The sequence below is a fragment of the Telmatherina bonti genome (assembly GCF_933228915.1).
Source record: "Telmatherina bonti genome assembly, chromosome: 18".
Taxonomy (NCBI): Eukaryota; Metazoa; Chordata; class Actinopteri; order Atheriniformes; family Telmatherinidae; genus Telmatherina; species Telmatherina bonti.
In genome coordinates this window covers 10,513,603-10,657,781 of record NC_136616.1, presented here as the reverse complement: position 1 = coordinate 10,657,781, position 144,179 = coordinate 10,513,603, and the positions used below count along the sequence as shown (strand labels likewise).

The 144,179-nt window shown below is 40.8% G+C and overlaps 9 protein-coding genes across 12 annotated transcripts in view; 6 read left to right on the top strand and 3 right to left on the bottom strand.

Annotated features, from left to right (window-relative positions):
• The window catches only part of zanl (zonadhesin, like), a gene marked incomplete at both ends in the record, with an annotated part of 51,179 nt that extends 45,894 nt beyond the window's left edge, over positions 1–5,285 (bottom strand). The window contains 4 exons of the mRNA XM_079257518.1: positions 1–250; positions 342–491; positions 3,406–3,490; positions 5,256–5,285. The exon at positions 1–250 is cut by the window's left edge and continues 16 nt beyond it. Coding sequence (XP_079113644.1) covers positions 1–250; positions 342–491; positions 3,406–3,490; positions 5,256–5,285 — 515 coding nt within the window. The remainder of the gene's footprint in view (positions 251–341; positions 492–3,405; positions 3,491–5,255) is intronic.
• Positions 5,286–18,695: 13,410 nt separating this feature from the next.
• Positions 18,696–21,697, bottom strand: med11 (mediator complex subunit 11). The gene is made up of 3 exons (XM_079257581.1): positions 21,459–21,697; positions 20,936–21,066; positions 18,696–18,990 (listed from the first exon to the last, which is right to left on the bottom strand). Exons 1-3 carry the CDS (start codon positions 21,526–21,528, stop codon positions 18,841–18,843), a joined length of 351 nt encoding a protein of 116 aa, XP_079113707.1. The 5' UTR covers positions 21,529–21,697; the 3' UTR covers positions 18,696–18,840.
• Positions 21,698–26,656: 4,959 nt separating this feature from the next.
• pelp1 (proline, glutamate and leucine rich protein 1) lies at positions 26,657–47,661 on the top strand (the record flags this gene model as incomplete). 2 transcript variants are annotated; one of them, XM_079257569.1, is made up of 19 exons in its annotated part: positions 26,657–26,797; positions 26,966–27,030; positions 28,903–29,008; positions 32,624–32,773; positions 34,486–34,557; positions 34,637–34,696; positions 34,790–34,946; positions 35,070–35,202; positions 35,305–35,392; positions 36,147–36,235; positions 36,440–36,553; positions 38,732–38,882; positions 38,985–39,138; positions 39,215–39,270; positions 39,456–39,586; positions 40,040–40,142; positions 41,256–42,830; positions 44,345–44,656; positions 47,345–47,661. In XM_079257569.1, the coding sequence occupies 19 exons, from the start codon at positions 26,657–26,659 to the stop codon at positions 47,432–47,434; spliced, it is 3,747 nt and encodes a 1,248-aa protein (XP_079113695.1). In that variant the 3' UTR covers positions 47,435–47,661. The 2 variants fall into 2 exon arrangements, with proteins under 2 accessions (XP_079113695.1, XP_079113694.1); XM_079257568.1 differs by having other exon boundaries at positions 47,342–47,661.
• Positions 47,662–59,508: 11,847 nt separating this feature from the next.
• Positions 59,509–63,179, bottom strand: sox19b (SRY-box transcription factor 19b; the record flags this gene model as incomplete). Its single annotated transcript, XM_079257576.1, has 2 exons — positions 59,509–59,770; positions 62,512–63,179. 2 exons carry the CDS (start codon positions 63,177–63,179, stop codon positions 59,509–59,511), a joined length of 930 nt encoding a protein of 309 aa, XP_079113702.1.
• A 10,298-nt stretch (positions 63,180–73,477) lies between these two features.
• On the top strand, positions 73,478–84,640 carry senp3b (SUMO specific peptidase 3b). Of its 2 annotated transcripts, none has more exons than XM_079257571.1 (12): positions 73,478–73,590; positions 75,065–75,190; positions 75,292–75,984; positions 76,086–76,196; positions 76,272–76,383; positions 77,317–77,464; positions 78,912–78,959; positions 79,362–79,439; positions 82,005–82,142; positions 83,285–83,368; positions 83,472–83,522; positions 83,707–84,640. In XM_079257571.1, exons 2-12 carry the CDS (start codon positions 75,103–75,105, stop codon positions 83,815–83,817), a joined length of 1,662 nt encoding a protein of 553 aa, XP_079113697.1. In that variant the 5' UTR covers positions 73,478–73,590; positions 75,065–75,102; the 3' UTR covers positions 83,818–84,640. The 2 variants fall into 2 exon arrangements, with proteins under 2 accessions (XP_079113697.1, XP_079113696.1); XM_079257570.1 differs by having other exon boundaries at positions 75,065–75,205.
• A 1,034-nt stretch (positions 84,641–85,674) lies between these two features.
• On the top strand, positions 85,675–92,129 carry eif4a1a (eukaryotic translation initiation factor 4A1A). Its single transcript, XM_079257574.1, has 11 exons — positions 85,675–85,744; positions 86,891–86,933; positions 87,352–87,484; positions 87,559–87,698; positions 87,785–87,953; positions 88,481–88,590; positions 88,926–89,069; positions 90,212–90,349; positions 90,424–90,513; positions 90,870–90,949; positions 91,937–92,129. Exons 1-11 carry the CDS (start codon positions 85,722–85,724, stop codon positions 92,079–92,081), a joined length of 1,215 nt encoding a protein of 404 aa, XP_079113700.1. The 5' UTR covers positions 85,675–85,721; the 3' UTR covers positions 92,082–92,129.
• A 17,540-nt stretch (positions 92,130–109,669) lies between these two features.
• serpine1 (serpin peptidase inhibitor, clade E (nexin, plasminogen activator inhibitor type 1), member 1) lies at positions 109,670–114,805 on the top strand. The gene is made up of 9 exons (XM_079257575.1): positions 109,670–109,724; positions 110,811–111,049; positions 111,980–112,204; positions 112,276–112,470; positions 112,546–112,744; positions 112,828–112,928; positions 113,013–113,099; positions 114,550–114,633; positions 114,710–114,805. The coding sequence occupies exons 2-9, from the start codon at positions 110,812–110,814 to the stop codon at positions 114,748–114,750; spliced, it is 1,170 nt and encodes a 389-aa protein (XP_079113701.1). The 5' UTR covers positions 109,670–109,724; position 110,811; the 3' UTR covers positions 114,751–114,805.
• A 3,177-nt stretch (positions 114,806–117,982) lies between these two features.
• On the top strand, positions 117,983–128,055 carry ap1s1 (adaptor related protein complex 1 subunit sigma 1). 2 transcript variants are annotated; one of them, XR_013771673.1, is made up of 6 exons: positions 117,983–118,108; positions 119,513–119,691; positions 121,941–122,049; positions 122,130–122,267; positions 124,537–124,640; positions 126,641–128,055. XR_013771673.1 is itself a non-coding variant. In XM_079257580.1 (5 exons), the coding sequence occupies exons 1-5, from the start codon at positions 118,106–118,108 to the stop codon at positions 124,582–124,584; spliced, it is 477 nt and encodes a 158-aa protein (XP_079113706.1). In that variant the 5' UTR covers positions 117,983–118,105; the 3' UTR covers positions 124,585–128,055. The 2 variants fall into 2 exon arrangements, 1 of the variants encoding a protein (XP_079113706.1); XM_079257580.1 differs by having other exon boundaries at positions 124,537–128,055.
• A 4,172-nt stretch (positions 128,056–132,227) lies between these two features.
• vgf (VGF nerve growth factor inducible) lies at positions 132,228–134,072 on the top strand (the record flags this gene model as incomplete). Its single annotated transcript, XM_079257517.1, has 1 exon — positions 132,228–134,072. The coding sequence occupies one exon, from the start codon at positions 132,228–132,230 to the stop codon at positions 134,070–134,072; it is 1,845 nt and encodes a 614-aa protein (XP_079113643.1).
• Between the last annotated feature and the right edge of the window lie 10,107 nt (positions 134,073–144,179).

The window sequence follows — 144,179 nt, the reverse complement described above, 5'->3', positions numbered from 1 at the left end:
CTGGATTTGGACACGGTAACGGATCCGGTCAGCCAGGATGGACTCTGGATGCCTGTTTTTTTCCAGACCTCCTGCTCTTCACTTTGTGTTTTGGTGAGCACCCTCAGCACATTTTGGTCGTCTGAACCGTACATGTAGTACTTAAACTGTACGCAAATCTGTGAGGCCGATGAGGACAGAGCCGGACTCAGCAGACGGGCATTTTGTCCATCGTACACATGGTCACACTCATGGTAAATGTAAAAACCACCTGAAACCAGAGGAACACAGAGGAGTTCACATTTCTGGCACATCACAGGTCACATACTAAATTTTTATCAGATTAAATAAGGCACACTGACTTCCATCAGGGTAGTCTCCGCTGGGTCCAGTACCAGGTGTCGGGGTTTCACCCTTATGACGTGTCCAGTCACTGTGGTCATTGCTGTCTTGACTAAACTGGCAGAATGGGTTGCTGTCTTGATTAAAGTCACAGGAGGTCAGAACCGGAGCTGGAAATATCACAGAAAGATGGTGATTAGATGATTAATGAGTTCCCTCTTAGAAATCAAATTACCTAATTGTAACTTTATGAATATAAAGGGTTGCTACTGAAGTGGGACCCATAAAGGCACCACTGTTGCATCTCTAGTGGTGTCTTGTTTCCACATTTAAAAGATAAAAATGTCTCTTTTCGCAACATAATAGCAAGATGATGCCTTTTCTGTCTTGCATAAAACCATAAACACATCAGAAACTATCTGGGGTTCAGTTTTTTTATCCAAAGGCACTTTAACGGCATAAGAATGAGTATCGTGAGAAGAACGTGTAAGATGTTGTACCATAGTGCATGTTGAACCATAGTTTAACAAAAACAGAGAAGCAAAAATCTGAAAATTCATATCTAAGAGCATTTATAGGAATTTGCCTTTAATGTATCAAGCCTCAGTCTATGAGTAAAACTGGTTTAACAATTTTTTCTTTCTTTCTTTTTAGTGGATACATTTGTCCAGTTTATACCCTGGTGGACAGAACCCACCTTTCCCTGCAGTGTTTAATGGCTCTGAAACTTCCCGTTCTCATGTGAAACTTCCCGTTCTCATGTGAAACTTCCCGTTCTCATGTGAAACTTCCCGTTCTCATGTGAAACTTCCCGTTCTCATGTGAAACGAGAAACTTCCCGTTCTCATGTGAAACTTCCCGTTCTCATGTGAAACTTCCCGTTCTCGTGTGAAACTTCCCGTTCTCGTGTGAAACTTCCCGTTCTCGTGTGAAACTTCCCGTTCTCGTGTGAAACTTCCCGTTCTCGTGTGAAACTTCCCGTTCTCATGTGAAACTTCCCGTTCTCTTGTGAAACTTCCCGTTCTCGTGTGAAACTTCCCGTTCTCGTGTGAAACTTCCCGTTCTCGTGTGAAACTTCCCGTTCTCGTGTGAAACTTCCCGTTCTCGTGTGAAACTTTCCGTTCTCGTGTGAAACTTCCCGTTCTCGTGTGAAACTTCCCGTTCTCGTGTGAAACTTCCCGTTCTCGTGTGAAACTTCCCGTTCTCGTGTGAAACTTTCCGTTCTCGTGTGAAACTTCCCGTTCTCGTGTGAAACTTCCCGTTCTCGTGTGAAACTTCCCGTTCTCATGTGAAACTTCCCGTTCTCGTGTGAAACTTCCCGTTCTCGTGTGAAACTTCCCGTTCTCATGTGAAACTTCCCGTTCTCGTGTGAAACTTCCCGTTCTCATGTGAAACTTCCCGTTCTCATGTGAAACTTCCCGTTCTCGTGTGAAACTTCCCGTTCTCTTGTGAAACTTCCCGTTCTCATGTGAAACTTCCCGTTCTCGTGTGAAACTTCCCGTTCTCGTGTGAAACTTCCCGTTCTCATGTGAAACTTCCCGTTCTCGTGTGAAACTTCCCGTTCTCGTGTGAAACTTCCCGTTCTCGTGTGAAACTTTCCGTTCTCGTGTGAAACTTCCCGTTCTCGTGTGAAACTTCCCGTTCTCGTGTGAAACTTCCCGTTCTCGTGTGAAACTTCCCGTTCTCGTGTGAAACTTCCCGTTCTCATGTGAAACTTCCCGTTCTCATGTGAAACTTCCCGTTCTCGTGTGAAACTTCCCATTCTCGTGTGAAACTTCCCGTTCTCATGTGAAACTTCCCGTTCTCGTGTGAAACTTCCCATTCTCATGTGAAACTTCCCGTTCTCGTGTGAAACTTCCCGTTCTCATGTGAAACTTCCCGTTCTCGTGTGAAACTTCCCGTTCTCGTGTGAAACTTCCCGTTCTCTTGTGAAACTTCCCGTTCTCGTGTGAAACTTCCCGTTCTCGTGTGAAACTTCCCGTTCTCATGTGAAACTTCCCGTTCTCGTGTGAAACTTCCCGTTCTCATGTGAAACTTCCCGTTCTCTTGTGAAACTTCCCGTTCTCATGTGAAACTTCCCGTTCTCTTGTGAAACTTCCCGTTCTCATGTGAAACTTCCCGTTCTCGTGTGAAACTTCCCGTTCTCATGTGAAACTTCCCGTTCTCATGTGAAACTTCCCGTTCTCGTGTGAAACTTCCCGTTCTCGTGTGAAACTTCCCGTTCTCGTGTGAAACTTCCCGTTCTCGTGTGAAACTTCCCGTTCTCATGTGAAACTTCCCGTTCTCATATGAAACTTCCCGTTCTCGTGTGAAACTTCCCGTTCTCATGTGAAACTTCCCGTTCTCGTGTGAAACTTCCCGTTCTCATATGAAACTTCCCGTTCTCGTGTGAAACTTCCCGTTCTCATGTGAAACTTCCCGTTCTCGTGTGAAACTTCCCGTTCTCGTGTGAAACTTCCCGTTCTCATGTGAAACTTCCCGTTCTCGTGTGAAACTTCCCGTTCTCATGTGAAACTTCCCGTTCTCGTGTGAAACTTCCCGTTCTCATGTGAAACTTCCCGTTCTCGTGTGAAACTTCCCGTTCTCGTGTGAAACTTCCCGTTCTCATGTGAAACTTCCCGTTCTCGTGTGAAACTTCCCGTTCTCATGTGAAACTTCCCGTTCTCTTGTGAAACTTCCCGTTCTCGTGTGAAACTTCCCGTTCTCATGTGAAACTTCCCGTTCTCGTGTGAAACTTCCCGTTCTCATGTGAAACTTCCCGTTCTCGTGTGAAACTTCCCGTTCTCATATGAAACTTCCCGTTCTCGTGTGAAACTTCCCGTTCTCATGTGAAACTTCCCGTTCTCGTGTGAAACTTCCCGTTCTCATGTGAACAGAGAACTTCTAACTTCCAGTCTGTTTCTACCTTCACCAGGTTCACACATTTTCTGTGTTTTTCTGACTAAATGCGAAGGTCTACTGGATGCTTCAGATAAGAAGCTGTTAAGTTCCAAAGTGCACAATTGTCCCAAGGACACATGCAGGAACATGTGTCTAAAGATGAAAGCCTTAACAAGGGTTTACTGGATGAGTCAAACAACTTACCATCTTCTGTCTGTTTCTCCTGCAGGCTGTAAAATGGGGACAAGAAAACAGGCGATATGAGAACAGGTGAGATGACAGGAGGGAACTGCAGGTCATTATGTCATCAAACAGAAAAAAAGACAAATTCACATCATGAAACACAAATACATCTGTGGTCCACTGCCAATCATTTAACTATAGAGTGTAGTTTTACACCATCAGAGTAAAAGGCTGTGTTTGTGTCCGCTATGCTACCCTTACACCAGAACACGTTGAACAGAATATTGAAAGATTCTTGGAAATTACCAGCTCCCACCTGCTCACATCTAAAGACAAATGTTTAGTTTTGAGTCACAGCGTAGGATCAGACTTCAGATTTTACAAAGACTTAATCTTGCAGTGTCACTATTTACAAAACTATGATTAGATTCTCACTGCAAGATGTGACACAATCAGGCTTTCTGTCAAGACTATCCCTTTCATGAATAAAACAATAATAAAAAAAAGAAAAAATACCACATTTTTTTCAAATACAGTATTTTACGTCTACAGACATATGTAATACTTTTTTGTTTATTGGTGATATTTTAAATTTGATTGATTTATTGATTTATTTTACTGTATTCTATATAACATTTGTAAAATAATATATTATCATACCTATGATGTAAATATAAAATATAAATGGATTATTTTCTTTTCCTATTCAACACAAAGGCCCTTTGATGAACTGATCACCTGTCTGGTCTCTACCTGCCTCTCGCCCAATGATTGCTGGGATAGGCTCCAGCTTCCCTGCAACCCTTAGCGCTTCAAAAAATTACTGAATCACAGAGGCAAACTTACCATTGTAATTACTTAGTGTATGCATTTATCTTCAGTTATATCATAAATTTATTAACTCCTCAGTGAGTGAGAATGACCCACTGACATCCACTGAGGTGGTTCATTTACAAATATATCATCTAATTTAAAATTTGCAAGAAAAGAGATTGGAAATGTGTGTCCAGTATAGTGACCACTATGAATAAAAGGGCTACGATGAGACTCATAAGAAACCGCTCAAATTACCAGCTGTGGGAGTGCGCTGTGACTCCTGTAAAACTTCTAAAATGCACTTTCCGTTTTTAGGTGGGGACTGTGGACATCGTTTGTTGTGAGCCCAGAATTAATTAATTAAATAATTAATTAATAATAAAACATTTTATTTGTGGGCACCTTTCTGGACACTCAAGGTCACCTTACAACAGCAGTTCAATAAAAGCACAAATAAAAGATACATAAAACAATGATAATCAGAGACAGTGGGAAATGTTATGGAGAATATGCCAGTTTGAATAGATGTGTTTTAAGTTTTGAATTGGATTTAATAGATTAAATTTCTGATTGATCCACCTGAACAAAAGAGTTCTACATCAAATTAAACAATTCAATTCAATTTAGTCCAATTCAGGGTGGGGATCCAATCCAAGCTATTAGCAAGCAATTGGTAGGGCAGGGTACACCCTGGTCCAGTCGCCAATCTATCGCAGGACCCAATTTCATTTCATTAATTAGCTCTTAGTCCAGTTCAGGGTTGCAAGGAAGTTGGAGCCTATCCCAGCAATTAGCATTTGAAAGGAAGGGTACACCCTGCACTGGTCGCCAAGCAACAAATTAACCTAAACTGCATGTCTATGAAGGTGGGAGGAAGCCGGAGTATCCAAAAGAACCCATACATACACAGGGAGAACATGTAAACCCACACAGAAAGGCCTCTGTGTGAAACCCTCTCCAATCAGATCTTGAACTAGAGACCTTTAGTACATTAAATTTCACAAAATTTCATCATTAAGGATTTAAATAAAATAATGAGGTTATTAATGACTCACTTGTTGTCTGCTCTGCAGCCACACATCCATAATAGTATGATGAGAATTGTTAATCTGTCCATTATGAACAGTATAGGAGGACTGAGGCTCTGATCAGACCATCTTATAAAGGGGTTGAGGATGGGTCCCACCCACCTCCCTCCATCTATACCTCCACATCAGCTCACTGTATTTAATGATCTTGCAAAATGAGTAAATCAGTAACAGTGAGTGATATGGACAGGGTGTGTTCAACTTGGGTGAGAGTTAGGTGTGTGCTGGCCTCAGGTAGGGTGGGGATGCCCATCAGTGTCTATATTTCAAAGAACACATTCTGTAAGCTTATTGTGTAATAAACAGAAAACTTTGGTCACCTGGACACGCCTGTTCAGGATGAAAACAAACACTCTGTTCTGTCCACAGTTCACACTCTAACACCACAGGAAGTGAACATACAGGGGTCTATTTGGTTGTCCTGCCCTTTACAGACCCCCACCAGCCTGTGGAGGACCAGTGCCTGTGTTAGATCTGCTAAAATTTACATGGTGTGTTTACTTAAATTTTCTCATAATAAACAGCTGATCCAAAACATCATAGTGGTTACAGTTCAGGTCTAGACTTCCTCCATCATCATCACCTCTTCTTTGGACTGTCCTCACATTTAGTTTCCATAGCAACTAGACTGATTGAATCTACAATGTACACTTTGACATGTGGGACTACCTCAACAGTGATAGGAGGGTGCAGCTTTATCTGGGAAGGAGTAAGAAAGCTCCATGACAAAGGGTTTTCCCGGGTTCAACACCTAGGCCCCCAGTTTTTGCTACAAGCATTAACAATAAAAACGCACAGCTCTTGTAGAGTCCCGTGTCTGCTTGACCACTGCTGGGGAAAGTGAAGGGAGTTGATCCTGAAGTTAGCGGCGGTTTTAGCCAGGAATAATCACCTTGTTTCATCTTTCCCGACCTCTATTTGGAGGCAGAAAGCTTAACACCTGTTTCTGTCAGAGTTTTAATCTGTCTTTAGTGGGCATGGTGTTTAGCTCACGTAGCAGGGGCAGCCATAAATGCAACCATCTCAATCAGCTGCCGAACAATAAAGGACACTAGAGTCTAAACAATGTTAAAAATATAGCAATGTAAAATAAAAAGCCCACTTGTCTATGGAAAATGTACAATTAACATCTCAAAATACGGACTTCCGGTTATGGCACACTGCTGGATACAAGCGCGACGTAAAGCTCCCATGTAAAATTTAAAGATTAGCAATTGGGTTGCGCTTTTGGTTAAAATGAGTAATACTTTTTGTCTCCAAGTGGACTAACTGACCCAGATTCCCTTCAAAGCCCTCATCCAAAGCATCAAAAGCCACCAAACCATCAGGGTAGCCAGGTAGAGCTAACAGAGGCTAATGCATTGCTAATGCTGGTGCTGGTGCCAATGTGGAGATCCCAGTCAACCCAAACGAAATTGTTGGCACTATAGACACATTACAAATGGATTTTAGGTCGAGACTGGTTGGATTACTGCATACCATTAAAGGAGTACAATGTGATTTAAATACATTGACTATCCGCTGACCCAGGCAGAGAACTAAATAAGTACAAATGAGGACGATGTTGCTTTCCTGAAACACAACTAATCGAAAGCAGCTGTAAACAAACTTGAGGTAGATTGGAAGATTTAGAAAACTGTGCACGCACTCCAATCTCCGCTTGGTGGGACAACCCAAGTCGATAGAAGCAGGTGACGTGCGTGGCTATTTAGAAAAGTGGATCCCTGAAGTGAAGGAAACTTCTCCAGACCAGTGCTTTTCGAAAGGCTGCACCGAGTCGGCAGGACAGACCACAAAGAGCAGGAACCTCAGTCTGTCCATGGACGGTGATAATGAAGTTCCTAAACTATGCAGATAAAGAATGAGGGATGAAGCTGTCTGGGTGAAGGGAAAGATACTCGTCAACAACAAGAAAGCAATATTTTTCCGCTGATTTTATCAAATGAACAAAGGCTATTGATGCTGCTAAGAAGCATCTGTCCTCTTCAATTCGGGATAAGCTTTGGAATAATCCACCTGGCTACACTTCTGGTGACTGTTAAAGCTACAGTAGGTAATCAGAGACTTTTTTTTTTTTACTCTGGATGAAATGGTTCCTCATCCTGATATTAGTTTATACATTTTGTAATCATGAACAATAAGAAATATAGTTACACCCCTCCGTTTACTGTAAATCTGTAAAAACTCTGACCAGTCCAAATGTTTGGACCAAAATGGAGTTGTTCATTTCTTACATTTCATGAGCTTCTTTTCTAGTTTTTGTCATGTAATATGAAGGGTTTAAATAAACTTGTCAAGCTAAAACTGGTAATAAGTAAAATTAAGCAGCTAAAAGCTAAAGTAGTCTTCCTCCAGAAGACACATCTCACTCCTGAAGATGTAATGAAGATGAAGAGGAAATGGCTTGGTCGCGTATGCTCAGTCTCATTTAGTTTATACTCACATATTGTCATAACTTTGATACGTAATTTTGTTCCATTTAATCTCATTGATGTTAAGGCAGACCGATTTGGAAGATTGTTATTCAATATGAAATTCATTCTATTTGTCTAAACCTCGTTCATTTGCATGGTCCTAATGATGACAGCCCCTCCTTTTTCAGGAGTCTTTCTTTCCATCATGGCTGGCAGTTTTATTATAGGCAGAGATTTTAATTGCACCCTTCAGACAGTGTTTGGTAGACCTACAGGTACAAATACTTCTCATTCTCGGACAAGAAAAGAACTTTTGGAAAGTATTAAAGAGTTTAATTTGGCAGATGTGGAGGACACATCATTCTCTGCAGTCACTCTTTTCATGTTTTTCTGCCACTTGCCAAACGTTTTCCCAAGCTGATTAATTCTTTGTGTCTGCCTCGTTGGTGTCGAAGATATCTAGGAGTTGGTACTGCACTATACTAATTCCGATGCTTAATGCTAGTTTTCCTTAACTTGATGATACCACAATCTAAATAACTCCACAGGTTGGCGTCTTCAGTCATTTTGATTTAAAGGCTCAAAGTTCATGGAGTTAATCGGTTCACAAATTGATGATTATTTTAAAACTAACACAACGGAAACCTCGGCTGCTATAAGGTGGGAAGTTTTTAAAGCTTTTCTGAGAGGCCAGATGATAAGTTTTACAAGCTTCTAATTCAAATCTTGGAGAGAGGAATTGGAACAATTGGAGAAAACATTTAGGCAATTGTTTTCTGAAGCTCGACACTTTCAAAATGCCTCCCAGAAATCATTCAGTTTATTGAACTTTGGGCAAAATATTTGTGTTATCTGTTGATAAGGTGACAAAAAGCTTGTTGAAACTCCAACAATCTTAGTATGAGCAAGAGGATAGGGCTGGCAAGCTCTTAGCATGGCATATTAGACAATCTAAAACTGAAAGAGCAATTTAAACAATTTGGTAAGATGACAATGTGGCGCCTAATGATACAAAGGAAATTGAAAATGCATTTGGACTCTGGATTCTGTAGAGGAGGCGGGTGAGAGAAGGGTGTCGGCCAAACTCACATCCATCATGGACAACAGCTCTCACCCACTGCACCAGACTGTAGAGGAGCTGAGCAGCTCGTAGACACCCTCAGTGCAGGAAGGAGCGCTACCGCAGGTCCTTCATACCCACAGCTGTTAGACTGTACAACTCCACTGTGTAAATAGTGCAGATGCAAATGTATAGATCTCGTATGTATAGACAGATGTATATATCTTATATATAAATATATATTATATTATATATATATATTGTATATCACATCTCTAATGTGCATTGTATATAGTATTTTGCTCGTTTTGTTTGTTCTTTAGATTTTTTTAACTCGTAGTGGATTTTAGTTATATTTTTATTTTTAATATTATTATTTACTACCTATTTGCACTATCTACTTTGTTTGCACCTTTCATTACTATTTGCACCCTCCTTGTTGTTTCTGAGAGCCTATGTAACAGTGAATTTCTCCACTGTGAGATAAATAAAGTCTTATCTTATCTTATCTTATCTTATTTGTGAGCTTCAATAAAAAATTATATGACATTGACTTTTCAAATTTGGCATTACAAAAAAAACATTTTTTTGGATCCACCTGATATTACACCTCTTGAACAACAAATTTTGACCAGTCTAGATCTTGATTTAACTATCGCAGAATTGTCTGCATTGGTGGAATGAAGAGGAGAAAGGCACCAGGGCCCGATGGGACCCTATTGAAATTTACAAACACTTTCAAGATAAACTGATTTAACCATTACTTCATATGTAGAAAGAGTCCCTGAAACCTTAATATTGTTTTTGAAAAAAGCGGCTGTCTGGACCCTGCTATTTTGTGACTGGATGCTAAGAAGGCCTTTCACAAAGTTGGATGGTACTATCTGTTTGGGGTTGTTCAAAGGTTCAATATAAGAAACACATTTCTCAGCTAGATTAAGCTTTTCTATTCCAACCCCCAGGCTATGGTTCTAACAAATGGATTGACTTCATAATCCTTTAAGTTGCATCGAGACATCAGGCAGGGAAGCCCGTCGTCTTCTTTATTGTTCACATTGGCTATTGAGCCGCTGGCAAGGGCAATTTCCTAGAAGTGCAAATTTTAGGGGTATACATAAAGGCGACAAATAACATCAAATCGCCCTTTATGGTAATGATGTGATTTTGTTTTATTCCAATTTACAACTAACCCTACCTGCTTTACTTGATTGAACAAATCATTTTAGTAGCTTCTCCGATTACAAAATCAACTACTCTAAATCTGAAATTAAATTTCTAGATCAAAACGAGAGATTTGGAAATTCAAAAAGACTTTGAGGAGAATTTAACAGCAGAGGAGTGCTCGGAAGCTTATATTCTTGCTCAGACTCAGTCAATTAATACAAACTCTAAATTATTGTGGTATGAATGGATCAACAGATTATATATAACTCCAGCTATGGTTACACTATGCTACACTACACTCGGCTGTTTGGTGGGAGGAGGCAAATAAACCTAGCGGGGTCGGGGAAATCCTTCCTGCATTTTCTCAGCCATGCCTTCTAAGTTTCTTCTTCACTACTTTGTATTTTCATCCTAGCAGGCTGTTAATATGCAGGGTGTGGCTAACAGGTATGCGCTGTGGGAGGGGGAGGAGGGGAGCCAGGAGAAGAAGCTTGTGAAATATAAGAAATGAACAACTCCGTTATCGAACCTTTGAACTGGTCAGAGTTTTTACAGGTTTACAGTAAACTGAGAGGTTGAACTATATTTCTTATTATTCATGATTAAAAAATGTATAGACTACTATCAGGACAAGAAACCACTTCACCTAGAGTACAAAAAAATGTCTCTGAGGAAGATTACCTACCCGAGCTGTAAAGTACAGGAGATGAATATAATTTAACAATCTTCTGAAAAGATACTGCATCAAAACTTAAACCAAAAAAAGAATGAACAAATGCTGCAGTGAAAAATTAATGCAGGTAATGATTCAAGATTAGATGAAAATCTCTCATTTAATTTTTAGAGGAAGATGTTATTACATTGATATGAAACAACAAAATAAAACAGCACAGAGATTATCTGCAGCTAGATGAAAGAACCCAACCTCTGCATATTGTGTTTTTATAGGTAAATATGATGACTGAGACATGTATGACCTTCTTCTTATCAGTCTTTCTCCTCTATTGATATGACATAACCATATCCTCTATGGATATTTGTTATACCTCTGGATATTCTGTTTTCAGTTTAGCTTTTTTCTTTTGTTATGTAAAAAGGGAAATAATCTGTCTAATTTTCGCACATTGTTTGATATGTCAGATTTATAATGTTTGAAACCAGTGAAGCCACGCTGTTGTTTATTTTTATTACTTCCACAGAATAAATAATGCAGATGCTGAGATTCCCGCCACATCTGCTAAATTGGGCATTTTTCATGATTTACCACTAACTTCCACACTTTGTGTAAAAAATTTATACTCCCCCTAATCTATGCGTAAAAACAGCAGGGAGATGAGGGTCTTGCATCCAAAGTTTACACATATTTTTTTTTTAAAATGAAGAAAAGCTGCAGTCAGTCGCAGGTCAGACATGATTTAACATAACTTTTTAGATCTCTGGGAGACGTGTGGCATCAGACTAGAGTTCAAACATCAGGGAAGGAACAGATCTGTGGTTATAAAGTAATTCTGCCCCACCTGCAGCCATCACACCTCAACACACTATCTTAACTATTAAACTTGTCAGTCACACCTATAGATGAGAGGTGGAGGAAAAAGACTGATAAGAAGAAGGTCATACATGTCTCAGTCATCATATTTACCTCTGATTCATCCTCACTTTAGCTGTTCATCACTGTTTTTCTTCCATGGGTGCTCCTGACTATTCCTGTTTCCTTAGAAACCTTAGAACACTTACTGTTTCTTTACATGTTTAGTTTCTTTTTCCACTTTTACCTCTACTGTTTCAATTAGAGGAGCCTCTCTGCCACATTCGCCCTGGAAATCAAACCTTTTACTTGAATGTTGATCATTGTCTGCATTTGGATCCTGCAAATCCCTCAGAACCTACAACTGTGCACTTTGCTGCCTCTTTAGATGTCTCTTTCTTAGATTGAGCATCATCATGATCTCATCCAAGATCTCCATGTTGTCTGAAACTGATGTCAGAACTCAGAGGCGAACTTTGGACAAGCCTCTGGATCTTTTGGCAAACAACTATGCTAATGTAAGGGAAACATGTGGCTGTTCAGTTTAAAAGAGACGTGTCTAATTATGGACATCAATTGGCCTTTTGTGGTCAGATTGTGAGACTAAAATTTTGTATAATGAATGTATCAACAGATATGGCACAATTAAGACCAGCCAAGACAAACACAATCTATTAATTCCAGTACTTTATAGAAATAATACAATGATCAACAGTGACCAAGCCTTTTCTTATCATATCATTCTGTCAAGTCCCGGCTCTCAGGAGAAAAATATTGGCAATGAAACAAAAACACAACAGAAACTATTTGCACTTTTCTTCCAGTTTTTTTTTTTTTTTTGCGATTTACAGTTGTTTATGTTACTATTTACTTACTATACTCACAAAACCAACTCCAACTCAGCTGGTATTTGGTTCCACTGTGCATCAAAAGGGTCTTCTTGGTTTTATTCCAGACACAGAGGACCCAAGGTGTTTTTACTTTTCAAACACATAGAACTTTTCATTTGTTGATCTTTGGCCCATTGGAAATTGCTGTCAATTTAAGCAATCTGAAGTTTAACAGGAAGGGAAAGATGAAGAAGGTATGATCAGTATTGGTCTTGTCATGGATCTTCCACAGTGGATGTACCATATAGAGCCTCTAAAAAAAAAACATACATTTAGTTGCTGGATCTTAAGGGTTAGCTATCTATCACAATTCATCCCACAGTGTAACGTATGAGCATTAGCGCTTGGGGTAAGCCAGCAATCTGGGGGTGTTTTCATGGTTGAATGCTAGATGGGGCGAGAGCGTGCAGCAACCATTCGATGTCATCACACAGAATGAAGTGCAACATAATGAAAAAATACAGTAAAAACATCCTTCCATCCATGCATTAATCTATTTTCTACTGTTTATCCGGGGTCAGGTCGCAGTAGAAATCAACAAATCTTAACATGGGAAACCAGGTTTCCTTTCCCCATCCACATTTGCAAATTTATCTGGGGGAATCCCAAGGCGGTCCCAGGACAGCCAAGAGATGGAATACCTCCAGCATGTCCTGGGGCTTCCCTGGAGCCTCCTCCCACAGGGATATGCCCAGAATAACTCAGTGACGGTGAAAGCAGTGTGGTTTTATCTGATGTAGTCATCATTATCAGTGAGGGTTAGTGAGGTAAGAATCACAATTCAATTTAAAATTCAACCTAAAATATACTGAGATTTTGGCAGCTTCGACAAATTTTTCTTTTTCCACTTTATTCTGCTCCTTTCTCTCCTCTCTTTTCTTTTTTTTCTCTCTCTTCCTACCTGCCCCTCCCCTACCAGGTTCAGCATTGCCATATCAGGACTGATGATTACAATAAAAATAATAATGAAAATATTCAGATTATCAAGGGCAGCCATAAATAAGAGATATCTCACTTGGTGCAGTAAATCTGTCTGGCTAAATATGACACACAGACTTCCATTGTGTATGCTACGATGGTGGACAGGACAGGGTAGTTTCACACTTTACTGATTGGTTATTCTGGTTTCCACTGGTGGGATGTGTTGGTACAGGAGGAACTTTAATGTTCCCTGATGAGTTAACAAGCTCATCTCCTCAACCTGGACCTGGACTTTAGAGAACCACAATTAAAGCAACACTTTTTAATTCTGAAAGATTCATGGAAACACATTTACAGTAAATCTGTAGCTGGAAAGACTTGAATCATAAAAAAGATGACGTCATCAACATAGATCATTTATATAAGTGTGCGAGTTGTGTTGTGGTCTCGTAAAGATACTGGGATCTGAGGAAAGTCCTCGAAAGGACCTTTGAACTGGGTTTAATCTTGACTCTGCATTCTGTTTCTGATGGTTTCTAGAGGTCTCTGGTGGTTTCTGACGGTCCTCTGGAGTTTCTGGAGGTGTCTGAGTGGTGCAACTATTATCTTGCAGTACAGGTTCTAACTTTTACAGCATCAACTGTAAAACTGAACCCATTAAATAAACTATCAACCACCAGAAGATAGTTTATCCCAACATGAAGACCAAAAGTGTTTCTCCCAAACATTTAAACATAAACTTTGGCTCAGTTCCTCAAAACGTTGTCAAAACGCCACAAATCTTCAGCCAAATTAAACTCAGAAGTCCCAGAGTTTAGATCAGACAAGGCAAGTAAATGTATAGTCACCACTGAAATAACTGATAAATACAAGTGTTTTATTTATAAATATAACTTTGTCACTAAAAAATACAGTTTTTCCCTCATAAATACTTTTTGGCCACTTCTGCATACCATTATATCTGTTGTGGTTCCTGCTCTGACCTGTGCTGCAGTGGGTGTGCCTGTTTCCCTGGCAATCAAGTCCACACCAGGTTCTCATTGGGAAATCAGCAGCAGCAAGATAAAAGGCCAGCTCAGTTCACCAGTCATCGCCTGATTGTTGTTTCATCTGTGGTAACAGCTCTCGGCCATTGCAGCATTTCTGCTTAAGAATTTAAACTGCTTGTCTCACAACTGTCTGTTCTGTCACCAGTGCATGATTCTTGCCTGCCTGCCCGTCAACCAGCCTGGCCGCCTGCCCGGCCGCCTACCAGCCTGCCCAGGAGAACAATAAACCTGTCCTAGTATCCACATCCAATCTGCACTTGGGTCCTTGTTTATCCTACACTACAACAATATCACTTATAGATTCCACTTTACTGGTTAAAAATACAACTTTGTAAGTTATAAGCGCCACTTTGTTACCAGTCAGACAGTCTGTTTTACTGTCTGTAAATTATGCCTGGTGGGGACAATGACTGGGAGGCGTGGACAAGAACTGGTGGAGAAACTGGTGAATGACTGCATTTACCGTCACAGCAGTGTGAAATCATCTCAGTTTAGTTTCCAGTCTGCTGATAGGAAAAGTTTCAGATTCTTGCAACGGTAGACGTGGTTTTCAGCCTGAGTTATAAAACGGTAAAAGGCTGTAAATTCAGGGCGTGGAGTTCAGAGGAATGTTTGTGAGAATTCTTAGTCCTTATTGGATGCTCTGTGATGACAAATAATATGTGATTCATCACAAATTAACTTTACACTCGATGACCTGTGTGTGTTTGTCAGCTCTAATGAAGGCAACTAGACATACATAACAAGCTCCATATAATTTTATTTATTTTAGATTGGTTAACAAGCAGTGACATCCGGACTGCCATGTGTGATATATGGTGACACCTGAGTGACTAATTCATCACAGGACTAAGCAAAGCCTTGAAGGAGTTGTTCATGCTGTCCCACGCGGTGTGCTTAGAGACACATGGCTTCCATTCGGTGGCCGACGGGTGCAAACAAGCTTCATATACAAAAACACGCTGCTCAAATGAAAACAACTGCAAGAAGAAAAGGCTCCATAAACAAAAAATCTGCAAGAAAAAACAGCATTTCCTCTCCCATTTTCTTATCTCAAAGTTTCTACTTAGAATTCAGCAGTTCACGACTTAAGTTAAGTTCCTCAGAGTTCAGTGAACAAATTCAAAGCAGCAGATCTGGAACCAGAAACTCAGTTGCTCAGTTCAGAGTTTCTCAATCCAGAGTTTTTTTTTTAGACTCGGAGTTTGTTGAACCTCTTTTCTTAAACAGGCTGAAACTTATAAGATATGAAACAAGGACACTGGACAGATCAATTCCATCATGGTCAGTGTGTGCTTGTATAAAAATGGTGGAGTTTACAGCATCTGACCAACCTTTAATAAGAAGAAACCCTGCAGAGCCATACGTGACCATGGGGGAGCAGACCAAAAGCAACACTGTTACCACAGCAACAGCCGGGAAGGAATGCTGGCAGAAAATTGCAGATAATTTGTAAGATAATGCATAATTAATTCATCAGACAATAAAAAAGACAAAACTCTAATCTCTGTGTTTCCGCCCAAACACGTGGCAGAGTTCTAGCTCAGTGTTCTTCCTTTCCTTTATATTTTTCATCAAGTTCCTCAGTGGCTCAGCTCCCCCATGTGAGTGCATTTTGTGTTACATGTTATTTCACCACTGTAGTTGACGGGTTGTGCATTCCATAAAAACATTGTTCTGCAGAAACGCCACATGTGAGCTCTATTGTTAGCCTAGTTATTTCAGGACGTGTTGCCTTTATATTCATTGGGCCTCGTTCACCAACATCTTCTTACAAATCTTCTTAAATTTGTTCTGAAGACGTCTTTTATATATAAAAAAAAAAAAACCTCTGTCATATTCATTAATGTTTGTTCAGACCACAAAATTCTTTGTATCTTTCTTCTTGGATTGGTGAATGTCAATCTCTCCTAACTTGAAAGGATGGACCAACTCTACTTTATAGACATAAACAGATAAAAGAAAACGCCATAAAGGTCAGAAGCTTTACAGCTGTGTGCAAACAGACACAGCCATTGGAGAGTATGACAAGGAAAATTAACAAGCATTCATCAAAAGGTGAATAAAAACAAAAGATAATAATAAAAATGTGCACTGAAGCTTGATTTTCTATATTTGTAGGTGTTAATTGGTTATAAACAACCACATGATGAGGTGTAGATAACATAAAAACGACTTTATGGTCTAATGAGTCTTTATTTCCTCCTGAACGTGGACAGCAGCCTGCAGTCTGGTCCCATGAGCGCGTCAGGATGACATCCTTGTGCTGTCGTGGCTACAGAGAAAAGTGGTACACCATTAAATAAATTATCTTTACAACTCACCGTACCTCCTGTAGCTGAACTCTTCACAAGAACAATTCACTAAAATCCATTCAGTGTGAGTTATTATGGTAAGTTACCCACATGAGAAGTGAACTAGCGTTGCAGTACAGAGAACCCAGGATCAACCCGTAAGTCACCTCCATAAGAGAAAATCCACCATCGTTGTTCAGGTCTCTGGAGTGTCAAACCCTTCAAATCAGAAATAGTCCAACACTCATTCACTGACTGTTTAGATATGATTTCTAATACAACAGCAGATTGTGTTTCAGGAAATTCCAACTCGTTTTAGTTCAGGTTCCACGTTCAGCTCAATCTGATCACCAGTGGGTTGGACCAGTAAAAATAACAGCAGGATAATAACTTATAAATAATGAAAACCCCACATTTTCCCCTTTGTTTAATACAAAGTACAAATACATTATCAAGACATTTAATTACTTCTAGAAAATATGAACAACTTAAAACATTACACATTTACATAAACATTTACCTTTTTTAAATCTGTCCGTTTTATATTTTCATATGAAACATATGTATAACTTGTGATATTACATATAAAAAAATATAAAAGACAAATCTAAAATAAGTAAGATATTTATGTAAATGTGTATCTTTTTAAGTTGTTCATATTTTCTCAAATATGTGTCGATTTTTATCTTCCTAGAAATATTGTACATGATTATATTTTAGTTCATGTTTATTTCTATTACTTAGAATTCTATTATTTCTATTCTATTTATTTGACATATTTACTAATTTCCAGGAGTATTACAAGCTCCAGATCATAATGGATCTGTAAAACTAACAAACATCTAATCCCAGGTATCGGGAAGTGAAAAATTTCAAGTTATTATCAACATAACATTTCCATGTCCAGAAATGATTTTAAACATGTTTGCGTGTACATTTTCTGATGTGTGGAGTAATCCCCACCACCTGAAGTGACTCACCTCATCATACAAACTAAAGCCACATCTGTTAAATTAAAAACATAGAAACACCATGTCCACCATTAACCTGTGTATCCAGACCAGTTAGCAAAGATGTTAAAAGTCCAACCAGCAGGTTGTTCAAAGTGTTTCTCGAGAAAATTAAAACTTATGTTCCCTTTGAATGGTTTAATCTCGTCTCCTGAACATGTTCGGCCTGCTTCAAAGTCACTGATCTGACCAGAGGCATATCTGGCGAGATCGAACACTTTAAGACAGACATTTAACTCCTAAAAATACTTTAATAAATAAGATAAATCAGATTTTGCCTACAGATAGTAAACCTGTAAAGAACTAACTTGTCCCTTCCCCCATTATTTCTGTGGTTCAACACAACCAACTCCACATTTTATCCACTCAGTGCTTTACTCTCAGATGCAGCTTTACTCACACAGCTCAGGAGAGACGATCTAACAAAAAATCTGATTTTTTTTTTGTCTGAATTTAAAAAATTTTTTCTTCGGCAGCCCTAATACTCTTCCATCATTTTATTTAATGTAGTTTAGTTTTTAATAAGGAGAGTACAACGTGTCGAAGTGTATCTAAACTAAATTTCTTTGTTCACACACTTCTTTATGAGACGTTAATATCTGACAGTAAGCAGCTTTTCAGTCTGGTCATGGAGCAGAGGTGATCATCTGCTGCTGGGAGGCGGGATTGCTGCTCCGGAAAGCCTCTTCTGCTTTTAGATGTGGGAGGGGCATGTACGACAACGCTGGGTGTGGAAAACGAATAGAAAAGATACCTGCATTCATGTTAGTCTCTAAACGTGTCCAATAGCAGCAGAAAAAAAATCACTAGATTTGTCAAACAAAATTGCTAAATATAAGCAAAGTCATGAAGCTGTCAATCCTGCAAATAACGGCTCCTCGCCTGTTAAACGTCCTCGCCTGTTAATTGCTGGGAAACGTTCCAGCTTCCTCGCAAGGCCGCAACCATGAATTGGACCAAGTGTGAAAAAAATTAATGAATTAATAATTCTGCTTTGTGATAGTAAAAAAAAAAAAAACACAATTAATGTAAAAGAACAAACCACAGAGACATCAGCATTTACAAACCCATTCCTTTTTATAAAAAAAAACAAACGCATATTGTATATTTTACAAACCAAAGTCAAAGAATGTGCGAAATAAAGCCTGAACCTGACTGGTGGAGGCGCATCAGTCCCACCAGGATCTGCTGGAGATCCAGTCCTCTCCACCATCACTTGGTCTTATATCTGCGGCTGCTGCTCCAGCATGGCTTCACAAGTCCGTCCCAGTTCTCCCAGTTTGACCTTTGCATATTCTGCTCTGTTCAAGGCCATCTGACAGTCCTTCCTGGCTGAATAGGTGGAGCCCTCATGAGGTTGACCAGTAGCGACCTGTAGGAAAGACAAAATAATGACCTTTAGTTTATTCTCATCAGATAGAAACTGATTAAACCTAACATGTTTTTTTAACCAGGCTGTAAACATATTTATTTGTGCCTTAAAATTGGCCTTTATAACATTTTAGTCTATGAATATTGACCATAGACTGTAAATAAAAAGATGGGCAGAGCCTCCGTGACGTCACCCGTAGGTTTCTGAAGAGTTGAATTAAAGCTTGGTGGGCGGTTCCTACCATCGCCATCTTGGCAGGGGCACACATGTCGTCTCGTCCAGAAAATACAAATATGGGCAAAGAGGCGGAGCTGAGAGGGGGGCTGTGAGCGTCATGGTGGATGATTGACATTGAGCGAACTCCGAGTTTTCTTTAGCTAAGAGGTAACCCGGCGATAACAGGAGCTAACGGAGGTAAGCAGGCTAAAGCTAAGTCATATTTTTAATCGGCTAAAAACCGCGGTTTTTCTACGTTCTTCTTACCTGAAGCGGGAGATCAGGTACCTGTCAATCAAAAGGACACGCCCCTAAACATGCCGAATTTTGAGATCATATTACTTTTAAACGGGCGATTTAGAAAAAAAATTCACTCCCCCCACAGTTGTCATGAAGGTAAACCTGACCTATTAAACCCAAAATGGATTTTTGAACCACGCTTTAAACATGTTTATTTCTGCTGTGAAGTTTATCTTTTTAACATGGGAGTCTATGGGGATTTGCTCTGTTTTGCAGCTCCTAGTGGATGAAGGGGGAACTGCAGTTTTATGCACTTCTGCATAGGCTTCACTTTTTAACCGCCGGAGGCTCTTTCCATCTTTTCTTTACGGTCTATGAGGATTGACTCAGTTTTGGGGCCCCTAATGGATGAAGGGGTAACTGCAATTTCAGCACATTTGCATAGGCTTCATCTTTAACGTCTTGCGGTTGTTAAAAAAAAAAAAAGTACCCTACAGGGTAACACCAGGTTTTGTTTTTCGTCTAAAGGTTTGAATAGAGGTAAATTTGATGCTCTTCTACATCTTAGATAATTGACAGCCCTCTCCCTCCAGATGGAAAAAAAGGCAGGCATTTGCTTTGCAGGCATAAAAACCACTTATCCAATGTAAATACACTAGTTTAAGACTTGTACGGAGCTTTTGGGAAAATATTTCCCAAAAAAGATTTTTGCTTTTCAGGTGGGTAAAAGTTACACTGGACTTTATTCTTTGCCAGCTTGATCGTCATCTGGTGACAGACAAGCTCAAACTGTACCTGCTCGGCTGCTGTCTGTCATCCATCGTCTGTTATCCTTTTTCCATTACTGTTCAAAAAACCACGAAATGCACAAATTCTTCCAGATTTCTTTCACATCTTTATAAATCTGATTCTCCTTAGTTCTGACATGAACAGAAATGACACTGCTGAAGAGGGTCTACTGCGACCGCTGTTGCATGTAGACCCTTCAGTAAAACTACAGTAAAACTTCAGATTTTAACAACAGTTGTTTAAACCCATTTCTCCCTTAATGTCAGCACTTCATTTAAAAGAAAAGTCATGATATTTAACTTTTTATTGGACTCCACCAGATTCAGCTGTTTTCCCCACTGTAAGCAAATGTAGGAAATGATGCTATTTTACCAGAGTTGTTGAATTCTGCGACAACCTGAAGCAACCTGAGCCATCATTAAGAGTGATGTGTGATCCAACATTTCAAAAATGAATACGGTAATTATTTCACTCAAACAAACAACAGTTAGATCATCATCCTTTCTCCACCACAGGAGCTATGAGATGGATTTCTTTGAGGAGACCATTCTGTCATGTTCTCTGGGGAGCAGGCGACCTCTGCTGACGGCTCTCACAGACAGCTTTTCAGACATGTTTGAATTGAGCCATCACAAATGTTAACATCTACAACTTTACTGTCTCTTTGTGAAGGATAACCTGATCCAGAGATCTGTCTGACCTGTGTGAGGTAGCGGATCTGGGAACTCAGCTCATTCTCAACCCGGTTTATGGAGCTCTGGAACTGGATCAGCTGTCTGTCCAGCTGACTGGCGTTGTGTTTATCCTTGGACAGCTCCAGGATGATGTTACCTGTTGGGACAGAACAAGGTCAGCTTAAAGAAAATCACATTACTTTAAAACAGATTATGTTTGTTTGTTTTGGGGTATTAAAGAGGAGGAAAGCCAGCTGTAAACATGTCTGACATTTCATCACTGTCTTGGTGAACTTGCAGCAGCAATCTCCATCTACTGGGTCCAATATTCATCCTATCTTCAGCTGAATCCTGGGATCCTCATGGTAGTTTTATTGTTAGCTCTCTGAAAACCCTTATTTAACAACTCTATTTACAAACAATGATAAAACTACTGATGAGTAAGGTCATTATTCAGTTTAAATGAAGGCACATTGGTCTCGCCAGTGGGTGATGATGGATTTTATATCAGAAGAAACAACAGAAATGTATATTGTGGTATTAATCTACCGGCACACTGCAGGACCATGGCTATTTCCTTCTCCACGTCCTCCAGAGCTCGAAGCCGCTCATTGGCCATCAGGAAGCCAAAATACTGCACTCAGCAGCCCGATGTCACACACGGCGATTCAGGTCCGCTCAGGCCGATGTGTAGACATTAAAATGTTAGACTACTAAACGAAATTCCCCCTAAATGCTGGAGAAACATAACCGGACAGCAACAAAGCGTCCACGTCCGTGCTTTCACGTTAAAGTCACTGCGCCGCTACACTCCTCTTTACGGTGTTCTGCGTAATACGTAATGACGTATTTCTCTTGCGTAGGCTTGGCAAATGCGCATGCGCAGGGCAGGAACCGGTGTTTTGAACATTTTGGTATATTAGGATAGATAGATAGATAGATAGATAGATAGATAGATAGATAGATAGATAGATAGATAGATAGATAGATAGATAGATAGATAGATAGATAGATAGATAGATAGATAGATAGATAGATAGATAGATAGATAGATAGATAGATAGATAGATAGATAGATAGATATTTTCATGTCGTTTCTCTGGTGAAATTTCATAAACTTCAATGTTATGAATGTGACGTGAAAACATAAGTGGTTTAAATCTCTCCTGAACAATATTGACTAGTTATGCTTTATCATACCCAGTTTTTTAAAATATGCACAGAATGGGTTTCTTTTGTTTGTGCCAGATGCCGGGCTCACCCGAGCGGTAAATTGAGCAGACCCTGCCAACTTCAACAATCTGTTTAAAGAGTTTCAGACAGGATTTAGAGCTCATCATAGCACAGAGACAGTGCTAGCGAAAGTCACTAATGATCTTCTCATGGCCCCAGATAAAGGACTTCTGTCGGTACTCATTCTTTTAGATCTCAGTGCTGCATTCGACACTATTGATCACAATATTCTGCTACACGAGGCTGGAACATGTTATTGGGATTAAAGGGATTTACTATTAGACTGGTTCCAGTCATATTTCTCTGATGATGAGTCTTCCTCACACACCAGAATAAGTCATGGAGTTCCTTAGGGTTCTGTACTTGGACCAATACTTTTCACATTATACATGCTTCCTTTAGGAAATATCATCAGGCAGCATGGTATAAATTTTCTTTGCTATGCAGATGACACTCAGATCTACCTTTCCCTGAAGCTAGATTAAACCAATTCGTTTCTTAGATTACAAAAAATGTCTTCCAGACATCAAGACCTGGATGACTCTGAATTTTCTACTTTTAAACTCAGACAAGACAGAGGTCGTTATCTTCGGGCCTGAAAAACTTAAAACAAAATTATCCAGTTATATAATTAATCTGGATGGCATTAATCTGGCCTCCAGTACCACTGTGATAAATCTTGGAGTCATTATTGACCAGGACTTGTCTTTTAGCCCAGATTTAAAACAGGTTTCTAGAACCACCTTCTTCCACCTGCGTAATATTGCAAAAATTAGAGGCATCTTGTCTCAGAAAGATGCAGAAAAATGAGTCCATGCCTTTATTACTTCCAGACTGGGTTACTGCAATTTCTTATTCATGGGTTTTCCCAAATATGCCCTGAAAAGTCTCCAGCTGATCCAAAATGCTGCAGCGAGGGTTCTGATGAGGACTAGCAGGAGAGATCATATTTCACCAGTTTTAGCCTCTCTACACTGGCTCCCTGTTAAATCCAGGATAAAGTTTAAAATTCTTCTCCTCACATATAAAGCTCTCTACGACCAAGTTCCATTGTACATAAAAGATCTTATAGTTCCATATATTCCAAATACAGCACTTTGCTCTCAGACTGCAGGTTTACTGGTGGTTCCCAGAGTCTCAAAGAGTACTATGGGAGGAAGGGCCTTTAGCTATCAGGCTCCTCTCTTATGGAACCAGCTCCCACTGTGGGTTCGGGAGGCAGACTCCCTCCACACCTTTAAGATCGAGCTGAAAACCTTCCTTTTTCATGATTCTTATAGTTAGGATATGAGCATCTCCTGAGGTGGAGTCTGCATGTACGGGACCCAACTGTCCAGGTTATGCTCATTGCTCTTATAGTTATGGGTAGTCTAGCCAACCATTACTTATGTAGCAATGGGGATGTTACCTGATGCACTGAGACATACCTTGCTCTATTTCTCTGATATATTAATGTATAAATATATGCCAGTATTGCCGTCTCTAACTTATTTCTCCTATTTTCCGCAGGTCTTCCTGAATAAGTGCAGTTGTACATGTTGATCTGTCTTTCCTGTCGTCTCCACCCCAACCAGCCGAGGCAGATGGCTGCCCTCTCTGAGCCGGGTTCTGCCGGAGGTTTTCTTCCTGTTAAAGGGGAGTTTTTTCCTTCCCACTGTCACCTCATGCATGCTCAGGATGGGGGATTGGATCGAAGTCATGACTCGATGCAATCAGTTGGTTTCTATTATAGGCTATGTATGAATTGGCTTCAAATGATGTGTATGTTGATTCGTGTATGTAAAGTGCCCTGTGACAACATTGTTGTGAAGAAGCGCTGTACAAATAAAGTTGAATTGAACTTGATCTGGCCTACAACCTCTGGGCCGCCATGGCCAGTATGCTATGGGTCAAACTGTTTTTTTTCCCCACACTTTATTACAACATCTCGTAGAGACAATTACAAAAAAAGAAACAAGGCAAGGCATTTTCCTTATGTAAAATTAACAGACAAACAGAACCATAAAAACAACTTACAGGGTCAAACATTTTACAGCATCACAAAAATTAGCAACAGTCTGATTAGGGTTAATAATATATGTCATGGAGGACAGTTATATTCTAGATTTATTTTTAAAGCCGTTTATATTTGTTTTTTCCATTTATTTTTGTTAATATGGAATTTATCCATAATCATAAAAATATTTGTCAGAAGAGAAATCTCTTGTAAGTTTTGAGTTGTAAAAGATAATATCTTCAATTGTGAATTGTTCAATTCCACTGTTTTTACTACTTAACCATCTGTGAATATCTTGCCAGAATCTCCTACTCACTGAGCATAGGAAGAACAGATGCTTTGTTTGTTCAGGATTCTCATGACAAAATTCACAGGGATCAACTTCAAAACCTAATCTACCCCTCAATGTCTCCGCCGATGGATAATAGTTATTAAGAATTTTAAATTGCATTTCTTTCACTTTGGGTGCAATTGGCCATTTCAGAAATTCCCTGGGGTTTTTTGGACATTGTCGGATTGGTTAATATTCTATATTTGATCTTTTTTTTTTAAATTATAAATCATGATAAATATGTCTCTTGAAAGCATTATTTAAAAAATTGTGATCGCATTTTTTGTCTGTAATCTTCAGCTCTCCCATCAACAAATTTGGAAGTTTAATTTGGACATTACAAAACATAATTACATTTTTTATCAGCTGTATCAGGGCTAGAGCTATGGGTTGCGCCTCTACTCACCTTTTTTGGAAATGTATATGCTCACAGATTTCTGGAAGGACATTGTTGCACTGATCTCCAATAACATCAAACCAGATTTCCTCCTGTATTTTGAAAATGTCTTGTTTGGTATCACAGATTTTAAGAAGAAAGATTCCCCTGTCATATTTCTAATCAACCTGATCTTGTTTCTCGCAAAGTTCCACATTCACAAAAGTAAAGTAATGCATAGAAAACCACTTTTTTATCTCTTTATAATGGAAGTAAAAATGTATCTTGATACAATCTCAGACTCAAACAACAAAAAGGCAAAAAAACAAAGGATATTTGTCACAAATGTAATTTGATTCTGTAACTCACGTTGACCCTTTTATTTATTTACTTATTTTTTCTTTTTATTTTACTTTATTTTTTAATAGCAACTCTCTCTTCTCATTAGTGTCCTATGTCCCTTTTTGCTTTTTGTATAATTCTCTTTTTAAAGACTGTTGTAAATTCGGTAAAAGAATTGAAGTTATAAAAAAATAAATAAATAAATAAAAATAATTTGAAAAATAAAAAATAAAAAAGCTATGGGCCACTATGTGGCCAGTATGCTATGGGCCACTATGACCAGTATGCTATGGACCACCATGGCCAGTATGCTTTGGGCCACTATGGCCAGTATGCTTTGGGCCACTATGGCCAGTATGCTTTGGACCACTATGGCCAGTATGCTTTGGACCACCATGGCCAGTATGCTATGGTCACTACCGCCAATATGCTATGGGCCACTATGGCCAGTATGCTATGGAACACTATGGCCAGTATGCTTTGGGCCACTATGGCCAGTATGCTTTGGACCACTATATGGCCAGTATGCTATGGGCCACTATGGCCAGTATGCTTTGGACCACCATGGCCAGTATGCTATGGTCACTACCGCCAATATGCTATGGGCCACTATGACCAGTATGCTTTGGGCCACTATGGCCAGTATGCTTTGGGCCACTATGGCCAGTATGCTTTGGACCACTATATGGCCAGTATGCTATGGGCCACTATGGCCAGTATGCTTTGGACCACCATGGCCAGTATGCTATGGTCACTACCGCCAATATGCTATGGGCCACTATGGCCAGTATGCTATGGAACACTATGGCCAGTATGCTTTGGGCCACTATGGCCAGTATGCTATGGACCACTATGACCAGTATGCTACGGACCACTATGACCAGTATCCTTAGGACCACTATGAACAGAATGCTATGGACCACTATGACCAGTACGCTTTGATTCACTATGACCAGTATGCTTTGGGCCACTATGGCCAGTATGCTTTGGGCCACTATGGCCAGTATGCTATGGACCACTATGACCAGTGTGCTATGGACCACTATGACCAGTATCCTTAGGACCACTATGACCAGTATGCTATGGACCGCTATGACCAGTATGCTATGACCAGTATGCTATTGATCAATATCACCAGTATGCTATGAACCACTGTGACCAGTATGCTATGGACCACTATGGTCAGTATTCTTAGGACCACTATGACCAGTATGCTATGACCAGTATGCTATGAACCACTATGGCCAGTATGCTATGAACCACTATGGCCAGTATGCTATGAACCACTATGACCAGTATGCTATGAACCACTATGGCCAGTATGCTATGAACCACTATGACCAGTGTGCTATGGCCCGCGCTCGTTTCGCCGTAAAAGACAGTGTACACGCGCACTAATTTTGAGGTGACCGCAACAACTGACGTCAGACAGTCGCAGGAAAGTGACGCCAGCCTGGCGGAGAAGGAAAATGGCTGCATCGGCTTGGGTGCATGGCTCCTCTGCTATGCGGATCACTGAAGGTCTGGTATTTGTCCTGAAGGAACAGCGTCCGGAGTATTTGCCTGATGTGTTGGCCAAGTACAGGGAGCATGGCGTGTTCTCCACGCAGGTAGGACCCGAAAGAGGAGCTCGCGAGCTCTGTGTCAGCATGTCGAGCTTTTGTTGATGCAAGATGTCAGAGCTGCTGTTTCTTTCCATCTGCGCTGGTCTGACCAGATGGTATATGTGTTTTTATTTAAACATAATTAATCCAAATTCATTTTATTAATCTTTTCAGGGTGCGGGGGACGCGGCGGGTCTCGTAGGCTTTACCAATGCTAAACTGAGCTCCAGCAAAACCAGGTGAGAAATGAATTAACGAATCAGTGTCTTCAACAGGGCCGGAATAAAAGTGCACAGGCCCCTGGGCCCAGAGTGTTCCAGGGGCCCCCTTACCCACCGCATCATTGTGAAAAGTGGGAAGTATACACTCTGAAATGACATTTCTAACATTTCTCAGCCAGTGGTACCAGTAGCAGTACACCAGACACTGTGGTGTAACTATCTTGCTTTTATGTACATTTTGTTTCATGTCCAAACTGCTGGTGTTTGCCCTACATGGGCCCCAAGTGGGTGTGGGCCCATGGGATAATCCGGCCTTGACCAATAGGAGTCTTGTAAATGTGAAGATTTAGATCTGGATTTATAAAGGAACCAATAGCAGTAGGTTTTCTTTCAGCAGAAAATATTTTTACGTTTACATTGACCCTTAAAAATTCACCAAACTCTCACTTTTATCATCACCAGTTTCTCAGGAAAGGTAGTGTATAACTCTGTGGGATGAATTGGGATGGATAGCTTAACAATGAGGTGATCTAGAGAATTTTTCCAGGCATCTATATCCTGTCTAGAAGGTTCACAGTCCAGCTGTGAAATGTAGAGTTCATTCAGTGACTCCATATGGTAAATCGTCCTGAGTGATCCCTGATAACACCATTGTTTATGAAATTTTCATTATTAAAAAATATGGCTATCACTTCTATTTTGCTAAGAAACCTCTATTGTGACCTGGAAATTATGATTTAGCCACTTCCTGTCAAGCTTTCCATCAGTCAGGGAGCTTTAATTGATGGTGTTGTCCCATCAGGAGTAGACAAAGGTCCATAAAGCTGAAGAAATACAACACTTGAGAAACTGATGAAAAAAAGATGAGATGAGAAACGGCTTAATCACTGTTGATCAGTGTTACTTCTGCAAAGTACTGTTAGTAATACATTCTGTTTAATTTTCTGTTTGGTTTTTATTGTGCAATATCTATTGATACATTAATTTTTCATAATTTTAGCCTCATAATTTAACCATTTAGACCAGTGGTACCAAAACTCGTCCTCGAGGACCGCTTTGATAGGGATGCGCCAATCCACTTTTTGGGAGTTCCGATCCGATACCAATATCTGAAATTCTGATATATGCAGATACCAATATTTACTGATACCAAATCTGTTTATGTGAACATTATTGTGACTATGGTTATTATTGCTGTTATAACTGTGTAAGATTTCATTAGGTTGTAATAAATCACCCATCCTTTCTGAAGTTACCTCACCAATAAAAATATAAAAACATTATAGATCTAACAATTTCAACAAGTTTTATTTTGATTTGGCCCATTTGACCTATATACAACTATAAATGTGTGATTTTGAAATAAAGATCTGACTTTTAGTGGAACAAAAATGTCACATTTTAACATTCATTTATTCATTCATTTATTTTAAAACATGTCTAAAGCATGTCATCAGACACTTCTGCGCTGGCTTGGCTAGTGTGGTATCGGGTATCAGTTGTGGTATCAGTATTATTACATTAATAATACCAAGTACAAGTACACACACTTGGTATTGAGCTGATACCGATACTGGTATCAGTGTCCAGTCCAGTTTGGACTCACCTGGCTTCCATTAAATAGATCCAACATGCAATGAAGTTCAGTACAATGACTGATTGGTTTGAGACAGGTGTGTTGGAGCAGGGACACCTGGGAAACCTGCAGGATTGTGGCCCTCAAAGACCGAAGCTGGACACCCCTGAGTTAGACTGTCCTGAAGAAATAATAATGCTATTTTGACTGGGATTACAAGGCTTAAGTTTCTACATGCAGTTTTATTGAACGAAGAAACATAAATTGGTTCAAAGTTTGACGGGCGAAATTTTAAATCAGATGTTTGTTGAAAGGTTTGAAGGACTGTGTATGCTGTCCATCCTGGTGAAGGACAGTTCCAGTGATCTCTTCCAGCAACACTGCCTCTCCTGGCTGCGCTCCCTGCAGCAGGTCATCCAGGTACGATGCAAACACACTACATTACTTTCTGATCGGTGTGACGTTTTTAATTATGATGACCTTCAGTGTCTTGAGGCTGAAAAACCACTTCATGGCTTCATTTCCTATCACAGTGCATTACTTTACAGCACCACATCATACTCTAGTAGACCTGGTCATCACTGATCAGAAAGATAAGACGAGATTGTCTCAGACTGGTGAGACCTGACCGACATTGATCTGAATGTTCAGCTATGAGTTTGTCATTAAATGATCCCATCAGTGACAGATTTCTGATCAGAGGATAAAGTTCTGCCAGGATTTACGGTTTACATATTTCCGTACATATTAAGGTAGTCACCAACATGAGACAGGTCGGACATTCCCTGACAATCACTGAGCTACGTTACACCATCCATGTTGGATTAGTCTTTTCCCCTGACCAAGGTAAATTATCCACCAGTCAACATCAGACTGGAATCAAATGCAAGAGCTGGAGTGATGCTGAAGGTCTTCACAAACCAGGACCAGTGCGGATAATTATCAACGTTTCCCTTCTATCCACCTCAAGCGTGATGCGAAACTGTGGATAAATGATGAGAACTGTGAAACAAACTCGCAAGGTGGATTCCACGTTAAGCCACGACAACATTGTGCTGCTGACGCTGCAAAAGAAAAGACAGAAGGCACACTGAGTTCATCCTGATCCACAAAAGAGAGGAAAACTTTGGGAGTTTAATCCAGGATCTGAACTGGGCCATGGCCGCTGCAGGACGGACTTTAGGACGTCCGCGGGACAGTTGGAGGATCCGCTTTAGCAGCTAGCTGCTTGCTTTAAGAAGCAGAGAAGAAATAATAAAGATGCTCGGCCAGGATGATACAAAAGCAGCGAAAGTGAAGCCTGGATAGATCGTAACCGCTCATCTATCAGTTGACACGCCTTCCCTGATTGGTCGATTTTTATCGAGCAGATGCAAATATTAAGAAAATAAAACTGTTTGAAAAAACAAAACTTGCAAAATTGCGGGACAGAATTTCATAACTGTTATGAAGTTTACACGGATCCGATAAAAAAAAAAATATTGCTGTGTGAAATATTCAGAGTCTGTGTGTAAAGGCGTGAAGACTGAAGTCTGCTGCATCCTCCACCAGAAGGGAGAATTTTTCCTTCCAATCTAAGCCTCAAGAAGAAAATGGCGTCATTTAGCTGTCGCAGACATGTTGTCAGCACATCGGGCCGGCAGAACCTTTTTCTTGTGGGACTCTGAGAAGCGTTGTGTGATTGTTTTGGACATTTTAGGAGGACATGGTTAAAATGGAAAAGCATTAGGTGCAAAGTTGCATGCTGGGTAATGAGGGTGGGAAAATCAAATTGAAAAATCGAATATCAGGATTTTTTTGCTTCAAAATTTTGAAATCAATTATTTTTTTATTTAAAAAATTAATATTATTTTTCAAATAGAAATAATCCATTATAAATTTTTTGTTATTTTTAAAGTTTTTCTTCTTGAGCATTGATGATCTGGCTACTGTGTTGATTTTTCCTCACTGAAATCAAGAAAAATGACGAGCAATAAAAAGTTTTGTGCATTTTTTTTTTTGTTTGTTTTGCTTTTAATCTACAAAAATGAGTAATATTGAAGAATTGTGAGAATCTCAATTGAAATCAAATTGGCATCCAAAGGATCCAGATCGAATTGGGACAAAAGCATATCGTCACATCCCTTCTGGTTAAAGGATTGTTTTTTAACGAAACAGTTAATCGGCGTGGTGAGAAAGTACAAACATTTTTACACGTTTAAACACACAGACTTGACACAGCATGTGAAATATATACATGAAATATATATGAATATCTGAGAGCGAGTACTTTGTGTTGCTGTTTGGTGCGAAAAATAGTTTATAAATAAAAATTGATCTAATAAAGAAAATACTGCTGTTATAAAGAACCTTAATTGTTTTTCAGACAAGTGCTTTTAAACCAAAAGTTATTCCAGCTTTTCCACATGGAGGAACTTTTAATGCAGAAGTTTTCATTAAGCCAGGTTTGAATCCTCATTTAATTCTGCGTGGAAAAGCGTGATCAGTTCTGATGAAAGATTTCAATCGTTCTGATTACAAACCAAGTCAGACTTTAAGGGACATTATGTGTGAATTATTCCCATCTGACACTGAAATCGTGTTTCACATTCAAACAAAAAATGCCTTTTAGCGCCTCACCTTATCTAACATCTGTTGCTACGTTGGTAGGCGCCGTGTATGAAGAAGCCTCAACAACGCCGTTGTTCTGCTCCGAACACTGAACAGGTTCTTTCACTGTGCTGACTGGAATCACTGTGTTTAGTGCATGATAGGGCTGTTTGGTTATGACAAAAATTATAATCACCATTAGTTTGACTGAAATTGAGATCTCGATTATTTAACACAATTATCCAGTATTTTTAAACAACGCTGCGCGTCGTGGTGTTCTGGACGCTGTGCCGTGCATTATAACCGTCTAATGCACGGTTCAGAGTTGTTTAATCCACTTTTACTGCTTATATAGGAACTATTTTACGTTGGCCTGGATGTACGTTTTATACCAAACAACCGCTGTCAGGCTGCAGCGCGTTTCTCTCGTTCACCTGTTAAAAGACGGCTGATCTGAACCAGCTGGTTAACGCATTGCTATGGTAACGCCCCGTAATTGAGGCATATTACAGTGTTTAACTCGCTGAACTATGTATATGAAAATAACGCAGCCAGTTGTCACTGACAATGGTGTAAACTATGTTTAGGTGAACTTCCACAACCTACTGCAGTTATTCTACATGGACCTGCAGCCGGAGCCGACTGAGACTGGCCGCCTGGGAGTGCTTTAGGACGGGAGAGGCTCCCGCTGCTCCTTCCTTACAGTAACTGCAGAACAATATGTGCCTTCCAGTCAGTCGCCAAAACACCAGAAAAGTCTCTAATAACTCCAGTAAAAGCTGCTGGATTTGTTGCTTTTAACAGAAAAAAAAGTCTCCAGATTTAGCAAGAAAGTCTCCAAGTTGGCAACAGTGTCTGAATGAAAGCAAAGCGGCTGTGGGAGGAGTTTACAGCACAGCGCTGCAACGCCAGAGACGCTCGATTAGCAGCTGAAGACAGCAGGAGAGGAAACTGCAGAGAGAAAAATAATCACACCCTTTTATTTTCATGATCGTTGAAAACCCAGATCGTAGTTGAGATTAAAATCTGATTAATCGCCCAGACCTAGTGCATGAGGAGAGCAAATTCATGTCGTTGAGATGACTTGTTAAAACATGATTCCAACCTTTGCTATTCGACACGTTCAGACATTTTACATACGGTTCTGCACTTCTGGTACTTGGGTATTTAAGCATTGATACTTTCTTGTTTTTATGTAAAGCACTTTAAACTGTCGTTTACATGAAATGTGCTGCCTTGCCTGAACATGGAGACATGCAGACATGATGTTCAGTTGTCGTAATCAGAGATCGGTTTCTAACATCCCGTTTGGATCGGCGCCTGAGAGATCTTTTAATTCCTCCTTTGTAACCAGTGGAAAAAACTACGACTTCCTGTCTTAAAGGGAGTAACTATAAAAACTGAACAGTAACTGTGCAGAAACCTGAAACAGCTGTATTCTTCCAGTCTCAGGCTCCAGTTCAGACCATCCAGCTTGCTGTAAATATCCTGAAAGACCTGCTGCAGTGCTCCCGCCAACTACCGGAGCTGGCCAGGGAGGTGGGCCTCAACTCCATCCTGGGAATCCTCACTTCTTTGCTGGGCCTCAAGACGGAGGTGAGACACCAGAGGAGGGTGATGTGGAACATTTAAGCTAGTTTAGAGTATTGTGTGTGTGTGTGTCATCCCCGATTCTTCTGAACAGTTTTTACACCCACTGTGCTTTAGAATAGTGAACTTTTCTCCATCTTTACATCTGAGAGACTCTCCTTCTGAAGTGCTCTTTTATACACAGTCTTGTTACTATCCTGTTGCCAAACAATCCTATTATTTGTCTAATTCTCCTCCAGTTGTTTTGATTAGTAAAATGTGACTTTTGCACCCAGATGTGTTGCTGCCATCAGATTGAAAAATTAACTCAAACTTTCCATGAAATAAGAAAAACGTCAGTTTCCACGTCTGATATGTTGTTTTTGATGTAATGGGATTAAAATAAGGATTGATGGGATTCTGGTTTTATATGGTGAACACATTCAGAAATCTCAGGCGGTGCTAAATATTGTGGATCTTTAAACCTGATTGTTAAACTTCAAATTTAATGAACATCTTTATTCCAGACCCCTCACACAGGAGGAGGCATGTGGTTCAACGGTACAGAAGAAACGGTGTCACAGTACCAGAAATTCAATACTTGATACCAATGCCAGTGAATTTCCATGGTACTAGATACCAAATATGATGCCACAGCAAAAAACTACACAGATAAATAAAAAAAAATATGCAAAACAGTGATGCTTGATGCTTTTCATCAGCTTGCAGATGGCAGCTTAACTTTATACACAGTTATTTTCTTAAAAGCAAGCAGTTTGAATGTCTCTGACTCACAACTGCTCTCTGTCGCGCTCAGTTTCACAGCGATGCGACCACACACACACACACACACACACACACACACACACACACAGGTGAGCGGACCTCTTCCAACACCGATGACAGAGCGCAGGTCAGGAAAAATGATCTACCACCTAAAAATATCAGTCTTTTAAACTCTACCAGGAGGTGAAACACGCACTTTTTCCTGCAGCGGTGTTAAGTTGAGAACGCTGCGCACATCGCGGGAACGTGCGCAGCTGAACCGGCTGAATTTACCATCAGAATAGGGCTTAAAATGGATTAACTATTCTCTATAGGTTTGTTAGCATCAACATGTTATCAGAAACCTGAACTTTAGGAATCTTTGCAGCGACTGAATAAAAAGTTTCATCAGGACATTTGTTAAGTTACTTTTCTCTGTCCGGCGCGTTTTTTCACCATTTCAGGAGTTTATGGAAAATTATTCAGCAATGAAGTTTGGAATTGCAACCTAACTTCACGGCCGGCGATCTTATGTTTCATTGATTTATTTATCTCTACACGTGTCACATTAACGTATGCTGGTTCATCTGGCGCCACTCGTCCTGCCAGTACCGACAGCGGGGCAGTAATGCTGGTGCTGATTTGTTACAGAGTAAAGTGACAGCGCTACACCAAAACGATCAGGTTAAGCAGCCGGTAGCATCGATTATTACTGAGCAACTAATTTAACATGCTTTATAAATCTGGCTTTCATCACAATAGTGGACGGAGATTCCAGGATTTCTAATAAAAAAGCCAGAGATCCTCTGATGGAGCCCTCTGGGCTCCATGTGCAGGGAGGAGGATCCAGAACCAACTATCGTGTTTGTGCTGTTTCATTTACATCATGTGTTAAGTAGATTATTTGAAAGCATCTAAACTATTACCAAGCTTTGATGAAAGCTGATGTTTCTTTGTTCTTTGTGTGATTTCAGTGTGAGCTGGCAACCATGGAGGGGATGATGGCGTGTATGGTCTCCTACCCCAGAGCCTGTGGATCTCTTCGGGTAAGAAGCCGTTAAATCTGTACATCCCCACCAATTAGTTTGTTTTTACAGAAACGTTTGACTGTTTCTTTCCTTTTAGGACAAACTAGGAGCCTATTTCCTCTCCAAAATGGACAGTCCCAACAGAAAAACGCAGGAGGTCTGTGCTCCTTTCAACAATCACTTCATAAACTATCAAATCTGACATTTTATTTCAAGTTTAAACTTTTTCTGCTGTGGTTTATTTGTCTAGATGGCCTGCCAGTGTTACAGCCACCTGCCCTGTTTGGGGGCTGTGTTGGACAGGTCTGTGGGGGTCGGTCGTGCTGAGAGCTGGACCTATCAGATTCACTGCCTGCTGGCCTCAGCCAATAGTCTGCTGGCTCAGATCTACCAAGGCTCAGAAACAGGTACACACACATGCTGGAAACAAGTATGCAACAAACTAACATCAAATGCTTCAGCCCACATCTTTATTCTGGTTCATTTAAAGTAAAATAAGAGAAGAAAATGTGTGTGACGTGACCTTTCAGATGCAGCCGTGCAGTATCAGGGTCCCGGTGTGGAGCTCGCCTTCCCTCGTCTAGACCAGACGGATGCACTGCTGATTCTGCAGCTGCAGCACCGCTACACCGCCATCTGCTCCACCATTAAACACACCCTCAGGTGAGATACCTGCACACTGAACCTCCAGAGAAAATCCAGCACAGGATGCGTCTCCTCATCGTCTGTGTGGAATCTACAGTCCCATGTTCTTCTGTTCATCAGGGTGGATCCGGCCTCAGCTGTTCACCTCCCAGTCAGACCGATGGTCAACCTGGTGTGCCGAGCGCTGGCTTTCAACCCAAAGAGCGTTGTGAGTCTTTACAGAACAAATGGACTTTTCTCCATGCTAGAGTGGAGGTTTTGTTCCGTAGCTGGATGTTATCAGTGTTCCTAACGTTGGTGGAGAATCTCCGCAACAATCTGCGAACAACTTCCCTGGAAAGAGAAGCTTTCCTTCAGCTGTGTGAATCGTGTTTCCGTTCGCTCTGGGAATGTCGTGTTTCTCAGCAGCAGGTTCTCAAAGGATTTCAGATTTCCTCCAACAGCTTCCTTTCAGTGCAGTATCATTAAAAAGCGACGTTCTCCTGTGTTCTTCCTTCTGCTCCTTCTGCCTTTACAAATCCAGTGTACTTGTTTATAATGAAAACCATAAGACCACCAAGGTTCACCATGATGTTTTGATGGACGTAAATGTACATATATTACCCGAGTGGTCCCATATTTATTTATTTAATTTAATAACCAGCAGCTGAGGAATCGAACTCTTACATCTGGGACGTGACGTTTCGCTTTGCTTCACGGTAAAATAATAAACTGTCTGTTTTGAACGCGCAGCGTCGCTGATTCAGAAAAAAAATGCAAAAAGATTAAAAGAGAGAAAGAAACAAAAGAGTCATCGTCAAATCGTCTTTTGCTGGCTGGAGAGCGCTAACAGGGCAGGTCGGATGCAAGATGGATGCTGAACGAGCCGTCGCTGGGGCGGGGGGGCGGCAGGAAAATTACCAAAGTTCTGCAGTGTCTCTTTATCATTACGATTAATCATCAGCCTCATTTCTTTCTTTTAGAGTTCATCTGCAGATGGAAGTCTGAGGCTGTTGGTCCTTCCCAGTATGCACACCAGTACACTGGAGGTTCTGTCAGAGCTCATCACAATGTCAGTGTTCACACACACACACATGCATCACACGCTACAAGCATGTGCATGAGGTTAATTACAGAGTACTGGAGATATAAAATGACGTAAAAACTTTGCAGACATTATTCAGCTGGATCCATAAATTGTTGATGTTGACATGAGAGTGAAAGAAACGATGATTTCAAGCTGAAGATCTTTTGTGCGGTTTGTTGTTCGCTCCAGAGTCCGTAGCGGCATGGTTCAGTACGCTGCCGTGATCCAGAGGCTGTTCGCTCAGACCCTGTCGGCCTGGACTCCGCTACCTGAAACCAGCATGGGAAGACAGAGAGCTTACTGGTAACCATCATGCCTGCTGGGCATTTTGACACCGCACTTCCTGGTTTTGATTGTTTCCATTACAAATGAGGCGCCCTCAGTGGCGTAACGGTTCATAAGTATCATGAAGTCATTTATTTGCAACCCAACAATGGAGGACGTGGAGGTCATGCTTGACCTGCTGCTCCGTCTACGGCTCGTTATCAGGAAGAGATTCCATGGACAGAGCCGGAGAGGGTTACTGGGCTGCCGATACGACCCAAAGTTGTTCCCAGGAGTCGCTCTCATGTCTCATCGTCACATTTTCAGCCTGACTCCACACCAAACCTCATGGAGTAGGTGCTAAAAATGTGTCAGCTTGGTCTGGAAGATGCTGGAAACACTTAGAAACCAGTGGCGGCGTCGGCAGGGGGCAGTAGGAGCTGGTGGAAAAGGACCATAAATGTTCTGATACGCAGTGTGGAGGGAAACGACTGCTCATGTACACACACACACACACACACACACATACATATATGTAGTTTCCAAGTAGGTTGTTTACAAGTGGTGCAATAAAAATACAGGTTTTTCAGACACAGTGAATGATCATGATTAAAAATTGTGATTACAATATTGATTAAGATAGTCGTGGTTATTATTTCAGTCATAATCGTGCAGACCTAGTGGTCAGATTAGTCCAAGATTAGCAAACTCTTTTATGGACGAGGCCAAAGTGTTTGTCAATATTTCAGCTCATTTCAACAATTAAAAGATGTTTGGAGCTGATGGAGGAACTTCCGTCGCTGAGTGGAGGAGGAGCGTTGCATGGTCTGCACGTGGACTGCAGCGTCTCCAACAACACAGTTTTATTCAGCTCACTGAAAAAGGATGTTGAACGAAAAACTGTTTTTCTTTCCATTTACTGCCCCTCTAGTTCTAACTATTTTTTTTTTTTACTATTTGAGACAATATTTCTGCTACATGATTGCTTCCACACTTAAAAATCTATTTTATATATAATGGATGAACAAATCGGTCCACATTCATTAGATCATGTTTCCTCTGGATGAGACAGCGATCCACCTGACAGCTTTCTGATCCAGTGTTTTTATGTCAGTCATCTTAGTGGTATTACAACTGAGCTACTACTGGTAAGCAGTATTTATAACCAGGGCGACTCGATTTTGACAAAAATGATAATCCTGATTATTTTGACTGAAATTGAGATCTCACTTATTTAACAAGATTATCCAGTATTTATAAACAACGCTGCGTGTGGTGGTGTTCTGGACTCCGTGTCGTACATTATAACCTTCTAATGTACGATTCCGAGTTGTTTAATCTGCTTTTACCGCTTACATAGGAACTATTTTACGTTGGCCTGGATGTACGTTTTATGCCAAACAACCGCTGTCAGGCTGCAGCGCGTTTCTCTCATTCACCTGTTAAAAGACGGCTGATCTGAACCAGCTGGTTAACGCGTTGCTATGGTAACGCCCCGTAACAGAGGGACATAACAGTGTTTAACTCACCGAACTATGTATAGGAAAATAATGCAGCCAGTTGTCACTGACAATGGTATAAACTATGTTTAGGTGAACTTCCACAACCTACTGCAGTTATTCTACATCGACCTGCAGCCGGAGCCGACTGAGACTGGCCGCCTGGGAGTGCTTTAGGACGGGAGAGGCTCCCGCTGCTCCTTCCTTACAGTAACTGCAGAACAATATGTGCCTTCAAGTCAGTCGCCAAAACACCAGAAAAGTCTCTAATAACTCCAGTGAAAGTCGCTAATTTTGTCGCTAGTCACTTTAACAAAAAAGTTGCCAGATTTAGAGAGATCAGCGTCTGAAAGCAAAGCGGCTGTGGGAGGAGTTTACAGCACAGCGCTGTGATGCCAGAGACGCTCGATTAGCAGCTGAAGACAGCAGGAGAGGAAACTGCAAAAGAAAAATAATCACACCCGTCTATTTTTATGATCGCTGAAAACCCAGATCGTAACTGAGATTAAAATCTGATTAAACGCCCAGCTCTAATTATAATTTATACATCTTGTAGCGCTCAGGTAAAAAATTGTGAGTTAAGGCTCAAGCATTGAGCACATGGTTAAGAACCGGAACTACATCATCCTTGAGCTGTAGGTGTGTGTCGACTAGGGAAGGAATCCGTGTTTTCATCTGGAAATGATGTAATAATGGATTTGTCTTTTCCGTTCTGTAGCTCAGTGAGGGTCTCTGTGTACAGAGTCTTGGAAGTGTGGCTCCAGGTCGTCGGATCCTCTGCTAACATCCTCCAGGGAACACCAGGACACACGGAGCTCCTGTTCAGCCACCTGCTGGGGGACATCACACCAGGAGCCGACGCTATCAAGGTAAATCTTCTACACTCTAAAAAATAACAAACCAGAAGGCGCCAGCAGTTTCCAGTAGGAGGAGTGTGTTACTTTCTGAACTTCATTGGTTTAATGCTGCAGCTTCGGGGGGGTCTCTCGGTCGATGTGGTTCCTGGAGGGAAGCCTGGCCCTCGCAGGACGAAGCAGCTGGTCATATCAGATGCGGTCGAGCCATCGCTTCAGAGAAAAGGAGACCTTCTACCCAACGAGGATACATGTGTGTCTTCCCTGAGAGGTGAGATGGAACTTACTGGTTTTAGTAATCCTCTTCATGTTCACGTGATAAAAACACGCGTGTTCCTTCCTCTCAGCTCTGAGACGGATCATCCAGACCAGTGGTACACTGCTGAAGGACGATGTACACAAGGTGAGTGTTGACTGTTTTTCATCTTCAACTCCACATTCCAGCAGAGGTTAATCAGACCGATGCTTGTTGACGTTCAACACACCTTTCAGTTGAATCAATGGTCCTGATCAGGTCACTAGTTTTCAGCTTCCCCTCCTTCACTTTGCCAGTCGGACCTAACGGAGGTTTTCTGCTCTGACTTTCAGCGTCTCCATGAGGTGGTGTTACCGCTGTGTGTTCGTCTGCAGCAGCAGTCTGGTAGCAGCTTCATGTTGGAATCTGCAGGAAGCGTCAGCAGCCAGTATGGCAGCGCTCGCACCCGGAGAGAGCTCTACAGGTACGCAGACAAAACCAGCTGAACTGGTGTTTGAACTTGGAAAAATAGGAGGAAAAAGCCTGCCAGCCTTGTTGTTTAGTTTAGACTGGGACCAGTTTACTTCTAGTTACCAAACCGAGGTTGTTCTTATCTAACAAAGCTAACAGCACCATTAGAACAAGACAGGAGGAGGATGGAGGGGTAGAAAACTGACATCAGGCATCCAGAATATCCAGATTTATTTAATGAGAAGTTGGTTAGAGAGCAGTTACTTAGTAAATGAGGAGTTAGTTAATGACTATTCGGTTAACAAGAAATTTGTTAATGAGAAATTAGTAAATGAAAAGTTAGTAAATGAGGAGTCGGTTAGTGAGGAGTTAGTTAGTGAGGCGTTAGTTAATGAGTTAGAGAACTTGGAGAACCTGAATATGATATAGTCAGTAATGCAACGGATTTGTTCCTGTGAATTTCCAGGTTGCTGCTGGCTCTGGTCCTGGTTCCGTCACCTACATGGCCTCCACCTCTGACCTGCGCCGTGTCCGTCTTCAGTAAAGGACGCATTGACCGCAACCTCAAGGTGACTCTGATGGAGACATGAGTCGTCCAGCCACCTAACCAAGCCATCTGCATGCTTACAGTTTACATACATAGTCCACCTTAGACTTTCACATAAGAAACTCACATTCGTTCTCAACCATCAAAATCCACATCAGGACACAGTCAGTTCTGTTTTATTTTAACTTAATTAAAATCAGATGTTTGGTGATTAATGCTTTAAAACTGAGCTAATCTCACAAACTAAAGTCTTTTCCACGAGCACCTGCTAAGCTCTACCCAATTCCAGGACAAAAATCCCACTCAGCCTCAAGATGCAAAACAATAAGATAGTATGTTATGTTACCTTTGTACTAAGCTAACCACTTAATGTGTTCATTAGAATGAGACATTTACATAAACTGTTATGATGTTAAACTGGGATTACACACACTGCAAACAATAGCTTTTCTACATCTGTTTAATAGAGACATCTGTTTAATATAAATGAATAGTTATTAGGACTGCAAGTATTGATCTAAATTAACATATTGATTTATTTTATTTAATTTTAAACAGTTTAAATGAATATTATCTGTACTCATGTCAGTCATTTTAAACCTTCAAAAAATTAAGACTTCCCAACCTGCCATCCTGCAGGTTTTGCATGTTTAAGAAAAAGTATTAATGGATTATTAGAAGACAGAACAGACAAGAAAATTTAATGAGGACCAAGTGTGTTTCAGCAGGGAAACATCTAAAACCTGCAGGACAGTTGGTGATGTTGCACAAGTGTGATATATTGGCCCTCCTTTCTGCAGTCAGGAATTAAACTTTATGAACTTTTAATTTCTCTGTGGGTCCAGATGAATGTTTAGACATTTATTTATATTTTGTTAGACTAAAAACTCTTGGATAAATTAAGAGCATATTTATAAATCAGAATAAATTTCCATGTTTATTTAGAGATTTTCAGAAGTAAGTCAAGCAAAGAAATTGTCCAGAGGAGGACGAAGGACTCAGTTTAAGCTAAAGATCAGTGCTGTTACTAAATGCTAGTAGTTAAAGGAAGAATTTGGATTTTAAATTCCTTGGATTATTATTATTATTACTTGTTGTCATGTCTCTGACTTCTCTGTCCTCCCGTCTCTCTCAGGTTTCTACCTTCTGTGCTGAAGCTCTGACCATCTGTAACTCGATCGTCCATTCCCGCTCTCCTTCCATCTCACTTCCTTTACCCCCCCTCACCCTGAAGCCCCCCACCACTGCTTCAGTCCTCTCATCTCAGGGACCAACCCCCCAGCTAACCCTACCAAGCCTCCTTGAAGGTCCCGTTCCTGGTCCTGGCTTCCCTACTCGTCATTCGCTGAACCTGGGCCCCACATCGCTGTTGGGTTCTCTAGAGAACCATCTTTCCCTTGTTCCAGGCCAGGGTCCCCCTCCAGGGGACCTGATCCTGTCCCCTCATGGACACCATCAGCCAGACCTTTCTGGACTGGGACCTCCAGAGGGACAGAGACCGGTATTTGTCCGTTACGATAAGGAGGAAGCCGAGGACGTGGAGATCTCTCTGGCGAGTGACTCCGACGACAGCGTGGTCATCGTTCCACCAGGAATGCTGAACATGGAGAACCAGCAGGACGACCCAACTGGGAACCCTCCCAGCGTCATGCCTGCTGCTCCGGGCGCCACCGCCGCTGCTTTACCAGGAGGAGAATCTGTCGCCATGGTTCCCACCGCAGCAACAACCACCACCATCGATGTGTCCTCTCTCTCCAATGACCTGGCCACCTCATCGCCCCTCCTCACCACTTCCACGACCCCCATCAACTCCTTATCCCATTCCAGTGCCTCTGTGGTCTCCATGGTTCCACCTCTCACCTCCAGCAACGTTTCGGCACCTCCCAGTGGTCTGGGAGACTCGTTGCCGGGGAAACCCCAGCTTCAGCAGATGCTGATGCAGCCACAACCATCAAGCCAGGCCCCACCCATGAGCATGCCCCTCCACATGCACCAGCTGCAGAGCCAGTTAACCCAGCAGGGAAGGCACCTCCACCAGCATCCGCCTCCTCCACCTAGCAATGAGGAGTCAGCCATTATCAACATCAACAGCACAGATGAAGAGGAAGATGAAGAGGACATGGAGGACGATGAGTTGGAGGAGGAGGGCATGGACGAAGAGGACGAGGAGGAAGAAGGAAGCGATGAGTTTTATGATGGGGAAGACTACGAGGACTTTGACGAAGAAGAAGGTGAAGAGCTAGAAGAAGAGGAAGAGGAGGAGGACGGGGACATGCCGCTTCTGGAGGGAGAAGAGGACAAATCAGGGGAGATGAGGATGGAGGACGGCAAGGTGCTCCGAGCAGCAGTGGACGAAGGAGGAATGACGGGATACATTGTGGAGGGAGACACCGAGGGAGGGATAGAAGAGCTCCAGACCAGTAGAGGAGTGCTGGGAGAAGATAGGATGAAGGTCCAGGAGGTGGAGAGCATCGGAGTGCTGGAGGAGGCTCGGGAAGGAGGAGAGGAGGAGGAGGAGGAGAGCGAAAGGATGGGCGATCCCACCATGCCACAGATCCTGTGCGTCACTGGAGGAGCGCTGGAGGAGAGGTCGGAGGTCAGCGAGGAGGCGCCAGAAGAGAGAGGAAGACTTCAGGAGGAGGTGTGGAACCAAGGAGTGAAGGAGAAGGAGCTGGAAGATCAGTCAGAGGAAAACTCATCCAGTCTGCAGGTTGGTAGCACTGATGATTCCCAGTCCCAAGATGGGAGGGGACAAGGTTTTCCCTCAGGGATGGTGGTCTTACATCTTTGTTTTAGATGACTAAAACAAAGACCAACAAGGTGGTCATCCATTGGTCAACCAACAAAAATAAACAATCAGAAACCAAAAACCTCCAGGTTTAATAAGTAAAAACCCATTAAAATGGGCCTTTCATTGTAAATTCAATGTAGATCAAATATATGAACTTTGAATGTAAATTAAACAGCAATAACTATATTAACCACACGCACATATTCATATAGATATTTGGGGGGGGTTCAAAGCATTCATTAGTTAATTCCAGAAAAATTAACATGTTTGTTTGTTTTGATGCATTTATTTGCAGTTTTGTTCTAGGCCATGTTTGTCAGTGCACCATTTCCTGCGACTACGATTAGACTGGTGTGCACTGGTGTACAGTAGAGCTCGGCCAATGACTCAGTAACTTCCACACGATATTTAGCACGCTTTCAGGCCCCTCTTGCAACTTTTTTAAAAAAAATGTAACTAGTAACGATTCTAGCGACTTTTTTGGCATTTTGGAGAGTTTTGGAAGCTGACATGAAAGCATGTGTGATGTTACTGATGTAGGCCCCTCCCCAGTAAAAAAAAAAAAAAAACCACTCAAGCAGCACCCAGGTCCAAGCTGGAGTCACAGCAGGACACCAGACTGAAAGGAAAACATGAAGTTGCCACTGGCTGATCCCGTCCTGGCTTGTCGTCAGGCATTAACACTGATGTGCAGACAGGGTTGGCAGTGCCTACCAAAGACAGAAAGAAATTAAAGTAATCATTCTAATTTAATAATTAGTTTTAGATTTTTCACTTTCTTTTATAATTATTATCTTGATCTGCAACTGTCTGCGTACCAAATACCAATAGATATGTCAGAAATTAACCTTAGAGATGTATAAACTTTTCCTGTTTACATTGTATTATACATTAAGTTAAATATAGGTTCATATTTCTGTTAGTAGATATGATATAGAAATATTATGACAAAATGCTACATTTATTTATACAGATTTCCATTTTTGTACATAGAGGAGTGTAGGTGTCCTTAGATGTTCATTGCCTCCAGAAGGTTCTTGTATTGTCTTTAGATGTCCCATTGTTCTTCCAGGTGTTTCTAAACATTGCTAAATTATCCTCGTTATCCCCAGGTGTCTTCAGATGTACCTAACTATTAGAGCTCCTATATGTCCCTTTTGTTTTTGTGTCACTGAAAGTCCCTAGATTTCCTAAGTGTTCAATTGGCCATTGGTATCTCTGTAGGTCCCTAGAAGTCCTTAGTTGTATCTCTTTAGGTCCCTACCTACACCTCGTTCTCTTGTTTTGCTAGAGGAACTGTGTGGTTGGGTTGATCAGGTCTGTAGAGTTAGAAACAGGAACTGAATATATCCAGGTCCCAGAAATTATCCAGTTCCTTTTCTTCCTTTAGCAAAGAAAAATAAAAGTGAGTGCTTACTATTCAAACCCAACAGGAACCTGTCCCTGAAACTGAACCAGAAGATGGATCCAGGGACCAGAACCCATCCAGTCAACAGGAGCAGCAGCCAAGTATCGAGGGAGGGGGAGACTCAGAAAGAGCTGATCCCAAACTCTCATCTGACCTGGAATCTGCAGTCCAGCAGCAAAGCGACGCTGACCGAGGAGACGGTCAGGAAGCAGAACCTCCAAAGGGAGAAGAAAAAGAACAAGGGGAGAGTGATGGAGAACAGCAAAAAGGTTTGAAGAGAAAGAGGGATGATGGAAAAACAGAAGAAGAAGCTGCACAAAGTCCTGAGAAGAAAAAGGTAAAAATTAAAAAGACAAGCGAATATTGGAAAAGTTGCATTGAGTTCATGTGGTTTGTTGACCAAGTGCGCAAATCTCACTGCTGTTGTTACAGGGGTAGGGTTTAGAGCAGCAGAAATGGTGCAGCAAGTCAAACTACACGTAGAGTGTACATAACTTGTGGAAAATAGCTAAAAGGGAAGGGATTTAAACTGGATTTGACTTCCTGATAATCATCCAGTTACAAGAAATGTTTATGTGAAGACCATGTGGATGCTTTTAAAGGTGAAATAAGTTGTCCCTAGTTGTCTTTAGAGGTACCTCGCTATTTAAGCGCCTATGTCTCTTGTTGTTTCTGGAGATCATTGTGCACTGTGGTTTGGCAACTTTTGGGCAGACTTCTGCACCTAGTTTAGCTATATCTCGTGGAAAACTTGGAGAACTTAGCCCAGTTCTTTACAATAACTATTATGGTATGCATTATTTGTATTTTAACAAAGGTAACGTTGGGAAGGAAAAAAAAAAAAAAAGTCTCTCAAGACCAGCTTAAAACTGGACTCCAGCAGTCCACCAGCACCTTCCTAATATGTCCTGTACTTTTTAATTTCGTGCTTGTGTTGTAGGGCTGCAACTAAAGATTATTTTAATAGTCGACTAATCTGTAAATTATTTTATTGATTAGTCATGATTATTTCTGTCCCGCCCACCATCTGTGCTTCCAGTTGACGCAGCTCTTTTTACAGGCTCCAGTATGTTTTACCCCACTCTCTTCATTTGCATCATATAAATGTCCCCCTGATTCCCAGTCAGTCACAACATAACGTCCTTTAGTAAGTTAAAAGAACCACGTCTGAACCAGTTGAATATTAAATTTAGGCTTAACACCTTACTACTAATTTATTTTGAAACATTCAAACTTTGCTATAGTGTCAAATCCAAGTTGTACAGAATTTGCCTCGAAAGGAAAAAATAAATAAAATATTTTAACATCTTAATTTTCGTAGAATTGCATTGAAATGATTATTTACATCTTGAAAAACCCTCTTTTGTAGGTAAACAAGGGCCAATATCCTTTCAAATATTCTTGAATCCAAAAGGTGATCCGGATCACTACCGAAATTAAATCACTTCTTCCTTTTCACATTTCCAACAGCTCCTGAAAATTTTATGAAACTCTGTCCGTAACTCTTTGAGTTATCTTGAACCCAAACAAACAGATAAACGCTGTAAAAACATAGGGTCACTACTCGCTAATGCTAACTTTGCTATCCAGACTCCGGGTTGTGTTCGTTTCAGATACTCATGCATGACTGTCATGCTGCCGTGGTTTGCCAACTCTGCGTGGCAGACTTCACATTTCTCCTGTTTGACACTTTGTTTAGTGTGAAATATTCCCAAACTTTGGAAATAGGTTTTATTAGCAAAGCCGTTACAGGCGTTTATAACGTGAGCGTTGACAATGAAATTTCACGTCGATGAATTTTCATTGTCGACTTTGTAGACAAATTGCTGCAGTCTTACTGTGTTGTTTTTACTCTCATAAGTAAGTCGCTTTGGATAAAAGCGTCTGCTAAATGACTATAGAATAGAATATTCAATTCAATTCAACTTTATTTATGTAGCGTCAAATCGCGGCAATGCCATCTCAAGACGCTTTACAGACAGGAAAAAAAAACATAATGAGGCCAATTCATAACAGCCTATATAAGGAAACCAACAGACTGAGTTGAGTCCAACTCAATCTCCCATCCTGAGCAAGCACACTGGCAACAGTGGGAAGGAAAAAACTCCCTTTTAACAGGAAGGAAACCTCCGGCAGAACCCGGCTCAAGGACAGGCAGCCATCTGCCTCTGCTGTGTGGGGGGAAGAGGACAGAAAGACAACAGACAACAGGAACTGCTACTCCCGGCCAGGGAGACCTGCTGAGACAGGAGACATACATGTTAATGATGCAACACTTATTGAGGGGGGGAAATAAGAGAGAGAGATAAAGAGAGAGAGAAAGAAGCTCAGTGTATCAGGAAATGTCCCTCAGCAGTCTAAACCTATAGCAGCATAACTAATGATCCCTAACTATAGGACTTATCAAAAAGATAAGTCTTCAGCCTCGTCTTAAAGGTGGGGAGGGTGTCTGCTTCCCTAAAACTAACTGGGAGCTTATTCCATAAGAGAGGGGCCTGATAACCAAAAGGCTAGAATGATTGGTTAAGAAACCAGTAAGTAATAAGGAGTTTTGGTGCCCAGCTCTGGTTCTTGAGGGCCACAACCTTGCAGGTTTTCCATTTATCCCTGTTCCAACACACCTGACTCAAACTAATTAGTCATTATGCAGAACTTCATCGGCTGTTGGATCCATGTAATGGAAGCCAGGCGTGTCGGAACAGGGATACATCAAAAACCTGCAGGACAGCGGCCCTCAAGGACTTAGGGCACCCCTGGGCTACACAGCACACCAAAGTTGTTGCATTCTGTAACTCTTGTTTTGAAAGGAGAATAAATTTTTTAAGTAGAAGACAGGATCCTTCTATTCCAGTCAACAAATGAGAATGTTTTAGAACATTTTTTTTAACTGAAAATCCCCCTTTTTTTTTATTAGCATTTAACCAACTGCCATTTGCAATGTATTCATCGGACCACTTAGATACTGTATCGAGTCTGTCATTACCGGGTTCTTCTAAACGTTGTCTCCATCTATCTCTCCCAGCAGGATGACGAAGCCATGGCGTCCATGTTGGCAGATTTTGTGGCCTGTCCACCTGACGATGAAGACGTCGCTTCAGGATCAAACTGCTCCTAACTAGTGTCTTAGTTGGACCATTACCATGACGGATTTTTCACCTCATAAAGTGACTCATGCAGTGTTCCTGTCATGCTCCACCTGATCAGATCAAGACCTCCTCTATATTTGTTTATTTTCTTTATGTTTACCAATACTGCCAACTCAACTTCAGTCTGAGGAGGAGATAACATTCATCTTTTCAACTACACAGTATTGTTCCACATCAAGTCGAGTGTTCTGAATTCATCTGCATGTCTTTTATGCTTTTTCATTTGTCATCACTATGAACTTTCTTATAAAATAAATAATCAAAAGTATGAGTGATGTGTTCTTTGTTAACGATGAACAGCAGCTATAAATGTAATCAGTCCTGTTCCCAAACATTTTATTTGTAATTGGACACTTTTTTTTCTTTAAAATGCACCTATAACCTGACATAAAGCAAAATATTTATCTTTCTTTGGTAGATTAGTAAAAATGTAGCTACAGTCATAAAAAGGACAACAGTGCCAATGTTAACTTTAATGGAATTGGGGTGGCATACTTTGTTATATCTCTGTAAAATAAAAACAGAATTCAGTTATTTCCATATTTACTAATCAACCCGCATTTTCTTGCCTGTCGATCGCAAGCAGTATGTCAAAACTGACACACTACCATTTGATGGAAAAATATGAGCTGATTTTTTTTTTTTTTTTAAGCTAAATCCGGCATCACCAACATGTCTGAAAAGTTGGAACTGGATGAACACGGCTGGTAAAGAAATGACTACAAATCAAAATTATCTAGAGCAGCATTTGAAAACTACTGTAATAGATTAATTGGCCACAGGCCAGTAACATGACAGGAGTATTTCAGAGGCAGTGTCCCTCAGATGTCAAGACAGAGTTTCACCAACTTAAGACATAGTGGGCCTAAAAATGAACAATTTCAGAAAAAGAAGTTCCTAGATATAAAATTTTTTAAAACGTTTAAGATACCCTCATCTACAGTGTATATCAAATGACATGGCCAATCATGATGAATCCTGTGCATTCGTTGGAACTTGGTGAACACATGTTCACTATTCTGTCTTGAGAGGCTGGATGCCAGCAAACTTGACCTGCCTTCAGTCCAGGAGCCTCATTTATAAAGCTGTCATACGTACAAAACTCTGTAAACCTTTGAGATTTAAAAAAACGTGGCTTGGCAAGGGAATGTTCCTACCTCATGCCAACTCTGACCCTGTCATATGCACTAAATCTGGAGAAATGGAAACAGAAACAGTAACACCAATGACAGAACAATAAAACCAAAGAAACTGTAAAAATTTGAGACATCTGCACAATATCAAATATAAACAATTTCACATAAAATGTCTACATTAAAATTATGTGTAGAAAGAAAATGCGTTTTTGACATATATACCACAAAAAATCTGGATTTACAATAGAAATGTTATTAATAAGAACGTCAACCACTAAAATATGTAATTATGAAACAAAGTGCTTCTACGTATTAGGAAAGCCAGTGCACATTTGCACAACTAATGTGTAAGTCTCTAGTTGCAGGGGCAGCTGCCTAAGCAGAGAAACCCAGACTTCCCTCTCCCCAGCCACATTTGCCAGCTCTGCGGGTGGGATCCCAAGGTGTTCCCAGGTCTGCCAAGAGAAATAATCCCCCCAGCGTGTCCTGGCTTTTCCCAAGGGTCTCCTCCCACAGGGACGTGCCCGGAACACCTCACCAGGAAGGTGTCCAGGAGGCATCCAGACCAGATTCCCGAGCACCTCAATTGGCTCTTCTCAATGTGGAGGAGCAGCGGCACTACTCTGAGCCCCTAATCGATGCCTGAGCTTCTCACCCCCTCTCTAAAGGAGAGCACGACCACCTTGCAGAGGAAATTCATGACCATAGGTCAGGGTAAATAAATCGACTGGTAAATCGAGAGATTTGCTTTTCAGCTAAGCTCCTTCTTCATCACGACAAACCGGCGCAGAGTCCACATTACTGCAGACACCGCACTGATCCGCCTGTCAATCTCACGCACCATCCTTCCTTCACTTGTGAACAAGACCCCGAGATATTTAAACTCCTCCTCTTGGGGCAGGACCTGACTCCCGGCTTGGAGAGGACAATCCACCCTATTCAGGCTGAGGACCATGGTCTCAGATTTGGAGGTGCTGATTCTTATCCCACCTTCTTCACACTGGGCTGCAAATCCCTCAAGCTAGAGCTGGAGATCATGACTAGATGAAGCCAGAAGGACCACGTCATCCGCAAAAAGCAGAGACCCAATCTTAAGGTCACCAAACTGGGTCCCCTCAACATCTTGGCTGCGCCTAGTAATTCTGTCCTTAAAAGTTATGAACAGAATCTGTGTTAAAGGGCAGCCTTGGTGAAGTCCAACCCTTACTGACAAAAAATCTGACTTACTGCCAGCAATGTGGACTAAGCTCTGACACCTGTCGAACATGGACTGGACAGCCTGTACAAGGGGGTCTGGTACCCCATACTCCCGGTCCTCAGGGGACATGGTCAAATGTCTTCTCTAAGTCCACAAAACACATGTAAACTGGTTCTGCTCCTCCTCAAACTTCAACTGTCCGACAGACTCTCCTCTCCAGGACGCCTGCATAGACCTTTCCGGGGAGGTTCAGTAGTGTGATCCCCCTGTCGTTGGAGCACACCCTCCGGTCCCCCTTCTTGAAAAGGGGGACCATCACACCAGTCTGCCAGTCCAGAGGCACTATCCCCAATGTCCAGGCAATGTTGCAGAGGCATGTCAGCCAGGACCTCCCCACAGCATCCAGAGCCTTAAGAAACTCCGGGCAGATCTCATCCAACCCCGGGGCCTTGCCACCAAGGAGCTTTTCACTCACCTCAGTGACCTTAGAGAGAGAAGAGTCCACCTGTGAGTCCCCAAGCTCTGCTTCTTCACCAGAAGACGTGTTGGTAGGACTGGGGAGGTCTTCGAAGTATTCCTTCCACCAACCCAAAACTTCCCAAACTGAGGTCAGCAGCTCCCCATCTCTACTGTACACAGTGTTGACAGAGCACTTCTTCCCCACCCTGAGTCGCTGGATGGTGGAATTGCCTCAAAGCTGTCCAGAAGTCGTTTTCCATGGCCTCGCTGAACACCTCCCATTGCCAGAGTTTTTGCCTTGGTGACAGCAGAAGCTCCATCCTGCTTAGCCTGTCTGTAACTATCAGCTACCTCCAAAGTCCCACAGGCCAAAAAGGCCTGATAGGACTACTTCTCAGCTTGATGCATCCCTCACTGCAGGTGTCTACCAACATATTCTGGGATTACTATCCCAACAGACACAATGACCTTATGACCACAGCTCCGACTGGCCGCCTCAACAATTGAGGCACGGAACACAGCCCTGTCAGACTCAATGTCCCCGCCTCACTCACGACATGGTCTTCTGCTGGAGGGAGGAGTGGAAGCTCGCTCTGCAAGGGGACTCTGCCAGACATTGCCAGCAGACCCTCACTACACATTTGGGCCAGCCAGACTTGGCTGGCCTCCGCCCCCACCATCTGAGTCAACTCACCACTAGGTCGTGATCAGTTGACAGTTCCACTCCCTTCTCCACCTAAGTGTCCATGGCATGCGGCCGCAGGTCCGATGATACAATTACAAAGTCGATCATTGAACTGCGGCCCAGAGAGTCTTGATGCCAGGTGTATACATGAACACTCTCATGTTCAAACATGAAACAACAAAACGCCATTTGGGTTCAGAGAGGGGGGATCATGCCTCCCAATCACTACCCTCCAGGTCTTACTGTCATTGGCCATGTGAGAATTGAAGTCCCCCAGCAGAACAAGGCCATTCTAAGAGGGGGCCCCCTCCACATCTCCCTCGAAAGATTTCAGAAAAGGATGGTACTCTGAACTGCTGTTTGGTGCGTTAGCACAAACAATAGTCAGGACCCGTCACCACAATCGAAGCAAGAGGGAAGGTACCCTTTCAGCCACTGGGGTAAACCCCAACGTACAGGCACCAAGCCGGGGGCCAATGAGAATCCCCACACCTGCTCGTCCCTCTCACTGGGAGCAACACCAGAGTGGAAGAAGGTCCAGCCCTTCTTGAGGGTACTGGTTCCAGTGCCCAAGCCATGCGTCAAGGTGAGTTCAACTATATCTAGCTGGAACTGCTCAACCTCGTGCACAAGCTAAGGCTCCTTCCCCACCAGTGACGTGACATTCCACATCCCTAGAGCCAGCTTCTGCAGCCAAGGATCAGACCGCCAGGGTCCCCACCTTTTGTTGCCACCCAGCGTACATTGCACCCGACCCCCATGGCCCCTCCCACAGATGGTGAGCCCACGGGAGGTGGGGCCCAGGTAACCCTTTTGGGCTGAGCCCAACCGGGCCCCACAGGTAAAGGCCTGGCCAACAGATGCTCACTCTAGTGCCCCACCCCCAGGCCTGGCTCCAGAGGGGGGGCCCAGTGATCCGCGTCTGGGCAAGGCAACATTTCATCCAATTATTGTCATCATCATCATCATAGGGGTCTCTGAGCCGCGCTTAGTTTGGTCTCTCCCCCAGACACCTGTTTGCCATGGGTGACCCTACCAGGGCATTAGGCTCTACATAGCTACTAGGATCTTCAGGACACACAAACCCCTATACCACGATTAGGTGATGGCTCAGGGAGAGGAAATTCTGTACTGTGTCTTTAAAACTTACCTTATCAGTAAAGCTTTTGATTGATAATTATTGGGGCAATATTTGTTTTCATTTTGTTTTAAGTTTAGTTTTTTTTATTTTACTATATTTTTATTTTTTGTATTTCAAAATGTTCGCCTTTTTTATACTCTTATACTTCATTGATACTATATTACAATACTACTGACAGACCAGCAGGTCCATCATACACAGTAGTAGTGAAGTATGACACGTTTCACAGATTGTATAAGAGGTATATATAAAGGAAAATATATATTTTAAAAAAGCAACCCTAAGAGCTTAAACCATTTCCAGTCTAGCCCTAAACCAAAGTTCTGTAGTGTGTTATTAAAGTAGGGGTGCACAAGTCCGGTCTTTGAGATCTACCCTCCTGCAACTTTAAAATGCGTTTTTTTCTCCTGTCCTAAAACCAACAACTCAGTTTGACAGTTCTAAATTCCACCCAGAGTTTGTTAAACCTCTTTTCTGAAACAGGCCTCTGGACTTCTCATAGAACATTTAGAGTTATGAGGGGATATAAGACAACACTTAACATCACCCTCTTCCAGTGTTTTACATTTTGTCTGGCGGGGATCAGATTCAAAATTAGCTCATTTTTTCAATGAATTGGTTAAATGTTTCTCTCATATGTTATTTGTGTTTTACCAGGTTTCAAATATTGATTAGTATGAATTGCTTTTACATTTTACACAGATACCCAACTTTTGGCCGAGTTAGGATTTTGAGTTCCCATTAGAAAATGTTAACCCAGATCACATGATTTTTCAGCTGACTCTTTTTTTGTGTGTTGGTTCATTGAGCAGATTAATATGAACTGTAAGCAAACAGCTGATGATCAGTGGTCTGGTGTATGTCTCAGGGATGCTGCAGTCTGGTTTACAGCAGCTTGATGGCAGCAGAGAACTGACAAAATGGCCCACTTGGGCGCTGTAGTTTCACTCGATGTTGGGAAAGTTCCTGGTTTCTGGCCCTTTGAGTATGAAGATGTTCCCTCTGCTTCTTCGATGTTTAATCATCGAAAAGCTGTGTAAATGTTCCTCTCCCAGCTCCCAACCAGCTTTTTCATATATTCATATCATGTAACACATACGCAAATCTATAAATTTATTTTATTTCTTTGGAAATTCGTCCCTGCACTTCACCCATCTCTTGATTGAAGAGACAGCAGTGAACTGTTATGTTTTGGTCCCTGGGAAGCAATTTGGAGATTAAGAGTTTTGCTGAGGGGCCCACAAGGTTTACCTCTATTGGCACATTGGAGACTTGGAACTTGGTCTGCTGTACATAGAAAACAAAGATATTTTACCAGATATAGCCAGAATCTGACTGGGTTGAATACATTAAACTACACTAAGACTAATCAGACTAAAGTACAAGAAAAGAAATCAGACTAAATAAATCTAAAAAAGCCACACTTAACTAGATTAAAAGAAATTGGACAAAACTACACTAAGATTTTTCCGACTAAACTACATGAAAAGAAATTAGACTCAGTAATACTAAAAAAATAAAATAAAAAAAAAAGTAGTTAACATCAATTAAACTAAACCAGTGTTTGTTGACCACTGTGCCAGGGCACACTAATGTGGCGTGAGTGATCATCAGGTGTGCCATGAGAAATGATCCAGTTTCACCTAATTGGTCTAAAAAGCAGCTTTGTGTTCCCAGGTTTCTCACCGAGGAGAGCAAAAGATCATCAAATTCCTTTTTCTTGTGTTTATCTCATTTCTATTCAGGGGTGTTTCACAAGATGGACTTTATATCAGTACTATCAGTTTCTTTTAAAAAAAAACAAACAAAAAAAACTGTTTTGGTTTGTGCTGTGCCTTGCGATTTTTTTCAGTGGAAAAAGTGTGCCTTGTATTAAAAAAGTTGAAAAACACTCGGCTAAACTACATGAAAAGAAATTAGATTCAATAATACTTTTTTTTTTAAAAAAGTCAACTGAATTGAGAGAAATCAGACTTAACTGCACTAAAAGAAGTAAGATTTAACTACATTAAAAATAGGATACAATAACTAAAAGAATACAGAAACTAAGACAAATCAGACTAAAATAAACAAACAAAAAAATCAGCATAAGAACACGAAGAAAAATAAGACTAAACTATATGAATAGAAATCAGACAACACAAAAAGAAATCAGACAAAACTACACTAAGAGAAATTAGACTAAACAACACGAAAAGAAATCAGTCAATAATACTTTAAAAAGTCACTCTAAAATAAACTAAAAGAGAAATCAGACTCAACTGCACTAAAACAAATTAAACTACATAAAAAACAACAAAAAAATACTAAAAATTCACACAAAACAAAACTAAAAAAATACAGACCACTAAGAGAAATAAAACTAAAATAAACTAAAAGTAATTAGCCTAAACTACATTAACAGAAAACAAACTAAACTGTACTAAAAGGAAACTTGACTGAACTAAATTAAAAGAAATCTGAATAAACTACACTAAGAGAAATAAGGCTAAACTATATCAATGGAAAACAGACTACACAAAAAGAAATCAGTCAATAATACTTGAAAAGTCACACTGAACAAAACAAAAACTCAAACTACTAAGAGAAATCAGACTAAATTACATGAATACAAATCTGACTCAGTTATAGTAAAAAAAAAAAATAAAAAAAAAAGGTCACACTATAATATACCAAAAGAAATCAAACTAAACTAAACTAAACTAAAAGAAACCAGACTAAATTACGTGGACAGAAATCAGACTATTTAAAAAAAAAAAAAAAGTTATTCTAAACAACACTAAAATAAATAAAACTAAACAATGAAAAAATCTGACTAAACTAGATGAAGAGAAATCAGAATAAACTACCGTTACAGAAACTGTAAGTTTCTTTAGGTGTAGGGGAAGTCAGACTGCATGGTGATCAGATTCTTTATGTGTGTATATCTGTGTAAACAGGCTGATTGTTTCCTTTTTAAGACATAAAATCACTCATTTCTGTCTTTTCAGGAAACTAACGCATTCTAAAGGCGGCCATTAAGCTGCTGAGCTGCCCAGGTTTAGAGAAAACTGGTAAAATACTGATGAATCCTACTGGCTGGAGTCATGCCAGCTGATCTGAATATTGGATGAATCCTTCCACGCTGTGGTAATGCTGCTGCTTCATGGAGGATGATGGACGTGTGCAGCTCTTCTCATGTTATTTATGCAGGACTTTTAGGTTTTTACAGTGTTATGTTGCATCTTTGTGAAGAAGGACTGCAGCTGACTGTGTTCAGATAAACTCCAGGAAATGTTTAAAACATTTCTGTGTGTTTTTGCAGAGGTAACTCCTAATTCCCTCTTCTAGATGTCAGAATTGTGTGTGAAGAAGGACTGAGCAGTGGAAGGAGTCGTGTATTTGGACCAGGTTTGGACAGGACTGTTGGGAGTGGGATGCTCCTAGAAACCAAAAGTGGGAATGACGGCAGCTCTTTGTGGACTCTTTAAAGTCACTCTCTGCAGCTCCATGGCAACCACTTGTTGAAGCCTCGCTGCTTGTTGCTGAGCAGTGTGATGTACTGGACCAGAAAATCCTCCCATTCAAGGTCTCCCCCTTCTACCCCACCCCTCTCTAACTCACCCCCTCCCTCTCACGGCCAAAACAAGCCAGGTCTGTGCTTCACTGCTGCTACAAACTGGGAAGGAAATCCTACTTTTCCCATCCAAGTGAGTAGTTAAACTGGTTTTTAACCACCAGGTTTGACTCGTTATGATCATTTTCTTTCAATTTTAAACCAGAAGAGGATTTTTATCCCATCCACCATCCAACGTGCCTCCAGATGAACCACACTTTCTTTGTTTCAGAGTGACAATCATCTTCACATCCAAATGCAAATAAAAACTGAATCTCATCAACCTATTTATTCCCAGCAGAGCATAAACAAGACATTAAATGTTGACACAGACATCTTACTACTTAATGAGATCTGTTGGCTTATTTTAAATCTGATGGCAGCAACACTTTTCTAAAATTTTCAAACAGCAGCAACAAAAGGAAAAGTAACTGGTAGAAATATAAAACAAAACAACTGGAAGAGAATTTGACAACTAATTAGGTAAACTGGCAACAGGTCAGTAACATGACTGGAGCATTTCAGAGAGGTCGAGTCTCTCAGATGTCAAGGTGGACAGATTTTCACCAACTTGAGACAAAGTTGGTCGAAATACTGTGGAACAATTACAGAATAAGAAATTCCTCAATACAAATTTTTGAAAACTTTGAAGATCCCAGCATCTATAGTGTTTCACATCATCAAACCACTGAGAGAATCAGGAGAAATGTGTGTGTGTGTGTGTGTGTGTGTGTGTGTGTGTGTGTGTGTGTGTGTGTATGACAAGACTGAAGTTTACAGTTCTACCCTGCAAAGAAAAAGGATTATTTTAACAGAATCCAGAGGAATCTGGAGGAGTAAAGATGTTCATGTTCTTCATCTTCTTCTCCTATTTTTTATCCCTGACATTCAGTGTTGGACCTGCTTCAGCAGCTCACCTGGAGCTCCACACACCAGTCCTGAACCTGGAGCTGGACCTTGTTCTACATGAGTCAGACGGTTGATGATTAGATTCCTGCCTTTCTGATGGAGACAAGCTGAGGTTGTACTTGCAGGCCAGATCCCACAGTTTGGGTTCCTGATGGCAGCGAGGTCCCTGACACCCTCCCCACCTCCTCCTCCGCCCCCCCCCCCCCCCCCCCCCCCTTGGTGACCGATTAGCCGGTGTGGGGTTCCCTCCAATTTCCATGAGAAAGCCGTGGTTGGTGAAAGGGTTAAGCTGGAGGACACAGCCCCCAGAAAGCGGGCCTAATTTTCTGCTCAGTGGGGGGGTGAGGGAAGCAAGGAGAAGGAACAAAGGCTCCCAGGGGAGGAGCGGAGACTCCGGCTTTACTATATGCACCTGCAGCCTGAAAAGCCTCCAACAATGAGCTTCTGAGACAGCCAATTACAACGGTTTTCTAAGGAAAGTTGCAGAGGAGGAGGAGGAGGAAGATGCTGTCCGCTTCTATTTAAAGACAACAGATTAGAGGAAATTCACTGGATGAAACTTTTACTCCAACAGATTAATGAAAGTGCAAATGATCCGGTAGCTTTTATTTGGCTGATCAATAGTTCACATAAACAGAAAGTTGATAAGAATTAAAAAACAAACCCTAACGTCGCGCACATTTCCGCCCTTTTAGCTTCTTGTTTCTTTCCATTACATTCTAATGAAACACAGTGATTTAAGAAGAACAAAATGTCCAAACATCTCATGTCTCCTTGATCTCTAACTCCAAAACTGTTGAAGAAACCAGTTATCAAGAAAACATTTGGTCCCCATATTACCCCTATATAATCAATTATCTACCTCCACATATGTTGTAGACATAAAAATACAGTTTATACTGGCATGATTGACGATGGACATGGATTAATAATTAAAGTTGTGTCATGTGACTTACTCTTTAGCTAGCTTTCATGCCTTCATTTTTTCTGCTCATTGTCATTCCTGTGTTTAAACCATGTAGGTTGGTTTTTTTTTTTTACCACCCTTTCATGTCATCAGGACAAAGAAGTCCATGAAAATTTATATAACATTTTTTGCACTTTTTCTCCAAATTGTTCAACTTCATGTTGATTTAAAAAAAAAAACCTAGATGTGTAATTATTTTAATCCTTTAAATGGCAGGGGTTTTTTTTGGTTTTTTTTAAAATAAAAACTAAGTAGCAATCTTAAGATGCAATACATTTTTTATAATTGTATTTCTGTGATTTTGTTTTGGATTAATATGGTTTTAATGGGACTTTTATCCTCTGACACTTTAATATGCTTAAAAAAAACATAATGCATCAGAATCAGTGTTAAATGTGCCAAAGATTCATAGATCTTCCCAGGACACCAGCATTATACACCTTTTCCCCTCATACAGAATAGCAACTAATCAAATGGCACAGTAAAATTTAAAATGATAAAAAGCTAATTATACATTTGATTTTTCTTTTTTTTTTTTTTTTTTTAAATTATTGAGACTTAATATGATTCAAAGCACCAAGAAGAAATTGTTGGGAATGTTTTAGATCAGTTTTTGGGAGAGAACATTTTTGTCCTGAAACCTGAAAAAGTAAGAAATAAAAATATTTTACAAAAAATATTCAATATGGGGTCAAACAACCAAAATGGGCAGGAATTGTGGTAAAATATACTTAAAAGAATTAGGAAAAAAGTCTGAAGATTAAACTCAACATGTTCATCTCAATCGAAGGTGAACCTGAATGCATCATATTAAGCATTAACTCTAATTTGATCATATTGTTTCTTAATCAACCTCACGGATTCCGGCTGATTTATACAAACTCAGATTGGCCAAGTTAACTAAAAAAAATGTTTTAAAGGAAAAAACAACTTAAACATTCTTTAGCAACTCCAACTTTTTTACAGTTAAACAAAAAAACTCTTTTTCCTCAGAGTGAAGATCGTGTAGAAAATGACTGTTAAAAAAGGTCTGAACTTTATTAACATGAGTTCCGTCAGAGGTTTTTAATGAAAAAGAGACTCTCAGAGTCTGAACATAGACAGTATTTACAGAAACCTTCCTGTAACTCCACATTTACAACATCTTCTCTAACATCCCTCAGGCCAGAAACCTGCTGTTAATGTAAACATTCACAAGTGGCTTCACACACACGTTGGTCCCAATTCAGGTTCCAGCTTATGGTCCACATTCAGGTTCAGTTTCATCCGGCTGGAAGGAATAAAAATCTGCCATCACAAAGCCCCCCCCACAAAAAAAAAAAAAAAAAAAAAAAAAAAAAGAGTTAGAGGAGAAGAACTTTTAAAAACTGGATCTAAGTTCACAGAAACAAGAAGATCAAAGTTGATCTGTCAGGAAGTAAGAAAACAAGAGAAGATCGAATCTAAAACTACTCATGGAAAAAGAAACCGGCAGATCTGATCCAGAATCCAGCCCTGCTTCTGGTCCAAGCTAGACCTCAGCAGCAGGTCTTCATCTTGCATAAAACAAGTCCGTTTCCATGGAAACAAAGTCCAGAACAACTAGAGAGCAGAACTTCAGCTGGGTGAGTCGGTGGTCACCAGCCGAGGTGGGCTGAGCTTCAGGCTGTGGACAGACAGCAGTCCACAGGTCCACCAAGTTGGTGAGATCATCAGCTGCAAGTCTGCCAAGTCCACATGAGACCGGGACAAAATCTGATCTGGATCAGCTGACTTTAGCCCCTCAGGTCAAACTGAGCCCAGCATAAGGTCCATGGAGGAACCAGTCCAACCAGTTTGAAGAAGTGAACGGAGAAGTTCTCTTGTGGAAAGAGTAGACAGATGTTGGTGAGGTGAAAACGTCACCAGATCTCTGGCAGGACTTGACATCTTCTGACTCTCCAGCCTGAAGACTGGCCCAGTTCTGCTGCAGGTCTAGATGTGAGTCAGTGGAACGGTCCCAGTGAGATAGTGCTGCTGGACGCTGCTGTAGCCCCTCTGATTGGACCCGGGATCTGAGGCATCTCCTCCCGGTCCAGGGATGTACATGCTGATCATGTCCCTGAGGTCCCCCTGCAGCGGGCCCCGGTGATGGTTTGGCGTCCCAGCTGAGGGTGAGTGGGTCACTGGTTCTGGTTTCACCATGGACATGGTGACAGGGCTGGGCTGCTGGGGACTGCTGCTGTAGGACATAGGACTGTGGACAGAAGGAAGACGGACCATTAAAACCACATCAAACTGGCAACCAGAGCAGAGAAGAGTATGACTGGTCCTGACTGGGCCGAGGCCGCCCCAAGTTGGACTGGCAGATCATCAAGGTTATAAACATGAAAACCAAAGTGAAAATGTCTGAATTTTAAATCACCTGAATTCACCTTCAAACTTCGCAAAAAAACTTTTTTTTTAAACATGAAAAATACACATGAAGAAGTTCAACCCTTTAATCCCAGTAAAGACCCGGTCATTTGTCAGGACAGCCTCAGTTGTCAGATTATGAGGCCAAAATGAAGTCAAATTGATCAACAGAAGCAGGAAAGCGTTTACACTTTTTTTCTCCAGCTGGTTTTTCCTATTTCAGTTATTTATGCGACCATTTACCAACCATCCCCACAAAACCAGCTCAGCTGGTTTTTGGCACCAGCATGAATAATGGTCTGATCCTAGATGTGGATTTACCATTGTCTCCAAATAAATACTACATTTGGTGGCCACAACCTTTTAGCTGCATATAAATGCCTGGAAACTTCCATAAATCACCTGAACGGTAAGATACCAATAAGAAATACACACCACTGTTTCTGAGAAAGGGGTGATGGGATGTGAGCGGGCTCGGAAGATCTAGCAGAGTTTTGGGAGAAAACTTTGTGGTATCAATGTTACACAAAAGTACTGAATCCAGTATTTCATTGTCAGATTTTGGTTTAATAATCCAACAACTCAAAGTTTTTGTTTTTTTCCTGTTTCTGGTTTCAGAGTTGATCAAAATGAGTCAGATGGAAATAAACTGAACGTCTTTTTCAGACCAGTCTTTATGCACAGAACCAGTCAGGATTTTCCTGCTGTCGGGAAAAGTTCCAGTCCAACAGTTTACTTTGACTGGACTCAGATGGTTCATTGAAACCAGGACAATATTGTGTCAGTGAAACTTTTATACCTTAAAGTTTCTTCTCAGACCAGTTCCACCAGTCTGGTTTAGTTTTCGTCAATCATTCTAACTTTAATAGTCGGACATGAACAACATCAGCGATGGGAAATCTGCCCGGATCTGTTGTTAGGAGTTCCTCCAGCCTGTGGAACAACTGCTGCCTACTTGTTATGCATGCGGCATTCCCCGGAATGTTGATCAGGTCGACTGGACGGCAGGCGGAGCAGCTCTGTTTGAGGCCACCCACAAACACCCCCCCCCTCCATTCGTCCGAAGCTTTGTCCCAACCAGAAGACTTTCCACCTCCTGTAAATTTCACAGATGGCTGCTCTGATAAATATTCCAGTGGAACATCCATGATCACTCAGCTTCAGGAGAAACTTTTCATTGTTCTGAACAAGTGAATCTGTTCAGACCCGGGTTGAAACCAGATTCCTCCGGTCTGGATGGAGAACTTGTTTCTCCTATCCAGGAAATATATTAAATGGGATGGCTGATGAATAAATATCCTAACTATGATGTCCAGCAAAATTATTGTTAACTTTGGTCAAAATCACTGATAAATGTCTGTCTGGAGTTTTAAGGGTTAAATTGCCCCCAGTTTTTCTGGAACAGTATATTGTAATTGGAATAAAAGGGGATATTTGACCTTTTTTCGTGATATAGTTAAGTGACATTTATATCCCATCAGCAACAAAATGTAGTGTTTATTATCATATAATCATCCTTTTTCATTATTATTATTAAGAGACTATAAATCCACAAGAAATGATCAATGATAACACCATTATTCATCCCATTTTCATTCTTAAAAAATGATCACAATCAATACTAATAGACCTATTTAGACCCGGAAATTATGATGAAGCCACTTCCTGTCAAACATTCCACCAATCAGAATTACTGTCCAATCAGGAGCAGCCAAAGATCAACAAGCCAGAAGAAAGTTCTGTGTCTGAAAAGAACAAAAATAATGTTCTTCTGTGGCTGAAATAAAGACAAGAAAACATTTTAGATGCACAGTGGCACCAAAAACAGGCCGAGTTGGAATTAGGCCTGAGTGGATAATATTTGAATAGTAAACTATAGGTAATTATCTTAAAAAAAACAAACAAAAAAAAAAAACAGCTGGAGGGAAAACACACACACACACACACACACATATACATACATACATATATTCCCACTCTTGAAGCAGTAACTTACCTTTTTTTTTTTTTTTTTTTTAATTATACAGTGTGATTACCAGATTATTTAGATTATCTCTCTCACAGAGGACATGCACCTCAGACGGAAATTTAGGACACTTCCATGATTTCTCAGTGAGAGAACTTGCAAAATCTCGACGTTCAAATACTTTTTTGCCTCACTGTACCTTCCGTTTTGGTCTTCTGGTTGGCCTTTATGGTGGTATGGACATGTCTATCAGCACACAATCATTTTACATAATTTCAGCTTCATAATCTCCGAGAGATGAGGCTCTTCTGGAAAAGTAATGTCTGGATGTTGACTAAAGGTTTGGGTACTCTCATTATATTCTTAAACATTTTTAAACCTAACTTAATGATTGAAACGCACAGTAGGAACCATCATGTGATTTTGACATCACTGCCGATGACATTTTAAAAAGTGAGTTAGTCACCACATAAACATGTGGTGTGAAAGCAAAAAAAAAAAAAGTCCGACATACCTGGTATGAATTGGATTCCTGACACACACACACACACACACACACTCTCTCTCTCTCTCCTGGAACTGTGAATGTGTTAGAGGTGAGCTCACGTGCTGCTCACCTGTATGAGTTGGCTCCGGTCATGTATGTCTGCGCCGCTGTCATCCCGGGGGGGTACTGGAGAGCAGACAGGTCGTACCGGTGCAGCTGCTGGCTGTATCCCAGCGCCTCGCCCTGCATCCCGGTGTATCCGCCGGCGGGACCCCATCCGTAGCCCTCCATCCGGGGACTGCCGCCCTGACTCTGCGCTGCAGCCGCCAGCAGGTTCCCTGCGGACAGCGGGAACTTTCCCACCGGAGCATCCTTCTTCAGCAGCGGCTTGGTCTTGCGGCGGGGCTTGTATTTGTAGTCCGGGTACTCCTTCATGTGGACCGCCCGGAGCCTCTTGGCCTCATCGATGAAAGGTCTCTTCTCCGCGTCGGTCAGCAGCTTCCACTCCGCTCCAAGCCGCTTGCTGATCTCAGAGTTGTGCATCTTGGGGTTTTCCTGGGCCATCTTCCGCCTCTGGCCCCTGGACCAGACCATGAAAGCGTTCATTGGCCTCTTCACTTTGTCCATAGGGTCTGTTCCGGGTCCACATGCGGGTTTCGGGTGAGCGGCTCCGTTGCTGCCCAAACTCCCGCTCAGGTTCCCAGGGATCGGGGACATTCCCGGTGACATTCCCGGTGAAGTCTGGTGGGAATGCTGCTGAGCAGCTGGCTTCAGCTCGTGCTCCATCAGGCTGTACATGTTGGACAGAAAGTTGAGGACAGACACCGTCCACCAGGAGACTTCTGGCTCGGTTTCCCGGCAGCTTCTACCGGCTGGGTCCAATTAGTTAATTACTCCGTCACAGCCGGACTCTGATGATCCACATCCGACCAGGTCTCCTCCAAGTCTGATGGTGAAAGACTGAAAAGCGCGAGCAGCACCTGCCAGACCCGCATCACACACTCATCTGACTGCGCACTCACACACACGCACACACACGCACAAACACACACACACACACACACACACACACACACACACACACACACACACACACACACACACACAAACACACACACACACCCCTGTCCGCGTGCAGGCCGGCTCAGTCCAAATTTGAATCTGAATGGCTTCCGACGCTGCGCGAGACACTTGTTGATGACGGAGGAGTCGGGAGGGGGACATTCCTGCTCGGGTCTGTCCCACAGACTGTTGGACCGAACCGGACCACCGAAGGCTGACAAAATGTTTTTATTAATAAACTGCAAACATGAAAAAGGAACACAAGCAGCATTAAAGTAAATAAAATAAAAAGTAAACATTGACATTAATCACAGATTTATAATCCAAAAGATGAAAAACTCAGAAGAGGTGTTGCTCAAAAGGACCATGTTCTGTCCTGGACAACAACATAAGAACACCCTCTCTTAGGATGACTGAACACATTTCATGACAGGCCACTGATCAAACACACACACACACACACACACACACACACACACACACACACATCTGTATACTCATGCAAATACTTATGCAGTGGTGTACTGGTCCCTCAAGAAGTGGCTATACTCTAAATATTTTGCCCTTTATTAAAAAAAAAAAAAAAAAAAAACCCAGAATGACATGTAGGACTACTCTACATAACTCCATCAATATATTTGCTCATCGTCACATCATTTCTGCTCTTCGGTTTCAGGAAGGAAAAGTTGCTAAACCAGTACTGGCACACAGACTGGAGACAGGCTCATAGACATATATATCTGTATTATATCTATGTTCAGGCTGAAGTTAATGCAGCTAATGGTTAACTGCACCAGTGTAACGTACTGGTAACCTTATCTGAGCTGCTGGGCAACGTAGGTACATGTGTAGGGATGTTTGTAATTATGAAAGCAGCATCACAGGGGGGTTTAGAAGTGTTCTGACTGAATTCTGACTCCGTATACCCGTGTATACCCTGGACTACACCACTGCTTATACATGCATTATGAACATCTAGAGCACTTACTTATAAAAGTTAGGAATATTCAACATTCGGGTCAAATTTACAAAAAAAGGAAAAAAGTTGGAGCTGCTGATATAATATCATGAACTTAGACATGAATCATGCAATGATAATTCCATCGTTTTAAACCGTTTATTGGACATAAAAGCTAACACCATTGATAGGTATACAATATAAAACCCCAATGTGTCGATAACTTTTCCTGCATTAATCTTGGTCTGATGATGACAAAATGTAACCTGGCATGTCAAGATGCTGATTAGATATCATGAGCACCAGCCTGAGGCTGGCAACAATAGGAGGCCACTAAAATGTGCAGTTTTATCACACAGTACGATGTTACAGATGTCAAACGTTTTGAGGGAGCTTCGAGTTGGCAAGCTGACTGCAGGAATGTCCATCAGAACTGTTACCTGTGATTTCAATGTTTTATTTTTTAACCATAAGCCATCTCCAAAGGCGTTTCAGTCAATTTGTTAATACATCCAACCGGCCTCACAACTGCAGACCATGTGTAACCACACCAGCCCAGGACCTCCACATCCAGCACGTTCACCTCCAAGCAGTGGTGTAGTCCAGGCATATGCAAACTTCCACACAGTAAATAAAATATAACAAAATAAGTGAACGCTATAGAATAAGTACTGTTTTGATATTCAGGAAGTATTTGGCTTTACTGAGGACTGAAAAACTTCCTTATAAATTAGCTTTATAACATTCTGAACATGCAGTTTTCCACAGATCTTGTGGTTGATTTTCACACCCCGAACCTGTTTAAGTCAATCCACATTTACTTCCTCTATCACAACTTTATTTCATGGTTTCTCTTGTGATTCCCAGGCATAAACTTTGTTTTGTCCAAATCTAATGGTAGTAATAGTAATATCCTACCTTTATTTTAATTCTGAGGTGATTTCCTTGATAATCTGTTGGAAATTCTCTCCAGAACAGAAAATATTAGTATCATAAGCAGTTGTATCTTTGAGACTTTTGATACTGTCTATCATTTATGTGTTGAGTAGATGCTTATTGACCAAATGCAATATTCATGCATGATACAATAATATGTGTCAAAAAACTAATATATTGAAAACCTTTTGGATTACAGCTTTTGTAGGACTGGAATAAGAAACCTTGTTCTGGACCAAAGAAAATATTCTCTACAATGTTCTGTTTAAAAATGTTCGCAGGCGATGTTATGGACCTCATGCACATGCAACTATATGCAATATTCCGGACCAGATGCAGAATTCTGGATCAACAGCAATGATCTGAACCAAATGCAACATGCGGAGCCTAATTTAATATTCTAGATCAGCTTAGATAATCTAGACAAAATGGAATATTCTGGATGAGCTGCAGCGTTCTGGATCAGCGTTAGTGTTGTGAACTAAATGGAGTGTTTTGGCCCAAAGACAACATCAAGAATCAGCGTCAGCTTTATAGAACAAAGGCAACTTTCTGGACACGGTAAACATTCTGGATCAAATGCAATGTTTTGGACCAAAGGCAATATTCTGTACCAGCTTCAATGTTGTGTTCCAAATATAGCATTCTGAACCATCTTAATGGGAGGCTGAAACGGTGGTCTTTCTGCGTGGAGTTTTCACGTTCTCTCCGTGTATGTGTGGGTTCTCTCCAGTTACTCCATGTTCCTCTCACCATCCTAAGACATGCATGTTAGGTTAATTGGTCTCTAAATTGTCCCTATGAGTGAGTGTGAGCGTGAATGGTTGTTTGTCTCTTTGTGTGGCCATGCGATGGACTGGCAACATGTCCATGGTGTACCCCGCCTCTCGCCCAGTGTTTGGTGGGATAGGCTCCAGCTTCCCTGTGACCCTTAATTAGACTTAGTGGTTCAGAAAATCAATGAATGAACCAGCTTTAATGTTTTATACCAATTGTTACGTCATAGACCAAATGCATTGTTACACATCAACTCCAATGTTGTGGACCAAATGCATCATTTTGGACTAGCTACAACTTTCTGAACCAGCTGCAATGTTCTGAATCAAATGTAACGTTCTGAAACCAATGCAACCTCCTTGAACAAATGCAGTCTTGTAGACCAATTCTAGGTGCAGCGTTTTCATTGTTCAGTGTCAAATTTCTACCAACAGGTTTATTAGATTCCTCCATCCCGCTCTGTGTACACTCAGCCATAATTTATATAAAACAACTTCTTCCTGTTTTCTGGAGTTGGGCATTGAAAGATTTGGTGCATTACCACCACTGGGAAGGAGTGTGAACCAAATATCAGATGTAACCCTGTAGCCGTCATCTTCTAAATGGAAGGCTTGAAAAATATAAGAATCTACATAAATAAGCAGGTTCAAGTGGTTTTTGGTAGATTTGTTGCTCTACAGTGATAACCTAGATGCCCAAAATCAGTTTCTCTTGCCGAGATACTAACAAATTTTAATTTTCACCCCTTTAAAATTCATTTATTCATTCATGAAGAAAAATCCCAGAGAAAAAGGTTTTGTCTTTTTTTTAATTTGCACTTTTCTGTTCATTTTGGATGAGAATAATCAGAATTAATAGTTTTCAGCAAATGGTTGAGATATAAGTTAATGATAACATAACAACAGTGAAATAGTTCAATTTGAAACAGAAGTGTCATAACAAGTTTTGGGTTTTACAAGCCAGACATGTTAATTTCCTTTTTTTTTTTTTTTTTTTAGAAATTCATAATACTCACTGCAAATTTATCTCTGCCAAATAGTAGACCCGAATCCTAAATTGTTAAAATGGCATGAGGAATAACTTTGTTTTTTATGCAGCAATGTGCTAAACAATTACAACTACAACAATTACAATTACAACTAGTAAATTAAAATGACAATATATTTTAAACCACAAATTGCATTTATGACTTAATTTCATAACCCTAATAAGGAATATCAAATTCACTTAATAAATTTGTTTTTTTACAACTGTATGGTGACCCCCTGAAATGATCCTGCTACCACCATGTCCCAACCCCTAGCTTGAGAAAGGCTGTTCTAGACAACATACAAAACTCTGAACCACATACGTTCCATGCTGATGCAAAAATCTGAAACAACTGCAACGTTCTGCATCAGCTTCAGTGTTATAGGCCAACGTCAACATTCTGGACCCACTGTAAGATTCTCGATTAGCTACAATATCCTGGACCTACTGCAACTTTCTGGACCAAATGCAACATTCAGCTCAGAATGTGGACCGAACACAACATACTAGATCAAATGCTACTTTTTGGATCAAATGCATCCTTCTGGAACAAATGCTACTTTCTGAAGATTCTGGGCCAAATGCTACTTTCTGAAGATTCTGGGCCAAATGCTACTTTCTGGACCAAATGCAACGTTCCGGACCAATTGCAACATTCTGGACCAAATACTTTCTGGACCTTCTAAGCCTAACTCTTCACTCTGGGCCAAATGCTACTTTCTCGACCAAAAGCTACTTTCTGGACTAAATGCTATAATCTGCAATGTTCCGGACAAATGCTACTTTGTGGACCAAATGCAATCTTCCGGACCAATTGCTACTTTGTGGACCAAATGCTACTTTCAGGACTAAATGCTACTTTCTAGTGAAAATGCTACATTCCAGACCAATTGCAACATTCTGGGCCAAATGCTACTTTGTGGACCAAATGCAATCTTCTGGACCAATTGCTACTTTGTGGACCAATTGCTACTTTCAGGACCTTCTAGGCCAAGCTCTTCACTCTGGGCCAAATGCTACTTTCTGGACCAAATTATGCTTTCTGGACTAAATGCTACATTCTGGACCAAATGCTATATTCGGGACCAAATGCAATCTTCCAGACCAATTGCAACATTCTGGTCCAAAAGCTACTTTCTGGACCAAATGCTACATTCTGGACATCTTTAACATTGCGGACCAAATGCAACCCTTTTAGCCAAATGCAATGTTCTGGACTAAATGCAGCCTTCTGGATCAGCTTCTGGTATTTGGGAGAAAATTTAACATTGTGGATCAGCATTACATCTCTACTTTATTATTTGTTAATGCGTTACGTGCAGAGGTTGCTCTGGACTGGGGGCTGGCCAGTTCAATAGCTGGACTTTTCTCCTATGAAGCCACGCTGTTGTGATGGATGTAGTATGTGGTTTAACATTGTCTTGTTTAAATCTGCAAAACATTCCCTTAAAGAGACATGGATGGGAGTATATGTTGCTCTAATACCTTCATGCACTTTTCAGGATTAGAAGAAGATTCCCACGTCATAAGCGTCATTAGCATCAATGCAACCTCATAACAGTGGAGGTGCAGGCTTTTTAACTGGCGACTGATAACTTTCCAGTCTTTTGTTGCCCCGTTCCGACTTTTACAGATCTATTGCTGCAATTAGATTCTAAATGAATTTGGAAATAAAATATGGGTTGATGAGATTTGTGAATCATTCAGTTTTATTTACATTTTACTCAGAGTCCCAACTTTTTGAAAAACAAACAAAAAAAACAGTGTTTTTTGCAGATGTAAACTAAACATCCTGGACAGACATCCTGGAAGATATTTTAGTTATTTTGTGTGCTTGGATGCAAATGATGTTTTATGTTGACTAGTAGTGCAAACACCTCATCACTTTACAAAATATGTCTTATGTGAATATTTTGCTGCTCTCTAGTTACCCAAACTAAAGGAGAAATGTTAAACTTGCATTTAACCAAATGTAGATTTTATTCAGCATGTCTGAATAAAGCTGAGGCACTTTGAATATTAAATTTATTCACCATATCCACAAAACAAGGGCAGAATTGAAATGGTGTAAAATCTATGAAGATGAAAACAATTTGATGGAAAGAATGGGAATTCTGATCTGACAGAAATGAAGTAGGATTAAATAAGAAGTGAAGATGGCAGCAAAAGGGGGGTGGGAATAGACAGAAGGGTGAGAAAGAGCTGATGAAAACAAACCAACGAAACCACAAAATGAAGGAGAAAGGCCTGGAGACTGTAGAGGGAGAACAAGGGAGGAGGAGGAGAGATGAAATGATGAAGGAATGGATGAGGGGTGAGTATAAGGGTTTGGTGCAGGAGGGTGGTTTTAGTTGACAGGCCTCATTGAATAGACCTCTATTCTTCCCCCTGCTGCCTTCTCTTCTCATGCAAAGCAGGCCTGTTCAGTCTCTCAGCAATCCGTCACACAGAGAAAGACCATGGCAGGCCTTTTACGAGCCTCACACTCTCATAATCCATCCACCCGACTCTACCATCCAGCACCAACAAGGGCTGGCTAACAGGAATGTGTGTTGGGCAGTTGGGGGATGGGCTTAGAAACTGAAGAAGGGCCACCTAGACTCAGAAAAACCAGATGAACCATGTTGAAGGATGTTATTCTAAGATCCTGTAACGGGTTGACCTGCCTGGGACACACCATACACTCCACCCCACATCTGATACATTCATTTGTTGAAGGGAACATTTTAGAACTCCAAATCACATTAAATATGAATGGTGGTGGAGTTGACTTATAATGGTGTGGATGGGAAACGTTAACTTTACAGATTGTTACGGAAGGTTACAGCTTGTGTTTAACTTGACATAAATTCTACTCTAAATCATTTACCCACCTACTCCTTTCATTAGTTTGTAAGAACATTGGGTGAATGAGACCCTTTCTTTGGAAATGCCCAAACAGTCCTAAGAACAAGCGGTTGCTGGATTAAGACTGATTCAGCATCTATGTAAGGTTTGGTAAGGCGCCACAGCTGTTCATTCTGCATAGGTCCACAAAGACCTGATATGAACCCTTGTTTGAAGGACAGTTTCATGTCACTAGGGCTTGGCAATTAATGGAAATTAATCAAAACAGACATTGAGAACCAGTAATTGATGTAATCTTGTTCATGTCAATTATTTCAAATGCTTGGAAATTTAAATATTGTCTTAATTAAATGGAGAAGTATTAATCGAATGACCATATATTTAAACGATGTGTGTTTAGTTTATTTCACGAAAACTGCTCATCTATTCTGAAAATATTTGCCATCAAGTTTTTAGTTAGTTATAAGGGCTATAAATAAAGTGATACTGGCATAATTGCTAATTAATCGTAACTGAGGTAACCTGTTCAATTAATAGTGATATTAATATTGAGATCATAGCCCCACCCTACATGGCAGTGATCCCTTGTAATTGGTTGGTTTCTATGTGTTTCTGGGTTTCTTGAACTTCTAGCTAAATTTACGTGGTTACTCCGGAAGAAAAACTGCAACACAATGCCGTGTACTCGCATATTCTACACCAACCACACCAGCATCAGCTACCCCAGCATATGCAGATGCAAGTATAAATCCAGCTTTAAGAAAAGTCCTAGAAACATTTTTAAATATAGTCCTAGCAACATCCCTAGGAGTATTTCTTGGAGCAACTGAGTTAGGGTGCATTCACATCAGGATAGATAGACTCTGTCCAATTGGGAATTCGTCTCAATTGTTGGGGGTGTATCCATGTGGACCGAGATCATGTTCAAGCTGCTCTTTGGTCAAACGCGCCAAACCATTAGAATAATATATCCCCATTCCCACCAAAGGTGGTGCTGCACTAGTATGTAGAAAATGACCCATGTGAAGAAGAAGTTGTGAGTTGTGAGTTGAACATAGAGCACAAAAATATCCCTGTTTTGGGTTTTTATATTGTGTCTTATGCAAGTATATTGCAGAAATATACTGTAACAATGGGCGTAGTATGAACAACAGACGAGGCAGAAGACCCTTAACGCCATCGCTATGTATTTACCCACAATGCAATGCTACATCAAATGCAAGAAGTGACTTTTTTTGTAGTCTGCTTCCTGTATTTGGTCCGCTTGAAACAAGTCTGCGTTTGTAGGCGGACCGAGTCTGCTTCTTTGGTCAGAATCAGAATTTGTTTGGCGCATTCACAGCTCCCCAAACGAAATGGACTTTCCAAGCAAACGGACTAGGATTTGAGTAAAAAAAAGCTGATGTGAATGCGCCCTTACTGCACGGATCCCTGAAGTTCCCAAATCTCTGCTAGAGTACCTGATCTTTATCATCATTATGTTATCATCCCTCTTTGTTTTAAGTCGTATCCAACCCTAAACCCCACACAGACCAGTTTTTTACTTTTTGTATGGACTTTTTATTTAAATTTGTCTTTTGGCTGATACATAATTTCTTTACTTTTATCTTTATCTGAACCTCCTCTGTAACTAAATCAACTTGCATCTGACATTAAGCAAGATTTAGAAAGTTTTGTATCATGAATAAATTCATCCTCTAAAGCCGTGTTTTTCAACTTTTTCTGAGCCAAGGTACATTTGTTTCATCGAAAAGATCAAAGGGCACACCACGAACCGAAAATGTTGAAAAATTAAACTCTGCAGCCTATATTAAAATTATAAAGTTGTTCTTGTCAAAATATCTTGAATAGGATAATTTCCCATGGTCCATCTGTCAATCTTTCAAGGCACACCAGTGTGCCACAGCACAGTGGTAGAAAGACATTGATCTAAAGGTCAGATTGGTTTGGTTCAAAACCAGATGTTAATGAGCCAGAGAAGAAGTGATGATAAAAACATGATGAAATACAGTAAAATGACAGTGCCGCTTTTCATTCAATACTTGAACATGAATATCTTCACAGTTGTACTTGTGAGGACCTACTTCCTCATTACGGGATCAGGAAATTCCATCTTCCTGGAAAGGGAATATCAGGATGGTTCTCTGCTGCCACCAAGAGGAATCTTACTGGAACTGTAAGAAATTCTCTCATCCTACTCAACATTTCGTTTCATAAACCTATTGGTGGGCGTACTCACCTACGCTCTGCTTCATACAAGGGAACTCTATCTATCTACCTATCTATCTATCTATCTATCTATCTATCTATCTATCTATCTATCTATCTATCTGTCTGTCTGTCTGTCTGTCTGTCTGTGTATCCGTCTATCTGTCCAACTTCAACTGTGAGGTTTTAAATCTATCTGATTTTTGTGGTGTTTAAACTTTTTGTTATTATAATTTTTCATACATGTACCTTTTTTATTTTATTCTAGTGAAGTTTAAATACATGTGTCCTCAAGTGCTGGTCTCAAAAGCCGCAACTAAATTTCATTCATGTGTTCACTTCTAGTGTGTATTTTGAATGACAATAACAAAGCTGTTTCCATTCATTCATCCATCCATCCATCCATCCATCCATCCTTCCATCCGTGTAACTTCATCGATGTAGGCAGCAGAGCCTATTCCATCTGATATCAGGTGAAATACGTTGTGCACCCTGCCAGCCAGGCCAGTAGTCCATCATAGAGACAACTCGCCACTACCATATATATATATATATATATATATATATATATATATATATATATATATATATATATATATCCATGATGTATAACTGACATAAAGGAAAATTCTTGATAAACTCACTTTTGGGATCAGTAGGGTTTTAAAATGTTTTTCCTTCTCGCTCTATTTGCCTCTCTGACTGAATGTACTTTCCATAGACTGTATATAAAATGTATATTCTGAATAAGTATATACACTGTAATGTATAAACAGTGCATTATACACTGTATAACTGTATATTCATACATACATACATACATACATGCATACATACACATACATATGTTTAGAAGTGTGTTTTTATTGTTGCATCTTTATCCTTCCCCGTGAAGGATGTGAAGTGTAGAGATACTTCTTTTTTTCAACACCACCCATCCTTCCTCATGTCATGTTCTCTTCATTTATAAGGCAGCACTGGTAAAAACTGGCTGCAGGGCCTACGTTTCAGTTTCGTTCTGTAAACTTGTCAGATGTAAATGTCTGTATGTCAAACCTTGGACGAGCTGGCTTGAACCTTGAGTTTCCCATCGGTGATAAAAAAAAAAAAAAAAAAAAAAAGGATTTTTGATTTGATTGATTTGATTTGATATACAGTCTATGGCACTTTCACATTGTTTTGCTCTGGTCCAGCAGGTGGCGCTGGGGAGCTGCTGTATTCCTGCTGTCATGACCACCGAAGAAGAAAAAGGGCGACATCTGGCTGTTCCACACCTGATTTAATTGAATGAGAGCTAACAATACTACAGATTAGTGTCGGTTCGGTTTCAGATAAAATAAAACAACCTAACAAACATATCCACTATTCAGTCAGGAAATCTGCCCCTAAAGGGTAAGCTTTCAAACCTCACATGCAAAAACCTTATGCATGCACGCGCCGGTTGTTTGGTTTAGTTGTTGCTAGCATGCTAATCCTGCTTCATACAGTTAGCGGCTAGCAGCTAACATACTAACGCGAACAGATTAGAAGAAAACTGAGGATTTCCGGGTTTTAACTAAATGCATATTGTGTCTCGTGGTAGAGCAGCGCTTTTAGGGTTCAGTCGTGTGAAATTTAACATTTAACACGCAGAATGAGGAGTGTTGAAGCGGAATCTGTGAGACTGGCGGCCGCTGTTTTAGTAGCTTTAGCATAGGTATTTCCTGAAACATGAACTATGAGCTGGTTTACCTCAACTATCAAAGGCTGCTTTACATTATTCTGCACTTTACATGGTAACTATGGTCGGTGTTCACTTTTTTATGGAGCTGTGTAATCCTGTTTTTAGCGGAGGAGGGAGATCGTGTCAGGCTCTCGCGCACATGGCCATCAGAAACTTGGATTCTGGATTCAGACTATGTTTAGTCTAAACTATTCTTCTGTACACAAACTATTTGTTTATAATACTTCAACATGTGGCTGATGAGCGGTTTTCTGTGACATTTTTGGTAGAGATCTTTGCAGAGTGTTGACATTAACCTGATTTTGACCTGCTGCAGCCACATTGAAGGCACTGATGGGAAATCTTACCTCTGATCAGCCACTCAGATGCTCCTGATATTTATTTCCTAACATGATTCTTGATAATTTAATTCTTCAATTATTCACATTTTAGCTTTGAAGTGTCAATGAATGACTTTTAAACTAGCTGTGGTTTATATCAGTAGTGGTTGAAAACATAAGTTTTTATCTTGCAACTCACGGGAAAGTTCCAGTTTGATGTTTATACAGGAGTTAGATTGAGGTTGCATCAGTTGCCTGTCGTAAATCAAAGTTATGGTAAGACTGACCAGTTTCAGATGTTTTTAATCTCAATAAACATCCATTTATGTGCATTGAGGGATGTTTTTCAGATTGACATGAGAAACTCAGCTTTTCTGAAATGCTCCTTTTATATATTACTGACCTGTTGCCAATTAATCTGACTTCTCAAATGCTCCTCCAGATGTTTTTTATTTGTATTTACTTTTCCAACCTTATTGTGCCCTTGTTCCAACTTTTTTCAGATGTGTTGCTGCCATTTTTTACATGATCCCAACTATTTGTGTTAAATTCAAATTAAGACCGTAATCATTGGTATGACCTAAGTTTATTGTAGTGTCTGCCGTGACGTTCTGTCGACCTATAAGATGTGACATGTCTGGTACTGCATTAGAAAACAAACTGGAATGCTGAGTCAGAGGTGGCGACGTTTGGATTTAAAGGACCCATATTGTACATTTTTCAATGTGTGTTACACCAAAATCAGCCCTGGTCCTTAATTTCTGTCGAGAGAAGGTGTGTCTGACTGCACAGACTAACCCAGGAGGTCTTTTCCTGTCTCCAGGTGACGAGCTGGCGCAGGTGGTGGGTTGTCCGTGGACCATGCGAGACAGTGGCGGTAGCCTGACCCAGAACCGCTGGCAGGGAGACCTGGGACTGACTGCTGTGGGCCAGGACAACACAGGAGGAGGTGGGAGCTTTAAAGGTAGCTACAGGCTGGTAAACATCTGTTTGCTAAACCCTGAAAGTCTGAATCCAGCTGACTGGAGGATTCTCCATGTCTGTGTTTAGGTGGGATCCCTGGAGACCACCACCTCATCGACCCGGTGTCGGGCCACAGTGTGTCCAGCCCCATGCACCTCAGGCTTGGACAGAAAGACAAACTATGGACAAGAGAGTTTGTAGATGAGGAGGAGGACGACGATGAGGAGGAAGGAACTGGCTGCGTGGAGACAGTAGGTGATGAAGAAGTAAACAATCTGTATTCAGAAGATCTGGAATTTCAGGGTAAGGGCTGGGATGGGAATGATGCTGATGACGACGAGGAGGAGGGGGAAGAAGAGATGGATGAGGTCGAAGACCAAGAGAAAGTGGAGTGGGCTGTCCCAGATCTCAGGCCAGACTCTGCTCATCAGCATCCTCCACAGCAGCACCAGCATCATGGATCACCGCTGAAGGCCCTGAGAGAGGACGACATGTTCTCCCCACCTGAAGGAAGAGACTTGTTCCGGTCCCACCTCAGCAGGTACCGGGCCTTGAAGAGGCTCCAGAGACTCCGGTCCCACGGGGGCCTCGGAGTCCGCCTTGCCCAGCACTGGAAGAACTGGCGCCAGAGGGCCCGCTGGATATGTTCCCAGGGGCCCCAGTGGAGTCGGCGAGGACAGAAGAACAGGCAGTATGACAAGGAAAGGAAGCGGCGTCAGCTGTCTCTGTACAGTGATGAAGAGGAGGAGGACAGCAACGAAGAGCAGTTCTCCTACAAAGGTACCACTTTTTGGTTCTGGCTGCAAACAGATCGCCGGTGCTGTCGGTACCAGTACTGATCCAAAACCAGAAGGTTAACCATGATTGTGTGTCTGTGGTAGATAAACAGATAAACGGACCTTCCTCGGACAGACAGGACAGAGGAAGACTGGACATGGACTTCAAACCAGCAGAAGTATCTCTCAGTGAGGAACACACCAGCTGTGTGACGGGTAGATAACAGCAAACGTCTTAATGAGGACGGAAGCAGTGAAGGTGGCGTCCATCTAACTCCCCTCTGTTCACAGGTATTCTTGAAGAATCTCTGCAGCAGTACGGCAGTTTGATTCCCGTCCACGTGGAGGATATTATAGAGAAACTTCAGGACATCTTCAGTGAGAGCTTCTCTCAGCCTCACAGGTTGGTTTGATCCAGTTTATGGGAACATTTACTGGTTGAATCTTTCTGGAAGTTACCTTGCTTAACCGAGATATTCCTACTGGAACAGACTGGGTTTCTACTGGGAGTGGGTTCCTACTGAGACTGGGCTTCTACTGGGAGTTGGTTCCTGCTGGGACAGACTGGGTTTCTACTGGGAGTGGGTTCCTACTGAAACTGGGTTCCCACTGGGAGTTGGTTCCTGCTGAGACAGACTGGGTTTCTACTGGGAGTTGGTTCTTACTGGGACAGACTGGGTTTCTACTGGGAGTTGGTTCCTACTGAGACTGGGCTTCTACTGGGAGTTGGTTCCTACTGAGACTGGGCTTCTACTGGGAGTGGGTTCCTACTGAGACTGGGCTTCTACTGGGAGTTGGTTCCTGCTGGGACAGACTGGGTTTCTACTGGGAGTGGGTTCCTACTGAAACTGGGTTCCCACTGGGAGTTGGTTCCTGCTGAGACTGGGTTCCCACTGGGAGTTGGTTCCTGCTGAGACAGACTGGGTTTCTACTGGGAGTTGGTTCTTACTGGGACAGACTGGGTTTCTACTGGGAGTTGGTTCCTGTTGAGACAGACTGGGTTTCTACTGGGAGTTGGTTCCAATTGGAAATGGATTCCTCTGGTCCAGCAGTAAAACCATCTTTCGATCTGGATTCCTCTGGTCAAGCTGTGTAACCAGGTCTGGAATCAGGAGGTCTTAGCAGGTCCAGATGGAGAGGTCATGTCCAGTATCTGAAGATGATTCCATGGTGTGGATCATTTCTGATCTGGTTTTCATGTGGTTGAGGTTCATCAGGATTTTTTATGGATTTTATACATTTTATATGAAGCTTTATTGAATCTTCCTGAAATGACCAATTATGGAAACACAGATTTCTAAGTCGCTAATGAATGTCTGTCTGTCTTTTTAATTAGGAAGGCAATGGTTCAACATCTCATTCAGTCCTTCCAGCGTTCATCAGGCACAGCAGTCGCTAAAACATTCAGAGTCAACTACAAGAGACATGTGTTGACAATGGATGACCTGGGAACTCTGTATGGACAGAACTGGCTCAATGATCAGGTAAAGTGTGAAAGCATGGCGATCCACTTGGAAACAAACCATTAAAATATCAGTGCGGTAATCTAGGTCAGAAGAACAGCTTTGTTTGGGGAGCCTGACTCGGCTCCTTAGAAAAATGGAGGGAATCAACATTTTGAATGATGGTATAACATGTTAAAGAATTTATATATAACAAAATTTTAGTTTTATCTGTAAAGAATGATGGCGAACACGAGGAGGGTCAGACTCAGGTTTCACTTTTGAGGTCATTCTGATATTCAGTGCATTGGACCAGTCTAATAACTATAAACAATGAAAATGACAGATTTTCCCCAAAGAAGTGCAACTATGTTATAAAGAGGTTTACATTTAAAGGGATACCGTGTAATTTTTGGCCTCTAGAGAGGCTAAACCTGTAATTTCCAACAGGCCACACAACAGTCACAGAATGAAACGGTCTGTAACCTTTGGCACAACTCATGTCAATAACTTGTTATGAAAACATCAGCACTGGGCCTCAGGTTATAGGACATTCCAGTAGTTCTACTTCCTATTGAACAGCGAATGAAAACCATAAAACTAAACCAAGCCGTAATTTCTGGGCTATAGCCTCTACACAATTTGAATCCTGCAGCCTAAAAACAACGATGAGCCAAATGTATGGATTTTTACTGGCTGATGAGTTGTTTTGCGCTTCATGCACGTACCGTCGTCATGGAAAACAAGAGAAATGCATGAAATACATGTAGGGGATAAATGTTGCTGTTGAATCAGGAAATAGAGCTGCTGTGCACTCGGTGGAGATGCAGCTAACATTCGGATTCTTTCTGTAGCCTGAAAATTACGGTAACTGTTCTGATACTTCTTTGATATTTACAAATATTGTAGGAAATGTATTTATTGCATGCAAAGCAACCAAACTTGCACAAAGTGTTTAAGCAGTCAGTTAGCTTTGGTTTCTACCCTGGAAACTTCAGCTAGCCACATTTAGCTTCTACTAAACAGTAAAATAAAGACGGAGACATAATGCAATATTCTGCAGTTCATCAGACACTTACTGCCATGGTTTTGAATAAACGCTGCCTGAAAGATATGAAAAAGTTCATCACATTTTGGTACGTCCAGGATTACAACATTTCTCATGCACCTATGCAGGAAATCTGCACGGCAACTTTTAATAATCTTGCTTTTAATGATCTTAATCTGATTTATAATTTTATTATGATCTTTGCTGTTTGTGCTGATGTCTCTTTCAAAACACCCATCATTTCTTTTGATGTTTTTATGTAAAGCACTTTGACTTGTTTTCTACCTGAAACTTGCTTCACATAAAGACTTGCCTTTACCAGAGTTGGATAAAATGCAAAGTTTACAATATTAATGAAGAATAAACATTTAAATCAAAATATTATTAATGTAGCAAAGATGGAAACATATATCACCATAAGATGTTCCGTTTTGCGTCCAGGTGATGAACATGTACGGTGACCTGGTCATGGACTCTGTTCCGGAGAAGGTAAGAAAACAAGACAGGAAATTGTCAGACATCTTTTCGTTTTCCACTGAAGTCGAAACCAGGGATGCTCATCACCTAACCCATGTGGACATGATAGTCTCTCCTTTCATCCACATCACACAAAGTCCAAACCAGAAGCTTTTCCTGTCATCATTATCTTTCCATCTGTGTCTGTTAGTGATGATTAAACAAGGATGGAAGAAAATAAGATGTATTCGAGACCATTACTAGTCCAAATATGTCAAGAAGGCCACAAATTGTTCTCCATAAAACCCTAACTAAACACGGTGACAGGAACAGGAAGTTACAGTCTGTATACAAATTAATGTGGGTCAGGAAAAATGATGCATCTCTGGAAACGAATCAGTTCCCTGCCTTACAGTTTCTTACTGTCCTCCCCAGGTCCACTTTTTCAACAGCTTCTTTTATGATAAGCTAAGGACTAAAGGATATGAAGGAGTTAAACGATGGACAAAAAATGTAAGTAGAACTCTGGATGTTCTCCAGGAGTGTCATTTTATAAAACATTGTCTGACTTGAGCATAAAAGTATACATATGTATACACCCAAAAGATGGAAATGACGGACGCCAAAATTAAACAAAACATGTGGATGGGCTCCTACAAGCAATTTCCCCTCTAAAAATCACACATTCGGCTCAACGCTTTCATACAAAATTCTGCCTGTTCTGCCTGCTACGCGCCCACATTCAGCCACATATGGTCACCGCGAAGCACAAAATGTGCGTTTACAGCAGATATGTGTTGTTTCATGGGTAACAATGACAAAGACGCACAATTTCACTGAGGCAGAAACGGATGTGTTTGTGAGGGAGGGTTGATGGCCACGGTAGTGGTTTGACAAATAAAAGGAGGTGTTGTGAGTAGCCGGTCCCCAGCACCGGTACGCCAACCAAGCACGTGGCATGTCTGGAGGACGGGTGCTGACGAATCTCGTTCTGCGAGAGCAAAGAGTAACAACTGATGGGTTGAAAACGTTAAGTCATTTGTGCGCCGTTTGACCTCTCAAACATATTAGTAGAACTTGTTAGAAATGAACCATACAATGGACGACATCCTCACGGAGACATGTTGGAAATTCCTCTTTTCTTGGAGGTCGTCCGTCTGAAACTTGTTCCATCCTCCATGAGAAGCAAGAACTGAGTTCTTGTTCTTGAAGTACAAGAAAAAACTTCTTTTTTGTCAGGTCCATACATCCTCCACGAGAAGCACGTCTGCAGCGGGGAGGGATCACTGCGGGGGGCGATGTCTGCTTTTATGTGCAATGAGCCAGGTTGTTACCTCCACCAAGGACGTTATGTTTTTACCGTCGTCTTTGTGCTCAAGATAGTTCAAAAGGTTACGGACGGATTTTTATGAAAATTTCAAGAGTTGTTGGAAATGTGAAAATGAAGAACTGATTATATTTTAGTGGTGATCCGGATCATCGTTTGGATCCAGGAATGTTTTAAAAGGATTCTTTAACATTGTGCTTGGCGGAGGTTTCCGCTCTCTGTGTGCTTTTCTAGTTTCATATTTAACCAGCAACTTTGTCCGCGGCAGGGTGGGTCGTGCACGCAGCTGGGTCCGAGTGTTTTAATGCCACATGTAAAAATGTTCGTACTTTCTCACCACCTCGATCAGCTGTTTTAGCAAAGCAATCTGTTTTACCTGCAACAGCAAAAACGTGGAAGCAGCAACTCCGCTTCATGCCTTCTCCATGTTAACCACGTCCACCTCACACGTCCGACCAATAATACTATACTTCTCAGATCCCCGCAAGAAAAAAGTGCCAGCCGGATGTGTTAAGAACTTCAAACACGTCCGCGAGAACAAAACGACGTAATTTTCTTCTCGGAGCCTCGAGAACAAGAAAAAAGTTCTGGCTTCTCATGGAGGATGGAACAAGCTTGAGGCAGAGGGCAGCCAGGAAGGATATGGAGGCCATGCCTCAGTGCCACATTGTGCAGTACACCACATGCCTTCATGATTTTGCACACCTTTGGATGATATGAGCCCCCCATGGCTATTGTGCCACTAAATTTGTCAGGCACATGTTAGAAACATACAAATTACACATTACCAGAATGCACATGCTTTTTTAATTACATACAATGGACCTCCTGTAGAAATATGGGTGCAGTTAATTGATTATGTTTGGAAAACCAGACATTGTTACAAACTACCTGTTAATGTTGGCCTGTTCCTCCACAGTGTAGGAAGATCTGACGCATCTAGTCGTCATACTAACAGTGTCATTGAGGACACTTAGTTAAATGGTTCTCCAACAACTTGTCATCTTCTGCACCTGCCTGGTAATGAGCCATTGATTTGGGTCAGATGTGTCTCAGCGGGGAAACACTAAAACCTGCAGGATGGTAGCTCTCGAGGGCTGGAGTTAGAGACGCAGTTAAAGATGCATCTAAAAGTAGCAGAATAGTAGATCTCAAGGACCAGACTTCAGCACCTCTTTACAGCAATCAGTCTGATTGTCTCACATGTTCTCACAGTTTATGTTGATCTGTTGCACATCACCCCTGATGATCAGGATAATGTCTCCTTAGAAAGCTGTGATGAAATGTATGGACGTTGGAAAATTTAAGTTGACTAATAAGCCTTTTTTAAATTTATTTAAACAGTCCTGATAATTAGTTACGGCCTCCCAGCGCAAGCACTGCTGGTTTGAATGCCTGTGGTAAAGTTTGCCTTTGAACAAAGTTTGATATGGAATGAAACTCAATGTCTGAGAGGAATCATGATGCAGAATGGCTTCAGTTCACCACCTCGCCATGTGTCTGAGTTTGTGTCAGAGTTTGCACACATTCTCCAATTATGTTAGTTTTTTATCAGTCCCAACCTTTTGAGTGGAAAGTGGCAAACGCCAGTTTAAGGTCCCTTTGGATGCATCTATGTCGGGTTTTCTTTAAGGTTCACAATGTGAAGGACATGATGATAATGAACTAATTGATTTGCAAAGCTGAATCTGTAACCAAGAGTAACTTTAACTGAACCTGAATGTTTACCTCATTCTCTCCTGTCGGGTCAGGTTGACATCTTTCAGAAGGATCTGTTGTTGATTCCCATCCACCTGGAAGTCCACTGGTCACTGGTCAGTGTTGACATTCCACGTCGAGCCATTACATACTTTGACTCCCAGCGAACCCTCAACAGGCGCTGCCCAAAGGTAGGACTGGATCCGTGTTCTCCTCACTGGCTGATCAGTTTAAAAAAAAAAAAAAAAAAAAAAAAAAAAAACTTTTAAAGACCTCCTCCACAAAGAATTGGGTCACAGTGCTGGTTTAATATGGATAGGAGGTCCTAAACAGGGTAGGACTGCATTTATACTCAATGTTTTCCCAGAACAAGCACATCTTGTGCTACAAGACACATTCTACCATCTCTGAACAGGACTACGAACTATGTATAGCATACTTATATCTGGATCGCCACAGGCGAACCTTAACCATGAGCTCCTACATTTATGGCGTTTTGCCACGATACAGTTTTACTGAGTTTTTAATGCTGCTGTTGACGCCTTCTCCTCGACATGGGTGGAGAAAGTTTTGTCCGTGTGCGATGTGGACACTATTCCCTTAACATGGGAGAGATTGATCAGTCTCACCTTGACATGAGCAGAATTGGTGGTGCGGTGTAGACGGTACCAGATCAGCATGAATGAAATCAGTCATGTCAGGGTGCGATGCACACGGTATCTCCTCGACTTGGCCAAGACTAGTCATGTCAGGGCGTAGAGCTGCATGTCTTTTTCTTTTTTAATTGATTTGATTTTTTTTTTTTGTATGTTTGTAACGTCCTTTAAGTTTACGACGACTTCAACTTGTTCTAGAAACAATTTTTTTTAAAAAAAGGTCTTTTGCTCTCTGCAGAATTTATTGATACCAGATTTTTTTAAAAAAAAGGTCTTTTGCTCTCTGCAGAATTTATTGATACCAGATTTTAGAAAAAAATGATTGTTAGTAATTTCCTTTTGTCCAACTAACAAATAGAAGCAACCAACTAAAGATGTCAGGTTAACTGAGTCGCTTTATTCATTTAACAGAAGAGAAAATCCTTTATTTCAGCCAATAAACTGAGCATCACATTAACATGAACAACCGCCGTTGTGATTTTTCTCTTTTTTTTTTTTTTTTGAGTGTTGCTCTGATTGGCCAGTACGCGGTACATCTCAAGTCACTTCCAGATGTTTACACTTCTGTTTGTTCTTCAGAACAAGTCCTGCTTCACAAATTCCTCTTTAAGCTTTCCTTCACCTTGTTGAAAATGTTTTGCAGGCTGTTCTGTAAAATGTATTTTCTTTGATTCCAGCATATTTTCAAGTATCTTCAAGCTGAAGCCATCAAAAAAAACCAACAAGACTTTTTGAGTGGGTGGAAAGGCTTTTTTAAAATGGTAATTCCCTGTCATGTCCATCCTGTAATGTTGAGTAAAGTCTGTGATTCAGTGGCAGGCTGATGATCCGATTGATGACAGCACTGTTCATGATGTGTTTCAGAACGTGGGTCGCCAGAACAACGACAGTGACTGTGGAGCTTTTGTACTCCAGGTGATTTTTTTTTTTTTTTTTTTAATGTTTGTAGAGAAATATGTTCAGGAGGACTTGGGTCCATGTTGGGCCCATTTCCAGCTTCAGGGTCTGACTTCTGTGACTTTTTCCAGTAATCATGTCTGTTAAGATGTTACTGCTTTCACTTTTCCTGACCTTGAACGTTTCCTCCATTTTCCTGCAGTACTGCAAGTGCCTGGCGCATGGGCAGCCGTTCAGTTTTGGGCAGCAGGATATGCCCCGGCTCCGACGGCAAATGTACAAAGAACTGTGTCACTGTAAGCTCACTCTGTGACCTGAGGGCACCCCCACCCCGACCTTTCCAACATGGAGTCACAACATAATACAGAAAGACGATGGGATGGAAAAAGAAAAGGTTTTCTCTTTGCCAACACCGAGAGAAATGACTTCTGCCATATTGGATGTCATCATTTCCGTTTGATTAGTCAGTTTCTGCCTCCTCTCTTCATCCTGGAAGATGTTTGAGTTTTCATGTCTGTAATTTACTGTGATTCACACAGGTCAAGGTTTCATGTTGCGAATGTGCTAAATTCTCCATCCTGTCAAAGTCCTCTTTTATTTCTTTTTTCCTGAATGGGAACATGAACAATGTTAAGAGGAAATGTGATGAATATCTGTGCAGGTAGGTGACATAATGGTTCACGCCGGTGGTAACACCTCAGGTGACCCTACAGGCGGCGATGTGGACGTTGCTTTGTGGATGGATTATCAGCATAGAACAATGCCACATTTCCTTAAGTATGCTCTCTAAGTTTCCATCACTATTTGGAGGTCATAGATAACACTGCCGGTGTTCCTGAAGGAAATCAGGCTTTTCATCCACATTTTGGCCTTGTCTGGGATAAACCTGCTCCATCATTCAGATGGGATCTGGTCTGTGGATCGCAGCTCAAATCTTTACATTTATCTTTTTCATGTGTTTTCTTGCTGTCAGTATATGTGGTGATATGCTTATTGCTTTAAACAAAATGGTGTTAAAAGGATGACTGTGTTATTTTGGAATAAGTACAGAACATGTTCTGTTTAGTATTTCTTTAAAAAAGAAAGGAGAAAAAAAAAAAAAAAGAAGCCATTTTTGGTAAGGACCATGACAGCTACACAACTGGCACAGTATGTCCACCATGGAGTTACAGTGCTTTCATTTTTTTTATAATTAAAAATAATTTTAAAAATCTTTCAGTTCTTCATTATTTTTATCTGAGTGGTGACAACAGATTGTTTTCTATATCTTCAGCAATGCATTATGGTTGCTAAAAATAAAAAAATCTGGCAAATATATGGTGTAATTTATTAACCCTGAGGGAGGAAGATGTAATCAGGGCAACATCCTGCAGCAGGGGAATACCTGGGACTGTTCTCTGTGATTTCAGCTTGTTTAGGGACATTCTGTTACTGGAACTTCAGTCCAGCTCTCCTGAGGTATTCAGGTCCATTTTATAGACTTTATATTTTCCTTACCTTCATACACTACAACAGGAATTTTTTTCCGTCCTGCATGATGGGAAGTCTTATGAGATCTTACCTGCTGACAAGTGAAAATCTTATTTAATTGTTTTTATCCAACAACTAGTACAGTGATGAAACTAAGCTTTAAATCAGTAGAGACTTTTATTTTGGAAGAAAAAAGAAAAAATCCAGTTACTAAGCTTTGCAATGCTTTGCATTGTTGGAAATGGTTTCTCTGCAACAAAGAATAAGATGATCAGGTTTAGTAATAAGTGCAAAACAACACAGATTATTGTTCTATTTTTCATCACTACTGAAAAGTACATGCAGGTTTTAAAACAACTTGTGTAAGTTTCACATAAAACTAAATTTTACATTTAACAAAGCTGTCGTGGAAACTACTGGGATTTTATGTTCAATGAAAAATTTTATAATTGTAGTTATCCTTGCTGCTTGCATATTTTCATTTCAGGAATTGTGTACACTATTACGTGCAGAATCAAAGGAAATACAGTTCATTTAATTGCATGACGAGCTCCATTGCATCTGCGTCTTTAAAGGAAAATGCTGTCAGTCCCGCCCTTCTTTTTACATACGCGATATATAACAGCCAATCATAATGATCGTGGGCGAGGTCTCAGCTGAATGACAGTCGTCTCCTCCAATGAAAATGCCTGGTGATCAGTTCAGCGTATAAAAGACATTCTTGCCTCAGTTTCTTTCTTTGGAATAATGTCGGCTGAATATGATAACAGGTGAGTTCGTTTACAGCTGTTATTTCAGCGGAAATCAACATGTTTTGCCTCCAGTTCATTAGATAAAGTAAGAGTTTGTCGGTGTAGACCATTTTGAGGAAACGGATATTCAGGTATTTCTGGACCTGACGAGCAGTTAGGCCCGTTTGGACTCCAGACGTTTAGGAATAAATAAAAAAAACAACAACAAAAAACATGACAGATTTGATGTAAGTCTGAATTTCATGGGATTTGCGGTTTATTTCGGGGACAGGCATGATAGCCGCTGTTCATCCGGAGCATGGCCGGGTGAACAGAACCGGTAGCCGGCGCCTTGCGCAGCACGTGAGCAGGTCGGGCCTTTACTCGTTATGAAGTTACTCGTTATTAAATCTAAACTGGATCCGATCTGGTCGGAAAAAACCCTGCTGGGTTGTTTAAAAGAAAACCCAGACTCGAGTTTTACTGTTTGAGACTCGTCAAATGGCGATAATACAGCGACACTTGTACTTCCGTTATAAGGCCACATGGCGACCGGCAGGACGAGCAAGGCTAATGGCGGCAGCGGCTCGGTGTCCTTTCCCCCTCCTATTTCTCTCTCTAATCCATGTATGACCAGAGTTCGCTTTGGGTGCCTAGACAACAGCTTTGTTTGTCTGTTTGAACCTTCACACTTCCCCCTGACCGGGTGGTTTCAGTCGATGGCGACCAGGCCTGAGCTAACTGCTAGCAGGCCGCGGCTAGCTCTGTTGGCTCCTCTTTATTCTCCCGCTTTAAGTCCTGGAAATGTCCCTAAAATCCCATCGGCTCGATTAAATAGGTCCAGAAAATGACAAAATGTTGTCTGCTCAGTTTTTCACGTGGTTGTGAGTGGGTTTCTTTTTCGTGTCTTAATCTGAGAAAGGGAAATCTTTTTAAATGAGCTGAAATGGCGGATTTGGGAGTCAGCTCCGCAATATGTGGATTTATGTTTATCATGTTAATCACTTCCATTAAACTGTAGAAACAGTAATGGTGAGATGTAAGCATTACCTGTCGAAAACATGTTTTCTGGAGTGAATAGAGCTGGATTGTCCAGTTGTTTGCTGATGTGGCATGGAAAACTGTGGCTTCCATGGAAAACTGGCTTTCATTGAATAATGACAGCAAGTGTTTTGTCTTTTCCAGAGACAATGGCCCAGAGGGCATGGAGCCAGATGGCATCATTGAGGTGAGTCCACTTTACCTTTTCAGTCAAGATAATGCTCATCCATTCATACAATCTATGGAAATATTTTCAGTGTTAAAAACGTAAAATTTCACACCAAGTGTCTGATTTATGGAGGTGATGTCAGAATATTAGTGTGACGGTGTAAACATGATATGAAGCTTCTTCCAGTAACATCTGATGCAAAGTTTTCAGGATTTTTACACCTTTTTTTTTCTTTTTTTTTTTTTTTTTAACATTGTCACATGATGTTCTGGAGCTGTAATAGAGAAACTGGTTGGATATCACCATCTTCTGGTGTCAGAGGTGTACTACCAGATAGATGTTGTTCATGTCAATATGCTTTAAATATCGACTTTTGTGGTGTAAATAAAAAAGGCAATGTTAAAGTGTCTGACTTGGTTCTGTCTCCACTCTGCAGAGCAATTGGAACCAGATCGTGGACAGTTTTGATGAGATGAACCTGCGTGAGGCTCTTCTCAGGGGAATTTATGCCTATGGTTTTGAGAAGCCTTCTGCTATCCAGCAAAGAGCCATTATCCCTTGTATCAAGGGTAAGTAAAGGAGCTAAAGCAAATCAGAAGACAGGAAGTTCCGCTTGGGATTAATGATATTTTTCTTCTGTCAGGTTACGATGTGATTGCTCAGGCCCAGTCTGGAACTGGGAAGACCGCCACCTTTGCCATTTCCATCCTGCAGCAGGTTGATGTGGAACTAAAAGGCACTCAGGCTCTGGTTCTTGCTCCCACCAGGGAGCTGGCCCAGCAGGTAAGATCCCACTTTGACATGATGGCGTGATAGTGGCACATTTGCACTTGAGCACTTTTAACTTTCTTTCCATTGGTTTCTCTAAGATCCAGAAGGTGGTTCTGGCTCTGGGTGACTACATGGGAGCAAGCTGCTACGCCTGCATTGGAGGCACCAACATCCGCAGTGAGGTCCAGAAGCTACAGGCTGAGGCCCCTCACATTGTGGTGGGGACCCCCGGACGAGTCTTTGACATGTTGAGTCGCAAAAACCTCTGTAAGTTTTCAACTTGTGTTCAGTACTTTACTGTGTACCAATACGTAGATCTGTGGGCTGGGTGGTTCTGTTGGGTTCCTGGTCTGAAGACATTGAAGGCATGCGTTGTAAGTCCCTTACAACAAAAAGAAAGGAAGTGAGCAGAACCGTCACATCTCAGACCCCCAGACCCAGTCGGTTTAAGTGACTGGTTGTGTGAGTTTAGACCAACCAGTCTGTTACTGGTATATTTGGTCAGTGTGTTAGTAGCCAGATAATGGTGGTACTGGTCTGTACAGTGATGAGATCCATGCGTGTCAGCTGACTCTGAGACCTCCTGCTGTGGTGGTAATCTGGTCAACGTTCTGCTGGCTGGGTTTTTCCAGACAGCAGGAACTCAGAGGAATGATCTTACATCCATGGTTCTGAGTACGGCATTGGTTCTGCACATACCAGCACCCGTTTGGTTTCACTTCAGTCCAGTTAGTTTTCTGACGTGCATGATTAGTTTGGGAAACCGGAACTCTGCTGACTTGATGATTTTCCAGCTCCCAAGTACATCAAGATGTTTGTGCTTGACGAGGCCGACGAGATGCTGAGTCGAGGATTTAAGGACCAGATCTACGAGATCTTCCAGAAACTCTCGAGCAACACACAGGTCAGAGGAAGATGTTAACTTCTAACTTTTAAAACCAGAACAAACTTCTTATTCTGAAGAGAAAATGATTTGACATGAGTTTCTGGACCAACTGATGAATCTTCCTAAATATTCACAACCTCATGGGAATGTTGTCCATCTTTGCTTCATAAATGTCATAGTGTGAATAAACCGGATAAATCTGAGAGCTGGGGATTATTTTGAGTCTCGACAGTAGTCACTTACCCGTCCAGCTGACGTTTATATCAGCAGTAAAACAGATTTCAAGCTTCTCTATGGATTTTTATCTTAATGAACGTTTTAGTCCTGGTCCTACTTGGTTTTCTGGTCTTCAGGTCGTCCTGCTGTCAGCCACCATGCCAGCTGATGTTCTGGAGGTCACCAAGAAGTTCATGCGAGACCCAATCCGCATCCTGGTGAAGAAAGAGGAGCTGACTTTGGAGGGCATCCGTCAGTTCTACATCAACGTGGAAAAAGAGGTGAGATCCAGTCAGACCATGATAAACCCGAGCATCACTTTTCACCAGTTTCTGAAGAACGATGGTGTGCGGTTGAGAGAGAGAGAGAGAGAGAGCTCCATTTTTACGACCTACAGAAGTTTTACAAGCATTTATATCCCATGCAGGAGGCTTTATATTCACAAGGGATCCATGGTAGCACCATTATTTATCACATTTTCCTAATATAAATGGATGAAAAACACTACAGCGTTAACAGATGTCTGTTTTGACCTGGAGGTTATGAAACCTCTTCCTGTTTAACTTTCCACCAATCTGAGCATTGAAGGCAATGTCTGATCAGGATCAGCCAGTGAGAAGTCTGGAAAAGCAACCTTATTCCTACCATAGGGGACCATTTTATATAAAGCCAAGATGGTTTTGATGCAGAGTGGTGCCAGAAACCAGCTGAGTGGATCTTATGAAGGTATTTTAATTGTAAGATAATTGCCTGTGAAGTGCAAAACACAACTGGAGAAAAGTGTAAAAAAGTAAATGCTTTCTGTTGTGCATATTATTAAATGCCACCTAGTGTTTTTTGTTTTGTTTTTTTTTTTTCCTCCCATAAGCCAGGAGTTCAGAGAGGTGTGTATCTGCTGATACAATATGCATCCCAATACAATATGTAGCGACTATATCGGTAGGAGAATCAAGACAATATGTTGGATTTTTTTTTTTTTTGCACGTAGTAAACACTGAACGCTGTTGCATGTTTGACATCAACCTACTGAATAAGAACAGAGGATCTACATTTCACTGCAGAATAAATGAAAACACTGATCTTTATGTACAAGATGTGGCCGATTCTATCTTCATCATTCATTTGATCAGCATTGAGTGCTTTTGAAACTGTCAGACAAAATATTTCTATTTTCTTACAAACCTAGAATAAACACATGGTTTGTTTTTTATTGGCCTTTTAAGGGTGTGTGTGTTAATACACTAATTTTAGTCTCGTAATCTGATTTGCTGAGGCTGTTCTGAGAAGGTCTGGATGTTTAGCGTTGAGCTTCTACATAGTTTACATTTAAAAAAGCAGAATAAAGGTTGGAGTATTCAGGATTAAATAAGTCAAGGAACAACACGAAACTGGATGAAGGTCTGACTGGTCCTTCTGTCTGCAGGAGTGGAAGCTGGACACTTTGTGCGACCTGTACGAGACCCTGACCATCACCCAGGCAGTCATCTTCATCAACACCAGGAGGAAAGTGGACTGGCTGACTGAGAAGATGCATGCCAGAGACTTCACCGTTTCTGCTTTGGTGAGGAGACGTTCTGACTGAGCCGCTGGGTCTGCAGGAGGTCTTGAGTCTAAACTGGCCTGTTTTTCTTCCAGCATGGAGACATGGACCAGAAGGAGAGGGACTTGATCATGAGGGAATTCCGCTCTGGTTCCAGTCGGGTCCTGATTACCACTGACCTGCTGGTAAGTTCATCTGGTTTAGGCAGACATCATGGATGAAGTAGCATTCCACACATCAGACATTGGGAACCAGTCAAACTGGGAGTCTTTGGAACCAGTTTGGCTGATTTTGGATGTTCTGTGGTCCAAGGTTCCCTCTCCTACCATCTGCTGTGTTGGTGAAGGACTGAATGTTCCTTGGTAGAGAAACTTGCTGCCCTCCACTGTAGTCTGGTCTAAGTACTGGATTCACAACTAAATGGCAGCTCACACTGATGACAAATCTGCTTCAGATTGACCCAGAATACCTCCACAAAGCTTTAACATGGAGTCTTATCAGCCCATACTGGTTTCTGTAATCCAGTATCTTTCTCTTTCAGGCCAGAGGCATCGACGTTCAGCAGGTGTCCCTGGTCATTAACTATGACCTGCCAACCAACAGAGAGAACTACATCCACAGGTAAGGCTGCACTGGTTCTATTCTGGTCTCGCAGGGTCTTGAGTGGGAATTGACTGAACTGACTGGGATCAGACCATTCATCTATTGGCCTGAAGCCACATGCTGATGACTGGTTTAAATTACAGCTGCTCAACATGTCGTCTGAGCTTCGTCATTACAATGCACATGCGTGCAATTGTTGCAGTGTCGGAGGCAAAAGTTCAGTTTGGCTTCATTTCCACTTTCAAGTCATGTCTGAGTTTAAATGGAGAACGTTCTGTTGGTCTTGTCTTAAGACATTTTTAATAAAAGGAGCTGATTGGTTTCATCAGACTTCATGGATAAGTAAACCTGCCCATAATCTGCTTAGCAGTGAAACTTTATAGCATGCAGTCTAATGATCAGCTGTCTGTCCTCATCAGTTTCAAGGGTACCTGACACACAGGTTTTACCATTTATGGTAAAATGATTTTATTTTGCACATCAGGACATGGTACAATAGCACAAAATGCAGACAAAAACCACACTTATAAACAAATGGACTGAAGATCAGTGCCAGTTAATTTTCATCAGGATGGAAGGACTTGCAGCATGATTGGTGTTTTTCTTTCCCCCAAGCCATCTGTCTAAAATCCGTGTTCTTCTCCTCATTGTGTTCAGACTGACAAGGGTTTTAGCGGAGGGCTCTGTCTGGTTTAGGTCTGCTGTAACTGGTACAACTAGTCTGTGTTAGCAGCCAGGTGTGGGAGAACTGGTCTGTATGGTGATGAGATCCATGCGTGTCAGCTGACTCTGAGATCTCCTGCTGTTGTGGTGATCCGGTCAACGTTCTGCTGACTGGGTTTTTCCAGACAGCAGGAACTCTGAGGAATGATCTTACATCCATGGTTCTGAGTACGGCACATGAACCAGCGCTGGTTTACAGCTTGAGATTTTACCGTTTTACATGTTTGAAGGATGATGGCGACTGAAACTGGTGTGGTCATCTGACTTTTTTTTTGTTTCCAGGATCGGTCGCGGAGGCCGTTTTGGAAGGAAGGGTGTAGCCATCAACATGGTGACGGAGGACGACAAGCGGACCCTGAGAGATATTGAAACGTTCTACAACACCACCATTGAGGAGATGCCCATGAACGTGGCAGATCTGATCTAGAAGATTCCTCATGTCCTTATTGTTTTAGAAGTAAAATCTTGTTTCTGAGCTGAATTCCTCCATGACTGTACCTTCTACACCCAAACATCTCGGCGTGTTTTTAGCCCATCTTGAAAGGAGAACTTCCTGGACTGGTTCTGGCTTCATAACAGCAGCTGAATCGAACCCCAGCTGCCTCGACATTTTAACAGGACACTGATTGAAATTTTTAGAGCTGTTGCTAAACTGCAGAATGCTAACACCACCGTGATGCTAACAGAAGAGATGGCATCGTTCCAGTATTTCAGTTCCAGTTGGACTGATCCAATAAATACCAGTATGATAAATCCATGACCCAGTGAGTCGCCAGTATCACTTCCAAGGCTTCGGTGCCATTTCTTTTCTTTTCTTTTTTTTTTTTTTCTTCTTTCCTTTCTCTCCCCAACACACATTTTTCTTCAGTCATTTTTTGGGTGGGTGGGTGGGTGGGAGTGAGGGAGGGGGGGGTTGACGGACCTAAATGGACCAAACTACATATGATTAGTACTCCACGTCACCAAATGATCTGAGCTCATTATTAAAATGCTTTCATCATGGGATTTGAGGTTTTTTTTTTTTTTTTTTTTTTTTTCCTCCTGCCGAAATGACTATGAATTGTTAACCTTTTTTGAGACGCTGTTTCAAGTTTTCTACATTGGATTCTGTAAAGTATTTATTTTAATGGTCTTACAAATAAAAAGGTTTCTCCATTTAACAGTAAACTGTTCTGACTTGATTGGGATGAAGCAAAAAAAAAGTCATTTAGCTGCTGGACCAGTGTCAGTAACCAGACCAGATAATAATTGGACCTGGGTCAAACGGTTAAGGTTCAGCCATCTGATCTCAGGTGGGCGGAACCACTAAAACAGCAGCTTAATATGACTTTCTTTTTTGTACAAAGTACAGATCATTTAGACATCTTTTAAATAAACCATCTGTCCATAAACTGACATTTCTATGGAAATTGTCAACAGCACGTTGGCATATTGGTAAGCACTGTGGCCTCCCAGCAAGAAGGTTACTGGCTTGAGCCTTAGCTGGTAGAAGGTGTGAACAGTTGTGTGGCGTTAACTTGTTCTCCCCATCTATGCATGGGTTTTTTCCAGCTTCCTCCCACCCACAAACCACGGATGTTAGGTGAAATAACTTATCTAATGTTGCTTTGGATAAAAGCGACAATTTACTGTAGAATAGAATTTTAGATAGTTTTTCTATCATACATTTTTAAGTGGAAACTACTTTTTGGGCTTACACAGGATACTTTCTATTTTACATATTATTTTCACTTAAAAGCTCAAGATTTCAGTGGATTGAAAAAAAAATTTAAATAATTCCTGTGTGCATTGCTTCTTGTAGTGATCCTGACCACCTGAACTGACTTTCCTCATCATACAAGCTGATGTCAGATCAGTTCAGTCAGGATATATGAGAATATGCTTTGGACATGCTTTACATTTAAACATGAAATTTTACATGGACCAATGCATATAAACAGGATTAGAATGAAACCAGCTTTTAACCCTGGAGTTTTAATATGCAAGATGAGCCCTCCTCTGGCTGATGTGAAATAATGTGGAAAAACATTAACTGCTTAACAATCCAGTAGCTTTTATTGTGAAAACAGACATAAAAAGCCTAATTTTCTTTATTGATGCACCAGACAAAAGAAATTAGTATCCAAGCTTCCGGAGCTGGGAGACTTGCAACAGATGCAAAAGCTAAAAAAAAAAAAGCCATAGATAGACTTTTATCACTCGCATCTTAGAGACCAAAACCAGAACTAGACTGTAATTCTGCTGGGGACACCTCTGGAAGAACTAAAGACATCTCTATCTACACCTGAGTGGAACGAGACCAGTTTATTTATCTTGGAAAAACACCTCAGCATCTATTTATCTTTACATCTACAATCAATCAGTCTAAATACATTTTATTTATTCACCATATTCTCCATTTTATCAATTAAATATTTTTAAAAGTTCATGATGGTTTTATTCCAAGTACTGAAGTTTTAAAGCCCCACTGTGAAGAACTCCCACCTAGTGGTGTGCTCATAAACTGCAAACACAGAAGTGCTTTCTGGTGCCTCCATCATTACCACTTCTGAGGCGTAAGGAGAGGCATAAATGGGAAAATGTCAACATCTTGCATGTTGTTGGGGTGTCCCATATGGTGATGAGGTACAAAATGATACAAAATTCCGTTTTGTTTTCGATACAGAGAGGTTACAAGCATGGCATCAGTGTTTTTGGTACCAAGCTACTGCTAAAAGCTGCAAATAGCTCCTTGATAAATCAGCTTAAATAAATAACAAACACCAGGAAAAATCTGGGAGAGTAGAAGTGCATGCTTGCTTAAAAAGGTATGACTTATGTCAAGAGTAACAGCAGCTGAAAACTGTTGCAAAGGAGATTTCCACTGTAGGCGAACAATTTAGCTGTCCCAACTGTCTCAACCATAGAACAAATAATAGTAAATTATCTGACTCAAACGGGAGAATAAAGTGGTTGCTGGACTCCCAGCCCTTTTTCGGACATATCCCCAAATTCACTGTTAGATTGGATTAGTTTACGTGTCCAGCAGAAATCCTGCAAACTCTGTTGCAGAAAAGAAGTTTCTCTGCGTCAGACTGATCTCTGATCAGCGTCAGGGTGTTTCACATTTCTGAATAACGAAGAAAAGGTAAATCCTATCCATCCCTTTGATGCAGAAGCAGAATCAATGTTTCATTATGTTGTGTTGACTACCAGTTAACCATTTTAACGCAATTGGACATGATATGGAGCTTTGGCAGCGTTTAAAACAGAGTTGGACGTAATTAAATGGAGTATGAATGAAGTTTAATATGCGTCATTGATGAGTTTTAAATGCTACTAATTTCCAGGAATCATAACCATATACTGCATGATCATAACCGAGATTATTTAACCAATTAAAAGAAAAGAAAAAAAAAAGCAGACTCTGCCAGTATCCTTGTTAAAAAGGGGCGGGAAACACATCTTGGGAGAGTGCTGCGATGGCCGAGTGGTTAAGGCGTTGGACTTGAAATCCAATGGGATCTTCCCGCGCAGGTTCGAACCCTGCTCGCAGCGTTTTTCTATTTTTTTTTTTCTCCATAATAATTCAAACTTTTCCAACATTGAAACCATAGACTGTATACAGAAAGTTAGACGGAGCCTCCGTGACGTCACCTATAGGCGGACTTGTGCAGGTGTCCTCTCTGCTCCTCTTACCGGCTGGGGAGTGCGTTATGACGGGGAGAGGCTCCCGCTGCTCGCACGTGACAGTAACTGCTAAACAATATGTGCTTTCATGTCAGTCGCCAAAACACCAGAAACGTCTCCAATAACTCCAGTAAAAGTTGCTAGATTTGTCGCTTTTCACAAAATAAAAGTCGCCAAGGGGGTTTGGAAAGTCGCCAGATTTAGCGAGAAAGTCGCCAAGTTTTTTTCCTACCAGCCGTCATCTGTGTCACGTGGTATAAGGATCCGCCGTTGTCATTTGTTGAGGGAGCTTGTTTTTATGCAGAGGATGTCCCAGTTCGAAATGCGGAACATTTGTGTTTTTTTGTGTTTTTCTTTTGTAATCGTCATCATTTGAAAATGAGATGTATACAAGTATGAACCGAGATCGCGATTTTTTTAATGATTAATTGCGCAGCTCTATATTACACACAAACAAAACATTTTTCTACATAATTGGTTTTTAAATAATGGTAATACAGTGAATAAGCTACTAAATGCAAATGATAAATTTTACTCCTCGAAGGTGTTCATGGAAAAATATATTAAAGCTTAACAAAGAGAGTTTCACATGGTAGCAAAATTACCTCCATCAAGGAGGTTATGTTTTTACAGGCTTTATTTGTTTGTCTGTTCAAAAGTTAAGGACGGATTTTCATGAAATTTAAAAACTTGTTGTAAATGTGAAAAGGAAGAACTAATTAAATTTTGGTGGTGATTGAGAACACAGTTTGGATCCAGGAACTTTTTAAAGGTCTTGGCAGAGGTTTATGTTTTTCAAGTGTTTTTTTGGTTAACTTCTGAATTGCACGGTTTTGATAAAATACTTTATTTTCAGACACTGTACAACTTTATCTCTATATTGATAAATCAATAAATGTAAATAAAAGAGTCAGCCGTACTCAAGAGAAAGCCAGCAATTATTCCCATATTTTGTTCAGCATACTGTTGCAATAACTGGCAAAATATTAAAAGCAGATCGTATTATTGTTATGGTTGGGCCTACACACACTGCTGTGGGTGAGACCCGGAAAAGGTAGACCCCGACAGGGCTGGAGGAGGGCGGGGAGCACACGATTCTGCAGCCATTGTTGAGTGCCTCTGCTTCTGTTTGTAGTCCCGGCAGTCCTGCCAGTGACCAGAGGTGCAGCTAGGGCGTGTGTTGGGTTAAATGACTTCTACTGTCGGAAAAAAAAAAAAAAAAAAAAGAAATTTAGTTGAAAAATGTTAATGATTATTTCCATGTATGTCCAAAAAGTCTGTTACAAAGACAATGCTTCTTTTACACCAATTCTCATTATATATGAGCTTCCAATTAATGGTTTTTATTCTATTATTATTACATAAAGTGGAAGCATGGAGTTAAAAAGTTGAGTAATCCATTGGTGATAGTTTGGGCAGAAGAAATATTTGACTGACTCAAAATCTATCTATGTCTGTGGTGAGTAGTATAAGGACCACAGCAAGGACCACTGACATAGTTGACACTCAGTGGCAAGGACCACTCATTATAGTGGTCCGGACCACTGGGACCACTCCTTGTCCAGACCATGAGGTTGTCGCCCTCTAGCAGCAGGACCACTCATCACAGTGGTCCAGACCATGGTCTGACAATGGACCACTATTTTCGCAACAAACCCTTCTCACATCTGGGCCTTCCAGTAGTGCCTGGTTGGTACGCTGGTAGGAGCAGTCCGAGAAGCAGGCTGTCAGTAGATCTTTGGACGTGGGAGGGCAGGTGTACATCTTACACCAAATACCACTGAGAGACTCAGCTCCAGGGAAAAACCATTCCACATTTCCACCCCTCAGCTTCCCAGGCTCAGCGGTCGATTTGGACTGATAGGCCCTGATAGTCGGGAGTGGGGCTTTGAATTTTGTCATAAAATTTTAAAACCTTGAAAACATAGTAGCAAAAATAAACTATTAGTAAATTGGAGCAGATTAGTAAAATTAAGATATGATAATTTGCTGCATAAAATATTGGTGCTTGAAATTCAAAGGATTACAAAATTCAAAATCTGGTGACACAGATTTACTTCCATAAATGGCAAAAATTGTTTTAAAAAAAAAAAAAAAAAAAAAAAAAGGCACCGCTGGGATTCGAACCCAGGATCTCCTGTTTACTAGACAGGCGCTTTAACCAACTAAGCCACGGCGCCATGGCAACCACCACGTGTCACGTATTAATATCATATATCAGACGTTACCAGACGTGTTTCAGTGTAATTTTTTACAAAGTATACAAACATTTTCCAAATCTTTGTATACTTTGTATATGTTTGTATTTTCAAAATGTATGTACTTTCATTTTCTTCATTAATGTGTTCTAAATCTTTCACCCCTTATATTTCACTGATATTCTAAGATCACCTATATGACAGGACCATAGAGAGGACAGGATCCAAGTTTTCTGCTGAGTTCCCGGTAACAGACGTGCTGCTGCATTTCACAAACGGGACAAAGATTTTTGTGTGACACCAAAGTTAAGAGCATTGCAGTAACTGAGCCGTCTTGTTATAAAAGCTTGAAACATTGTTTCAAAATCCTTCCTTGAAAGAATATGCTTAGCCTTTGTCAGCTTTCTCAGCTGGAAAAAGCTAGATTTAACCACTGCACTGATCTGCCTGTCTATCGCAGAGGCAGTCCTGGCTAGTTATGCGCCCTGGTCGTTTATCGTTCGTTAACATCCTATTATTAACTAAGCATAACCCACTAAAAAATTATTCAAAAAGCATCATAAAGCTTACAAAATGTCATGTCAATGTATCCTGACATCACATGAATGTCATATAAGTTATTTAGGTTAGCAAAGACCCATATAGCATGAAAAACTCCAGTCAGGACGTTTACCAAATTCCCAGACTAACATGTGAACTTGTGTTGTAAACACAAACTAATATATTCCTTAGCGAAGTAGCAGCATATTAGCCAGATGATAGTAAACAGTGTTTCATTACATGTACAAGAACATCACTCACAGGGACCTGCATACCTTTCACTTTACAGCATTTCTCTTCTTTCCTTCTGTTTCTGAACTGGGCGCCTCATGGTTTCTTTGGTCTTTTGCCCAGTATACCACACCTTTGACTGGACTAAACATCACCACCTTTCCATCTGTCAAACACCCAGAGCTAAGATTGATGTCACGTGATGTGAACAAATTCACATTAATGCAGGCAGGCTGATGTGTGTTTTCTTTTTCTTTTTCCCCCCTTTTTAAAAAATACATTTTCACGTTGTGAATGTAACATTATACACACGTGTTAGTTTTATGAATCAAATATAAATATACAGTTGTGCTCATATGTCTTTATCCCCTTTCATTAAAGAAAAGGCTGAATTTACACTCAAATAACTGGAGACTTAAAAAGGGAACAATAACTAAAAATTTGTAAAATTATAATTTAGTAATATAAGAGGCCTGTATAGGCCTACATGGCTTTCAGCAGCAAGTTGACATGTCAGCGCTGATTAACTTGACGTGGAAATCTGCAGCATTAGTCAGGAGAACTGCTGATTTTTTTCTTCTTTTTAGGGCTCTCCTGGGCCCCCAAAAAGGCTGCTTCCTGGGCGGTCGCCCACATTCCCCACAGCTAGACCAGGGATGGTCTGTCCCTGGTCTAGATTAAAATCAGTCTAGTTTTGCACCCAGATTTGTGTCAGGAGGTTTACAATTTTGTGTCAGAGGGCCCAAATCCACAGGAGAGAAGGAGCTTTGGAACGAAACAATCCTTTGGAATAATGTTGTTCAGACTTGTTTTGTAATGCAGACAAGAATTCTGTCATAATGAGACACAATCCCTTTTTCTGGCTTTCGTGTGCAACTTTGTATTATTCATCACTTCTCTAAAAATATAAACTCACATATTTTCTCCTGTGTGTAATATGCTTTTTCCATGAGTAACTTCCTGTTACTTATCATCCCAAACACCAGCTTCCCCCTCTCTTCCCACAATCCATCTCTATTTGGAAAGAATTTCACACTGTCATGTTTGCAGAGTGTAAAAACCGCACTGGCCCTCTGTTAGCTCAGCCCTAACCACCACAGCTTACCTTTTCTTTTTCACATTAAATCAAATGTTTTTTGGGAAGGCTAACATGTATTAGGAGTTTAGGATTAAAACTGTCCAGAAAACAACCATGTCTGTAGACTGAAGCTAAAAAGGCTAACATATAGCCTTCAGTTGTTTCATAAGCCAGCTAAAAAGGGATACTGTGTAACTTCTGACCCATTTGTGATGATACATCACAATTTAATTTACTGTTAACTCAATTTAATTTCTCTTCAAAACAGTAGAAAAAGAAATAGAAAGCCTCTATGGCCAACACTGAACAGACAGTCTGTAAGAGTCTACAACATGTTTTCAGTACTTTTACTCTTTTTTTAAGTGCGCTTGTCATTAATAGGTAATAATATTTAACAATTAGTGACTATACCAGTGACTAAGAAAAGGAGGGTAAAGTATTGGTTGTACTATATTGCCCTTTTTTCCAACATAACAGCAAAATAAACTTCACTGTTAGATTGAATTAGCTTGCATGTACAGCAGAAAGCTACGACCTCCGCATCAGTTTTAAAGTTCCTCTGCCTCGTGAATTGTCTCCATCTGGTAAAGGTTACACTGGTGTAGACTTTAGTTTTCTCCTTGTTACTATTTCTTTTGTTTATTTCTTGGCCACGTTTTCCTCTCTCTCATACTCAAAGAGTATAGATGGTCTTCCATTTCAGTCGATAATGCAAGTTGAATGAATCCCAGTCATTTTTGCTAGACTTCTGTAACATACATACTTATAAGAGTAATTGGATTTTGATAATAAAATGCCAAAATAGTTATACATTACGTTTAAATTGAATCACTAAAAGGGTCTGAAAAATTGCTAAAGATAGCCTAGAAATTGTTAAGTTATTTGCGGAGATCTAATGTATTGGTTTACCAGGAAATTGTGCACAAACAAAAGTTCTGCATTCTACATTAAATGAGCAAATTTTTTAACTTGCTAGTTTTTCTGTAATCAATTAATTGCAAGGAACGCATTAAAGTCTACTCATAATACATGACTGTTCATAATCAGCCATCATTGTCAGTATTTATAGTTTTATTTAGACCTATGCTGTGCTACAGAATTTTCAGTGCTGTGTTTTCAATCCTTGTTGCCTTGACCATATCCAGAAACTCCCCTAAAATATGAAATTCTGCCTCCCTCGCCCTCAGTTAGATAAAGCCTCAGAACTGTCCTCTGACCCATGCTTTAGGTACATTTTAATTTGCCCGGACACACCATGACGGCAAACATTACCCTCCAGAATCAGAGACGGCTAATAGCTGAGAAATATACCTCATCAAAAGGGAAAAGGTGTTTTGATAAGTATCCACGTTCTCTGTAATCCATTCTGCATCACCAACTATGAGCACATCCATATCCGCTTTGGTGTCTTTCAAATGCAATGTCCTTACAAACTTTGAATAGACCACCAACTCTTGCCTCCTGTATCCCATCAATTGTGTTACATTGAAGACTTATATGGTGCAAAGTGGTACCAGGCTTAAACTCTCTGGAGATGCAGTTTGATACAACTTGTTGCAATTTTGCAACTTTGCTGCCTCGACGTTTGAAAGCCATGATTTTTTAAATTGTTGCTTTGCTCTATCTGAGTCTCAAATATGTTTAGATCAAACCATGGTTTGTTTTGGTCCCCCGCACTAGCTTTCTCAGAGTTGGTGAGAAAGAGGAAGAGGAGGCAACCATTATGCAGTGACGATAAAGTAACTTGGTGTTTATGCAAACCTGCAGAGAGTCTTTGTAACTTTTCCTGTTCATATTCTCATCAAACATTTGGTGAGAGGGTTCAAAGTGAATGTGAGGTAGACTAAATGTTGGACTTAAACATAATTTGAAAGCTAGATCAGCTGTGAAGTCACGTCTTCCAACATCATCACAGGGCTATACTTCCATAAATAACAGGAACACTGAGATAAAAACCACAGATGACAGAAAACCGTCCAAGATGTTCTGATGAAGCGAATTAAAGGCACATTCACATCAGCCTTTTTTATTAAAATCCAAGTCCGTTTGCTCAGAAAGTCTGCTCTGTTTAGGGAAATGTGAACGCGCCAAACAAATTCAGAAGCAGATTCAGTCTGCCTACAAACGCAGGCATCGGCTCATTTCAAGAGGACCAAATACAGCAAGAGGACTCCAAAAAAAGTCACTTCCAGCAGTTGGCATAGCATTGCATTGTGGGTAAATACATAACAATGGCTTTAAGGGCCCTCTGCCTCGTCTGTTGTTCATACTGCGTTCATACTGCGTTGCAGTGTGCAGTGTTGCAGTGTATTTCTCCAGTATCCTTGTACAAGACAAAATAAAAAAACCAAAACAGCGATAGTTTTCTCTCCTTGTTTAACTCGCAACAGTTTTCTTCTTCACGTGGGTTTTGTCTTCTTTTTTGTTAAATACTAGTGCAGCGCCCCCTTTGGTGGGAATGGGGATATATTATGGCCCTTTTTCCATTACTATCAGTTTGTCTCAACTTAACTTGCCACGACTCAGTTCGTAGGGTTTTCCACAAGGCTTTTGTACCCGTTTACCGGTACTTTTTTGTAACTCCTCAGCCGAGATTCTAAGCGAGTTGAGTCGGGTTGTGTGTGACGTCGCCAGACTGCATGCCGCTATTGGTCAGGGGCGCGGCTAATCAAAGGTCAGGGAGTGATATCACTGGAAGAGCGACTCCAACTCGCAAGTTGTTTACATTAAATGACAAGCAATGGCGCAACAAAAGTCTGTTCCGTGGTCCAACACTGAGGCGGAGACATTTCTTTGCTTGGTTGTTGAGGAATGGATACAGAGGGGACAAGATGCAGCGACACTAAATGAAAAGATCTATCACAAGCTTTCTGACTCAGTGACTACGAGTACCAAAAAAGTTTTCAGCATTGTGGAGAGAAGCTAAAAAAGCTCAAAAGGGACTATCGGCAGGTCAAGGACCACAATGGTCATAGTGGATCAAACAGACGAGACTGGAAGTGGTTCCAACAAATGGATACAATTGATGGTCAGCGACCAGCGAGCCACAGACCAAGTAGCAGATTGCCTCTAGGTCCTGTCTTGTTATAGAGCTTGTTGTGCACAACACTGACGTCAAACCCTGCCCAATTTAGACCAAGCTGAGACGAGTTGAGGCGAGTTTAGTTGAGACAAGCTGATACTAATGGAAAAGAGGCATTATTGTAAAGTTTTGGCACGTTTGACCAAAGTGGGGATGTAACCCCCTTATTAAAATATGGCAGAAGTTGTTGTTAAAATGTATAAAGGTCTTAGGAGATTAAAGCTAGCACAGCTGTCATAACACTAGTGCTGGTTACAGGTACATGATGAGGAACATCATCATTGATGACACATAGTCAAAGTATTTTCTTTTACACTTCTTAAGATGGAAAGATAAAAACAATAACTGGAAGAAATAAACTATTAACAAATCTATGGATCATTTAAAAAATAGATATTTGCAAATATGATATCACAAAAAGTGTTTTGTGCTTTGTGGTGTGTAGGTCATGTTGTTTATGTTTACATGGATTTATACTTTTAGATTTGTGAATGTTTTAGTGTGAGTTTTTGTGTTAAACTTTTTCCTACGCCTTTGCGTAGGCGAGTTGATAAATGTTACTCACACAAGTAATGTGTTGTTTGTGTGAGTCATGTTACTGAGCAGATGTAAAATCAACAGATGGCTAAATAATTCAGTTACCTTGTGAACCACTGTGTCTGTTAGGTCCGTGAGAAGTTTACAGTTGTCCATTGAAAAACTGAAGGTTATCTGTTTACCTGCTGAGTTTACAAATATCTGGTTACATACAATTGTTTACTTGACAACCACATCTGTTAGCTTCATTAGCTGAATATAAAGAAGAACAGAGCCAGTACAGAACTCAATCCGTTTGCCTCTTTAGCTTAAGTCAACAGGAGAAGCTGTCCAGTGAACAATCGTATCTGATAGTGCTAGAAGCTAACAGTTTCCCAGACGACAAACGCGCTCATTTGCCTAATCAGCTAAAGTGAACAGCATCAGTGGTTCAGTGAAACATTCTATGACAAATGCTCACTGTCACAGTGACTAATCAGCATTTTAGCATTTGATCCTGGTTTGGTTGTTTTGCTTTTTTATTGTTTATAACTGCATGTGTTTTACATTCCTGCATGCACTGTTTTAGCAGATAAGAATACTAATTGGATCAAATTGGACTAATGAGTTACACCTAGAGACTGATTACTGTGGCACATGCCCAGTGTGAGTGATTGGTGTAGAATAGGGTTGAGATATTTAAGTGTAGAGGGGTGAAGAGCACAGGAGGCCAGCAAAGAAGAGCAAAGCTGAGCAGGGGCAGCGAGGACGGCAAGCCAGACACAAGACAGACGGACACCAACAGCTCCAGAAGGAGGCCACGGAAGGGCAAGTCTTTGAGCGGGGACGGATTTGGTTCAATGCTGACTAAACGATAAGTAAAGGAAAGAACCAACATCTCCCTGCATGCACGTGTGGATGCAGGGAGATGTTATAGTTATATGGTTTACTGGATTCTGCCTTTGAGTGCATCCTTTCTGTCTCCTGCAGCAGCCACCCAAAGGAGAAACTGGCAAACAGGGTCCCCCTCTGCCCCCCTTCTAGCCAAGATGCCTCCCCTCTTAAATTGGGTTTATTTGGACTGGATGCACGTGCTCTGGATTTGTATCTTTTATATTCCTTTTTAGCTTTTTAGGCCCATCTTTTGGGACTTTTATTGGATGGTTTTATTGGGCATTTTTAGTTGGGTTTTAACTGTTTTCTTAAAATAAATTTAAATTGTTACAACCTCCAGTGTCATTTAACAGTGGAAACAGCTTTTTGCTGCTGGTACCAGAAGAACCACACAGTGTGACACTCGCAGCACAAAAGAGACAATGGCTTACAACGAAAGAGGAAAAATCAGTATTTACAGCAAAAAAATGTTTATATACCGCTATTTATGAATTATGTTCACATATCAACACTTTAAAACCAAATGCACTTAAATATGAATATAAAATTTATTCCATTTGCAGTTCTATCACACCTAAGATCACCCTCTATTACACACACTGATCCAAAGTTGAAATGACTTTGAACTCCTTATAGATCCTGCTTGGATGAGGTTCATCAGGTGAATTGAACCTAAGTTTCTGTTTGGAAACTAAGAATAAAGATTGTGACACTGAACTATGTTTTGTGGTGGACTAATCCACTTTCCCAGAATGCTATCTGGCTGTCCTATTTAGTTCTCTACTAAAGACTTGTTCATCCCCAGAACACTTGCATGTTCTCATTTTAGACAGTTGTCACCCAGACATTTACATTAGGCCCATCTTTACGTACCTTCCAAAAAGTTTTGAAAAATTTTTTTTTGTGATATATAAAGATACTTTAAATCATCGTCACCTCATGTATCCTTAGGACGGGAGATTGAATCGAGGTCAAGACTCGATGCAATCTGTTGGTTTTCTTTTAAATCAGGCTATTTATAATGAAATGGCTGGAATTGATATGTCTGTAAAGTGTCCTGAGGTGACATTGTTGGGAAGCGGTACGACACAACTGAAGCTTCACTGAATTTAAATCAGTTGTGAGCATTTATTCATTATCCTAACCACTTAGTCTGGTCGAGGGCCATGGGAAAGCTGGAGCCTATCCCAGCAGTCTTTGGGTGAGAGGCAGGGTACACCCTGGACATGTTGCCAGTCCATAACAGGGCCAACACAAAGAGACAAACCACTCATGCTCACACTCACTCCTATAGACAATTCAGAGTAACAAATTAACCTAACATGCATGTCTTTGCATGGTGGGAGGAAGATGGAGTACTGGAGAAAACCCACGCATACACAGGGAGAACATGCAAACTCTGCAAGGAAAAACCCCTGTCCAACCTAAAGTCCTATCTTTACATGTAAAAATGGTAAAGATAGTAAAAATTGTTATGGAAAACAATACAGCTGCCAACCTGTGATGCCACAATGCAATTTATATGAGTAGTTTTATTGCCATCACAAATTCTTATTCATATTCAACATCCTTTCTCATTTACAGCATGCCTGAAAAAGTTTTAAAAAATCTGGCACCTAGAATTAACTCTCAAAGAAGTTTGTTTATTCTACATTAAATAACACAATAACAATGGCAGGAATTACGATAAGGAGTGGACTTTAAAGTAATGGACGTTACAGCTGTGATATCTGGATCAGATGTAGTGCAACATGAAAGCAGGTTGTGCTATTTTGCGATTTGACATTTAGAATGCCGACTTAAAAACGAGGCAATCAGCCAAACTGTGGAGCTGATTGCATTTAGCTTTTTTTTTGCAACATCTGTCCTCAGCTGGATGAGATTAAACTATGGTAAACCATAGAAGTAGACATTATGATCACAGTAACTTTTCCAGATATAGAAGTTATTTTAAGAAAGGATTAGAGAAGCAGTCCGTTACTTGGTTTTAATGTACAATGTGGAGTGTCCGCTAAGTGCATTATAACTGTGTAATGCATGGGTTCAAGTTGTTCAATCAGCTTATACCATCCCACATAGTAAACATTTTATAGCAAATGTTTGTTTTGTTTTTTTTTATACAAAACTTAATAAATATCTAAAAGTATAGGAGCTATATTTTTTGTCAAGTTACAGCGTATTTCTCTCATTCACCTGCCAAAAGCCAGCTGATCTGAACCTGTTGATTAACACATTGCTATGGTGACGCCAGTTACCGAGTGATACAATTTGCCGAATGTGTTCGTGTAAATAATGCACGCCAGCTGGCATTGGATTTTTCACTGACCATGGTATAAATGTACATAAATGTACATTTTAAGATACGTGTAGTAATTCTAACCACCCAAACGGACTCCCCTCTTTATACAAACTGAAGTCAAATCTAACAAGTCAGAAAGATAGAAGAGACACAAAGTGTATCCCCTGACTTGAAAATGTTTTACATTTTAACATAAAAACAAAACCTCACATCTACACATTTGAAAATTAAAATAGTTTATTTAAATTTATTAAAATTATAAAATTATTAAAATAGTTTATTTAAATAATTTATTAAATACATTTATTAAAATAGTACCGTGAATATCTTCTGTTACGAGCTGGGATAGGCTCCAGCTTCCCCGCGACCCTGAATTGGATTAAGCGGTTCAGAAAATGAATGAATGAATGACTTTTATATTTACTAAATACATCTGGCAGACCACACTGAACCCTCTGGAGGGCCTTTTTTGGTCCTTGGACCTTATATTTAACACACTGCTGTAAGGGTACATCACATTTTGCTACAGACCATCGCAGACTAGGGTCTCTGAGCAGAATCAACTCATGTTGGTGAGCTTCAGATCATTTCTTCTGCTGCTCTGGGTTAGTGTAAACATTACAGAATGAGTCTGCTGTTAAATAAAGCAGTGTTTCCCCTACAGAGAAAGCCTGCAGGGCTGAGTAATGGTAGTATCAGCTGGGCTAGGCATGCCTCCACTCTCTAATGAGTATTACAACACAGTTGTCTAGGAGATAATTAAAATGAAGCCAGCTGGTGGAAGAAAGTGTTAAAGGTCTGTATATGAAGATACGGGTCTACAGATACTTGCAGAGCCACTTTTACAATAATGTTTACAGCTAAGAGGTTCTGCCTCTGAAATATTTGTTGTACTCACTCATCTCACTGACCTGTTGATTTATTTAAAGTTTCATCTTAAAATCCTGTTTATGTTTTTGTATTGACAGCCAGGCAGATTCAGCCGAGGGCCATAAACTGAGCAGAGAAACAAACATCTTTGGATGGAGACTAATCACACCGAGAAATGAGTGGGTGGCTCAAACCAGATTTCCATTCGCAGCCTTTTATGGAATCTGTGGAGTCCTTGGGGTTAGGGGTGGTGGCAGCAGTGGACAAAAAGCTCAGTGATCGGATCATTTTTAAAAGATGACTCAGAGATCCGGTTGGTTTAAAGACCACAGCACAGGTTCACAACTAGTCACCTCCCCTAGACAACATCCCCTTCACTGGAGACCAGCTATAATCAACTTAAAACAACATGATCCACATTTGTCAAAATTATAACAACTGTATAAACCAGGGTGTTAAAATTATTTTTTGTTTAAAGCCACATGGGAAGAAGAAAGAACACAAACTACTCCTTCAATCTCCTCCTCTGTGTCTGGGTCACTTATAATTCAGGGAAGGTGTCACATCCTTGTGTGACCCATCAACGACTATCTGGCTGACACCCCACCTACTAGGTGAGTATATGGTTGCTGTGGAAACACAACAGAGATCAGGGTTTACTGAACTAAACCCTCCCACTGCAGACCTGTTAATGGAAACAAATGTTTAGAAATCATTCCTGTTGCGGGATCTTTAGGTCAATTTCTGGAGCACCCCAATACTAGTGACTGAATATAAAACCACACTCCTCCCCAGCAACAAACAAGCTTCAGAAAACTATTTTTCCCCTCTGGCTCCCTCCAGAAAACTTAAGAGAAAGAAACTTAACTGGAAGAAAAGAAAATTCTGAGTATGTGAAGAGGTGACGTCCTCAGCGGGAAAAGACTCATTGAGTTCATGCAGCAGGAATACCAAACAAAATGAATGCCTCCAAAAGAGCCAATAAATGTCTACAGCTATGCTACATAAACATAACAGCACAACATTAAACAAAGATAAGTTTATATGATTAGAACAATCATGTTACATTAGCCTACCATCACATAAATGGACATTACATGTTTCACCGGCATTACTTAATATTCACATTACAAACTATAAACGTTACACTACGCAACATTAGTTTGCATTTACATAAAAATATGTTACTTTACTCTCCATTACTTTACATATTATTTATATTTCTTTAGATTCAATTAACATTAAATCACTACAACATGACATAACATTGCAGTATGTTACATTAGTCTACATTTACATGAACTGTACATAAAGTCTGAACTGTGACCAGAAAGGCCAACCTGATGACTGAGGACCCCTCCCACCCACCCGACACCTTTCAGTTGTTTCCATGTGGTAGATTTTACGAAATCCCACTAGCCTTAAAAAACATCTTCAGAAATTTTTTATACCCTCTCTGAACTAATGTTAGGCACAGTGTGATCTATCTATCTATCTATCTATCTATCTATCTATCTGTCTATCTATCTGTCTATCTGTCTGTCTGTCTGTCTGTCTGTCTGTCTGTTTCACTTACTGATTTTTATGGTGTTTAAACATTTTGCTATTATATTTTTTCATACATGTACCTTTTTTATTTTATTCTGGTGATGTTTAAATACACGTGTCTTCAAGTGCTGGCCCACAAAGTCCTTTGCAGCTAAATTTCCTTCATGTGTGCACTTGTAGTCCATCCATCCACCCCTCTATCCATCCATCCATCCATCCATCCATCAGTGCATCTTCTTCAGAATAATGTAGGCAGCAGAGCCTATTCCAGCTGCTATCAGGTGAGAAACGGGGTGCACCCTGCCAGCCAGTAGTCCAGCATTAAGACAACTCACCACTACCATAAATATATAAATATATGATGTAGAGAACTGACAGAAAGGAAAATGATTGATAAACTCCTCTTTAGGCTCAGTAGTGTTTTAACATGTTTTTGCTTGTCAGTCTTTGTTCAGTTTACCAGTTTTGGTGAGTAAACCACAGCCAGACTGTTTTGATGTGTCCAGGAAGACAGTGTGAAAGATAAGGACTGATTTAGACTGTTCTCAGAATAATCAGTAAAGTGACGGCACATGTTGTTCTGGGATGATGCAAACAAAATGCTGTTCCCCTGAGGAACATTCCTGACTGAAGCATCAGAGGTTCCATGTTTTCAGCCAAAACAGAAGTTCTGCAGTGTAAACAGGGAGTGAAAGCTAAAAAGAACTGTTGTGCTGAACCACATCTTCATGCTTCATCCTAACTTTTGCTCCTGTTTAGATCCCTCCACAAGTCATATTTTCAGTTTCAAATTCCTGACAAAGCAGAATCTGAAACATCGCAACCATGTTCACAAGCTCTTCCCTCAGGAATGGACTGACAACTTTCCAACCCATGTTCCAGAATGAGTAAGGTGGGCATTGTGAATGTGAAAACAGCTTGATGATTTTCCATCTGCTCCGTCATGCTTTAGTCAGAGGAGAGTGGAAAAGTATGTCCATGAAAAGGAAGCCAGTCCAGACACTGTCAGATGACATCATCGTCTAATGAGTTTAGTGTGTGCGTAGGGGGAGGGAGGAACTATAAATGTGCAACAGAAAAAGACAAACTCTTCACTTCTTCACACTCCAGCAGCAGAACAGACCACAGAAACCTTCAACCACAAGGTAAGACCTGCTAAACAACACCAGGAACCAGACATTAACTCAGAGGAAAGTTTCCACTTTCACCTGAACTTTCTGTTCTTGCTTAAAAATCTGCAGCTAAACCAGCTCTCAGACATCCTGACATGTCAGGACCTGGTTGTGGGAACACGTCTGGTCTATTTAACAAACACAGAAATGTTCCCACTGAAAGCAGGAAGATACAGAATCATTTTATCTGACAACATAACCAGCTCAGAAAGATCTGCAGTGTCTGTAGGAACCGTCATTTTTAGACCACAGGTGCCAAATATCTGGCCTGGAAGCCTGAAAGCTATGACCCACCAGAGGTTACAGTCTGAATATATGAACTATAAAAATTTAACAAAAGCAACTGTATTTCTTAATGTGTCCATATGACGCTTCCTATGAGGTTTATATTTTTAAGATGAATGTAGGCAGGGAGATAACTTGTCCCATCTCTTTTTTATTTTTATCTGTCTGACTTAATAGATCAGACTTCGGTCGATATCATAAGGTGAGCCAGTTCATGTGGTCAGGATTACTATAATATGTGGAAATGTACATTTATGGAAATAACTTGTAGATTTGCAGATGTTACTTTGATTATAATTTGATATACTGTATTTTTTTACCTCCAGATACCAAGAATTATAGTATATGCACATTTATAGATCCACTGTGATCTTTGTGGAAATAGTACTGATAACTTTTTCTGGTCTTTTATTAGTCCAGACTAATGAAAACAGATGATGGAGAAGTTTTTCCAAATCCTTTTTCAGGTGGTAAAAGACAGATTAGGTTTTTGCTTAAAGATGTCTGGTAAAATGTAGCTCTCAGTCCAAGGTTTCTGGACCGACGTATTGGTTTTAACACTAATCTTTGTACAGTAATCAGGAGAACAGTCAGATTCTTACATGACATTCCCTCCCTCGTGAAACAGCTTGTGAAACAGAAATATGGATGCATCATTTGCCAACAGATCCATCTTGTATTTATTCGCCCGAGTGAACATTTGGCATGACTCAGGCAGCTCAGACCTCCTGCATTACATTATCGGGTACTGAATCTGCTCTTTCTCCTTCCCAGCATGCTGTGTGCGTCCATCTTGCTGTTGCTGGCCCTGAACAGACTGGGACTGGCTTCTCTACAGGATAAGCAGACTGATTTTGGCCTGAAGGTTTTCTCCCAACTGGTCCAAGACTCTGCAAACAGTAGCCTGGTCTTCTCCCCATATGGAGTGGCCAGTGTTATGGCCATGGCTCAGCTTGGTGCAGATGGGAAGACCCACAGAGCTTTGACTGCAGCTATGGGCTTTTCTCTGCAAGGTAAGTGGATCACAGCTTGAAATGAGCGTACAAACCATAGCTTGCAACAGCCATATCACAGTTTCTGTAGCCTCTGTAAATAAACCTGGATATAGGGGTCAGTCCATGTCCGGTAACAGCTCAGTTCTGAAGGAGACTAAGGAGACACTTACAGTGTTCAGAAATGCGGAACCAAAACAGGGATCATTTATAAGGCTGGAACAGGAGGCAACAAACTAGAGGGTTGTACAGCCAGCGGGTATAAAACTTTACCTTTACATTTTAATTTTTATCAAAAGTATGAGAAGATAATGTATTTGTTCAGTTGCAGTCTTTAGAATCCCCACATCCATGCTGAAGTGTTCCTGTCTGGTTTAAAAGCTTTTTAAAGCACAAAAACTGCACTTTTAAAAGTTTGTTTTTTTATGTTTAATAATCACAGACTCATGAAACATTCTTCTGCTTTAAGACATCACTGCAAAGATGTTTCTCCAGAAGCCTCAGAATCTATTTTATCTTCAGCACCTTTTTCATGTGGAGTTCCTCAAGGCTCTATTCTAGACCAGTATTAGTTTCTATTCACATTTACCCTTAGGCTTTATAAGAAGAAAGTATTCCATCGCTTTTCATTCATATATGGACGCCACTCAGATCAACCTTTAGTTAATGTATTAAATTTCTTTTTTTCAAAAATAAAACAACAACAACAACAAATCAATCTGAACTATTACATAAACGTTACTTATAAAATAAACCAAGTTCACACATAGAAATAAAAACTCCCATCAAACGGTAAAGAGCTAAAAGAAGACAAACAGATGTTCTTCTGCCATCCAACTCACACAACACCAACCTCAGCCTTCCTACCTGAAGATATTCTGAGTTAAACACAATCAAACACGTAAATTCAGAGATAAAAAGTCAAACTGTCCTTGTCTTCTTCCGTGTTAGAGCGAGGGATGCCTCGGCAGCAGCGTCTACTGCAGAGAGACCTAGCCAGTGAGGAGGAAGTGGATATTGCCAGTGGGGTTATGGTAGAGAGGAAGATGAGCCTGGAGAAGGGGTACCGTCGGGCCTTGGCCAAGACCTTCCAGACCCACCCCCACCAGGTTGACTTCACCAATCCAGAGCAGGCCATTGGCATCATCAACGCATGGGTCTCAGACCACACTGCAGGTATGGCCAACACCTCTGGAGCCACCAGCTTCATGTAGAGGAACTTCAGAATGAGTCTGTGTCATCTCCAGGTACCATCCCGGAGTTCCTGACATCTGGGTCACTCACGGAAGAGACTCGTCTAGTTCTCCTAAATGCCCTTCACTTCCAGGGACGCTGGAAAGTTCCCTTTGACCCCAAACTGAGCCAGGAAAGGATATTCCACTGTGCCAATGGCAGTGATGTTTCTGTCCACATGATGAGACTTAGCCACACTTTCAACTATGGTAGGTATGCCACACAGCTGACCAGCAGCCTCTTGTCTGGGACACCACACAGCTTCATCTGTTCTCTACTGACAGGTGAATTTGTGACTGCCAACGGGGTGGACTTCGATGTGATTGAGGTACCGTATGAGGGGGATTCACTGAGCATGTTCCTGGTTTCGCCGTTTGAACCGGAGGTTCCTCTGAGCATTTTGACGGCGGACCTGAGCAGCCAAGTGATTCGGCGGTGGAGGTCAGAGCTGAGGAACTCCAGGAAACAGCTGGCAATGCCAAGGTGAGGAGGACAACCCTCATCTAAAGGACTGAGGTCACATGACCTAGATTTCACCAAGAACTGAAGGATTTCTGTTTTTACAGGTTTTCTCTGAACTCCAACCTGAATCTGAAGAGCACTCTACGTAACATGGGATTAGGAGACATGTTCAACCAGGCAACAGCTGACTTCACGCGTATAACATGTAAGTTCATGTCAAAGACACCAGTTAATATGTATAAATGCAGTCCAAGTATAAATCTGACATTCATATGTTTCTGTCTTCCAGCTGACGAGAGGCTCTGTGTGTCCAAGGTCCTCCAGAGAGTGAAGATTGAGGTGGATGAACAAGGAACCAAAGGAGCATCAGCAACAGGTAGGACTGAATATCACCCAGTGGTTGGTAGACCCCAGATGATTGGTATATCCATGGAGTCTATCCACTGACATGTATCTCCAACCTAAACCCAACCATACTAAGCACCAATCACATATCTTCTTGTTGGATCTACTTTGTATCCTGGAGTAGTTTACGTATTGGATGACCCAGGAAATGGACAGAATGCTCTGTATTTTTTTCTCTTTTTCAGACCATTCTCTGTAGAACCCAGAGATGGTTGTGTGTGAAAACCCCAAGTTGATCAGCAGTTTCTGAAATACCCAGACCAACAACATGCCAAATAAATCCTCATTCTGGTGCTCAGTTTGAAATTTGATCATGTCTGCATGACTAAATGCATTGAGTTGCTGCCATGTGATTGGCTCAGAGTTTTTTTTTGCAAGTCAAGTCTCAAGTTAGTTTTGGTTTTAATGTTTAATCTGCTACCTTTTCAGCTCAGTACATTATAAAAGCCAATGGATTCCCAACCTATCCTTCGTCTTACCTACCAGCTGTCACAGATTGAATTTTGGTTTTAGTAAGAGTTACTGTTGCTTTTGAGGTTGCTTCTTGTTTTGACTAGTAGGTTTAGTCTCTTCTGCATTTTGTTCAATGTACTTCCTGTTCAGTACACACCTGCTCTGACTTTGATGATTGCTCCACTTGCTGTTTAGTTTAGTTTGTTCCTTGCTGTCGCAGTTTTTCCCTCAGTCCAGTCCGTTTATCTATTTTTTGCTTGGTTTGTGTTCAGATAACTGGTTGTATCACAGCCTTTTGTTTTGGTCAAATAAACGTGTTTAATATGGCTACCTGGTCCTGTCTCCATGACACCAGCATTTTGTAACATCACTGATTATCAGCTGAAACTGAAAAATACTCTGTTTATAAATATAGATGTGAAACCAAATATTCTCCACTGGATAATTTGTTTGTTGTTAAGAAAGCCTGTAGTCAACATTTAATTTCTTATAAACATGCTCCTAATGTAGAAAATAACTTAAAGTTTTTAATGTAAATCAAATTTATGTGGACACACAGAAAACTTTTATAAACTAATACTGCAGCGTGCAGCAATGTTCTAAATAAATGTCAAAAAGATGGACAAAATGCTTCATGCTCGTTCAGGGATCATCGCCTGCAGATCTCTGCCATCCTGCAGGCTTTAGATATTTCCTGCTGCAACACACTGGATTTACATTAATGAGTCTCAAAGCTGTTGGAGAATCAATTGATTTGAGTCAGGTGTGTTGCAGCAGGGAAACATCTAAAACCTGCAGGACAGTATCCCCAGAGGTCTGGAGTTGGCAACCGCCGCATTAGTACATCAAATCTTAGGTTAGGAGCTCTAAATACCTTTATGTGAGATGACTACAGATGACTGCGTGAATATAAAACTTCAGGTAAACACTAACTCACTGCTTGATCATGTTTTTTATTTCCTCTGTAGCTGCCATCATGTTCTCCCGTATGGCAGTGGAGGAGATCACTCTGGACCGACCCTTCCTCTTCCTCATTCAGCACAAACGCACAGGTAAAACTCAGGAAACATTTCTTGGATCTCCACAGGAGCAGCAGAGTTTTAACTGATGTCCTCCTGTCATCTTCAGGTGCAGTTTTATTCATGGGTCAATTCAACCATCCTCAGTAGGACCACGTCTCCTCCTGATGAACACCACGGCTCCACATTTTATTTATTTATAGATTTTTTTGTTGTTGTTTTGTTTTGTTTCCAAAGCTATATTTGTATTTTTTTAAGTATTTATATTTATTAAAGTTTTATTATTTTGAAAAAATACTGTTTTCCTCTTGTCCATCTCTTTGGATAATAACCAGTACGAGGCGGACTGTTGGCTGCAGCATCAGTGAAGATTACAAGTTACAATTACATGTTTACAAGGCGATTTGTACAACAAGGCAGCGACTGTTCAGTCATGCACAGTGGACTTTCCGACATCACGCATCAGAGAGCAGGATCATTTATTAATGTGCCGTATTAGCCAATAAAAACACCATATATGGCCACTAAAATGTTTTTTTAATGGATGCAAAGTTAATACATACACACAGAAATAACAGGAAACGTTTATTTTTTTTAAAAATATGTGCATTTCCTACATTAACATGTTTAGAGCTTCACGCGTTTTTTATGTCAATTTTTTAAGGAATCTGTGTGAAGTGATCGTCCAATAAATTATTTTATTAGTGCTGTTAAACTGTTATGATGACATGACTTCCCTTAAAGTCACGAGACAGGCAGCAAACAGAGACAGTCCAATTAGTATTAAACAACGAGGAGCCGCATTTCATGGCATGACTATGGTCCCACACGGTACCACATTTTGTATCAAATGTTTATTTCTTTCTCATTCACCTGTCAAAAGTCAGCTGATTAATGCGTTGCTGTGGTAACGCCTGTCACGGAAATATAAGACAGTAATTTCACTTAACCAACTATTAGTGACCATGGTATTAATCATATGGATTCATCCCACTCCTCCCCTCTTACCACATGCAGGTGAAGTGACACAGGTGTTATTATTTGTAAATTTCAATGTTCCACCTTCTTCACACAGAAATCTTCTCTGAGGTAAATTAATTACACAATAGTTAAGTATTGTGCACATGGCACTTTATTATATAAAGTATTTTTTCTTCATGTTAGTAGAGATCCATATAATCACAGCTTCATGTAGCCTAATTAGCAAAGCTTTGTATCCAATAAATTTGCACAACAAAGAATGTAAAAAGCATTTCAATCTTTAAGTTTGATTAATTTATTACTTAATCACTCTTTTACTTAAGACAGCACAAAACATACCACTGCTGTGGGCACCCCACCCACCTGTGGTGGGCGTCCCTTATTTTCCTTTCTGAAAGGTGGCAACCCTAATGGCAGCCCTATGAATACTGACAACTATATGGTGCGTGGAGCTTCCCAGCATGCTTTGCTGTTGTTAATTGCACCAGTTACCAGTGAATGGTCAATGAAAGACCTCTTAACACTGGCAACTTTCATTGTTTCAACTTTCACAGAGTTTCACAACAGTCATGTACACTTGGCTTTGTGCTACTTGTGCACTAGCAATTTTTACATAGATTCATGGTGGAACTTCACTTTTATTGAATTTGCTTCCGTTCACAATGTGTCAAGTTAGATGATTGCTCTAGTGATTGTGCTACTTCACCAATTCAAATATTAAACTCTCCAGCTCATTCCTATATATGTGCTTTTGCACTGTTTACAACTATCTTTAGCTTCTTCACACCAGTTTAGTTCAACGTTTCCCTTTTAGCAATCCTGCTGATTATATGCTGATGGAAGTTCTAAAAAGACATTTCTATGCCAATAGCAAAACACTTCAATAGTTAGTCCAGGGTATACGGAGTACACCCACTTCTTTTTCAGTCAGCATTGAGTAAACCTACTTCTAAAACCTCTCCCAGCAGCTCAGCTAAAATTAGCTATGCTACACTGGTGCTGTAAGCAATCAGCTGTATTAACTTAAACCTGTACATAGACACAGTAAAGATATATGTATATATATCTCTGAGCCTTTCTCTCACCAGTCTGTGTCCCAGTACTGGTTTAGTCATTTCATAACTCTTCCACCCTGAGACCAAAGAGCAGAAATTATGTGACAATGAGCAGATATACTGATGGATTTCTGGATTAAACTATATAAAACAGTCTTACATGTCATTTTTTCCAGAAACAGTGTTTTTCTGAGATACTTTTTCTCCTGTTATTTTTTCAAACAATGATAAAAAAAAAAAATTGAGAGAATACCCACTTCATAACCACCGGTTATGCCAGTACCTTGAACATGCTCTTTTCAATAGAAAAGTTTTACCTTTTTCCGTGCATGTAAATGTAGGCAGAATTGTGGCCAAGTGGTTATGAGAATGGGCCTTTGCACTTGGATGTTGTACATTCAAATCCAACATGTAACGTTTCACCAAATATTTCTGCACAATACAACTAATCACCTCCTTCCACATTTTATTCTTCAAGAAATCATTCCTCTGTCATTTATTCATTCTCCTAATGAATGAATGCCAGTCCATCTCAGGGCCACACAGAGACAAACAACCACTCACACTCACTCTTATAGGCAACTTAGAGTACCCATTCAACCTAACATGCATGTCTTTGGATGGTGGGAGGAAGCCAGAGTACCTGGAAGGAAACCCACACATACATGGGGAGAACATGCAAACTCCACACAGAAAGGCCACTGACCAAACCTTGCCCCAGCCAAGGATTGAACCAGCAACTCTCTTGCTGTGAGCCCACAGTGCCAACCACCATCTTTAATCTCAGATTTCTAACTTTAATCTCAGAATTCTGAGATTAAAGTCAGAATTCTGAGGAGCCAAATAACACTGCATGGCTACCTTGCATAAGCAGCAATTCTGACTATTCTGAACTGAGGGTTACACACTATACACAGCTCAATGGAAACACTTGCAAATCGCAATTGATTTTTGTCAAAACTGACTAATGTTGCTTTCATTTTGCAAAAGAATGAAATGGGAACACAGCTACTGAAAACCCAGGCGTTAAACTTGTAGTATTAACTTGTAGTTAAACTTCTGAGATTAAAGTCAGAATTCTGAGAAAAAAAAAAGTCAGAATTCTGAGATTAAAGTCAGAATTCTGCCTATTTCATGAAATTATTTTTTTTTTATTCAGTCGCCCTGATATTCTTCCGTATTATTTAGCTATTATTCTGTCCAAAAAAAAAAAAGTAAAAATAAAATTAAATTAAAAATCAAGTAATTCATTTTCTTTGGTGACGTCACCGTCACGTTAACGTAAGGGTGAGGGGTGGAGTGCACAGTGCGCATGCTCAGTGGAGGCGGAACTGCTTGGTGTTGGACGTGGTTCGGTTCGGCGGTCCGGCTCTGTAGTGCAGACCCTGTTATGGACTCTAAGTGTCACGTCGGGCGGAGAAGTTAAGAATTCGTTTGTAACTTTACCAATTGGCCTGAAATTTCGCAGAATGGTGAGTTTTATTCTTAATCTGGTCATGAGCTAATTTATGCTCATATTAGCAAGGTGTAGGAATCCCGGAAGTGTCTACCTGCGCTGCATTTCACCTGGCTGCAGGCTGCTGACAGGCCTTGCAGCAGCAGAAACCGTCTTACCTGGACTCTGTACAGCTTGCAGTCACCATGTAGGCTGTATTATGGCACATGTGTCCGAACTAGGGGAGTTTGAGGTTCGGGTTTGAGCCGAACCTCCATGGTCCGTCTGACAGGAAGGTGACTCAGTTGCGGAACAAAAAGCGATAAGTTCATGTTTGTTTCAGAAATTATTTCTTTCTTCTGAGCTATGTGTAAGATTTCACATATCTAACAAGTAACAAGTGTAAAAAGACACTTTTTAAAAGTTTGAATTAGATCCGTAGGGCCACTTCCGGTAAGACTGGGTAGGATGGAAAAAACCTAAAATATGATAATAATTATAAAAATAATAATTTTTAGTTAGTTAGTTTATTTATTTCGAACAAATGAAAGAAAATAAAATAAAAATATACGTACATACCTATACATACACATACGTGTATACATACCTATACATACTAATTAAGAAAATAATAATAATAATCAAATATTAATAGTAATAACAATAATGATAATAATTCCTCATCAATTTGGTAATTAATTAAATTTGTGAGATTAAAGGAGTTAAAAAAGGAGTGGGAAGAAGTGTACACTTTTTTGGGTATTCCTGCCCCTTTCTACTCTAATAATAACCAACACCCTGTATTTTACCTACTTTCTATCATGTTTACTGTTAGTTTTCTCCAATGAACATGTAAGTTGATGCGTTATGTATAACCATTTATTGGTGCATTATGTTTTGTTTTTTGTTTTTTTAAAAAAAAAAAAGGGGGGGGGGATATTACAAGAGATTTTCTTTTTTCTGCTCCTTTTCGAGCATGGTGCTCTGTTTTGTTTTGTTTTTTTGTACTGTAAAGTCTTGTGAAACCTTTTGTATGACCATGTGAGAAATTAAAAAAAAAAAAAAGTCGTTCAGAATGAGTTTTGTTTACACATTGATTCCATGCTGATCCACCTGTGTTTACCTGTGTAAACCTGCCATGTTGTCTCTGTTTACCTGTGTAAACCTGCCGTGTTGTCTCTGTTTACCTGTGTAAACCTGCCGTGTTGTCTCTGTTTACCTGTGTAAACCTGCCGTGTTGTCTCTGTTTACCTGTGTAAACCTGCCGTGTTGTCTCTGTTTACCTGTGTAAACCTGCCGTGTTGTCTCTGTTTACCTGTGTAAACCTGCCGTGTTGTCTCTGTTTACCTGTGTAAACCTGCCGTGTTGTCTCTGTTTACCTGTGTAAACCTGCCGTGTTGTCTCTGTTTACCTGTGTAAACCTGCCGTGTTGTCTGTGCAGATGCGTTTCATGCTGCTCTTCAGCCGGCAGGGGAAGCTGCGACTGCAGAAATGGTACACAGCAACAGCTGAACGAGACAAGAAGAAGATGGTCAGAGAGCTCATGCAGATTGTCCTCGCCCGCAAACCAAAGATGTGCAGTTTTCTAGAGTGGAGAGACCTCAAGATTGTCTATAAAAGGTGAAAGCTGCACAGGACCTTTCATATTGGTTCGGATTATTATATCCAACTTTATTTTTTTATTTGTATAGCACTTTTCGTTTTTAAAAACAATACAAACTGCTTTACATAATAAAACAATTTACGTCAAAATAGATAAAACACACACACACACACACACACACACACACCCATAGTCCCCTTTCACCCACCCACAACCACCCTCACCCATGGCCTATTAGCCCCTATAACAGTTAAAAGAAGACAAATGGCCATGTACATTTGTACCAGATGTGTACCAAATATCATAGTAGTTTAGGCTCGCTTCAAGGTTTTCAACATTTATATCTGAATTTATGCACCTCAGTAAGAAAACATTGGATACGTAAACAGGATTAGCTCATTTTTAATCTCTTGGCTGCATCACATCTGTGAGAAGTAGGTCCAGGATGATGTTTTATCGTGTAGCATCCTCTCTTTATTTAACTGCTGTCAAATGTCGGGGAAGTGAGGAACCAGTTGTTGGTTTATAGAGGAATGTTTTCCCGTTCTGGTTTGATGCAGGATTCCAGTTGGATCGCTGTGGTTGGAGTTTTATCATCTATCATGATGCTCCAAGTCTTTTCTATGATAAATACTGTAAATGGTGGGATTAACAGTCTTTTTCTTTTGTTCTGAAAAATGTTGCGCAACTTTCAGACTCTGTATGTGTCGGATTGCTGAATCTCTGTCTATCGTTACATCTATGAGATGTTGCTTCCCTGAAATGGTTCTTTTTATACCTAGTTATGTTGCTGACCTTATGTCAGATACTCCTTCAGTAACTTTTGATGTAAACTTATTGATGCTCCATAAGTACATTCTCCCTGTTCCAACTTTTAAGAGGTGTGTTGCTGCCATTAGATTCACAATGAGGTCATACTTTGCATGAAATGATAAAATGTCTTTGTCATCCCATAAAATATGGGTTAATGAGATTTTGTTTTAATTTACATTCCAGCATCTTAACTTTTATATAATGGGAGTTCTATTTATTCCTTGTATTTATTCTTTATTTAGATACTGTTAAATAAATTATATACATGTTTTTATTTAGTCAGAATGACAGCTGCTGACAGGAACGACCACCTGAATCTTTGTGTGTTCCAGCAGACCTGAAGAAGACTGAACACACCCTGTTGTTTCCTCACTGTGTTGATAAACCCTTTGAGACATGACCCCCAAGATAACATGCGTTGGTGCTGGCAATCCCATGATGACTAAGTGATTAATTTTGTGCAGTGTGGTAAAAAAAAAAAATCTAATCTGAGATACTAAATGACACTAAAGTGTAGTTCAAGTTTATTTATATCCCACATTTAACAAAACGGTGTCCAACGGGCTGTACAGATCTGCAGATTCAAATGCAAAATAATATAAAAACTAATAAAAATAAGTACAAGCTACACAAAAAATTGATCATTTTTTCCCTTTGTAGTATTGAAAATGTATCAGTATTGAAATATTAGTATTGTGACGACCCTAATCATGTGGTTGATCAAATTATCTTAAAGCCAACTTCTGTATGTAAGGCTTGAAAACTGTCAGAAACTTCAGAAACAAGCATGACAAAGTGGATTTTGGTGGATTTGGTTCATCGTTGTGACAAAGTTTCTCTATGATCATCTTATCTCACCAAGATATAATCTCATATTCAGATTTTTAATATGCTTTTAGAAATCACTTTGTTTTTATTCATCAATACATTACAATTTTAACTTGGATTAAATTGTGTTAGTTATGACAGTCCTAATATAAAATCCTAAATAGATTAGGTAGATGCAAACTTTTTTCTATTCTATTGATGTAGATAAAATGATCATTCCATAAAATTATCCAGTTTGAGAATCACTGGTCCAGAGGATCTGAGAAATTGTCCATGTTCGGCAGGTTGTGCAGCATTCTTTTCTCCAAGCTCCAGATCAGATCTCCAGTCCCCAGAATAAAACCAGTACCAGATCAGTTTCCACTGCAGTACCAGATCAGTCTCCAGAATCAAACCAGTGCCAGATCAGTCCCCAGAATAAAACCAGTGCCAGATCAGTCCCCAGAATAAAACCAGTGCCAGATCAGTCTCCAGAATAAAACCAGTGCCAGATCAGTGTCCTGAATAAACCTAGTTCCAGTTTAGCCCCCAGTGCAGGACCAGATCAGTCTCCAGAATTCAGTGGTCTAAAAACCAGTTGGACCAGAGACACCTGTGAGCTAAGCTGTGGTGTGTCTGGTTGCAGGTATGCCAGTCTGTACTTCTGTTGTGCTGTAGAGGAGCAGGACAACGAGCTGATCACTCTAGAGGTCATTCACCGTTTCGTGGAGCTTCTGGATAAATACTTTGGCAGCGTGAGTGAGAAATTGTGTCCTAATTAAAGTCGGAGGATTTTTCAGACTGTCATGGAGAATGTATGTGTGTGTGTGTGCAGGTGTGTGAGCTGGACATCATCTTCAACTTTGAAAAGGCCTACTTCATTTTAGACGAGTTTTTAATGGGAGGAGAAATCCAGGACACATCTAAGAAGAGCGTCCTGAAGGCCATTGAACAAGCCGACCTGCTGCAGGAGGTAAACTGCGAATAATGGTTTCATTTTCAGGGCTGGCAGAAAAAATAACTGCTGGAAAATAATCCTGTTTACATCCACAGAAAATCTGCTTTCTCCATAATGGTGTTGGTTTTTGCTATCCATCAGTATCTCTGGCAAACAGTGACGTGACTCCAGTTATCTCTGACTTTTTCACGTGAGGATGAGGACGTTGCTGACCTTCGGTTTAGGATATACTTGTCTGTGTACGCTTGCGTTCATGGCAACGTTCAGCTGCGTCTGTACATACTTGCTGCAAACAACGCAAGCATGATGTGGCCAAAACGTTCAATACTGGAGGTCACCACTAGAGGGCAGTACACAGAACTAAGACTGGACTATTGACAAGGTCAATGTGCCGTCATGTATTTCCATAAAATTAGGTGTGTCTGTGTTTGCCACTGTGAAACTGGGAGAACAGTTATAACAATGCCAGTCCGAGAGGCGCTCTTCAAAACTGTCGACTGTTGGTCTACATCCGATCTCGAGTTCATGCTTTATAGTTTGCACGAGTGCTTCTCTAGACTTCTATCAAATGCTTCACCCTGCAGTCATCCTCTAAATGTAAAGATCAAATAATAGGGATGCATCGATCCACTTTTTGGGAGTTCCGCTGAGACTTGAATATCTGCCGATACCGATATTTGGTGATACCAAATCTGTTTATGTGAACATTATTGTGACTATGGTTATTATAACTGTGTAAGGTTTCTTTAGGCTGTAATAAATTACCCATCATTTTTAAGTTACCTCACCAATACAAATATAATATCACAGATCTAACAATTTCAATAAGTTTTATTTTGGTTTAGAACATTTTACCCAAATACAACGATAAATGTGTGGTTTTGAAATAAAGATCTCGCTTTTAGTGTAACAAAATTTGTCACATTTTAACATTCAGGGCATTTATTTCTTTAAAAACATGTCAGAAGCATGTCATCAAACACGTCTGCACTGGCTTGACTAGTGTGGTATCGGTTGTGGTGTCAGAGCACCTTTATTAATACCAAGTACGAGTACACACCATAGACTGTACATAAAAAGATGGACGGAGCCTCCGTGACATCATCCATAGGTTTCTGAAGGCATGCGTGTCGTCTCGCCTGGAAAATACAAATATGACAAAGAGGTGGAGCTGAGAGGGGGGCATGGTGGATGATTGACATCAACTCCGAACTGCCTGTAGCTATGCCAAGCTGGCCCCGAGAAAACAGGAGCTAACCAGCTAATGAATGTAACCAGGCTAAAGCTAAGTCACGTTGTTAACCGGCTAAAAACCGCGGTTGTTCTACGTTCTTCTGACTTAAAGCGGGAGATTGGGTACCTGTCAATCAAAAGGACACGCCCCTAAATATGTCATATTTTAAGATTAAATTACTTTTAAATGGGCAAATTAGACAATATTCACTCCCCCCACAGTTGTCATGAAGGTAAGCCTGACCTATTAAACCGAAAATGGATTTTTGTACCAGGCTGTAAACGTGTACTTCTGCTGTGAAGTTGGTCTTTTTAACATGGGAGTCTATGGGGATTTGCTCTGTTTTGGAGCTCCTAGTGGATGAAGGGGGAACTACAGTTATGCATTCTGCATAGGCTTCAATTTTAACTACTGGAGGTTGCCGCTTGGTACACACACGGCATTGAACTGATACCGATACTGATGTTGGTATCGGTGCATCCCTATTAAATAACTTTGTTTTTATTCCTTGTGCAAGTTGAGCTGATCTGCTTTTATAGTTTGGAAATGATCTTTCACATAAAAATTACAATATTTAGGGATCTTTAAAAAAAAAAAAATCAGACTATGATTGTCTGAACCTTTAATAACCAAAGTATCTTAAGATACGCAGATGCTAGTCTGCTACAGTTCCACTTTATTGATCTGCTACAGTTCCACTTTATTGATCACCTTTTATATCAAAATGTCTGAAAAACCATGAAGCATAAAATCGTCTCGGCAGCATTCTAGAGGCTTTTTGAAATGTATGTTTTTCCATTGACAGTTTTTTAATTGTGATATTTAGGTATTGTGCAATTCTAGAGGTAATTGAAACTCTGTTTATGTATGTGAACAAATAAAAAGCAAATGTGAAAATATAGACAATATATTTATTGGACTCTGTATTTTCTACTTTACTTTTTTCAAGGTTTGTTGTTTTATTGTGACTTTCGTCTTGATATTCTGAACCAACAGAACTGGTTGTGGTTGATTCTGTCTTTGGTGACCAAGTCCCGTTTTTGTCCACAGGAGGACGAGTCTCCCAGGAGCGTTCTGGAGGAGATGGGTTTGGCGTAGTCCAGCGATGAGATCCAAGGAGGATGGTCTGGACTGAAGGTTCAGGTTCTATTCTGGTGAAGAGACTCAGTCACTGGACTCAGTTTTGTGTGTGTGTGTGTGTGTGTGTGTGTGTGTGTGTGTGTGTGTGTGTGTGTGCGTGTGCGTGTGCGGTCCAGGATGAACTCGATCCTGGACGTTCTGACAGGAAGCAGGTTCTACAACAGGCAGCTCAGTTCAACAATCACCTCCATTCTCGGTTCTGACCCGGATAGGACCGGGAAGCTGGGTTGGGTTCTGATGGTTCTGATGGGTCTTTACTGTTAAGATGAGGTTCTTACAACAGAGAAAAGAAGCAGACTGGTTGTTTCTGGAAGTAGACCAGTGGAAACTGGGTTCTGATGCTATATTGTCCCAGTTTCGGAGACATTCTGGTTACGTTTACTGGTCTCCACCAGTCTCTCTATCAGAAAGAATAAATCTGTTTCCTGTCCAGTCACCTCCCCATCCAGAACCCACAGAACTCCAAACAGAATCTCCACCTTCCTGCACAGTCCCGACTCCTCGGCATCATCATCGTCAGGGTTGGTTTGATGTTCAGGATGGAAACCTTCGGATCTGGCCCAGTCTATCAGAACTGTTCTGGACAAGTTGAGGTCTGTTGGGGTGTGACTCACCCCTGAGCTCTTCCTCACCCCGCCTTCAGTCATCCAGCCCGGCTGGTTAGTGTCAGGTTCTGATCTGGATCTGGGATGGATGCTTTGTGGTTCTGATTACAGGGGCAGACGGGCCCATTGGGATCACACCAGGACTATAAAAATGATTGCTAAACTGGACCTTGTGTTTGGCTCAGATAAATCCTGTCATGGTTCTGAAGGGCTCAGACTCCAACCAGAACATTTTTACCAGTGAAGAAGTAAACTTGCTGTAGTTTTCTTTGGTTCTGAATGACTTTGCTACAGACTAATTCTGATGTGTGATTGGCGCCCCCTGCTGCTCATGTAGGGAACTTCTGATTCAGTGGATTAAAACTGAACTGCAACAAAGAGAAAAGTTCCTTTAACTCACTTCCTGTTTCCTCGCCTGCTTTTTTATTCTAATGAATGTGTACGTGGAATTATACGCTCAACAAGTACTACAGGAATGGAAACTTGGAATGGGAAACTTGCTGAATCTGAATAATTTAATTTACTCTGATCAGAAACAGTCATTACATTTACATAAAGCACTCTTATTCATATCGAACATCCAATCAGAATAAAAGTGCATCATGTGAGCATGTGAGTTGATCCGATCGGCCTTGATTGGTAAAAAAAAAAAAAAAAAAAGTTCAATCCGACTAAGAGTTTAAATCTTTTCACAACCGGATCAGAGGAAGAAATAAACTTGTATCTAATCATTCTGATAGTTTTGTGGTAAATGTCGTTTGTGTGCAAACTTGAACCATGTGGAGGTTACGGGATTCAGTGAGTTTCTGGGAAGACTTGGAAAAATGGCGGCAGTGAAACGACGAGACCGACCATTTTTGTTAGAAATGGAAAGAGTTAAAAATGATTTAGCAATTCGATTGTTTAAAAGACTGAAGAAAAATGTCCAGCGTGTGACAATTGTGTTTAAACTTCCCATCATGTAAATACAACTTAGTTAAAATCAAGTTAAACATGTCGGGTGGAATCTGAAATCGGATTGATGAAATATTTGTCCATGTGAACATACATGTAAACAAACATCACATTTTCCCTCCAGATGTGCCTCAGTTGTAAAATGTATTGATTTATTATAACAGCAGATAAATAATCCACCAAATTTACCCCATTACTGTTTCTGATCAGATTAACTTCTGTACATCACAAAACTTCCTATCAATTAAAAGAAGTTGGATGATTGTGCTGCAAAATTGTCCGCTAGCAGTAACTTATTCAGTCGTAACTTCCTGTTACGAAGGATGGAGACGAAATTTCCACTTCATCAGAAGATTCATTAAGATTTGGAGAAGAAAAATGGACTGAAATGTGTTCTTTTTCTTCCAATAAGTACTGAACTCAGTTTGTAAGATTTTCCATTATGGCCCTTTCAGGCTGTCTAGATACTTTCTGATAAGACTCCCAATCCCTGAAGGAGCTGAAGCAGCCTCTGACTGGACACACCTTGCTGTACTGTGGACTACACCAGGATAAAATAAAGCCGTGTCGTGATGGCTCTCAGCCTCAGGACAATGTTGGCTCCATGAATGTACAAAATGTTGATTTATTCCTGCTTTTCTTTTATTTTTCTAGTCATTTTAAACTTCATTACTGGCACGCTGACGACCATGAGCTGAAGCATGATTACTCGTGTCTTTCCGCCTCTGTGAAGGCAGGACGTTTAAAACTGAAAATGTGCTTTTAGACCAACTTTCTGACAACCAGAACAAAGAACATCCATCAGACAGCAGCTCTGCTTTCTCACATGGAGCCTCGTCTGGTCGCCTTCGTCCTGGAGAGCCGATCCTGAACATGTTGGTCTGGTTTCTGAGCGTTCTTTTAGTCTTTTGAGCGTTTATCTTCCAGACTGTTGAAAAGACCTCTCCTTAGTCTGACTGGCTGATCATGTCTTTGTCTGAACACGCTGCAGAAATTACTTCGGGCCTTGTCCACACATAGCAGGACATTTCTCAAAACAAAGATATTTTTCTCCGATTTGGCCTGACTACACCAAAACGCAGATTTATTGCCTCAAAAAAAACCCTCCAACCAAAGTGAAGATGTGTGAATACTCCGTTTGCACGTCTGCATGTGGACATAGATATATAAACGGGTTTTAGGTCACCGTCTGCAACAAAAACACCATGACGTCACATGTGCAACTTTTTTTTTTCTTTAAATGAACATTTATCAAAGAGAGAAATACAGTTGTATAAAGTCTTGTTTTCAGCGTGGACGTCATTAAAACGGGGTGTGTGTGTGTGTGTGTGTGTGTGTGTTTACACCGCTCCACGTAGACGACCAACGGCAAAGGACGACATTAAGGGCAGTTATTTTCCGCCACCATGTTGGAGGCATGTTTTCTGCTTTGTGGAAGTGACGTCGTGAGATGGAAGGTTATTCTGATTGGGTAGGATTAGGACGGCGCTACTGATGCCTAAAGGTTTGACATGCTTTACCACGCAGCTATTTTTACTGGCCGGAGAGGGGTGGGGGGGTTATTCAGTTTTACAAAGACCTGTCTACGTGTGCACATGGTCTCAGGATGGAGTTAAAAATGTTCCAGGTGGAAAATTTTCATAATCTTTCTGGAAGAATCCATCAGCTCATATCCATCCACTGAATGAGTTCATAGAAATGAGACGAATCTAGAAGCTGTTGGATGTTTGGAGCATTTGGACAAAAGGTCTGTAAAGCCTGAAGGGAGCCCGTCTGAATGTAATTTTATAACAGTGGCAGAAATAAAACCTCTTTGATGAAATGATATTTTATGAGTTTGTGTTTCTGTCTGTTCGCAGATGATGAATATAATCTGTCCTGTGTTCGTGATAGACACGAGATGTAGAATCGGGGAGGTTTCTTGACTTTTCCAGTCTGGCTTCTGTCATCATACAACCCTCACTGTGTAAAATGTAAATAAAAGCAGATTTAGAAGATTTCCAAATCTCATCAAGCCACAGTTTATTCCCAGTAGAACATAAAGGTCCAACATCAGTATCAGATGTTGAAACTGAGACATATAACTATTAAAATGAGCTCAGTCGATATGAGCCAACCCATCTGCATCCACATGAAGACACAGTGAGGCCTCTAGCTCCACCTGTAACCTCCATTCCCTGCAGTCTGCAGGTCAAACCGCTCCTCCACCAGGGAGGTGACGGAGGTTTTGTTTTTGCCAGTATTTGTCAGAGTTAACAACTTCATGCTAAAACTACAGGACAGATTTTTATGGTGTTTTTTTCTGAGAATGGTTCTTGGTCTGACTAGATTAAATGTTAGAAGTAGTCTGGATCCAGGAATTTTTAAGGAATCTTTATCATTGTGAGATTAAGGCCATTTCCAGTATATATACGTACAGTATCATTCAAAAGTTTGGACACACTTTGTTATTGTTGGATTTGTGTATAACTCCACAATTAATGGTCAGGGCGCTTGGCCAAAATGACAGAAGTTCCCAACAGGTTTTCCAAGATGTGTCAAGGATTGGTCTGGATCTCAGTAAAATTCTGGATCCAGAACAGGAAAAACATAGGAAATCTTTGGATTTTTTATCTCTGCAAGAGAACAAATTAAGATATAAACATGCAACAATGTAGTCAAGACACTGGATTTATTATCAGTCATTTTAGGAATCTAATACAGTATCTATATGACGTTAATGTAAGACTGGAACAGGGTGAAAAATGGCAGAAATGAGCTGCTTGACGGAGGTCTGCACTGTGTCCTTTTCTAGTTTTCCCGCTTTCCTCTTCATATAACAGTTAATTTATCATCAAGATAGTAAAAAAAAATTAAATAGTTTGGTTTTTAGATAAATGGATTCTTTAAATTAGTTTTTGGTTTACGAGTAAAACAGAAAACTTTGGCGTCTACATGTAAAAACCTCATCAGTGTCATCCTAAACGAGTTACCAGGATTATACATGATGTTCTACAGAATAACTCATTGTTTTCATTGGCTGGTCCACAATCTGGACCCGTATTTTTGTTCCAGTTCAGTGCAGGAGACAGGCTGGAGGCAGAGCTGGTCTCAGTCTGGTCTAATGAGAAGACGTGTAGCAGCCATCAAATGTCGATAAACCTTTTGCCAATTAACAATGAAAGGACTGTGAAATTCTCCAGTTGTTTTTGCTTTGTACTGATTGTTTGCCAAACCTTTAGTTGCTGCTGTTCCAGCATTTATAGATGTGTTGTTGCCATCAGATTCAGAATCGGCCATTATTTTCCATTAAATAGTAAAATGTCACCTTGTCTATTTATTTTATCATGAAATCTTTGAATGCTGTCATTTCTTTATTTTGTGGTGCCCATAAAGCAGAAAGATGTATCAAAATGTGTTCATTTTGTAGGAGTAAAAGATCAGAATGAAGCAGCAGGTTTATGAGACTGCAGTAACAGCATCAAACTGATCTTCTGGATGTTTTTTTTTTTTTTTCTGAGGTGGAAAATGATAAGCCTACTTGTGAGATGATGTACAGTGAATCAGAGATGATGACCATGAAGGGTTCACAGAGGAATCTCGACCCATTCAGCAGCAGCAGAGGGAGAATGAGTAGGTGAATGAAGGTGGGGACTGAACAATCTTATGAATGAAACCCTGCCTGGTGACGTCAATGGGAATCGCTTGACGCAAAGGTCACGTGGGCAGAGAAGACAGAGGCTCACAGACTGCGAGTCGCAGCCCTGTCCACAGTCCTGAAAACCGACAATCCGGATCCATCAGCGGGATTCAGGAACGAAGTAACCAGAAGAAAAGAAACCCAGGCACGCGACGCAGGCTCCGTGCGCGAGAGCAGGAGCTCCAGCAACTGGCGTGAGGAAGACTGGGAGCTGGAATTCCCAGCAGCTCCCTCCCACTCACCTGCAGGTAAACTGGAATCATCATCAGTGACTTTGGTGGTGCGTGTCTGGAAGGTTTCCAGTGACGGCGCGTGCATCCATGTTGACTGGAGGCGCGTGCACTCATGTTGACTGGAGGTGACACCGTCGTCATTATATATATATATATATATATATATATATATATATATATATATATATATATATGAAATGATAAATCGCATAACATTGCCTCAGAAAGCAACATTTTTGTGGATTTAAGTGAACGACTGAATTAAATAATAGACACAGGTAATAATATCGAATACTTGAGCGCTAGCGATGTCTTAAAAAATGCAATTAATTGCATGTAATTAAAGAACAGTAGATAAAGAAATACAAAATGGCCAATCCATGGTATAAACCAGATATTAAATTAAAGCGTCATTTTAGGTACTTTAACTAACAGCCTCACTGTTTTCTAATGATTATTATTATTTTTTTATTTTATTTTTTTTTAACTTTGTCTTTATTCCCAGGCTTCTTTATGCATTATTATCAACCAGCATTGATATCTAATGGTAAACCAGGATCAGCCACTTTGCATGTTTGATGTTTAGACTGGTCATGGTGCTCTGAATGCAGCTGGGAGCTGCATGAGGACTTATGGTGAAGACTGAGGCTGTTGTGTGGTTTGGAAAGAGGAGAACAACGTATACTTACTGTGTATGCAACCATACACGGCAACATGCTGCTACTTCTGTGTACTTGCTGCATACAAGGAAAGCCTGATGCGGCCAAAACATTCAATACTGGAGGTCAGGGTCGGATTGAAAGTGCACAGGGCCCTGGACCCATAGTGTTCCAGGGGCCCCCTTCCCCACTATAACATTGTGAAAATTGTGAATGAAACAGTGTGAAACGACATTTCTAACATCTCTCAGCCAGTGATACCAGTAGCAAAACACTGGACACTGTGGTGTAACTATCTGGCTTTTATGTACATTTTGTTTCATGTCCAAACTGCTGGTGTTTGCCCTACATGGACCCCACATGGACCCTACATGGGTCCCAAGTGGGCGTGGGCCCCTGGGCTTGTGCCCATAATGCCCATTGGATAATCCAGCCTTGCTGGAGGTCACCGCTAAAGGCAGCACTTGGACTCTGAAATAGTGAAAGCCAGCCAGCCACAGTATTTTCATGGCATTTCCGTAAACAACAGTTTACCAATCTGTTGCTAACTGTTAAAGCACAAGTGTTTGTCGCTGTGAAACAGGGAGAAAAAAATCACCAGCATGCGGGTTGATATGAACGAGGTCCTATAGGAGCTCTACAAAACGCATTGTGTTTACCTCTGATCTCGTGTTCATGCTCTTGTTCGCTTCTAGCACTTCTAGTGTTCAAATAAATATTGCAAACTCACACATACGTCAGGTGATTACAACTGCATCACCTGGAAAAAACCAAGTTACATGCGAAGGACAGGCGACCTGTCTGGGGTGTGCCCAGCCTCTCGGCCAAAGACTGCTGGGATAGGCTCCAGCTCTCCCGCGACCCTTAATCGGACTAAACGGTACGGATGATGAATGAACGAATGAAAGTAGCCAAGTTCCGAGCTCTGTAGTGTGCATCACTATAATCTGTATACTGGGAAATTACGTACTGACAAAAGTTCTGCCTTGTTTGTAGCGCAAACTGCAACTAAATTTGTTAATTTTTTTTACTTTCTTTAATTAATTAACAGTAACTAATGTGTTTCTTGACGCTGGTACTCTGCCTACGAGTCCAGCTGACTGCTGCCACTTGCCAACTGCTGATTCATAGATGTGGAGGAAAGTTAGGTTTAGGTTCTCTGGTGCTACTCATAATTTTTAGACTTTTATACCAACAGGGTTATTTATCTTCTATGCTATTTATATAAATGGTGAATTCATCCTGCGGGCCAGATTGAACTCTGTCTTGGGCCGGTTTCGGCCCTGACGCCACATTTTGACACCCCTCTGTTGATGTTTTAGGGCTTAAAATGATTAAAGGAAGTTCATGAGTCTGGAAATCTGACTTTGTGTTCTTTTTTCTTCTTCAGGTGTATCTGGTTTCCTCCAGTCTAACTTAGAGGATCTGATCCATGATGCAGTCTCATCTCAACCCAAGTGTTCTTACCCCCATGGTCCTCCTCATATCAGTGTCCCTTCTCCATTCGTCCACCTCCAGCGTTGTCGGCAGCCTACAAGGCTCTGATGACCCCCACAGACATGCTCTCTCTGAGTCTGAAAACCTGGTCCAGGCATCTGTCCAGGAGGAGCAGGAGGAGCTCTTCAAAGGTGTTGACCCCAGAACGTTGGCAGCTGTTCTACTGGAGGCCCTGAATCACTCACGAGTGGAGAAGGAGGAGAGGAGTGAAGGAGGGATCAAGGATGAGAGAGGGTTGGAGGGAGTGGACAGACACAGAGATGGACGACAGGAGTTACAGATGCTGATTGCGTCCCAGGGGACGGACCAGAAAAGAGAGGAGGAGGAGAGGAGGAAAGCTCAGGAAGAAGAGGAGAAGATGACCGAGAAGGTGACCAGCCGCACCACCAGCCAAACGATCCCGATCCAAACGGAGCAGCAGCCCGGCGCTTCTGACGGTGGAGTCCAGGCTGCTCTGGAGAGCAACCCTGAGGAGGAGGAGGAGCAGATCAGCCCCGAGGAGCTGAAGAGCCTGGAGACCATGATGAAGGAGTTTCCTCGTCTGGACACAAAGATGGATAAAGAGCCGGAAGAGATGCACAGGGAAAACCGAGCATTTAGCAGCTACAACGACATAATTCCCATCGGGAAAGGCAGCAACCTCGCCATGTCCAAGAAAAAACTCAAGTGGCAGGAGGAGACACAGAAGGCTCTGCTCCTGCCGACCTTCACTGGAAGTAACTCCCTGGATGAAGGTAAGGACAGGGAGTATGGTAGCGATGCGGCCCATCAGGAGGACGAAGAGGGGAGGGAGGAGGAGGAGGAGGCATTGAGTCCACAGGAGGAGGAGACTCGAGCCAAGCTGGAGCAGGAGGAGATGATGAGGCAAGCAGCTGAGGCCCAAAGAGCCAAGCTGGAGGAGGAGAAGCTGGCTGACATGGCGTCTGACATGCTGCTGCGCTACATGGTCAAGGAGAACAACAGGAAGTACAGCTCGTCTCCATCCAACACTGCAGAGGACAAGCGGTCTGAGGAGCTGGACCGAGCTGAGGAGGACATCGACCCTCAGACCATTGACAAGCTCATAGAGATCTCCAGCAAGCTGCACCTCCCTGCTGACGACGTGGTGGACATCATTACTGACGTAGAAAAGAAGAAGAAGAAAGACGTGCCTCCTGAGATCACATCAGCTTGGCAGCATCCTCCGTCTCCGCTGTCTTCACCTTTTCTCCCTGGATGGCAGGTTGAGAGCGGTCAAAACAACTTTGCGGTCTCCAAACAGCCGTCTCCAGCTGCCAATCTCCTCAAATCCTGGTTCCAGAAGAAGAAAACGCTCAAATCTGCAGATTCACAGAGGAAGCTCTCAAATCTTTGGTCCAGACCTGAGAAGACTCGACTCAAGTCCTCAACATCTCTGTGGGCCAACTTTCCCTACATTTACCCTCCATACCACCGGAGGAGGGTCTTCCCAGACTATTACCCCATCCATGTCCGTCCCCTCCCCAGACCCAAATCCTACTACTACCCTCTCCAAACCAACAACTTCCTGGGTAACTCTGTTGATGACACCTACACACTCCAGCCCAGGTGGTATTATCCGAACTGGATCCACCCTAAACTGCGGGAACCTCCCTTGTCCTACCATTCCCCCGTTGTCTACCCTCAACAGTTCCTTAGAGCGCCCCCTCCCCTAACTACTCAGAAGCAGTTTTATAAATCAGCTCTGGCACCTAGAAACAAGGATTATTATGTGTCCAGAAAGATGTCGGACAGCAGCCTGGGTGATGTGGAGAAATACATCCAGCAGATCCTTAACAATAGACCACAAAGGATGGACTGAACTGGGACCAGAGACAGAACTGGGAATGAAAATGGGAATTTTCACTTTCTTTTGTTTAAAATGCCTTTGAAGTTTCAATGTCCTGTTTTGATGGTTGTTGTTTACACAAAGCCATTACAGAGGATGGTTTTCCCAAGATGTTGCTTTGATAGGAAGCTCAGACTGAAGACTCCCAAGTGACATTAAAGCATCTGATTAGACTGCCAGTAGAGACAGAGGAAGATCTGTGGGATCGTCTAAAGGAAATGGAAATGATGAGCCACAGGTGACCATCCAACATCGCAGGTGGTCAAAAAAGCTCCTTGTAATTCCCAGTCTGGGAAAACTGTCATGCAGTTCTTCTGGTTATTTAATCGGCTTATGGTTTATGGTGCAGTTAGAGAGCGAGCCTGAAGTAAGAATATTAAGTTCAATTTAATTTAATTAATTTTATTTAATTTAAATCCATTCCACTCTATTCATTTCCATTTCATTCCATTTCATTTCAACAGTCCAAAGATCTGTGTTGATATAAGCCAAATTAGAAAATACTTACATTGCTAATTCTTGGTTAAAAATTAATCAGATCTTTTCTTTGATTCTTCTCTGAATCAAAGGGAAGATCTGATTCATTTTTTGATTATGAAACAGTGGCGAGGAAGACCTCCATTGGAACCGAAACCAGGAAGGAAAACCTCTATCAGAGCCAGAACCGAAAAATGGTTCAAACAAATGAAACTTTTCATACTTATACTTATTCTTTAAATATACTGTGTAAAATTCTTCTGTTTTAGCAGCGTACTATATTAGATAACTGAAGGTTCTGCCTCCTATTCAAGTTTAACAACATCTAGAAACTGAGACTCTCCATCCAGACGTTTTGGGTCGTCTGTTTTAGACAATGTCCGAACCCCCAAACCTTGCAAACATTCTTGCTTTATTTATGCATTTTGGTGTTTATCATGGCTGCTTCTTGCACTTAACATTTCTCTGAAGCCCCCTGTTTGTCTACGTCCCCAGAAATAAATGCTAACTGTTCATGTTACAATCCTGTCAAAACAGTGTTTTAGCAGGTTCCCAGTCAGGACCTGAACTGTTGCAGGACTCTGCTCAAAACTGCATCCAGTGTCTCCATTGTTTATCGTTTTCTAGCACTGAAAGAGCTACAATCAACTAACCCAGTTGTCTTCTTTTCCTGCTTTTTCATTATCGATCAGTGGTTGTTTGGGGGAAGTGTCAAGCGGTTGTCCAAGCAGTTTGAATACAAACCAAACCAATGGAAGAAATTACTTTTTTTTTTAGAAAGCCCCGCCCAGTCGAACCTCGTCCTTTGTAGTATTCTGGTGTTCCTCTAAGAGAGATCACATGGTGGGTTGGTTTAAATTCCCTACATACCATCTATGATACCACTGCTATAGATTTTTCTGCCTGGATCTGTAAATGAAACGAAGACTCTATCATCTCTATTGCATTGTTTAAGTCCTACAAATTCAGCAACTCTATCTGGTTTGGGTTTTCTAATGTACCCAGGTTGAATCCTCTGGTAACAACCATAGCACACAAGCTATCATGTTAAAAATTACATTCACACTACTGGGTTGACTATGAGGAGTATCTTTCAATTTAAATGAAATTATGTTGGTTCATCAGTTTTGTTGCCAGTGAGGTCAAATAGGAGTGAGTTAATTGATAGTGGGAGGCAGCAACGTGTGGTACAATCTGGAAAAGAAAGGCTAAAACAGCAGGTAATCCATTTAACTTCAGTGTGTAGGTTGGCAGGTTGTCCATGCTTGCTCCCAGCTGAGGAATCCTGTGGATCACTAGCATACAGAAGCTGGCTGCTACCCTCCCTGAAGCTAACATATAATAAACAATTGTCTTAATTTTAATCTTTCATTTGTGCCAAAGAGATTTCATGCACCAGAAGAACAGCTTTCACATCAGATCACCTCATGTTTTCAATGACTGCATCATTTTTAATCAACTCCTCCCACAGGTCCACCACAGCTCTTTGCGATGATATATGTGGCATCTAAAAGCATATTTCATACAAAGGCCCAAGAAAACTACACCATCATCACATAACAGCATGGATGACTCATTCCTCTGCTTGACTTTAAGTGGGTACCTTGTTGCTATGGAGCCAAACGCTGGAAAACTCTGAGTGGCATTTGTTCACAGCATCATGCGGTTGTCTTAATGCTGAATAGCTTGACCACCGGAGCGCTGAAGTACGTTATATAAAAACAAGGGAAGGTCGGTTTGTATCAAACTTACTGCAGTTGCTGCGCTAAAAGACGATGTTTCAGCGCTGGTTGGTGGTTTGGCAGATCTTCCACATGGATACATGTTCACCTCAGTCACTGCTTGGTCATTATCAGTGAAGAAGGATGTGTTTCAAACTGGAATCTGCCCCCCTGATACTTTAAAGCCCCCCTGATGTTCCTCTTTTCCTGCTCATGTATGTTTCTCCATTCTGACTATCAAAGGATGAAATCTAAGTTCAGATTACATCCCTCAGTGTAATGTAAGTTCAGATGGTTATTTCAACTGTTCTGAGACTGACGCTGATAATCAGTAATCAATCCAAAAAAGGATGTTTGCTTTGTTGGTATTGACCTCTACAATTTAAAAAAAAAAAAGCAAAAGAATGTCGACTTGAAGCTGTTTGTCAGTAAAGACGGTAAACTAAATCAGGAGATGGATCTTTAAAACCTTTGATCTGTGAGATGAAGGAGACATTTAAAGACCGGAGATGAATGTCTGCACGTTTCTGTACACTTGCATCTAAAATAGCTTCTTTGGAGATGTTAAAGCACCAGTTAAAAAGTCTAAAAAAATCTCAAAGCCTAAAGAAACAGTAATGTTGGTGTATGTAAAAGCCTGCATATGTGTGCAGTGAATGTTGTCTTGGGTCTTTCTGGATGTACCTTGTTGTAACTGTCGCAATAAACATTCGTTTGCTGAATGTAAGTATGCACAAGTCAGTCACTGATTTTACACGTTATCAATCAAATAAATGTTTCATTACAGTAAAATTTTCTCAAAACCTGGAGAATTGTTAAAAAGGGTGATGAAAACTGAGGTTGGGCCATTACAACTGCATCACCTGGAAAAAAACCATTAAAGTCATTTTAACATATAAAGAAAGAGCGCCTTAAAGCTGCTGAGCAGTGCAGCTACAGAGCAGCTGATGATCGATCCAAGTCAATTCAGTTCAATTAATTCATATCAATAAACAAATTTCAACAAATTTGAGTTTTTTCAACAAATCAAATTAAATGCAGTTTACTGCAACTACCCTGAATTCATGTTGCATCAAGTGAAATTCAATTAAATGAGTTCAACTCAAAATAGTTTTTAGTTACATTTTTTTTTTTTTTTACAAGAAATAAATTCAGTGTTCAAGTGAAAATATTCACATTAGTTCTGTGGAGTTAAGTTTAATTAATGGAAATAATTAAATATATTTAATTTAAATTAAAGTAAACAAATTCAATTCAGTTATCGTAATTAAATTACGATAATAATTACGAGATAATTTCATCAATTGAATTAAGCTAATTTCAGTTGTATTGAATTCAGATAATTTAGTTAAAGCCTATTCAGTAAATTCTAATAAATTAACATACCCAAATTAATTCAGGTTAATTTTAATGAACCAAATTCATTTCAGTTAATCATTAAGTTTAAACTTTAATGTATGGCCTCATATTGAAATCCATTCACTGCAGGTGTTTTTCTTTCAAGTTGGATTGAGTCAAAGTAAAATACAAAGAGTTCAATTCATTTCAATCAAGCAATCAATTCAGTTTTGTTCAACAGAATTCACACAATTCATTAGAAGTCAGTCTGATAATTCATTTACTATTTAGTTTCAGTTCTGATCATTTAGTTAATTTCAAGTAATCAAATGTAATTTAATCCAACTGAATTAATTAAAACCTACACAAAATCAAATCAAATCAAATCAAATCAAATTTGATTTTTTTGTATAGCACTTTTCATACAAAAGCATATCAAAGTTCTTAACATTAAAAAATTAAAAACAGTTTCAAATTTAAAAACACACACACGTTACCCACACACGCACAAAACCCAACCCGTCCCCTGACCATTAATGCCAAAATAAAAACAAATCATTTCAGGATTCTATCATCTGTATCTGGCTTGACACTGCTGTGAGGAAACAATATCTGGGGAGTCCGTCCATGTCAGGAGCTGCCCCAGGAGTGACAAACAGAGATGCAGCCACAGGTAACACCCAGGCCATATGGCTGTGGTCCACACCACAGCCATATGGCTGCAGTGCAGGACCCCTACCAACACCCCCAGCAGGATGACCCGCCACAAACAGGTCAAACAGGTACGGCCCCCGACACAGAGAATCCCCATAAGGAAGAAGGAAAAAGGGCCCGTTACATTCATCCTTGCTAGTCCAGGGATTAAAACAAAAGATCAGTTTGAACATTAAATATCTTGGTTTTGTGGTGTATTTAGCTGAACATAGGTTAAAAAGAATTAGCAAATATTATTTTGTTTTTATTCATGTTTTATACAATGTCTGTCATGTCTTGTTTTGTGTTTTCTATGTTCCTGATCCATGTTTTATTTTGTAGTTTTCCTGGTTTAGTTCCATCATGTCTTGTTTCCTGTTCATTAGTTCACCCGGCTTCATTGACTTCATTCACTTTACCTGTGTCTTGTTTTCTTCCTTTATACCCCTTGGTTTCTGTTCCCCATTGCTGGTTCATTGTGTTAGGTTCATGTGTTTTTGTCATGCCTCCTGCGTTGTCTTGCCTTTAGTTTATTGTTCTTTGGAAATAAACGTACTGAGTTTGCATCTCTGGCTTCTGTCTCCACTTTTGGGTCCATACCTCCACAATGTCCCAACTTAAATGGAGCTGGGGTTGTTTGATCCACATTAATCCAATTTATAAGAAGATAAAAACCAGTCCATGAAATAATTACTTAGCTAAGGAAACCAAAGGATCAGATTGAATCTTTTACTTGAATAAAGCCTCCTCCTTCAGTGTTAAAAGTAAGTTTTATGGGTGTTGTCACCTAAGCTGAGCGCTCTGCAAGCTGAAGGTATTTTCAGGATGAACCTTAAACTTTGATGGTGACTCCAGATGTTGGAGTCAGGAATGTAATCAGGAATTTCTTACAAAATAATCTTTTTAAGAAGTCTTTGATTTGCTGGTATTATTTCTGTATTTTAGAATAATTTTGTCAGTTTTTCTTGCTGAGACAATGTGGTTGTCAGGGAGACGGATGGAAGGAAGACATCTCAGGTGGCTCCAGCTTTTCCATCCAGGCTGTGGAGGAGTTTCAGAATGCAGGATGTGGATGTTTTCTACAGAAATATGGAGGAAAACGGCAGGATGAAGATGAAAACCAGCCTCAGGCAGCATTCAGCAAACAGACGATGGTAAAAGATGAGAGGAGATATGGAGAGAGAGAAGGAATGAGATGAAGGAGGATGCAGCTCTGCCCACACAGAGGTGCAGTGATTCATGATGTCACGTGATGAAGGCTGGCTGACTCATCCACCACCATCATCGTCATCCTAATGCAGCCACTGCAGAGCACCAAACGTGTGTGTTTGGGAGAAGGGGGTTATATCAGTGTGAGGACCAACAGCTGACAGGACTGGAAACAAAAAATGTTTAGAGTTGGAGCCAGAAATGTTTGTGATGCAGTTTTCACAGGTTTGGGCTCTGAGTGGCGCCATGTTGGATCTGAGATGAAACATCTACAACCTTCAGGTTTTCTTAGACAATTATATCCTGCAAAACTCTCCTCATTTCAGAAGCTAAAAATAATCCTTTACAGGTGATTACAGCCTAAATGTGGATGCTGCCCCCCCCCCCCCCCCCCCCACCACGACTCTATTACTCAGATCACATTTTTATCATGAACACCTGCCTGCTATGTTTGTTTATGAAATGCTGTGTCCATGTCATTCCTCCTCCTACGCTACTGAATCTGTAACACCAAACAACATAATTGATGATAGTAAAGAAACAGGTTTCATGTAAAAAGAATAAATAGAGAAGAAGCTATTTAATCAGATGATAAATTCATATGGATTGAAGTTCTAGTAAAAACAGAATAATAGTCCAATGTTCACACTAATCTTTATATTCATTAAAAGAGCCTCATTTGTTGTCAGAGGTCTTTGTTGGAATTTATTCATGTCAAGAAGGTTGTGTTTAGTTTTCAACCTGCTGATTGACTGAAACATACAGATGGACACCTTTCTGACCTGATTACTTCACTTTCATGCTTCATGCATTGAATAGTTGAATTATTATGAGACCTTTTTGTTTAATATCATATAGATTTTATAAATCATGGGGGCCGTTCAGCCTGAAGTGTTTCGTTCAGCTGTAAACAACGTAGTATTATGTAGTTGTGATGAAAACTACCTATATTGCTAAATTCTATTTTTATTTTGTTTCTTCAAAAATCTGGATTTTTTGGGGTAAAAAAAAAAGACACAAAATGCCTCTTAGAGAGTAAAACCAGGTTTGGTGTTCACACTCACATGTGATGTAAGACCATACTTGGTGGTCCGACGTCACGAGAAACTTCTAAAAAACTCCCAGCCCCCTCCCTCCAGATGCTAAAAGAGGCAGGTCGTCACCTTGCAGACATAGCAACCTTTAGATACATCAGTTTTAGACTTTTAGACCTTCATTGAGCTCATACATACATGTATAATTATTCATTTTCTATCCCACTTAGTCCAGGGATGACCAGCTCCCCGAGGACCACAATCCTGCAGGTTTTCTATGTATTCCTCTCCAACACACCTGATAGAAATTATGGAGAACTTCATAGGCTGTATGTTGGCGCAGATCCACTGAAAACCTGCAAGAGAGCCCTTCAGGACTGACGTTGGACACCACCGGCTTCGTCCAATTCAGGGTCATTGGGACGGTGGAGCCTCTGCCAGCAATTTGCAGGTGAGAGGCAGGATCCACCCTGGACAGGTGGACAGTCCATCACAGGACCAACAATAGAGACAAACAACCATTCAGAACCGAGGAAGAATTTTCTGTGATCAATTAACATAACATGCATGTCTTTGGACTTTGTTCTTTCCCTGCTGATCCTCATCTGGTGACAGACAGGAAGCCAAACCAGCAGTGAGTTTCCACAGCTTGCTGGAGCTGTTGACACAGGCGGTGCAGCAACACGAATGGCAAAAGGTCAGGAATGTGCTTACATCCTAAAGGAACATTGTGTAAGAATTCATTGTTGAATATTATGTATGAAACAAATAATGCATTCTGGCGTCACCTCTTTAATTACCTGTTGCAGCACCTGTAGCAAAATGCCTCAACACTGACAAAACAATGTCCTCCGATACTTGATCGTGTCACTGATGGTTTTCAGTTATGGTGAAGCTGGACGAAAAGTTTAATAAGCTGGCATTTACTGAGACAAAAAGCTGGCGATTACAGTGACTCTGAAAGCCACTAAAACCATGTTAACATACACGTCTGTACCAACAAAGCTGCTGTATTTTATCAGTATCTGCTGTTGCCTATGGCAACCATACAAAACCAAATGAAAAATGTTAACTTTAGGCTAATTTAGGCAGGCTAGCTCAGCGGTTCTCAACCTTTCAGCAACACAGCCTTGTAAAAAAAAATATCCGCCAAGTACCCACACCACGGCAAAGTACTTTCGGTTAAGAAAGAAACATGAAATACAGCATTTTGTCAATTTGTGCTTAGTTCATTAAACTTTAACCATCTCTACTACGCTTCGACCAGGACTCCATCATTTGTGTTGTCAAGGCGACAGTAACTTACGGATATGATTTGGCTTGTAACAGATGGCGTTTAATTCATGTCTGAATGTGGGATTATGGGAGGAATAAAATGGAGTAAGTTTAAATGTAAATTCTGTTTATGAATGTACACTTACATTTATTGAAATATATTAAATGTTTATATACTTTTATATTTTATTTTATTTAAGGATGTTTTAAAGAAAACATAAAAAGGTATTTGTTTTATAAAAATTTCACATACCCTCTGGAAGGCCTTGAAGTACCCCCATTTGAGATACAGTGGTCTAGCTGACTTGAGTCTGCCAAGCGAGAAAGGAAACATTTTTCTTGTTCTTGAGGCACCGAGAAGCAAATGACATCATTTTGTTTTTGCGGACGTGATTGAGGACAGTTCTCAATGCTTCGGATCGGCAGAACGTTTCTCTTGCGGGGTTCAGAGAAGTATTGTGTGAATTGTCGGACATTTGCGGCGGGCGTGGTTAATGTGGAAAAGTTTGACGTGGAAAAGTTTGACGTGGAAAAGTTTAACGTGAAAAAGTTTGACGTGGAAAAGTTTGACGTGGATAAGTTTGATGTGGAAAAGTTTAACGTGGAAAAGTTTGACCTGGAAAAGTTTAACGTGGAAAAGGTTAACGTGGAAAAGGTTAACGTGGAAAAGTTTGACGTGGAAAAGTTTAACGTGGAAAAGTTTGACATGGAAAAGTTTAACGTGGAAAAGTTTGACGTAGATAAGTTTGATGTGGAAAAGTTTAACGTGGAAAAGTTTGACGTGGAAAAGTTTAACGTGGAAAAGTTTAACGTGGAAAAGTTTGACGTGGAAAAGTTTGATGTGGAAAAGTTTAACGTGGAAAAGTTTGACGTGGAAAAGTTTAACGTGGAAAAGTTTAACGTGGAAAAGTTTGACGTGGAAAAGTTTAACGTGAAAAAGGTTAACGTGGAAAAGTTTGACGTGGAAAAGTTTGACGTGGAAAAGTTTGATGTGGAAAAGTTTGACGTGGAAAAGTTTGACGTGGAAAAGTTTGATGTGGAAAAGTTTAACGTGGAAAAGTTTGACGTGGAAAAGTTTAAGTGGAAAAGTTTAACGTGGAAAAGTTTGACGTGGAAAAGTTTGACGTGGAAAAGTTTAACGTGGAAAAGTTTGACGTGGAAAAGTTTGACGTGGAAAAGTTTGACGTGGAAAAGTTTAACGTGGAAAAGGTTAACGTGGAAAAGTTTAACGTGGAAAAGTTTGACGTGGAAAAGTTTAACGTGGAAAAGTTTGACGTGGAAAAGTTTGATGTGGAAAAGGTTAACGTGGAAAGGTTTGACGTGGAAAAGTTTGACGTGGAAAAGTTTGACGTGGAAAAGTTTAACGTGGAAAAGTTTGACGTGGAAAAGTTTGATGTGGAAAAGGTTAACGTGGAAAGGTTTGACATGGAAAAGTTTGACGTGGAAAGTTGTGACTTCTGCATTTTTGCTGATGCAGGTGAAATAGATTGTTTTGATAAAACACCTGATCAAGGCGGTGAGTAAGTACTAACATGTTTACAACATGTTGCGTTTAAAGACACGGACTGCGTGTCTTTAAACGCAGTCCGCGGCTGGCACAATCTGCCAGCCGCGGACGAAACAACCGGGTCATTTGCACATTATTTGCAGACGAAGCTACTGGAGTGTGAATTGATGAGACGAAAAAGAATATTTTTCTTGTTCTTGTTGAATTGAGAGCAAGAACAAAGTTCTCGCTTCAAGCTTTACTTGTCAAGGAGAAATCTGGACCTTCAGTTTCCTTTTAAAATCGTTCTCCTCCTTGACCTCCGTCCACCTGTGGAAATGTAGCCTGACGTTGTTCCTTTCTTTCTGATCTCGCTGCTGTTTAAGTGCTCCCCCTTCACTTTCCTGGCACTGGTTAAAACGGCTCCTGCGTTGTTGCTTCCTATGCATGCACCTGCATTTTTGTAAATCAAGGATCTCAAATCCTGGTTCTCGAGGACCGGTGTCCTGCAGGTTTTCCAAGTGTCCCAGCTGCAACCCACCATAAATCATGCTTGATTCCAAGATGGCTGACTTACTTATAGGTTGTATTCAACCTGTAGGAACGAGAAGCTGTTTTGTTGCTTCTGACCTGTTGCACTTGTATACCAAATTTCATTAATGTCTGTGAATGTAGCGAGCACAATACCTTTTCATTACAGTGCTGCAACCCTCTGCCATCATACATGGGCATTCCCATGGTGTTAAAGGATCCCCTGGATATCATTTCCTCCCAGAGTGCCAACCCAGATGTTCATTTATTTCTTTATTTGCTTGTTGCTTAAATATACAGAATAAATGCTTTTAGT

Bases quoted from the DNA above. Each gene is read 5' to 3' on its own strand.
- eif4a1a (XM_079257574.1), top strand. From the start codon at position 85,722: ATGTCGGCTGAATATGATAACAG. The intron at 87,485-87,558 runs GTAAGTAAAGGA...TTCTTCTGTCAG, and splicing joins CATTATCCCTTGTATCAAGG to GTTACGATGTGATTGCTCAG. The intron at 87,699-87,784 runs GTAAGATCCCAC...GGTTTCTCTAAG, and splicing joins CCAGGGAGCTGGCCCAGCAG to ATCCAGAAGGTGGTTCTGGC.
- med11 (XM_079257581.1), bottom strand. From the start codon at position 21,528: ATGGCCAATGAGCGGCTTCGAGCTCTGGAGGACGTGGAGAAGGAAATA. The intron at 21,067-21,458 runs GTAGATTAATAC...CTGTCCCAACAG, and splicing joins CATGGTCCTGCAGTGTGCCG to GTAACATCATCCTGGAGCTG. The intron at 18,991-20,935 runs GTCAGACAGATC...TCTTTCCTACAG, and splicing joins AGATCCGCTACCTCACACAG to GTCGCTACTGGTCAACCTCA.
- serpine1 (XM_079257575.1), top strand. From the start codon at position 110,812: ATGCTGTGTGCGTCCATCTTGCTGTTGCTGGCCCTGAACAGACTGGGA. The intron at 113,100-114,549 runs GTAGGACTGAAT...TTTCCTCTGTAG, and splicing joins CAAAGGAGCATCAGCAACAG to CTGCCATCATGTTCTCCCGT. The intron at 114,634-114,709 runs GTAAAACTCAGG...TGTCATCTTCAG, and splicing joins CATTCAGCACAAACGCACAG to GTGCAGTTTTATTCATGGGT.
- senp3b (XM_079257570.1), top strand. From the start codon at position 75,103: ATGCGAGACAGTGGCGGTAGCCTGACCCAGAACCGCTGGCAGGGAGAC. The intron at 79,440-82,004 runs GTAAGTAGAACT...CTGTCGGGTCAG, and splicing joins TTAAACGATGGACAAAAAAT to GTTGACATCTTTCAGAAGGA. The intron at 82,143-83,284 runs GTAGGACTGGAT...CTTTGATTCCAG, and splicing joins TCAACAGGCGCTGCCCAAAG to CATATTTTCAAGTATCTTCA.
- ap1s1 (XM_079257580.1), top strand. The intron at 122,050-122,129 runs GTGAGTGAGAAA...GTGTGTGTGCAG, and splicing joins TGGATAAATACTTTGGCAGC to GTGTGTGAGCTGGACATCAT. The intron at 122,268-124,536 runs GTAAACTGCGAA...TTTTGTCCACAG, and splicing joins AAGCCGACCTGCTGCAGGAG to GAGGACGAGTCTCCCAGGAG.